The sequence below is a fragment of the Chelmon rostratus genome, chromosome 10, assembly GCF_017976325.1.
Source record: "Chelmon rostratus isolate fCheRos1 chromosome 10, fCheRos1.pri, whole genome shotgun sequence".
In the NCBI taxonomy this organism is placed as follows: Eukaryota; Metazoa; Chordata; class Actinopteri; order Chaetodontiformes; family Chaetodontidae; genus Chelmon; species Chelmon rostratus.
The window spans coordinates 3,078,619-3,200,150 of NC_055667.1; the positions used below are offsets into that span (position 1 = coordinate 3,078,619).

The 121,532-nt window shown below is 43.3% G+C and overlaps 7 protein-coding genes across 11 annotated transcripts; 1 reads left to right on the top strand and 6 right to left on the bottom strand.

Annotated features, from left to right (window-relative positions):
• The first annotated feature begins 20,907 nt into the window (after window positions 1-20,907).
• tns2a (tensin 2a) lies at window positions 20,908-71,541 on the top strand. 5 transcript variants are annotated; one of them, XM_041946302.1, is made up of 28 exons: window positions 20,909-21,146; window positions 37,447-37,552; window positions 38,229-38,266; window positions 52,279-52,317; window positions 52,779-52,820; window positions 53,762-53,811; window positions 54,202-54,385; window positions 54,666-54,716; window positions 54,951-55,073; window positions 56,429-56,493; window positions 56,943-57,026; window positions 57,607-57,719; window positions 58,617-58,677; window positions 59,063-59,138; window positions 59,507-59,636; window positions 60,885-60,950; window positions 61,545-61,661; window positions 62,135-63,694; window positions 63,995-64,160; window positions 64,864-66,110; window positions 66,255-66,386; window positions 66,556-66,651; window positions 66,755-66,832; window positions 67,047-67,124; window positions 67,563-67,731; window positions 68,039-68,107; window positions 68,416-68,445; window positions 68,792-71,541. In XM_041946302.1, the coding sequence occupies exons 1-28, from the start codon at window positions 21,018-21,020 to the stop codon at window positions 68,928-68,930; spliced, it is 5,238 nt and encodes a 1,745-aa protein (XP_041802236.1). In that variant the 5' UTR covers window positions 20,909-21,017; the 3' UTR covers window positions 68,931-71,541. The 5 variants fall into 5 exon arrangements, with proteins under 5 accessions (XP_041802238.1, XP_041802236.1, XP_041802237.1 ...); XM_041946303.1 differs by having other exon boundaries at window positions 52,782-52,820; XM_041946306.1 differs by lacking the exon at window positions 20,909-21,146 and adding an exon at window positions 28,218-28,287.
• A 35-nt stretch (window positions 71,542-71,576) lies between these two features.
• tmem106c (transmembrane protein 106C) lies at window positions 71,577-78,357 on the bottom strand. Its single transcript, XM_041946307.1, has 8 exons — window positions 78,232-78,357; window positions 77,700-77,975; window positions 77,245-77,308; window positions 76,944-77,103; window positions 75,696-75,836; window positions 74,762-74,811; window positions 74,436-74,489; window positions 71,577-72,985 (listed from the first exon to the last, which is right to left on the bottom strand). The coding sequence occupies exons 2-8, from the start codon at window positions 77,911-77,913 to the stop codon at window positions 72,817-72,819; spliced, it is 852 nt and encodes a 283-aa protein (XP_041802241.1). The 5' UTR covers window positions 77,914-77,975; window positions 78,232-78,357; the 3' UTR covers window positions 71,577-72,816.
• Window positions 78,358-79,480: 1,123 nt separating this feature from the next.
• LOC121613340 (PTB domain-containing engulfment adapter protein 1-like) lies at window positions 79,481-80,994 on the bottom strand. The gene is made up of 6 exons (XM_041946693.1): window positions 80,947-80,994; window positions 80,588-80,659; window positions 80,176-80,274; window positions 79,918-80,055; window positions 79,654-79,758; window positions 79,481-79,543 (listed from the first exon to the last, which is right to left on the bottom strand). Exons 1-6 carry the CDS (start codon window positions 80,992-80,994, stop codon window positions 79,481-79,483), a joined length of 525 nt encoding a protein of 174 aa, XP_041802627.1.
• Window positions 80,995-81,831: 837 nt separating this feature from the next.
• sars1 (seryl-tRNA synthetase 1) lies at window positions 81,832-90,806 on the bottom strand. Its single transcript, XM_041946001.1, has 11 exons — window positions 90,640-90,806; window positions 89,419-89,489; window positions 89,176-89,256; window positions 88,856-89,014; window positions 87,660-87,803; window positions 87,325-87,480; window positions 85,489-85,710; window positions 84,185-84,314; window positions 83,283-83,440; window positions 82,985-83,114; window positions 81,832-82,804 (listed from the first exon to the last, which is right to left on the bottom strand). The coding sequence occupies exons 1-11, from the start codon at window positions 90,773-90,775 to the stop codon at window positions 82,647-82,649; spliced, it is 1,545 nt and encodes a 514-aa protein (XP_041801935.1). The 5' UTR covers window positions 90,776-90,806; the 3' UTR covers window positions 81,832-82,646.
• Window positions 90,807-91,112: 306 nt separating this feature from the next.
• On the bottom strand, window positions 91,113-103,267 carry si:ch211-207e14.4 (interleukin-17 receptor D). The gene is made up of 12 exons (XM_041946248.1): window positions 103,045-103,267; window positions 99,230-99,314; window positions 97,288-97,446; window positions 96,799-96,917; window positions 95,548-95,671; window positions 95,254-95,292; window positions 94,976-95,121; window positions 94,763-94,837; window positions 93,767-93,833; window positions 92,916-93,062; window positions 92,609-92,829; window positions 91,113-92,387 (listed from the first exon to the last, which is right to left on the bottom strand). Exons 1-12 carry the CDS (start codon window positions 103,159-103,161, stop codon window positions 91,836-91,838), a joined length of 1,851 nt encoding a protein of 616 aa, XP_041802182.1. The 5' UTR covers window positions 103,162-103,267; the 3' UTR covers window positions 91,113-91,835.
• A 327-nt stretch (window positions 103,268-103,594) lies between these two features.
• Window positions 103,595-113,679, bottom strand: fam50a (family with sequence similarity 50 member A). Its single transcript, XM_041946102.1, has 13 exons — window positions 113,435-113,679; window positions 112,994-113,078; window positions 112,716-112,815; window positions 109,596-109,720; window positions 108,828-108,904; window positions 108,230-108,296; window positions 107,925-107,986; window positions 107,724-107,800; window positions 106,707-106,761; window positions 106,324-106,372; window positions 106,113-106,183; window positions 105,594-105,704; window positions 103,595-103,839 (listed from the first exon to the last, which is right to left on the bottom strand). Exons 1-13 carry the CDS (start codon window positions 113,543-113,545, stop codon window positions 103,831-103,833), a joined length of 999 nt encoding a protein of 332 aa, XP_041802036.1. The 5' UTR covers window positions 113,546-113,679; the 3' UTR covers window positions 103,595-103,830.
• Window positions 113,680-117,867: 4,188 nt separating this feature from the next.
• Window positions 117,868-119,811, bottom strand: zgc:158296 (uncharacterized protein LOC791212 homolog). The gene is made up of 3 exons (XM_041946711.1): window positions 119,584-119,811; window positions 119,066-119,253; window positions 117,868-118,051 (listed from the first exon to the last, which is right to left on the bottom strand). The coding sequence occupies exons 1-3, from the start codon at window positions 119,809-119,811 to the stop codon at window positions 117,868-117,870; spliced, it is 600 nt and encodes a 199-aa protein (XP_041802645.1).
• Between the last annotated feature and the right edge of the window lie 1,721 nt (window positions 119,812-121,532).

Below are 121,532 nucleotides of genomic sequence, written 5' to 3' on the forward strand. Positions count from 1 at the left end.
AGTCGCAAGCCGTACACCCAAAGGAGTAAGATGATTGCCGCCTGTGCTCTGCTAAAAATACAGCGCTGCAGCTCTCTGCTGCACAAAGATGTTCCAAAGCTGAGTTCAACAAGTTAAAAGCGCTCAGCTTTGCTCACGATGGAGCAAATGCTTAATCCTGCAATGTCTGCTGATCTGTTTTGTTCATTGGTGTTTAGTCTTGTCATACACTTCCTGTTTTAGTTTGTAACCCCAACTCTCCTCTTGTTTCAGACCTTGACTTCCTGGTGTGTTTCCCGCCTGTCTGATTGTCTGCCCCACCCTGATTGTCTTTACCTGTTCATTGTTGCTTCATGTGTATATATAGTCTGCGTCTCCCCCTGTCCTGTGCCGGATTGTCTTGTGTCCCTTGTCCAAGCCAGGCCTAGCTCTGTATTATATCCCTGTCTACCCATGAGTGTTGATTCAAGTTTCTAGTTTGCACGTTTTTGGAATCCTTGCGCCTTTTGTTCTCGTCTATTGTAATCAAGTCTTTTTGTTGTACTTTGAATTACCGAGCGCCTTTTGTTTGTTACTTTGTGAACTTCAGTCCTGTTTTTGCCAGATCCTTGGATCTGTGTTTTTTGTTCATAAATTCTGCCTCGTGCATTTGAGTCCTGAAAAACCCGCGAGCCCAGCCGGCCCTGATAGATCCTCATGAAACAGCCCAGTCGATCCTTTTTCCTCTCAGGCAAACGAGCTCCTTTGATTCACATACACTGCACCTGATTCACGTTATCTGAAGCGGCTTCATTAACCTTGACATTTTTTTTTTTTATGAGGAACTCACATTCCAGAGCAAAGGGTAACTGATTAAACTGCACGTAGGCCTGTGCTCCTCTGGTCTGAGGCAAATGGTAGGAAGGTTAGAAGATCCACTATGACAAAACATTCATGCAGACCAGGGCTCATATGTGCTTACACCACCAGTCTGTACAGCAGAGCAGGAGGGTCCTCAACAAAAGACAAAGGGACAAAAATACTTTAATGCTGTGCAGCTGTCACTTTACTGTGCATGCGCGATATGTTTTTAAAATACAAAGTTCCCAAAGTATTCCACTTTCAACAAACTGAAGAATCAGCAGAGTACTGCAAGTGTCAAGTGTAAATTCAGCCACAGAGCTTTTAGCAGCATTCAGTGGCAAGAAGGAACTATAAACGTTCAAAGGCCGCAGGCCGAGCTCCGCCCTAGCTTTTCTCTCCGACCTCCCTCACACACCCTCCCGTCCACAACATCCAGGGTGGCCCACAGTTTAGTGGAGTGTGAGTGACAGAACGTGCCATCCTGCATTTGCACACATTTCAGACTGTTAATAACATCATATTATAGTACGCCACCAGCTGAAAACAAGGAGCCAAAAGAGGGCAAAGCTTAGCTGTCAAGCTGCCGTCACTCCCTGACTTTACCAGTAATAATACCTTCACTGCTTGCTGCCAACATGTTGTTTTCAAGCACACTAAACATATTTCTAGCATTATGAAAGGGCGGTAGTCTGATACAGGAACTGACTTTATATCTAGCTCATTATGTCATGGTGCAGAATGTGAACGCTACACAGTCACAGCAAAATGAACGTTGTCTGTGTGGTCAAGTATTCACGTTTCCAGTGACTGGTGTGATTTGTAGCCAAGATGGAATACTCAGCTCACCCAGAAGAGCACAAGTAACAAATGTCTTTGACTTCATGACTGGTTTTACAGACATGATGCTTTCTTTTCTTCAAAGAGGCACTCCAGCTATTTAGCATTGCGTTCCATGAGGTTAAGAGACCCCAGAAAGGTATAATGAAAACCAACTGGTCAAAATGAAAGCAGCAGAGCACAATATATGCTGATTTTAGCCCCCGCACAGAGAGCTAAAGTTAAAACTGGAACTTTCAAGCTCTGTTCCAGAATAAGGAAAGCCTCATTTCAAATCCCACTGATATTTGGAACTGGGCAAATATCTAAAATCCAGCTGTGGAAAGAAACGCAGCCTAGATGGTAATGCACTCACCAACTATAGGCTGATTCAGGTCTAAAGTCCTACATCAACATGCTGATGAAAACATAACTTTTCTGCCTTAGAAACATAGCTCAATTAAATCAAAAGATGCTGAAAAACTGATTCATGCCTTTACTTAAAGCCCACTAAATTACTGTAACACACTTTTACTGGCACATTAGTCCAGCTTTAGCTGCTCTGCACCTGTATTTTACGGACCTTCTCCTTGGATACAAAGCCATTAATGGACTAGGACCAAGCTACATTGCTAAATCCCTTGTTTATCATTTGCCTTCAAGAACACTGTGATCATCTTTTAGCTACTATTCAGTTTTATTTTGCATTTTTTCGTTATGCATTCTACTTCAGAACAGACTGTGTTTGTGTTTTTAACCCCCACAGCATCCCCACAGGGTGGGGTTTCCCAGCGCAGCTTCGGGCTGTGCCTGGTAGAGATAATACCTACAGTGTTGTGTCTGTTCGGAAATTGGAAGACTCTACTCTGTTATACTTTTTGTGTGCAGACTAGGAGAAATACTTCTAAATTCTCGCTTATTAAGTCTCAAGTTGCTGACTGCCACTGTACCAAAGAAAAACAAAGAGTGTGCAGACCTTTGATGCTTCTATTTTTATCCCTGTTTTTTTATCTTATTTGTGCTGTTTTATTCTCCATCTTATTTTACATTAATTTCCAATCCCTGTTTTTTATGTTTTTTCTTTGTCTTTTCAATGTGAAGCACTTGGTGCATGTGATTCTTTGTTACAAAGCGCTTTGAGCTGCAAATTCTTCATCTGCACCAATCTTCATCTGTTTCATGCCTGCTGAGGATGAGTAGAGCTAGACTGTAGAGACTGTGGTGTTAGTAATGTTCATGCTGTGTGGCTCATTATGTCTGTTATACTAACGGCAGTCAGTGATGGATCAGTGGGTAAGCACCTTCATCAGAGCAGCTTGCTATCTTTATGGGGCGAGAAATGCTCACAAATGCAACAAGAACATGCTTACGTGGGTGGCCTTGCCTTGTGTGTGAGGGCTGTGGCAGTGCCTCACAGTTCACTCAGATTTAAGTCACGTTAACCTGGGGATGCTCGATTCTGTCTAATTTTATGAATGCGTCAGGTGTTCGTGGCAGAAAAATGACTGGCCAAGATGAACGTATGTAATATATTTGTTCTGTAATAAATCTATTTATTCATGTTTGTTGTTGTTGGCTCTGTGTTGGAGAATGAGACTAATAATTTATGGAGCGTGCCATATAAAATTGAGGTCATTTTGGAACATTTGGCTTGGGCACAAAATATATGACAGTGAATCTGACACAGACCTTTCTCACACGTCCTCTCATATTAAAAAATGATTTAAAAATCAAATCTTTTTTTAATTTGATAGGAAGTCCTACTGTGGTTTTTGAATAATTTTCATATGCCTACAATGCCAAGTTCGGACAATAGAAAAGGTTTGGATGAAGAAATGAAATGAACTGAAACCACCATCAGCTTTTGATGAGTTTTTCATGACGGCAGTGACGTTCTGTACAGAGGCCTCTTTGTTTCCTTATTAATTCTCTTTATCTAACCCGGTCTAATCCACTTACTGCAGGATGCTGGAAAGGCAGCTGTAATTATAGAGATGGTTTGGGAGAATTTTTTTGACGGGAGGAATTCCGTCATGGGAAGGGAGAGGCCGCATTTAAATAGCCCCACAGGTTGGAATGACCCTCTGTCATAACAGCATGCCCAGGAAGGGACATGTGAACACAAACACACTCACACATACACAGAGTTCACCGACACACACAGGCACACCTGCATACTTCATTTTCCTGCATCGCGTTAGCATACAAAAGGCCTGTGTAACATGATCTTGACAAAGCTTTGGCTTGTTTCCCTGTGTGAACTCTACATCTGAGCCACAGGGAGGATGAGGAACACAGGGTGTGACTCTGGGAACTAAGCTACTGAGGCTTCTCTCTGATGGTTAGTAGTAAAACCAGGGGGATTTAAGAGGGGCATGAGGTCTCCTAAAAACACCAGCGCTGGTGGAGTCCCAGAATGAATCATCAGTTAATATCGACTGGTTTCCCACATGATAATGAGAAGTGCATTGTTTTTGTTAGTTTATTACATCCCCCAGCAGGCTGGATGAGAAAATGCTTATGTGTATAGGCCCATTCTGTCAACATGCAAGATGTTTTCCAATAGTTAGAAATGAATAAGCACTAAATAACTGATTGGGTCTTAAAGTAAAATTGGAGCCCAATGCTGATGTCAGCATGCTAACATAGCCACAATGACGATGATACCATGCTTACATTTACAAATGTTACCCATCTCAGTTGCTAACATTTGCTAATTAGCATCAAACTCAAAGTACAGCTGAGGCTGATGGGAATGTCATTAGTTTGCAGATATTAGGTCATTTCAGTGGTCACCAAAGTTATTACAACCAGGGGAAACATAAATATCTTCGTCATGACGATCCATCCTATGCTTGTTGAGATATTTCACTCACACCCACATATGTGAACGTCACAATGGTGCTGCAGGATAGGTCCAGAGGACACCAAGTCTGTGAGATTCATCCTCTGGAGATCATGAACGTTTGTACAAATCACATGATAATTCATCCAATAATTGAGATATTTCACTGTGGACTGAAGTGGTGTCCTGAAAGACCAACTGACCATCTGACAGACCTACTTTGCTATCTCTAGAGTCACTAATGCTAAAGAAATATAACAAACTAAACAATGATAAGATACCTATTATACATGGCACGTAGGTATGAAACTGTAAATGCAAGAAAAGCCTGCCAAACATACAATATATGCAGATCTCACTGTTACTGTGTGATAAGGTTGTGGGCTCTTTGTTGAGCTTCGACCTGCACATGAAGCTGTTGCCCTGCACCTTAACACAGAGAGGATGTGCACGCAGCTACCCAACAGAAAAACAAGTCAGTTCCCACTTTACGAGGCCTCGCCGGTGCCAGTGGTCGAGAGGCATTCCTGTGTAGGTTTGGCCTGTTATCACCGCCATTAAAACACTGAGAACAGTTCATTGTTTGTTGTTCTTTGTTAAAGTACTGGGTCCTAAAAGAGCCCTCCAGCATTCCTTTCATGAAGAAGTATTATCTTTCCAGCCTTTTACTTGCTTATATACACTCAGAAAAGAGAAGGCCGTCGGATGCTAACCTGACATCATTGTTTACCCAGGATGTTTGGGGTGGGGGGGTTTACTGGCTCAAAGAGACACAGAGAAAACAAGTAGTGGACTAATTAATCTCACTGGCTGCTGGCGCTTGTACAGTTGTGGGTCAAAGGTCAGGTTCATTCAGGGATCCTATTGCAGTGTGTTTTGTCAGTTGCCTTGGAAACACAACAAAAACAAAAGTGACAAATTGTATGCTTAAGACTGCAGCAAATAATGACTTTTTGGGTTTGTTTACTTTTTATAGAGATAAGAATCATGTGCCTACCAGCTGTGCAGCATAATGAGAGGTGAATAGTGCAGAAGGATGCTGAATTATGCAAACACATTTTTTGTCATTTCGTTTGTCGTAGCTCTCTTCCAAATGCGCCCTTCATGTGCTCACTCATGTGCATGTGTGTGTCTTGATTTTTGTGACATCATTTGCATCCAATTGTGCTTGACGGTCCCTCTGGGGTGTGAACAGAGGCCGGCCAGGGCCTGTCATCACACCGACACATCCCCATAACCTCACAAAGTGCAGGAGTGGGACAAAACCGTCACAGTCCTCTGCAGACCAGTCATGCAGGAGAACGTCTTAACCCCTGAATTACACGCACACACACACACACACACACACACACACACACACAATGAAGGACTTCTGCCTTTTAACTCCTGTCATTAGGTATCAGTTTCACCAACACTCTAGGATGTCAAAGCTTGACGTGGTTTGAGTTTTGATTGATTATTGTGGGTCTACCTCAACAGCGTCAAACTTACATGCACTCACATCTTGTGGTTAACATCCACCCTCCATTCTTTCACACATCCTCTCCTGTGGAAGTGCTGTCCCAATGGGAGCCACTTTTAGCTGTGACTAACAGACAGGAAGTGCCACAGTCTGTTCCTTTCTTCTGTGAGCGCTGTACAGGATGTGCTGCTGGATTTCTACAAGTGCACCAGGGGCAGCACCCTCTTCTCTGACACGACTTTCATTTCTGAGGCAGATGATGGACAGTTAATACAGTTTGTGAATAACAGAACTCCCCAGTCAAAAGCCGGTTTACATTATGAAATATTAGCGCTTCACTCCCCCTTGTGTCTGTGTAGCTCCAGAGAGAACCACAAACGTCTGCTCATATCTGTTTCACAGTATTTGCCAAAGATATTACACAAGACACAAGAAAGCAAATAAAATTCTTAAGATGCAGGGGGGTGGGGAATACACTGTTTTTTTAAAGTCCTAATTTAACCATCAGGATCTAAACTATTTCCTTGATCCAAATCTCCAAAACAGCTCTTCTCAGATAGCCAGTGCATGCCGATGAATTTTGCAAGTGGTAGGTCAAGCAGCAATAACGCAGCTCAGAGCTGAGTCTACACAGTTCTTCCCAGCAGCTGGCTTATTTGGCCTCCGATTACTGTGATATGACCAAAAAAGGCCTTGCACTGTTCCCTGCTACTGGGAATCCGGCCTTTATCTCTCGCCGGCATGGAGCTGGATTGTTGCAAAGCTGCTGCTGAAGGTCAACACGGGAGTTTTGGCAATAAGTGGGACGAATGAGGGAGATGGGGTGGTTCGGACGGAGGGGAACAGTGGTTGCATTTAAGCGCATGTTAGCTTTGAGAGCAGGTACGTAAACCATGAGACCTTTTGGACCTTTTAAACACCAGTCGGGTAATTATTAACTCATCCACCTGATACAGAGCAGGTATGTGGGAACAGAAAACCTGTAAATTGAGTCATTTTATCTCCCCTGGAAACATTTACAGTGCTGGAGATTTTCTCAACATGACAGCTACGGCAGGCAGAGTAGTAACGCGTAAAGAGTTATGGGTTTAGCTGTGGCTCTGGTCCGTGCCCTCTCTAATCACACTGTGCAAACAACTTCAAAAGAGCGTGAGAGACTGAGACAGGGTGAGAGGCCATGATTTCAAATTACAGCAGGCAGCTAGATCAGACCTCTTAAAGAGCTTCGAACTTTCAGTCTTGGCCCGAATGCTGTGTTCTTACGTAAGCCGGCTGAAGAGCGCCCCTGGTCTTCCTGTGGTTTTTATGGCCAACTTTGTGATCCTGGACACAGAAATGACTGAGGGAGAGGAAGGGAGACTCCTGCAGTGATCTCATTTCAACGGCATCTGCTCCTTTCTCTCTCTTTTTGTCGCGTGAGCTCACTGAGTTGAACCTTCAATGTTTTGTCCTGACTTCACCTAATCTGGTGCGTCTCCGGGGAGCTGGCTCACCTCCGCATACCCACAGATCATCACATCGTCCGCCGTGCTCAATTTAGGATGCCTGAGTTTTCAACGAGGCCTCCTTATAAGAGCAGAGAGGGGAGTCTAGCTCGGCGGTGCTTCCCTCTCAGAGAGTGTGAAGGCAGTGAGCTCGTATTTAGTGGCTCCCAACTGTCGAACGTGTTTGATTGACTTTTCAACTTTCTGGTTTGATGCCCAGCGACAGACGAGCTGACCCATTTCAAGCCCCCGACAAAAAACAATAATAAAAAGAAAGAACACTTACCCACATATCATGATGCTGCTTTGCTTTAGCCTAAAATATCTCAATATAACTATTAGCTGGAGTGACATGAAATGAACGATTCATTGAAACATAGTCGTTTGATCTTCAAAAATATTGTTCAGAGCAGCTTTTAGTACGCCTCCCTAACAATGTGCTTCATCATTTTTTTCTGTTTTCTAACTCATCTTAAACGACAGCGTGAGTGTATGTTGTGTCTGTTAATTATGTTATTGGTATTACCACGTCTAGATTTTTCTCATTCGCCTTCATTGCTTGACAGAATCATTCTCAAAACATTTCTTTCAAACCAGTCACTCCGACATGGAAACCCTTTAAATCCCAAAATTGGCACTCACAGCGTTCCCTTACCCAGTGAACTGCAGAGACAAAAGGACCTTTGTCTAAGACACACGCAGTCTTTAGGGCCTCATCCGAGCTCAGAATGTGGGAGCTGGATAATGCCAACCCAGCCTTATGCTGAGATCACCGTCTGCTGTCTCCAGACAGTCCTGACCGAGGCCTGGGCATGTCAGACAACAGCGAAGTGATGATATCAAACAAAATCAGTTGCATCTTATGACGGCCTCTCATGGCAACATCTTAAGGATTTAAATGCAACTCCTATTAAACTCCTGAGTTGCTTGCTTATCCGTACCCACAGTTAATACATTTGGATTACATGACGTACACCTGCCTGTGTAAACACTGAGAGTTGGGTTGTTACTTAATGAAATAATAACATGAATGTTTGGGAAATCTTTCCAAAATGATGATGTCAGTTTGTCTAACCCAGCGCCCTCCTCCCAGTGACATCACTGCATGATCCCATAATCCCACAGGCTTTTCCTGACCTGAGGGCTTCACATGGTGTGTTTATGTCCACAGGTGATGTCATATTTCAACATACCACTTTTAACTTTAACCTACTGGAGATAATACAGTGTTTTCTCTGGGTTAGGAATTTGTGATTTGTTATGACCAGGTTTTTTTTAGGTAGATTAGACTTAAATCAGGCATAAACAAATGTGAGGCTATAAATGGGACGCCTAATACCTCCTTTCTCTGATTCATATCGTTCTTCACTTCAAGCAGAATATGAACCAAGCTGACGTTTCCGTGAGCCGGACCTGGAAAACCTCATGAGACCGGTTTGCTTGCCAAGTTTATGTAAAAAAAAAAAAGAAAAAAAAGGAGCAGAGAAAGGGTTAGGAGGAGGGGAGAGAGGAGAGAAAGTGTTGAGATAAGGGAAGATATGATTATGGTCGCTGTTAATTAAAATGACCGGGTGCCACCGTAAGCCTTTCACCTGAACCACTTCAGATGATGCGTGAGGAGAAGGCAAACAGGTTGTATCTTCAGGGAATCACTCTGAAGCCAATCAGCATCATAGCAATGCTGTTAGAGCATGGGGAGGATCACATACACATATCTCACCGTACAGATGTGTGGAAATACTTACTTTACTTTTTTTTTATTATTATACTTGTACTGCTTATACTTACTACATATTACTATCATCATATTCTTTTTTTGCTTATAGAGTTAGTCCATACATACACATGTATTCTTTTAAATGTACCTTCCTCTATGAGTTCTGGCCTTTTGTCCACACACAAAAGCAGTTTTACATCCCTGTAAATGGCCCCTCTGGAAACCTCCTTCCAGAAACTCAGTTTGCAGTGTTGACATGTAGACAGGGAACACAGAGGTTTAGGCTTGTGACGACAGAGCGTGCGCCGTTATCTCCTCTGCTTACCTGAGGCGATCATGAGCAATGCCGGACGTGGCCAAAATACTGTTGCTGCCAACTCTGCTTAAAGGATATTTTACACGCGTCCTCATAGATGTACAGTCACTATACCGAGGGACAGGGTGCACCACGGAGGTCAGTGTTACATAATCGAGCGCTCCCATGACACAGACCTCGCCACCAGCGTCGCCGGTTTTGGATGAGACCAAACATACCTGTGTACATGTACACTAGGCCTGGGATGAAAAGGTCAGTGCCACTGTCATATCTGTCAGTCTTGTAAAAAAAAAGGCGTATGTGTTACGGGTTAAACATGAGATCATCTGCTTCTGCTGCGCAGCAGCCAAGTCATCACCTTAATCATTTTGTTTGTGATCCTGTCAGAGCTCGCAGTAACTCACGTTCGTGAACTTCGAGGGTTACAGGCTACGACCGCATAACTAATGAGGGCCTCTTTTTGCCATTTTTACGCGGTGATAAATCAGCTGAGTTTGTTTGCTCGTTCTGTGCGAGAGGACAAATCTTCTCTCAAACATTCTTCATGCCTGCTCGCCTTATGCAATGCTGACAGGGGTGCCTTCTGGGGGGCTTTCACATGGTAATGCTACGGCAAATAAGCCCATCTGTACAGAATGTACAGCACCTGCAGTTTTGAAAGCCTTCACGTACGCATTACACACACACATCCTCCCATCACACAGGAAGTTGTCTCAGCAGATACCAGGCATGGCATTAGGAGCCTTCTGGGGGCAAAATTTATAGCGTTTGTTTCAGTGTGACTCCATAAATTAAACAATACAAAGACCACGCTGTATTCCTCCAACCAAACTTTAATACCGAGATATTCAATAAAACCTGCAGAACAATCCAGCTGATTCATTTGTTCCGAATGTGCTGCGAAAGGATGCAGACAATATGGTTCTTTCACTGCTTGGCCACAGCACAGCCTGGCTTGCCTAGAGGGGGTAATGTGGTTGGGTCAATCTGAATTTCTGAAAGCCCTTCAGTTCACATTCAGCAAGGAGTCTTTCTGAGGGTCTCCATGCCGAGGAATCTACGAGATGATCCTGCCAGGAACCACACAGCGATCTTACTCAAAGCCGTGTTTCACCCCAGAGGGATAATCACTCTGGCATATGCAGTCAGCACTGGATGTAATGCCTTGTTGAGTGCTCAGTGCACTGTGTTTATTTGGCCTCTGATGCAGAAAAAAAACATAATTAAGAGAATAAATGTAGAGTAATCATATGGGAAAATGATCAATGTCTTAAAGTACTGATTGATCAATACTTTTTGGCCAACTTAGGGAGAGCAGAACAACATCATATATCATAATCATACAAGGTGGTTACTGGGGATGTGTGAGCACTACACTGCAAGCATTCACATTAAAGTTGTGTTTGTTGTAGCTCAGTATTTTCAGGAACTCCTAAAACACAGTTTACATCCGTTGCATCCTGTGCCAGTGCAGGCAGTACCGTGTCCTTTATGCAGGATGCTGGAGTTCCTGTCCTGTCACAGACCTGCATTTACTGGAGTGCACTCAAGTAGTCCTTGAGTACCACCTGAGTAATACTTGAGTGTACCTCGAAGTTTGGCACAACTTTAAGTGCACTGAAGTCCACCAGTGAAAATCAGGATTCATGAGCATTCAAACACACGTGCAGCACTATTATACTATATCAGTGTGTTGGAAATATTCTCAAATATTCTTCATATGAAGTGAAATTAAAGTCCACTATAATTAATCATGCTAATAGTGTATTACAAAGGACTTGAAAATGAGTATACTTTTCACAAGTATACTTTATTACCATTAAAATATCTGTAATTTAGCACACTTTTTAAAAGTACACTCAAGTACAATTTATAATACATTCACTATAAAGTACACTTTTTATAAGTACTTAGAAGTACACGTCAAACATGCTTTAAATTAAGCACAAAAAGTAAAAGTGGACTTGTAATGTCTTTACTTAAATTAGATTTCTAACAAACTGAGCACTGCCGTTTGACCCGGCATTTGATCTCAGTGGGACTTGTGGTAAAATAAAAGATCAGTGCAGCTTTAAAAACTTGCACCGTTATCAGTGTTAGTATCTGTGTGTTTGCCAAGAGTACACAGACCAGAGCTGACATTGTGGGAGGGCAGTTGTTGTAACAATCATGCATTGACTTAAGCGCTGACACACCTCAGCGTATGATCAGTGTTTTATCTCCGTCATCATAACAGCAGTTATGATGCACTGTCACTTTCTGCGTAGCTTTTGTGTGAGGGTCTAAATACAGACAGGCTGATGATGTAAACTTAACAGGTTTGATGTGAGTCTAGTTATGAGGTGTTGACAGTGTCAGCGTAGAATTCAATTAAGAGGCGATGACTGAAGCTTTGTCTGTAACAAACCATGGTTGCACTGTTCAGTCACTATTACTCCCTAAAAGAAGGCTTCAGCATTCAGTTTAGTCTGCGTTCATCTAAATAAGGTTTCTGGACGCTTCCTATGACATGACAGGCGCCTGCTGAAGTTCAATTTTGGAAAAAGAGCAGAGGGGGAAAAAATGACAGAGGCAAAACCACTCTGGGAAATGTTCCACAAAAAAAGTAGACACATCGCCTCCACACACACACACACACACACACACACACACACACACACACACACAGTCCAGTCGTTTACTGTATGTCTGCCCACCTCCTTAAGTGTTTTTCTGGTTTTGATTGCTTACTGGCAGACGAGAGGAAAAAACACAAAAAGGATCGTCCTTCTAATACCTTAAAACCTCGAGACTATATCTGGTATAACACAACAAACACTGACAGCATCACTTTAACAGTCCGTACAGGAAACAGCGCAGAGTACAGAGATTTCTCTATTGTTTGGTATACACATTCAACTATCTCAGCATTGAAGAAAGTGTCTTTTCTCACCATAAACTCGAGCAAAAGCTTTAGACGCAGCGATCCAGAAGTATGTCACAGAAAACCGGACCAAAGTGCAATGTTTAAAGAGCGATGAGGCTTGACAAAGTGGCCTTCTGTGCAGTGTAAATCACAGCACTGTCAGGCTAATTAATGGGTTTGTCTATTACAACACGCTTTCATCTGTGTTAGGGTCAAATCTCTCTCCCCCCCACCCCCCCTCTCTCTATCTCTCTCTCTCTCTCTCTATCTCTCTCTCTCTCTCTCTCTATCTCTCTCTCTCTCTCTCTCTCTCTCTGTATATGTCTCATTCACACAATTTTTAAAAAAAAAAGGAATAAAGAGCTTATTTCCAGTCTGGCGCTGACGAATACCTCTGACTTGCATTTGTGCGTTGATGCGTTGTCATGGCAATGAAAAATGAATGGGAAGTACTGTACATGTGATTGTCCTGACTACGGTTGCAGAAACACATCAGCTTACTGAGAGAATAATGGATTTCTTTCTCAGTACAGACGAAATAACTTAACTTAACGTCCTCTTTTTATCTCTTCCTCTGACGGCTGGTGACATGCCAGTGTATGATTAGCCAGGCAGAAACCGCAACGTCCAGGAGCGAGCACTAAAAAGAGGAGAAAAAAAAACTTTTTCCTGGGTGGTACATTAATGAAAAACATATCAAGCAGACAAGTCTACAGTAGTTCAGGTCCAGCAGCTACTGATGGAATGTGTGGGGGTGCCGCTGTTGTCAAAACAATGATTCGACTGTTTGGGAGTTACCAGGACTTTTTGATGACCAGCAGGAAAAATGTGTGGGGAGTAAGAAAACCGTCCACGGCTTTTCTTCCCTCTCGCAGGCATCCTCTTTCAAGTTCACCCTCATATGTATTTCTAGGCTTCCCCATTCGGACATAAATGCATCACTTGCATGAGCACAAACACACACCTGGCCTTGCTGGAGAAGCTGAGGAGATGATGGTTTTGGTTTTGGGCAAAACAGGGCAGTCATAGAACCAGTTGGATGTGGCGGTGGATGTGTGACAGGGGCTCATGACATCGTGGTGTGGCAGATCTATTTATATGCCAGCTCATACACTCATATGGTGACGGAAACACAACCATTTGATGAAATGAACCTGACAATCTTGTGATACATTGACTCAGTCTGGTATCACATGACTCACAGGGCACATTAAAGATAAACCTTCTAAGAGTGTATACATAATAATACAAATAATAATTTACATAATATACACAAATAAGATGCAGTAGAATATAAGTCTACTGCATGTGTGGTGAATGTAATAGGTCAAAGTAACGTCAACAAATTCAGTGATTGGGAGGACAAACACTCATGTGGCTGAAAAGCACAAAGTCCACAGAGTAAACTGAGCTGTGCAGATACGGGTATTTCCTTGGACAATAATAATCATCATGGTATAATGAATCCATGGTGACTGAATTGAGAGCAAAGATTCAGAGAACATGAGGAGAGATTTCTTTGCCTGCACTGCTCTCTAGTGATGTTGCAGTACAAATGTTTGACATCATGGAGTGCACAGCCTCATCACCACAAGATGCCGCTGTTACACACTTCCTCGTGTGGTCTCAGCACATGCTGTGCAACATAGGTAGGTAAGAACAAAACGTCCCGACCTGATGCTCGCACAGGCAAGTCAAATTTACTGACTAAAATTCACTCTCAACCCTGATGACAGCACTATCAGTCCCATCACAAGGTCCATTTCCTCGCTGTTCTGGAGCTTCTGATCGTACCACACTGTCATCCTCAGCAGGTGGACTTTGCCCAGTTCTCACTGAATTTAGTGCTGCAACTGGCACTTCATTTCATTATTGATGCATCTGATTATTTTCTGTATTAACTGTCGATAACACAGCAGAAAACAGTGAAAATGTCACATCAGACTTTCCCAGAACACATGGTGATGTCGTCAAACGTCTTTAATCCAACCAGCGGTCCAAAATAATTTACAACCATGAAGTATAAAACAGAGCAAACCTCCCATCGGAGAAGCTGGAGCCAAAGAACATCTGGAGCTTTAGCTTTAAAAATGTACTTCAATGATTAATAGGTTTTCAAAATAGTAGCCAATTCATTTTCTGTCTATAAATTAATAAAGCGACTAACTGTTGCAGCTCAAATGGAACTATAAATGGACCTTGTGCTGATTCATCAACTGCTGTTCCTGAGGTAAAGATTGAACTGTAAGCCTCTACTTTTAAGGCAGAATGGACGAGAAAGTGCACAAAAGCCTCAAACTGATGAGATTTCCACTGTTCTTCATTGTGCCTATTAGACACAACATTCTTATGTTGTCAATATATTAGATTTAAAATATATCAATAAAGGTGATCCATTTCAATTCAAAGGCATACTAGTGCGCTGCCTTTTTGTTGAGTGGAGCTGGCAGTTTAAGTTCTGTAAAGAACAGCCAGTAATAGATTTCTAATATCTGGTCATGGTGTCCTTGTATCAATCTACATTATAGACAATTCTATTTAAAATAGATACAAAACTAAAGGATCTTCTGGGGTAAAACACACAGTCACCATGTCTACTGTCTGACTCTGAAAACACAAAATCCATTTCACAGAACAAGTTGGGCTTTTTATCATTAGTTTAAACTAGCTAGTCTTTTCATGCTGGCACAGAGGAGAGAGTCAAGAGAGTCAGTCTAGGACTAAAGTTTAGTCATGGACTAAAATGTGTCATTTGCGTGTGTAAAATAATGTTTCCGTCATCCACCAGTTCAGTTTAATTTTGAACTCACAGAGTATTTTTCATCCATCACAGTTGTCTCTCAAAAATAAGACAAGTTGAGTTATTCTGAACATTCAACACTGCAACCAAACTGCCATAAGAGCTGTTGTGTCTCCTACCACAGCCCTGTAATACCACATTTCCACCGCGTGGTGGAGCTCTGTCCACACAGAATAGTGCAGAATAGAGCAGCATTAAAATACTAGTGCAAACCAAAAACAAGTAAATTTGACACAGCTAACAGGTCTGACGCATCATCATCATCACAATCAGTTAGTTACTTCCTACAAAGAATGATCTATGTGCTTTATCAAATTGCAAAAAAATTGCATTAAAAGCATAACTCGAAAGGTTAGGTTAAGATTTTTTCCTGTGAAAGTACACTACTTCATTTAAACACCAGTCATGTACTTGTGTCCATTTAAGTAATAAGTTCCTCATTCATGTATGACAACGGTACAGCGTCTTGTTCGGCATCTCCTTCCCCTCACCGTGGTGCGATAAGCTGTAATAGGCTCATTACTCCCCCCTGAGGCCGCAGGGTGAAAAACACCCACTGGCGGTTTGTGAGAGCCGCAGTTGTTGTGTATGTTTTTGCCACAAGGGGCAACAATGAGCCCTTTTCACAGTAGAAAGTGTGACAGGCGACAGAAAGGTGCGATGAATGCTTTGTCTGTGTTGTCTTATATGTTTCACTTTTCATTCGGTTTCACAAGAGAAAAGGCCTAGGATTAGAACAAACTGGTTGGTTTGACAAACGCCCGGTTAACCGCTCCACCTCCATGCAGTGCACAGCCTCTTCCCTGAGCTGAAGCTTTGGCTCAAGTGCCTGTAGATGATCATTTTACCCAACATGTGGTCTAGCCTTCCCTAATTGTTCATAATGCTCATGAGAATGACTTTCTCGTACCACTAAACAGCCATGAGAATTTAAGAATTCTTCTAAATCCAGTCATGACGCTGTTTTACAGTGGCCCAGGTTAACCAAAATGGATCCCCTGGGGGAACGGGTCTACCACATCTCTGTCATCGTGTGCGAGCGTACTGAATGTTAGCCTTCAAAATCCAGCGTGTAGCATGGTGGCCTTTTCAGTTCATACAGGCGTGCGGTTCCATTTCCATTTTCAGTACTTGAATTTTTTCGAGTGTGAAAACTCGGCCAATCGTCTGACACCATGTCCCTTTTTACCATTTGGTTTGAGTGATTGAAAGCAGGGTGCCTGAAAGCTCTTCTTTTGCCGAACAACTGCCTGCACTTAGATCCACTGTAAGCACATGCCAGAGACATTTTCCCAGCCTCTCCTCTCTGGTTCCCATGTTGTGGCCAATCCCCTGGAGACAGCTTCAGCAGGTTCCCGTCTACGTCTCTGAGGAGTTTTGAGGAGCCCGATTCATTCCACAGAACCCTCTGGAAAGAAACTATTTGGTTTTTGTTAACATTTGCTGTTTTGCTGACAACCAAAGACAACCAAACTGTCCTGTTAAACCAGTATCGATGCTTTATCTCATTTACTACAAGTGATGTCTGCTTTATAGCAGCCAGTTTATGAGAATGCTGCTCAAAGGGAGAAATCAAGTTACAGAGACCTGCTTCATCCATCACAATGAACATAGGGTCTGCTGTTATTGTTCAATGAATCAAAGCTAGATTGCAGGCTTTTTTGAGAATGGAAGTTCATTTTTGACCCTTAAGAACAGTATTCTTTGCAAAATAATTCAGCTTAAAGGTCCATCTATTGCATCTTTAGACCTTCCTGCTGCATCTCACATTATGGAGCGGGCTTACAGTGTCGCTGCGTTACATTAGGCTCTATATAACAATCCCCCACTCTCACCCCCACCTTTCAAAGTGGACGTTGAAACTTTTGCACTTACATTATTTTGTGGCAGAAAGATGATGGTCATCAGTTGATTCTTATAGCGTACAGAAATGAATGGAAGCCAGTGGAAAAACACATTGGCAAACGGTGTGAAGGAACAACATGCATGCAAAAGCATGTCAGTAGTAAATGTTCATGCAAAAGCACTATTATCATACCTTAGTTATGCAAACTGTGTGGCAGTTCTGTAAACTTGAGGTGTGAGCATGATGATGAATGCAATGAAACAGAAACCTTTCTTTGCTTAAATGGACAATGAGTTTTAGGGATTGGGGCATTTTTAAAAAGATCCATCCTATAGACGCTTTTTTAACGAGGCAGAAACCTCCTGACAGTTGCAGGACTTTGGCGTCATGATGCAGAGAACTACCACAGTACCATAACCTGCTGCAGAGTTATGGTGTATGTCTTGAACTTTTACTGGAAGCCAGGTTTTACTTGGCTTCCCCTCATCTCTGAGCGGATGAGTTATGAAGCAGAGACAGGAGAATGCAGCACTGGCCACCATTTTCTAGCTGCAGGATCACCCGTCTGATCTGCCACTTTTGTAGCCTATCTTAACTTTTATTTCAGTTTCCTCTCATATTTTCCATGATGACTAAGCTAGAAGCCTTTCAGAGCTAGACGCTCCATTTCCGGCTTTTGTATTCACCGTGTGCTCTCCGTCAAATCTGACGTCAATCTGAAAGATGAAGATAAATAGTCCTGCCCTCGCCACAAACACAAAGTTTGTTGTCCTAATGAATGAAATGAAATGTTTTTTAGCCACTATTTAACAGGAAGGATTTTTTCCCCCCAGGGTTTGCCTTTTGTAGCATTTCATCTCACAGCTGGTATGGTTTAGTTTTTCCTTCAAGTATTATGGAGCCTGTTTTTGTTCTTTCCTGTGCTTGAGTCTGTGTTGCCATCTAGGCACTGTGCCACAGAGGGCAACACAAGGTGTGAAATTTCTATCCTGTCTGGCTTGATTCCTGTCCACCTTTTTATTGTTTCCAGTCATGGCCTGAGCTCATTCTTTTCCTTTTAGTCCCCAAACCATTTATGTCGAGCCGATTAATTAGGATTTAGGTTCAACCCAAACAGCTTGGTAAGGATTGAATATGAGTCAAAGGATAATGCTGGCAGTATTATATAGATTTTGTTCTTGTCAACAAATCCCATGAAAAGACTAAAACCAACAATGCAATAGTCTATACTTTCTGACTTGATCCTGTCTGTGGCACTCAGCCCAAAGCCACCCAAGGAACATGCCACCAGTGCAGCAGTGTGGCTCACTGTGTTTTTAATGTATGTTATAAATGTGTATTTATTATATTATTAACAACAATGGCTCAGAGGAATAAGATATATCAGGCTTTATATCCACAGACAATACTTGTTAACACAATCAGTTCATTGTTGATTTTGGTCCCTTCGTGGGATTTGTAAAAAAAAAATGACAAATATCACCAGCCTTATCTTTAAATGATAAGTCTCCTTACAAGTTATTTTTCCCACTAGGGGGCAGACAAACTCCAAAACAAACCCAGAAAAACACAAATCTCATGGATGGTAAGTATAGCAAGCGTTTGTATGTCACATTGCACTAGTCCTGTCCTGTCCTTTAAATCATGTGGGTCTCATGCTTGACGATATGTGAACCAAACCAGCTCACACACCCTTGGTCTGTGGTTATAAGGTGTAGCTCAAGACTGACCCACAAAACCAGATGCTTGGACACAGCAAAGGGGCAAAAGAGGGGATGAGAAAGGGCTGTTTAGCAAAAGGGGATGTTAATGTCTATTTTACTGCAGATGATGGAAGTCAAAAACTTGAGATGTGATCTTGAGTAAAAAGACTGTTATAGAAGAAGACTAGGCTGGCGTCATCCCTGACATCACCACAACTGTGTCTATTTCTGTGCCCCTTTGTTTCTTCAGCATTTGTTTCCCCAGATTACAATCACGTCTCTTTCTCCATATTTGGACTTGGTTTATCTTGTCTTCCTCAACCCTTCTCTGAGATATTATCCTTTTTCTCCCCCCTTTCCTCCCAATCAAAAGCTCCATCTACCAGAAATCTTCCATTAATCTTCACTGATCCAGACTGAAACTGATTTATGCCAAGACTCCTAACAAGTGCCAAGTATGCTGCAGCAAAAGGTAGCCACAGATTTGCCAAAAAAAGACTGCTTTTAGTTTCTTCAGTCCCATATTTTCTAATTGGATTAAATGTGGATCTTTCTTTTGGCTTTGAAATTAGGAGCAGATAATGGCTCGGTCTGCACATTACCTCCCATCTTTGTCCATATTTTGCATGCAAAAGCAGGATTTTGGCAGGTCCTGAGTTGATTAGAAGGAGTTAATTTCACGGCATGTAAAACCAGGAGGGGGGCCTGTTGTAAACGCTGTCTGCAGCCTGAGCTCATGTCTGAGACATACATAGAGGGGAGGGATTGAAGAAAAGCTAAAGGAGGGGCTGGGGTCGACTGGAAGGGAACCTCAGAGAAACAGGAGTGGGGGAGAGTTGCAGGAGGGATGGATGGATGTAGGGTATAGGAAGGGAGGAAAGGAAGGACACCTGGAAGGCTTGTCTGGGGCAAAATGCCTACAACAACAAGACTGCCTCACCACCAGTTTCTGTCTGAAGAGAGGAAAGAAAGGAGAGAGACTGAGAGAGAGAAAGAAAGAAAACAAATGAGAAGAAAGGGGGAATGTAGAGAGTAAACACAAGGACGGGGGGGCTTTTGGAGGCGCATCAAGAATTTGCCTTTTAAGGGGTACAGTCTCACTCTTCCAAGCCTTGCGAGCTCTTGCGTAGCAGCCAAAACACTCTGGGGAGAAGAAATAAACAACAGCAAAGAGACCGTGAGGAAAAGAAACATGAGCAACGCTAATATTTTTCACACTTTAACCATATTAAAAATGTGCAGGGCCTCTTCGTGCTTGAATTTTCCTTCTCTGTCTTGACAGAAATCACCAAAACAGTAGCAGGAATGCATGTGACACCTCTTCATACAACTTCACACATCCTTTGTTGTTAGGTATGGCCTCTGTGGTGAAAGAGACCTTGTTTCACCATCACAACAAACAGGCTATTGCACTGAAAACAAGAGAAGGCTCAGTCCAGTCTGAATCACTGGTTTGCCCAGCATCCCAACAGCTGCCGTCACTGTTTGGTTTTTCTTGGTTGTTTTCTAGACAATACCAACCATGTGTTGCCCGAGCTAAGGAGAGACTGCCTGTATCTGGGAGCAGGAAACTGCAGAGGAGGACAGATGGGTGGGGGTGAGAACAGAGAGGTAATTGTATATGTAAGAGTGAGGCAACCTTAGTCGAGGGGTGGAGGCAGGAGGAAAGGGAGAAAGAAGGAAGGGAGAGATGTGTCGTTGGGATGGTGGGACTGGGAGGGAAAAAGAAAAGCAGCAAAAAAAAGGAGAGATAGTGGTGAAGGACAGGAAGAAGAAGTAAAGGAGAGCTTCAGAGGATGGGAAGATGAATCCTTGAGGGATGACATTCGAGTGAAGGGTCATATGTGTGAGTCCAGTGGGTGTGATCGACGGATGCAAAGAAAAACAGAGACAGAGTAAAGCAGGGAACCAAAGTTTGGGTGTTTGTTACTGTGTGTGGGAAACAAGGGAGAGCAGTGGAGAGGGGTGGAGGCAGAAAAATGGGGTGTCCACATGTGACTACAGCTAAGTTGGAGAGAGAGGTGTTTATAAACTGTGTATAGAAAGAAGGTGGGGGGGTGGGGGTGGTGAGAGCATGCAGAGTGTGTCCTTCCCTCTGTCCCCGTAGCAGGGCTGAACAAGAGCCAGGAAAAGGGGAAGGGCCTCCCTCTCCTCCTCTCCAGCTGACAAAAACAGCTGCCCAGGAGCCCGGGCTGGAGCCTGTTTAGAGGACCGAGACGGAGAGAGAAGGAGGGAGGACAGAAGGAGAGAAGAGCGAGAGGAGGAGGAACAAGTCCCTGCGTCCAGGACCCGTCCACCTATATGGGTTGCGTCCTGAGTTCGGACTGGTGTGGGGAGGAAGAGGTCCAACCTGTGCCGGTGGTCAGAAACCCGTCTCTGAAGAGAAGGAGCCTGGAGAGGAGTGAGAGTGGCAGGATGAGGCTGACAAAGGTCAGTGTGCATGCAGAGCTCGCATGAGTGTGTGATGAAATTACAGAGGAGCATGTTCACTGTGACTGGGTATTCAGATGTTGATATGCACCCCCGTGGTCGTCCATGAGGGGTGCCTGTGTTTGCAGTCAGGGTGTTGTGTCATATCTGTCACAGCGAGTTATCCACAATAATGTACAATTTAGTGTCAGATCATTAGAACATCTTTTATATTATAGGCGTGATTTATTCTTTTACACATCAAAGTCTGTTTACAGGTCTTGGGGAGGACTACTGCTTCCATGGGACAGTTGTGAAAAGCCTTTTGTGGCTGTAGAGGGAGCTGTGTGGAGGCTGATGGAGAGCCTCGCGTGATGTCACTTGAGTCAGCATCGGTTAGGGCTGAAGGCTGGTGGTGCGGTTCGAGGCTACTTTAGCCACTACTAGCATAACAGACCCATATCTCCAGCTGAATTGTTGGTGGTTGAGTTGCATTCTGGGTGATGTAGATACCAGGCTTTGATAGGGAGGAAAAATGCCGGGAAAGATGATATCTCTAGTTCTGATGCATCAGTTTTGGACTGTCCATCACGATGTTCTAAGAGTGCAATGCTGACTCTGTGGAGTACTCCTTTAATCCAGTTTCACAAGTCAGGGTATTGGTGTCAATCCAATGGTGTATAACAATCATTTTTGTAACCATGCAAATTGAAAGAACAACATGTTTCATTTGAACTTGCTACTTGAAGATCAAGAATAGTTGTTTTGGCCTGTTAGTGGGACATATATTTAGAATTCTGTAATTCGGTTCCATTCCCACAGAAGGGGTCATAATGATGCTTCAGCAGCACCTCATTTTGGACAAACACTGTTCACACGTTCCCATTTTAAACAGATGAGTAGGCAGATAACATGGTTGAGAATTGTTTTAGTTGAAACAAAAGGATGCCTCGCATTTTCATGAGACCAACATTAACATTAGATAGATAGATAGATAGATAGATAGACAGATAGACAGATAGATAGATAGATAGATAGATAGATAGATAGATAGATAGATAGATAGACAGATAGATAGATAGATAGATAGATAGATAGATAGATAGATAGATAGATAGACAGATAGATAGATAGATACTTTATTAATCCCCCAAGAGAAATTTACAAGTATCAGCTAAAGAGCAGTTAATCGATATCAGGACCACGAAAAAAGAAAGAAAAGAAAAGTGCCAAATCTTCTTTAAGTTGACAGCTTGTTTGCCGTTCTGATAAACATGTGCAGGAGATCTGAAGTGTGAAGAAGAGTTTGTTTATTACAAGCAGTGTGTGTGTGGGTGTGGTTTTTGTTTGGCCTTGATTTAAAAGATGATGTGGATGACGATGGCATCTCCAAGCTGAGGTCACATCTGTGCAGATACAATGGCGCTGTTGTGATGGCCTCGGCGCTGCTATCATAATGTGACAATGTCACAGAGGCAGGCTGGATGGCTGGAGGGATCTTAAAGTGCTGTTAGCCATCAAGAGAACATTGAGAACCTTGACCTCTGTCCAACAGCACACACCACATTGCACTACATACAGACGTCAGTATTTATGGCTTTTTTATCCAGATGTGTGATTTATACCTTTTTTTAAACGTGTACACGTGCCGACTCCCATCTGCACTTGTTTCCGTGTGCGTGCATGTGTGTGTGTGTGTGTGTGTGTGTGTGTGTGTGTGTGCATGCTTGGTTGCACCACAGTCCCAGTGGCTCTATATCACATGCTGAGCAGCGTGGGAATGTGGAGCCCTCTGGACGACGTCATCCTGCAGTGAGCGACCCCACTACAGGGGTGTGGGAACCAGTTCGATCCCACTGATTAGCCTAAAGGAGGAGATGTTGTCGCATCTATTCATTTCGTTCTTTATGAAGTTGTAGTTTTGCACTTTGTTTAAATAATTATTATGCTTATATAATTATGGCTGTTTTCTGTGGAACTGCAGACAGTCATAGGTGTGAGATGATGGAACTATTAGTGAGATCCTGACCACAGTGTGACAAGGCTTTAATTTCTTTATATCCTGTCATACACACTAAATCAGACTTAATGGGAACATTTAACAGCCCAAAATGATGTTCCACATGCTGCTGTCAGTGTGATTACATAATTGCCGATGCTATGTCAGGAACGTGGGAAAAGGATGTTTATTAGTATTCCTTTTTTACATCTGATTTTCATTGACTAATGAGAACATTTTGAAAACATTTTAAAAAATTTTTCACGCACGTAATTTTTTTCACGCACGTACATAAACTTGTCTTTACACACTGTGCTGAAGAGCTGTGCATATTTGTAGTTTGCAGGGTGGGGTTGAAACACATCCTTAAGAAAGTTCAGAATTCTGTCTCACTTAGGTTTTAGTGTTATTTCACAAATGCTGAATTTTTCATTATTCGGTTGCTAAGTATTGGATTATCCACAAACTTTTATGATTTCATGTTCTCATTCACCATAGTTTACCCAAATGTACTCACTCCAAATGCACCTTACTGCCTCACGGTCCAATGAATCTTGGACTGTTGCTGATTGAGAGTAGCTGAGCATCAACAAACAACCCTCTAAAAGTGGATTCTCGAAGTAAACAGTCTGATGGAGAGAGACAATAAATTACATGGTTCTCTTTAAAGTGAGAAAATGTGTCTGATGCAGAATTCATGTGGAACAAATCAAAGTAGGCGAACCTCGGACAGAAGTAATGAAACTGCCACCTCGAGGTTATATCCTTGTCATAAAATTATTTTTCTGATCCGTCCTATTGTGTGTTATGATCACAAACAGACCATGCTGGCACTGAAAGTTAAATGTTAAATATTTTGGCAGGCATCATAATAAATATGTATTTAATTACATGCACAGCCAAGGGTTCAAGTCTGAGAGTCATTAATGGAATCACTTGGCACGTGGATTTTAATGGGAAACGTATTCTCTCACAGCCTCCGTTGCCTTGGAATGGCAGGATCTTTTCAGCCACGCCAGCATGGCTCTACAGATAATGTCTTTCAGTCTGTCTACTGTAGTCGCGACTCAAATATTAATTATTGGATGGATTTCCATGAAATTCAGCACTGATATCCATGGAGCCAAGAGACTGAATTCTATTGACTTGTGATGACGATCCTTTTCCCCTCGTGCAATCATAAGATTAACATTTTGACTGAAATGTCTAGACAGCTATTGGGTGGTGTGACAGGAAATTTGGTACAAACATTCTCAGGATGAATTGTAATGACTTTGGTGATCCTCTGACTTTTAGTCGAGCTTCAGCATCGGGCCAGTTTTTTCATTTGTCCACTACTTTGGTTTATGCGGAAATACCTAAACTAATGACATTCACACTGGCCTCAGCTGTACTTTGCGTTTTCTGCTAACTAGCAAATGTCGCACTTTGCAAGGTGCGTAAGCAGAGCCTCACAGAGCTGCTGGCATTGCTGTAGACTGTTAGTCTTGTTCAGTTCGGGGGTGATCTTCTTTTCTGTAACACAGATTTGTTGCTAACTCTACAAGTGTCATATCTTCTGAGATTTCAAGCTCACTGGTAGCTGCTTATAATGCCAGTGACCTAGAAATTTAAATAAGTTCTACCCCTTCAGTCGGCTGTTCGGATTAAAAAGTTAAATCTGTAATCACACGAGTTCTGCTCTTCTGTGTGTGTGTTTTTCACTCTAGAAATACAGACCTGGCATTGTGACCGTGGTTTTATATGTATTTGTCTAGCGTCCCTGTAATTTCTCATGAGCAACAAAGTTTAGATTGGCCATGACAAATACTGAGGCCTGGAGCCACAGGCATTCACTACAAACACACGCCCAACATAGGAAGGAACACTGACCGGTTAGGGTTAAATATAGACCCCCCCAAACATCCAGAAAAGAATAGAATAAAATAGAATAGAATAGAAACAGAAGTCATTCTCACACTCGTAGTCTAGATTCCTGTGGCTCGATCTGCACCAAACTCTGATTTGAGGAATGCCTGTTGTTGCGTGTAGCGGGCACAGATGAAAGATGAGCGAGGGGAAAGGGAAAGACATAAACCACTTCCTCCCTCAGTAACACGCCCCCCCCCCCCCAACAAATCCCAGCACCACCCTTAAAAGAAACACCTCACAGCAAAATATGCACAAAATATTTTCCTTTCTTTCACTCAAAAATGTCGAGCTTGACGTTTTGTAAAATGTCTCTGGGACTGAGCGGTGTTGGCTTGCAGAAAGGATTTTATTGAACTCTTCGGCACAATAAATGTGAGCATGTGCTCATTTGTGTCAGCATCGCTACGTCTCACACACTCTTCCCACTGCTTTCTTGGTCCTTGCTCCTTCAACAGCTGCACCTTATCAGTCTCTGGCGTAGAGCTGTCTTACACAATCCTTCGTCAAGATATACAGCCCCCTTTTCTAGCCTCCCACTCCTCCTCCTCCTCCCCTCATTTCCTCTTGGCCCCGGGTCCCACTTTGTCCACCCCTCTCTCATTTACCTCCAAGTGTGATCCAAGTCCATCCACTTTTTAAAGACTCAAACGTGCTCGTTCAGTTTTGGTCTCAGTGCAGAAAAAAGCTTCATTCAGGATTGAGGCGTCTGCACAAGCATCATTTCCTCAAGTAAGCACCTAAAATCTTTCCTCTCTCTTTCCACCAACAACAGCTTCACACCCTTCTTTCCTCATCTCCATCTTTCTTCCAACATGACCCTCCCCCACTTTACTCACCGACTCAAACCCTCATTCCAATCCCAAGCACCAGCTTCCTGTCTCTCGTGGTCCTTCGGTACTTTGTTAGTCTTGCATGTGGCCTCCCCGGCCTCTCCTATTCCCTTTTTTCACCTTACCACTTTGTTCTCTGCCTCTTAATCCATCTCCACACCTCTTCAACTCCCTTCTCATCCCCCCTCACCCTGCCACGATCCAAAACAAAGGGAGCTGAAAAATCCACGAGCAATTAGACTACCCAAGACCCCCCTCCACCCAAGTCTATCAGTCCTCCTTTTTTTCTATCATGAGCCGGAAATTCTTAGGTCATGAGCAAAAGAAATGGACTGCATTACTGCACGTGCTGTTTTTGGTGGGGATCACTGCATTGTCATGACTCACGTTCTTCACGGACTGGTAGGGATATACTGTACAGCCTTCATACCTGCACGCCAATCTAACACATATGGAAATGACTAAAAGATTGAGGCGGCAGAGAGAAGAAATGCTCTGTGCATTTGGAGTCTGGAGCTGGGGAATATTATGGGCTAACAATTTAAGACAAGCAACTCAAAAGGAATTGACCTAAACTCATACATGGGTATAACCACAACCATAAGCATGTATAGATAGTTTGGCATGGAATCAAAGATTTGTATCACCATGTTTTACAGAAGAAATGCTTTGCTGTTTTAATTATAATAAGTTCGCTCAGACTGCTGTCTGGTTTTATCTTTATAAATAAAAGAAATGCAACGATGCATGTTTTCAGTCTCATATCAAATATTGCATCTACATTCATAGCATCAAAAGGCTGGATAGACAGATCAGTTGCGCAGAAATTATGATCAAAAAAGGGTGATTAATATCAAGAGATGTGATCAAAAGCAGCAAAAAGCTGCCTCACCTGCTGCTTTTCCCTTATTTCACCACCAGATGTTGCTACTAACACACAGTCACAGACAGCTGTTAATCAAGGCACATGTCTGTGTGTTGTGGATGTATTGTGAGAAAAGGGAGATTGACCACACAGAGCCTAAGATGAGGTTGAGTTTCAAGAGTGATTCCCAGCCAGGGTCCTTTTACCCCAGGGGTTACTTCTGCCGAGGCTGGAAGGAAGGATTGTGTAGTAGGTCAGGTCAGGTTTATTTAAAGAGTAGACAAAATCATGTTGTGAAAAATATAAACGCACATTTGTGTTAAGTGGTAAAATAAGTATGAAATTTGTGAGATTCGGATCTTTACCATATTTATTTTCACAATTACCAGAAACTGCCTGGCAATGATAGTTAGCAAGTGAGAAGAGAGGCTCAACTAATGGATAAGTCATGTCACATAAAATTTTAGTGATGCAGCCCAAAATCAAAAATCACAATTTGCCTCAGGGGGCTTGACAGTCTGTACAGCGTACGACATTCTCTGTCTTTAGACCCTCAATAAATGCAGTAAAAAATACAACATCTGATTGATCCTGCTGAGAAAAAGAATAAGAAAAAGGTAAAAAAAAAAATATCATATCCACTTTTACATGTCTTATATATAATATAACACCAGTTTTAAATCAGTTAAAATTAACAGATTTAGAGCATGATAGGTGGTGGTGATGAAGAGGCACTTCAGCAGTGGGAGTACGTCAGAAAGACAAAGCTGAGAACCACTGATCTGGACGAAAACATTTTCCATCCAGACTACATCAGATTTGTCTCATGCATGTTCTATGTTGACACAAACACGTCTCTTACAAATGTAACGATGGTGGAGTATGGGAGGAGGAGAGGAAGAGGCCCAGTGCCACCTCGTGCACATGGGGCCCATAATTAAAACGCCTCAATATGTGTGAGAGCTGCACAGCTGCGTGTTTGTTTACATGTTCATATTTGAAATACCTCTTACATTTGGGACACACTAAATCCTTCCCTGGTGACCACATCTTTCTCACACCCAGTTCCAGCTACCATACCATAATTTTGATCTTGTTATGAAAGATGTAGCCACTTCTGTAGTTTTTTAATTCGTTCTTTACATTTTAATTTAACTTACTTAAGTGACTATAATAAAGAATAGCAGAGACACGTCATTAATCCATTTGGGCTGTGATCAAATGAATGCTATGAAGAGGAATAACACACTGAATTCATCACCTCAGTCACAGCAGAGGTTTCACTAGTAATATTATAGTATTTCATTCAGCCAATCCAGATCGAGAATCCCTACGCTCCCTCCGGAAACCGACCAATCAGGGGGTGAAATTCCAGTAACAGTACTCCACACATGCTTTGAGCTGCGTGTAACTCCACCCAACAGCCCCAACACGGAGGGTGGACCGGAGTAAAGAAAACAAGTTATCTCAGTTGCAGGCCGTGTTATTGATGGCCTTCCTGAGAATGAGGGGCAGCTCTTAAACCAGGGGATCATGATTAGCGGGAAAGTGAACAAGGTAAGAACTTAAAGTCTATTAGTGTGGTAGAAAGTTATGGTCTGGCTCTGTTGGTCTTGCATTACTTACTGGCCACTATTTGCAGTCTGTGTGAGGGATTTTAGGTCCTGTCTGGGACTATGATGCTGTTTTCATGCGCATGTGTTGGCTGTGCAGTTTCGCACTCTGTGAATTTGACCGTCTTCTGTAAAGAAGCCATAACTTCAGGAGCATTTGAAGTCATCGTTTTTATTTTTTATTTTTTTTAGGTGTTCCCAGTAAGAGAAAACAGCCAGTCCGAAGTTTAGTGGCAGACTTAATATAACCTTAACGTGCATGTTTAGCTACATTATGTTATACCAAACACCACACTTAGCTAACAACATTTTAGCTAGTTGTCTCTCTGTGCAGTGATGACACACACGGAGACTTACAGGGACTTGTTCTCTGGGAAGTTGCTCGATGTGTCGCACTTCATTAAACTGACATGAAATGTTCTGAATGGGGTCATATGATGCGGTAAGCAGCCCCCCCACCATTCCCGCTGTTACTGCGTCACCGCCACTCAGTTGTTGCTAATGGCGCAATGGGAAAAGAATCGTTTTTCACGGGCGCTTATGCGCGTGCAAGGTGTTCATGTTAGATCAGGTGACTTCTTCTTTTTTTTTTTTAATTTAAAGCAATTGTAGGTAGAAAACTTATGTACATGTCCAAAGCAGCTGGTGTTTTAGGCATTTATGTTTTTTCGGTTGCCATTGACTTTTCTTTACTTTCTTTCTCTCACTCATCACTCATAAACTCCATTTTGGGGCATGATGCAGAGCTAAAGTTTGTCTTTACTATCTGATGCAATATAAAATGTGCACTTTGGTCAAAAAACAGTGCCTCTTTCAGAAAAGTAGTCTTAAATTACACAAGAGTGATTGCAATTTGTTGCTTCCAGCCGTGTCAGAGTTGTGATGGCAGGTAATGGTTGCGCGTATGTGTGGGTGATGTATAATTTTCCTACGGTTACATCAAGAGTACAAGTTGAATAATAGGATGCTGCAAACAAAACTCTGTGGTGTGTGCATGATCACACACATGCTTGGTGTAGTTGTCAGCACATCATACTGTATGTGTGTGTATGTTTGCATGCCAACATTGATTAATGACTGGGTCGCACACTGGCCAATTAGTGCTGTCCGAGTTCCTATCCTGCTATACCACATGAGGAAAACTGCTACGGATTAATAACAAGATAACATTGTCCAGCCTCTCCAACCTTTCCTCAGCTGATAACAGGGCGGTCATTAGAGGTTTTTCTCCTATGTGAACCGCATGTATCATGGATAAGTGATGGTCAGCCTGCATTTTGGACAGTGGAAAGGGGCCTTGTGATTAAAACTTGACTTTCTGGGAAAACCTGGACAGGAAATTGAAATACGTAATGTTCCTCCTCCTTCTCCTCCAACAACAAACACTGGTGCTTTGAGCAAGGCACTACAATCTTGAGGTGCCCCACTGGAGATGGTCAGTAACCTACAGTACAATGCTGTTGTTGTATTCACTATACAGTATGTATCTATATTTGTAATTAATGGGCGTAACTGAGAACTTTGATGGTCCAGAAATGGTCCATGATGGCTGTGTTTACTTGGGACACCCCCGGACCACTGCCAAGCCAAGAGGCTGAAACAGAGGCTGGTTCATGTTCCCTTGTGCCAGATGCAGTTACACCGAGTTCAGATCTACAGAAGCAGCTATTCCCTCTCACCTGGAAAATCCTGCCGCATTAAAACAGAGTGGACGCAAATGATTTGCATCTTCTCGAGCAGAAGCAGCAACAGGTTTCCTTGAAACTGAACATCCATGAGTCAGAGGCTGCAGTGTGATCTGATCTGGTTCTAACTAACGTGCTTAACCCATAATCTCTTAATCATCACCCTTTGATGATGTCATCCACTTACTGAGGCCACTACACAGTACATGGTTACCAGTTTGAGGCAAAACAGATGGTGCATTCTGCCAGTAAATATCAACAACTGCAGTAGAGGGTGTTGGTTGTGCTGCTGGGGCAGTAAGACCTTTCTGTATGCATGTGTGTGTGTGTATATAAGCAGCAGGAGTCCCACTGAACGGAAGTGTATCATGTTGGCATGCTGACCTCACCTCGGGAACAGGCAGTCTCTGTTCCCTCCACTGCCTGTCCCACCCTTTGGACGCAAGCGTGCACACTCACATACAAATGAATTGACACACATTTATTAACACGCATGCTGGCCTCGATCGCCAACAAATGGTTCAGGCCCATGTGAGATACTGTCAATGGAGGGTGGGAAGTAATTACACAGGAAGTCACAAACACTCTATTGAATGACTGTGTGTGCTGTATGAGACACATTGTAATAAGTAGCTGTTACAAAATGAACAACTTTCAATTGTCCATTTCTCATTAAACTTTGCTGTCACAAAAATGTACGACCCTGAACAAATACAAATACAGTAGAGTGAAAATGGAAAGAAACGTTTTGTGACTCAGTAGTGCTAGCATGTTCCTGGCTGGCTAGCATCAAAGTCCTGCACGGTCCAGTTTTGCAAACCCGCACCCGCCGACACACCCACTACACTCAGTACTGGAACTGGTCCATTACCCGCAATTATGTACAAATCAAATCCGGAGCCGCTGTTAATTCAAGTCCCGTGACACGACCTGTGATTGAACACACAAACTACACAGTCACTCACTTTAAAGTGCTTTATTTTTACTTGCACAGTAGGAACACAGTGATACATGAATTTAAATCAGTAACTACAGCCCAACTGGCAGAATCAGTCACCAGCTATTTTACTACTCACTCTGCCGACATTTAATCTCCCTCAAAGCTGCTGTGCAGAGAAAGAATATCACACATCCTTGTTTAAGCTGAGGAAAAATCTCTTTCACGCAGGCACACATTTTAGCGTGCTCCCCCCACCAGCACAAAACCTCGAAAAGATCCTCCCGGGGAGTCTTGAATTCACTGTAGGCTGCCCCCTCGTCCTGAGGCTGCAAAATTTCATCAAAGAGAGATTTAGTAGATTGCAGAAAAAATAGCTTAATTTTGTGCAGTTAAGCCTATTAATGATTTTTTTAACTCAATAATGCTGACAAACACATCAGTGGCATAAGAAATGCCTTCTAAACTGTATGTTGTGATTTTTTGCTTTCAGTTGGGCAATAGAGGAGGTCAAGGCACTTCAATAATTTGTGAGACTGCCATAAATGTTCTTATGAGCATAATGCTCTATCTTTAATAAGACGTAGTGCTTCGCTGTGGATGCTCATCACTCCACCCTGGTCTGCAAGCAGCTTCAGGCTTTTCAGTTTGAGGTGCAAGAACGTTGTGAGCTTATGCAGGAGATGCTGTTCAAATTTGTCAGTCAGAAATTTGAGATATTTTTCCTTCAGCGATGTCAGTGTCAAGCTGTGAATGGGTGACTTTTGAAGGTGACGTCTGACACGCTCTAACCACACACAGCTCAAGTGACTGGTCTGGGTTTTGGATGCCTTCAAGGCCTTCGTACTGTAAGTTACTGCGCAGTCGAGTGAATCCAATTGGTTCCGAGAAGAAGAAGAAGAACGCATATCAAGATGATGTCACTGGTTCTACTGCATTGATTTTTATGTTTTTTGAAAACATATCCATCGTGCGTTCAACAGTGTCAGCAGTCTGCATAAGTGGACTCTTTTAATTGGTTAATTGAGAATTGAATCATTAGAGTAATTGATAAAGAAGGTAATTAATAGTTGCAGTCCATGCCATGCCAGTGATGAAATAAGTGAAAATGTTTGCTTTCATGGAGTTTGGCTTGGTGGTTATGATGCCAGAGGCTCTCTGTAAAAAGCAGATCAGCGTGATCAAACAATCAGACTTTTGGTTGTCCGGAACTGACACAAAGATTGGCCTGAAACTAATGATCTAAATAGCCGAAGACAAAGTTTCATTGTGTGTGACAAAATCACCATGAAGAGTTTCCCCTGAGGGTGTTTTTCATGTGTGCTGTCACTGACCATCTGCAGCTGAAGCTGAGGTCACAGTGCAGTCCTGTAGTCACTAATGTACCACTCCCACACAATGTCCATCATTGTCTAAATATCAAGACTATTTTTAGAAAGAATCAAGAGGGTAGAAGCGAGAGAGTTTCCAAGGATGTGTGTGTGTGTACGAATGGCTCTCTCTCTGTTTCTGTGTATTTGTTTTTACGTTTGTATGCATAAATGTCTGCCTGTGTGTGCATCTCTTGTACATGCCTCCAACCCCTCCCTCATTCAATCCATCTACTGTTCTGCGACGGCTGGCAGACGTGCAGCGAGGAAGGGGAGGGATTTCTGGTTAGAAAGAATCTCTTTGACTCCAGAAACCTCTGCTTCCTTTTTGTGCCAGAAAGCTAAAAATATTAGAAAAAGGACTTTCTTGTAGGTAGCAGATGTTGAAGGGGAGGTGGGGTCTGCTCTGACACACGGGGGGACACGGGGACTGGAAGAGGAAAGGGGAATGCTGTCTGTTTCCACTGACTGTCTGCAGGGATACAAGTCTGCACGTGAGTGAGTGTTTGTGTGTGTGGAGTTTTTCTTCCTGAGGTCTCAGGTAGCTTTTTATAACTTGTGTGACTTCTGTGAAAAGGCAGGTCCCAGCTGGTTGAGGCTTCGTCGCTCAAATGGCCACATGTACTGCATGTGTGGGAGGGTGACTTTGTCCGTCAGTTTGTCAGTGATGGCAGATGTGTCCGGCTTGTTTGACCTGTGTGGTCATGTGCATCTTTAGTGCATGTGAATGTATATATTTTTTATTTTGAACAGCTCTTTCTCCTCTGTTTCGCTCTTTTCTCTCAGGCAGCAGAAACAGTTTCTCTATTAGCTCAGTGTACTGAATACCGACTAACACATGTTTTACCAGAGGAAGATGTTTTTTCTCCATTGCAGCGGTGACAGTAATTACTATCCTGGGGACCGGGCTCAGCATCACAGGTTGTTTTTCGTGCATATGCACTCAGACTCTACCAGTTGTTTTCTCCTTCCTCTGTCGTAATCCTCCTCGAAGTTGTAAACCTCCTTCACTGTGGTTTCCTGTGCTGGACTCCCAAGTAGAGCGGAGTGTTTCCATAGATTTGGTAGTTAACCCAGTTTGCAGATCATACATTAGTTTACTCGTGATACAGGACCAGTGCGGTGGACTCTGGGCTGCTGAGCAGAGTTGTTCTGTAGAGGACCTGTTGTTTTGTCTTTCTTACCATAATACCATATGTTAATGTTAATTAACTATGTTTTAACAAATTTGAATGTTAAATGTGACTATTTTTTAACAACGGCTACAAAACACTTTCTTCCATCTAGTAAAGCAGAAATTCATAGGTTGCCAAATGTTAGGCCAATTGTTCTTTACAACAACACAAGCTTACGGGAGCTGAGAAGGTCCGTATAAATTTATTTTTTACCGTTTTCTCGTGATAACGAATTATTATTTCGTTAACTCAAGATAACAAAGACCGTTTTCCCGTGATAACGAATTAAATTATTTGGTTCTTGGCTTCCGTATAGCCTACACACAGAGCCTCCAACAGGAGGGCGGTTAATTTGATGACAAGGGAACACAGAGCCAAGTTTGGCTCCGGACAACTCAGAGTTGAGTCAGGAGAGAGGAGTGCTCACAGAGCTAACATTAGCGCCAACGCTGCTAACTTTATGTTAGCAACGGCAGCTGCAGTTAGCTCACAGTTTAGTAAGGAAGCTGCTGCAGTCAGTCCACCAGGAATCGCCTCGGCATTGTCTCTGTCATCTCTGTCATCGTTGCTGAAGGCTGTGTGTTGCTCCGGTCCGGAGTTATTCATTGTAAACGTGCTGTTTGTTAGGATGTCTTACTGTTAGCTGCTAATTTGGCAAGATGTTTGCACAAGCATACTCAAAATACTTTAAAATTGTCTAAAAAACAGCTGTCACAAAACAAAACTTCGTTGACATGATGAACACAGCATAGCGCAGTGGGAACAGCGCTCGTTAGGTCTGCCGACAGCAAGGTTTGCTTTGCTAGTTACTGTGATTTTAAACACAAGTTGTTGTTCACAATGTATCGTTCATCATAAACAATCGATGCTTAGCCTGGTGGGGGGGCAAGAAAAGCCTGGCGGCCCGCCAGGCCTATAAAGCACTGGGGGAAACCCTGAACTTTGAATACAAAGGGGCATACTTCCTCTGATTATAGACACATTTTAAGTTGATCACTGTAATGCATTGTGCCGCACTGACCATAATGTAATCACACTCATCACATCACTGCTAATAAACACTTTATCAAGCTACATCGTGCTAAATTAGCACTAGCCTTCATTAGGGATTTGTCTGTGTAGAAACCCTGAAATCGAGAACCAGTCTATGCTGAGAACCAAATAATTTTATTAGTAATCACAGGAAAACGGTCTTTGTTATCTCGAGAAACTACGGAAATGGCTCAAAAATGGTGGCAGCTCTGGTTTTAACAGACTACTGTGAGTGAGAGCAATAATAGCAAATCTGCCAGCCAATCAGCACTCAACAAATACACCCCTAATAATTACAGTCGACTCTCCAGTTGGCTGCTGTTCTGGAGCAGTTTTACATGATCAGCAGGTGGAGTTTGTCCAGTTGTCATGGAATTTTGTTCAAATTTCTATTTTTTCTGAGCACTTCTAGGACTTCACATCCATGTTGGCTCAAAGGTTTGTTCAACAAAGGTTAGCATGCACAACATACTGTCTTGGTGCATGGTTGATGCAGAGCTCAAACCTGCAACTTGGAAAAGTCAGTGGTCAGTTTCATCATTTTATGTCTTTATTGGATAGCCAAGTAGAGACAGGAAGTAAGGGGAGAAAGAAATACGAACATGTCATGCAAGGTCCACAGCCGGATGCAGACCTTTGCAGTTCATGGTCAACGCCTTAACCCCTCCGCCAGAGCTCTGCAGCACATCAGTTGTTGCCAGTTGCGTGAAATATAAAACAGTTTTAATCTACATCACTGAAGGCTTGTCTTTACCATCCAATCCCCTCACATGAGAATAGCATCTCATATTCGTGTCAACCCATATGAGACCTTACACAGCATTCAGTAGCAGCCATGTATCCCCTTCTGACCACCATTGTCTGTGGTGGGACGTTATAGTGGTCTCGATTGTGTCTGAAACAGGAAGAATGCTGCCAGCCTCTCCTCCATGTGTTTATATTTCTGCCCACATCACCACTGCGGTTTAGCTGACAGTCACTGGTTGCTTTTTTAAACTCACCGTGGTCACAGTGTGTATACTCTTGTGCTTATACACACACACACGCATATTTCACAAGGTTATTACACAAGTGAGAATGAGGGCAGACTATAGACTGAATTCACAAATACAGTTACACACACAAGAAGTAGTTTGTGAGACAGAGTTTGGTGTTACTTTGTGTCTGTTCGTGTCAAAGTCTATATCTAACATGCTTGGTCAGTAGGACTAATGTCAAGGCAGAGCTAATGAGCAATGAATACATGAGGTAGTTAAATTGGTCATGAGGCGAAGGAGCATTTGTTATGTTTAGGGTTCAGGAAAGGGTGAACTTGGAGTAAGGAACTGGAGATCCAGATAAGATAAGATGACATGAAATTAAGTCTGTGTGGATTTTGGTTTGTTACTGTCAGAAAAATTTAATCAAGAATGGGCCAAGTCATACTGAGGCAAATAGAAATAAATGAAAATCACAACATAAAAAGTATACAGTTTCCAAAAGCCATGACTGCACAGTTTTAGAGAGATACGTCAGTCCCCCGACCACACCATATTACATAAGAGATATCAGCCCTCCACCAGCTCCTGAGCCACCCACCCGGCCCATCTCCACCATCCAGGGTGCTGCGGTCAGAGTACACTTGCACTGGAGCAGGCCAGCAGCCGCTGAACACTGCTGGCAGAGGGTGATGCCAGGCAGGCAGCTGTCCAAACACTGTCCAGTCGCTAGAACAGAGCCAGAGCAGCAGTATAATGGAAAAAGTGTGCCAACAGCCCCCTTTCTTTGTTACCAAGGAGGAAAAGCACACAGAGGAAACAAAAAACCCTTTATGTGTGTGTATCAGTTTAATTATCCAAAGCTATGGAAACGTGGACACTGAGCAGCCTAAGCAGCATCATTTCTTACATGCAGTATAGGTGCTTTCTCATGGTGATGATGTTGATGGTGTGTGTGTGTGTGTGTTTGTTTGCTGTCAGACGCCTGAACAGAGAAACTTTCTATCCCAGAATCCTATGCTTTTGACTAAACCTGGCAGCTTACAGATATGTGTGCTGCCTCTTGGTATGACATTGCACTGTTGAACTGTTTGTTCACATGACACCCGTCCCCCACCTATTCCCCCCCCCCCCCATCATGTATCTATGCATGAAAACATGCTTAGCAATCCCTGTACTTAGCCCGCGGTTGTTATTGTTCTCATGTTCAAAGCCTCCACACAGAGTCACTTCAGGTCCAGTCATCTGCAGACCTGATCCCATGTTGGGAAACAAAGAGGCACTAAGCAGGGATGACTACGACACACACACACACACACACACACACACACACACTGATGTACATGCAGTAACACACATGCTAACATGCATTTACTTTTCCCTTCCCTCGCTCTCTCTTTGAGAATTAGACCAACACGTTTGCCCTTTTTTCTCTTTCCCAAACCTTCACACACACTCTCAGGATTATAGTGGTGTTTGGGCAGGAACCGCAGTGATTATTACTGGAAGACAGTTACACAACCAGAACAGAATTTCATGAGGCAGAGGGAGTAGAGAACGGATTTAAACATACATTCAGACCCTCATCCACTCTCTGGCCTGTCATACACACAGGTTTAGTTAGAACTGACAGTTCTGAGCCCCTGTCTTTGTTACAGACCACTAACTTACAAGCAATTACTTTGTTTTCTTCTTTTTTTTATGAAAAGGGTTAGGAAAGTCCAGTTTCTTTGTTTCATCCTATCAGATGAAAGTGTGTAGAGAACAACAGACAACATTTACTATCTGCCAAATCAAACTCTTGGATGAAGGTCAAACAAGGATTCTTGCATTGTTTCTGAGACAAGGCAGCTCCAGAGATCAATATTGGGTTTCTAGCTTAGTGTGAATCTCGTTTTCTCTTGTGTGTGTCCGCGTGTGTGTGCAGGGGGGGAAGGGGGAGCCCCACGTCTTCAAGGAAAAGACCTTCAAGAAGAAGCGGCAGTGCAGCATTTGTCGTCAGAACATCGACAACGTCGGCTCCTTCTGCAGAGGTAAATGTTGCAAGCCTGATCATGTGTTGTCACTGGTGTTAGAGTTTGATCACTCACAACTAAGTGACTCTGAAGGACCAAGACAGATCTGGAAAGCAATGTCATGACAGGCTACAGTGGCAGCAGGATGTAGGATGTGTCGTATATGAATGAATCAAGGGCGGCGCACACTATTCCTGTCACATAGCGCAGCATCATTTGACCCCTGTAGCACACAGAATGTGCCATTCTGACAAAAGAAGTGCTCAAGGTACAGGTGCCAAATCTGGCCAAGAAATGTAACAGTAACTGATTTTCTTGACTGTTATTTATGCAAAGTAGGACAGCTGCATATCCTGATGCACTGACTTTGTATGCTCACATGCAAGACACACAGTGGTGTTTTGACATTTGTCATTTTCTCTGTGTGGGTTACCATTTACGAGGTAAGCCATAGATTCATTCTATGGTAAAACAGCAGGTTGATGTCAAGACTTATGTGCAATGAAATCCAATAGTGGTTGCAGTTGCATAGACAAAGAGAAAGCAGGTTGGCTTCATTACTTCATGTGTAGACTAAAATACTTATTTTGCATGTTAATATAAATAACTGACAGTGCAGCTATGACATACTCATTTTGTTGTCTTGTTTTCTTCCCCCCTTCTTCCCTACTCTCATTCTTCTTCTTCTTCTTAGTATGCAAGACAGCCACCCACAGAAAGTGTGAGGCCAAGGTAAGGATCCACCCACATCTGCCCCTTCTGAGCACGGTCTCAACATAAAAAGAGGAATCTGTATTTTCTGTATCTGTTTCCCCAAATTTATCAGTTTTGGAGCATAGATAGAAACATGCAACATAGAAAATAGACTGTGCCTGTCTATCCAGCATCAAGGTGTTGTGTTTATGCACATTTTCTTTCATGTCAGAGCTGTTTGGAGCCATGAAGAGACTTTAAACTTCCTCAAACTGTTGCATGAAACAAATATGAATTCCATATTTCCATCATGTTTTTACGTGGTTTTCCAACCTTGAAAAGCAAATCAATCATTATTGATTACTGCGATAACGTAAACTATTTGATGTCGACAGTGTGAACATAACCTGATCTGGAGCAGTTAAATGTGCACTCTTCACCAGCCACAACCATGACCCCACTCGTTCAAGGTTAAGCCCAGATGCTCTTGTTTCATGGGACAGGCCGCCCTCCTTCAATAATGTTGATGTGACTGCTCTGGACTTGCTTATCTGAGTCAGTCAGCAGATTTTTATGCCAGTGAGGTGCGAAAAGGCACACGACAGCGGCTCTGTGAGGGCAGAAGTCTCGAGATCTCTGCTAATATGAAGGCAGCCCAGTTGCATTCCTCAGAAAGAGCTGCAAGCCCTGCTCAAACCCCACTCTGCTGCCTCTGTGAAAGGGTCATTGATGGAGGGATGGTATAATGAATAGACAGAGGGATGCAGAGGGGGAGAATGCCAGCCATGGCCAGGGTGATGAAGAGGGGGTCGAGGCTGAGGCAGGGAGCCTTGGCAGGCAGCAGGAGCAGAAGAACGAAAGCCAAGGGCGAAAGCATGTGGCAAAGACAATCCTCATTCCTCAAGCATGGCTCCATCTCCTTGTCTTTTATCTGAGGAGAGGAGAGCCTGAGGATGAGTCAGACATGAAAGGATGGCTTTGAAACAGCGCACGCAATAAAAAGTAAAATCAGGACAACTTGTGATATGCGATTTCTATTTTGTCTTTTATCCTTGCTTGGAGTTTTCAAGTTGCTCTGTTTCTGGGCATGTTATTACATATGTTATTATAGCGTTTTTGATATGAAGAAAGAGAGATATACTTAGTTTTTTGTAACCTTTTACAAATTTTCAATCTACTGTCCTCTGTATGTTTCATTATGATAGAGTTACATTTTGGAAAATATGCTTCACATTCTTGTAGAGATGTAGATGAGAATATTGATACCACTTTAATGTCAGTAGGCTAAATATAAAGCTACAGCCAGGGATAGCAGCTGCATTAGCCCGGCTCTGTCCAAAGGTAAAACCATGCGTGTTGTTCTTACCCTTAGGTTTGTATAGCAGACACTGCTTAATGTGTAGAGCTTAATGTGCTTTAGAGGTGCTGATAGGTGTATGTTGTTACCTTTTGACAGGGCCATGCTAGACAAGCTACTGGCTGTTGGATGTAGCTTTATATTTGTCTTACAGACATGAGAGTGGTGTCAGTGCTTCTCTCTGATCTCTCTGGCAAGCAAGCAAATAAAAACATTGCCAAAAATGTTGAACTATTTCTTTAAGATACAAAAGGGGCTGAAGAGAAAATGTAGATAGTAACTAGTGTGGATAATTTGCAGTAGATATTTTAAATTGCACCTGAAATCCTGAATCGCTAAAAGGATACTGCCATGTTGTCATCTGATTTTTCAGATTGTTATCTCCTTTTAGAGAGAGCGAATGGACTGTGGAACAGCAAATCATGAAAAAAAGGGATTTCTCATTGCTCTGCAGGAGTGCTGGATAAGCTTGGTTCACTGTTCTGATTGATTACAGAAATGAGCGGGATGTTGTGTGACAGCCTTGCTGTAGCTGTCTGATGTGTGCTTGTTGACAAGTTGTTAGACAGCGATGTCTATCGCTGCTGCCCAGGAAGGGAGAGGTCAGATAAGGCAGGGCGTGGGGGTCTGGCTGCTGTGTCCATCTCAGCTGTTATCTAAGCTTGTATGCAGAGGGAAATCTGAGGCGGTATGAAGCCGGGATGGCTGAAACGTATGCTTGTTTTGTAAGGGTAAAGACATGGTCCACTGCCTGCCTAGCTGCCTGTCCGCCTAGCTGATTAGCTTTAGCCTTCCTTCTGTAAAGAGTCGCCTGGTATGTGCTAAACAGCTGTTCTTACCTGTGCTCAAGGTGTTTCCTCACTCGTACTTCACATTTGGAAGTTATTGCCTATAAACGTTTGTACGAATCAACCATCTCTGCACTCGTCCATGAGCATATTTACTGTGTTTGTGTGTGTTTACGGGCACTCACACATCTGGAGGTCTGTTAGTCATCTGTAAGCCATCCCGTTCTCACCAGACTTCTATTTACATCTCCACCCGGCTGGTGTTGCTTTAAAAGCTCGGTGACAAATCATCTCGTTACTACACAGGCCAGTATCCTCTCAGTGCATCAGCTCCAGTTCTCTGGAAAAACCCCCACATAACTATTAAACTTCCAGAGAATGACTGGTGGTTATAGGTAGACCATGTGGAGTTCATTGGTTGTCTCCTGTCACTCTGTTCCCTACTCTTTGCCCACAAGGTCAACAGCCTCTGGCTGACCCGACTAACACACAGAGACTGTCTCTCTCTCTCTCTCTCTCTCTCTCTCTCTCTCTCTCTCTCACACACACACACACACACACGCACAGAAGGCCATAAACAGCTTTATTTCAGCATGTTCTTATCTCAGAGAACAGTTCCTCCTTATCTTTGTTCCCAAGTGGAAAATTTAGTCCACAGGGAATAGGGGAGAGAGAGAATGACTCTGGCTCTGGGGCAAAGAGATGGAGGCAAGGTTGGGGAAAGACACAGGGATAGGGGGGGTTGCAGAGGAACAGTGGGAGGAGGAAGGATTAAAATTAGTGAAATGCAGCCCGTGACAAGTTGACTGGCCTGTCTGTCCAATTAAGCAAGAGGAGGCATTTCCGCTCGTCGGGGAACAAACTCCAAGACTGTTTGACTGACTATGTCCTCCTCGCACAGAGTGACACAACCCCCACTAATCTGAAATCGCACAGGCTGCTTCACTGAATGACTGTATGGCTGACTGGCAGATGGACTGTACAGAGAAACAAGACTGATAAACACGTAGACCCTTACTGGCTGTGGTAAGTGTTAGCTGTCTGACTTTAACATGAGCAGTCACCTACATCAGGGCCTCTCAAATACTGGACCTCAGTCTGAACGCGAACCAAATCTCAAGTCAATCCAGACCCAGCCCACAACTCAGCGATCATTAACTGGCAGCCACATCCATTCTGGATATATTAATGAATTCATAAAATACAATCCTGACCGCTTTAAATGAATGTAGTATTGTCCAACTCCATCCTCTCTGCCACCTGGAGCATCATCAATCCGCTGAGCTTCCAGGCTGGTCATTCCCTGGAGCTGACAGCAGCGCACTGGCTGGACAATGGAAAGTAACTCCAGAGTTGTCAAAGTGTCACTAAGTTTGTCTACTAGACACAAGAGCTGCCACTTGGTTTATTTTCATTGTATTCTCATTGTAATCTCAAACGGATCCTGAAGAGTTTTTTTTAGCTGAGATAAGGACTCATTTGTTGGTAGTTGAACTGTGGGTTTTGTATTGAGCACTAACCACCTTTTTGGTGGAGGTCTGAGAGCATTTTCTAGTTCAGCATCTAGTTATCATTATGGATTTTCCGGGTTTTTTTAGAATTCCGTTTACACTTATATACACTAAAAATAACATTAATTTTGTGAGAAAGTGGAAATATTGATGAATGTGGTTGTAATGTAGCTTATTGTTGGCATCGTTGTCATGGCGACGTTAACTGCTGCAGAGAGTGTTGTATGTTGTTGCTGTCACTCCCAGGTCTTGAATCACAGATACAGAATGTGTCTCCTTTTCTCTGGTGCACAGTAGCTGTGTAAATATGGTTGTAAGAAAATGTCTGAGTGAGAAATAAATATGGACCAACTGTCTGAGCCTTGTCGTTCCAGATCTGACTGACTCTGAATACAAAATCAGATGCAGACCTTTCAGTGACAAGTTTGAGAAGCCCTGCACTAGATCGACTGAGCCTCTGTGGTCTTTTATGACCAGCAAAGAGACACATGTTTTTCAAACATCAATAATGATACACAGTGTGCACTAACAAACTTTAATATTGTCCACTTCATAACCCTGACTGGAAAAATGGTTGACTGGTAAGCTGTCCTACAGATGGTGTATGTTGGCAGTTCACAGCTGTGTATCACAGTAATTACAATCCCTGCTTCCCTTCTATATATCAGGATCCGTCCTTGTCTCTTGTCCTTACCCAGTGAACGCTAACCTGTGAACTGTGTGCACTGCCTGCTCCTCTTTACAAGAAGAGGATGTAAGTACAGATAGACAGAGCGGAAGTGGGGGAGGATGCTGGGGGATGAGAGGAAGAGCAACATAACCCTCCTGATGTTTCTCCAACATGAAAGCCTTTCATCAGGACAGATGTGCTTAGAGTCCTGCTCCCCAGCGCTCTGAATTTTTAGAGAAAATGAATTCAGAGCAGAGGACACAGTAAACTACTTTCTCTTTCTCTGATACTGCTAGAACCATGTTCTTTCTTTAAAGAAAAGCTAACTGTATTGACTGACTGTATTGTGCGACAGAAACACAACAGAGGAAGTGATGAAGAGATGGAACGGTGGTGTAATGGCTGAAAAAAGTGCTGTGTTTTCCTGACATTCAGCTCAGCATCACAGCTGACCCAACATCCCCCTCACTCTGCACACTTCCTATAGGAACCTGTCATTCACTGCTGTCAAAACATGTCACATGTCAACAACGGCTTAGTTTTTTAGTCTTTTGCAGTGCCAAGGCTGTAAGAGTGACAACACAGTGAAAACCAGACAATCACAGTATTAATTCAGTTTGCTGTGAGCAACCTGCTGAATGATAACAGAAGGTGGTGGAAACCGTCAAAAAAATGCAGTTTGGGGGGGATCGGTTTGACATCAATAGTGAGTAATCTCTGGTTAGAGTTTTATGGCCTTGATCCCAGGACTATGGTTTCCCTCCTGCAGGCCCTGCACTTCAGCAAATACTCCTGTACTCAGTGTGAGTCATTCAGGATAACATGATCCAAATGTATCGTTTCACCGCTACAGGGACTATGGCTGTCTCTCCTGACTAAAGGAATCGCCACTTTATCACAGACAGCTCTGGTAATTGCCGAGATAGGCTGGCATGTTTTGAGTTCAAGCTGTGTGTGTGTGTGTGTGTGTGTGTGTGTGTGTGTGTGTGTGTGTGTGTGTACGTGTGTACAGCGAGCACGGGCTGAGCAAGGGAATGAGCAAGTGAGTGAGCGATGTTGATGAGACTTAAAACCATAAGCATGACAGCTAAGTTAGCCAAGTTGGGACTTCGCCAGTCCACTACAGTGTGTGTGTGCGTGCGTGAGTCTGTGTGTGTGTGTATGTGCACCAGCAGGGGCATAAGCCTCACTAATTGGCCGGTGTGTTTGACCTATCTTGAATCTAACAGGAAAAGACCGTTGGGATATCTGTGTTACCAGGGATCGTAAATATTGATACTCACACTGGTACAGCACATGAGTCACAGATTTCAGTGATACGACTGTCTGTACTGTTGTATTTGCTTTCAGGAGTTAGTTATCTTTTTCGTAAAAAGTTTGTTAATGTAAAGAAATGTGAATATCTGGAAGGAACTAGAACTGATATCACAAAGTCTGTGTCCACCGATCAACAATTCAGCTCTCAATCTATTGATATTGATCTTTCTAAGTATAACAACAGCTTTGCTGTAGGGGTCCACCAGATGTGTGCCTGTTACCAATGGGGTATTCCTGTCTTTGTGCCTTTTTTCTCATGTCCCATCTGTCTAAATTCACCTCCTCGGGCCTCGATGAGACGATAAACAGAAGAAAAAAAATTACAGGAAGACAAACCGTCTTTCACCACACAGTCATCTTGTTTATATGCTGTGGTTGACTGCAGAGGGTGATGGCCCCTAAAGCAACTGTTGCAACAATGCACATTGTCTGGCTGAAAAATGTGAATGCATTTTTGCGCATATGTTAAATGCTGTTTAGGATGAAGGGTGCTGCAAATATAGAAAGAGGAGAGGACTTTGGGCTTTGGGGAATTGTAGCTGAGCCTTCTTCAACAGGATGTATGACAGAGATGGTGGAGGGAAGCGCAACCACAGAGGGCAGACAGGGAGGGAAAGACTGAAGATCTGTAATAATGCCCCATGTTGGTTGGTTCTCAGGAGATTTTCCATTGTTGATCTCTCCCAATCTCATCCTGACCCATGTCTTCCTGCTTTGTTTATTTACCCATGTTTATTTTTGTCCGGCTTCGAGTCTTCAGCTGTTTGGCTTGGAAAGAGGGTAAAGATGGGTGCATGAGAACACCGCTGTGGTGAGTTGTGTGTGTATGTTTCTACATATACCTAGAAACCCTCTATACAAGCAACATGTGTGCATTCTTGCTTGTGCCCTCCATCTGCATAACTTCACAAGTATATCTGTGCATGAGCATGTTGTCAAAACTGTCTCCAGCTCCATAACAGGGAATTGCATCCCACTCGGTCATTAAAGCTCCACCGCAGGGACCCATGTGACCTGTGATATCTTCGGCCTCCCTCTCAGCTGCTTGGAGCGAAAACGAAACAGCTAGAGACAGAGACCCCTTTCTTTCCTTTTGGGGTCAAAGGAAAGTGTGGGAACAAGAGACAAAGAGGGAGAGAAGGGAAACATGTGCTGAACAGTGAGAAAAATAAAAAAGACGACACAGACAGACGCTTTGTTTAGCCGGTGTCACGTAGAGAAAAGTACTATAAGTGTGATGAGGGACTCCTAAGTCCAGAGGATCCAAGTGTTTTCACCCATAGGTGTTGTTTTTGCTTAGCCGTGGCCTTGAGGTCCCCTCGTGTTAGGCTGGGTGCTTTCTGGTTTTCTTATGAAGTCCACGTTGTCATGATTAAGAGGCATTAGACATGTGGGATGCATTTAAAGTATAGTTATAAAGCTGAGCCAGGTAACTCTCAAAACTGCCATTAAATCTGTCTTGCAGGATCGAGCAAAAGACAGACCATCTGCACTTTTGACTGCCAGACATCCAAAAAAAGTTTAAGTCCGTCTTCACGTTACGTTTCTGTCAAAGTTTGCCTGTTTCCATGGTTGCATGGAGTTAACAGAAGATGGCATGTGTGTTGTAGCTTTAGATGCCACGCTAGAACTCTGAAGCTATAGGACTTAAAACAGAGATACTTAATTGCTTAAGAGCGTGATAAACTGAACAATGGTAACTATTACAGAAATCCTGAGTCTGCGTATAACCCACATGACAAACAACTTTCCAAACTATTTGACATTCCAGCACAACTGCAGTCAGCGAGCATGGAAGTAAGAGGGATTCGATCATCTTGAGTGCACCAAATGTTCCCCTTACCTCGCTGAGCAAGCTTTGAAACAAAGACACGTAAGAGCAAAGGTAGTATTTTCCACCCACATTAACCATAAAGGCTTAAGTCAACAGGTGGAGACATGTGCCATGTCCAGAAATAGAGCATGTTATTGCCAACCCTCAGTCCCATGGTGAAAAAACAGTCTTTTCATTTCTTTTCCTCCTTTTTAGAATGATTTTAATAGACTCAGATAACTTTTAACATACAACACATTTGTTTTACTGTTCATCGATGTGGAATTTGAACCATGACAGAAAACAGGTGTAAGACATAATGATGCTGTATACCATAGTGCTCAAGCTCTCAGAATGCATGAGGGTGGTATCGGTCTCTGTTATGTTAACCAGAACGTGTGCTTGAGCTGGGTGGAAGTAGCAATTGTTACTTATGTCTGACAAATTAGCATGGCAGCAGTTTGTGATCTTGCTTTGTTCTGTTTTGCAGTCTTGTGTGTCTGTACTGTTTTCATGAATCAGTTGTCTGCAGATGCTCCATTGATGTTGACACACCTGTTGCATCACCATTGTTCTCTCAAACAAGAGAAAAAGTTGCCCCATGCGGCCTCTTATTTCTGTAAGAGTCACCGTGCTCTGTTTCCTTCAAGGCCCTCTGTATTCTTCTGTAGCTCGCTCGCCAATGATGGCGATGATGATGCACACAAGGTCATGGCCAGCATGGGCTTTCACTGCTGATTCGTTGCAGCTTTCATCAGTGCTTTCTGATTGGCCATCCCATGGGCACTTAAGGAATGGGAAGACTGTTAAGCCTCAGGCTAACCATCAAAGGAAATGCTGCACGAGTGCTGCATTCACGTGTAAGGAGCAGATATGTTTGGATCAGAATCTCGCAGTCTTAGTGACCTTCACATCTCGGTACCTGCTCTTTGTGAACTATGAATCCTTCCTGCAGGACTTTCATTGTGCGAGTTTGTTTTTGTCTATCTCACTCATTGCACGTGTTACTTAAGTTGCCAAAGTTAAGCCAAACAGCAACAGGGCATGGTGACTTCAGCACTACTCACGTTGCCTATACAAACCTTAGGGAAAAAAGGGTTTGCCAGGGCAAAAGGAGTATTTAAATCCAGCGTTTCCACAGACTGCGTGGCCACTGCTGCAGCCTATGTCAACATACATCCCAGCAAGGAAGAAGAAGAGCAGAATGGAGTGGCACAGTCTGTGTAAATGTTGGATTTAAACATCGGTTTCACCTTGGTCAAACATTTTATAATTCTGAAAGAAAGAAAGCCGACACCTGTGAGATGACAAAAGTACCTTTAAAGAACTGTGCTGTATAACAGGAAATTAATTTAATTAATTTTCCCTTAAGGTTTGCATACTGAACGTGACTAAATCACAGAGCAGCGTATGGAGTATAGAAGGTGGGGCAAGCAATGAGTCATATGGACAGTGAATTTTAGGTATTTATTTACCATAAAGAACATATTTTATTTTCATATACTGTATCCCCACACAGAGACAGACTAGCTCTCAAGCATACTGTCACAGGCACTCACAAACATAGACCTCACACACCCGTTTCTCACACTAATAACATACCAAGGCTGCTACCTCACCCCCTAGTTATGCCTCCAAGAGCCCACAGCTCCTAAGCCATGCGTTGAGAGGAGAGAGCTGTGCATTATCCATTAGCTATGCTTCTTCTGGCTTTGATGGATCAAAGAACATGTAAAGAGCTGGAGGAGCCAGGGCCACTGCAGCAAAACAAAAAGGATAGAGAGGAAGAGGACAGAGGGTTGGCAGATGGAGGGAAGAGGGCAGGGAACGGAAAGGAGGAGGGATGGGGTGGAGGCACGGAGGAGAGGGTTACGGGGGTCAAGGCTGTCTGAGAGTCGCCAGCTGGACCCACCTGAGAGGAGGCCGCGGAGGGCAGCGTTTTAAGAGGAGCTGGGGGACAAGTGTATAAAATAGGCTGTACAGAGAAAACAGAGAAAAGAATAAAACAGAGTTAATGTTTCCTTTATATGAAAAATCTTTTAGACGTGTGAGCAGCACTTGAATCCAGAGCAAGTTAGAACAAGCTAGTCATGAGTGTTTGTGTTTTTCAAGGATATTTGGTGACTGATGGTCACAGGGGATCAAACATGTGACCTTCCAGTTTTAAGACACTTCCAAGAGCAGGGACCATGAAGACATAAGAACAGCAGAGGTTCAAAGGGAAGGTGCAGTGGATGAAAAGATTTCAGGAAAGCTAGGTCTGAAGTTGGAAAGGCAAGAGGAAGACAAACAGGAAGGTGCTTGTTAGAAAGCAAACTAAGAGAAGAAAGGGGAAGGAAGTATTGGGATCGAGAGAAGAGGAGGGGGAGAGGATAAACAAAGCAAGAGAGAGAGCGATTAGGAGAAACTGGACTGAGAGACTAGATCAAGAAAAAGATGAGGAAGAGGTACATGAAAGGAACAGCAACAAAAGTGAGGAAGTAGAAAATACAGAATTTGGATGAAAGGAAAGTAGGAGAACACAAAAGAGATAGCAGCAGAAAAGCACAAGTAAGAGGGAAGTGGACAGGGATGAAAATACAGGGAACAAGTTGAGAAAAAGGAGAGAGAAGGGAGAAATGAACTTCCAGATAGAGTGGTAGACAAGATGACAGGCAAAGGAGGCAAGAGGAAAAGAGAAGCAGAGCGATGGGTGGAGGTCTATTAGCAGGAAGTTTGTGCGTAAGTGTTGGCCTGGGGAGATGGAATCTGGTGTGGTGTGTTTGTTCTGGCCTAACAGCCACCCTCAGCAGGCCCCTCCACCGGGCACTGGAAGAGAGGGAAGTAGAGGGCTAAATGGAAGAGAAGAGGGAAAGATTAGAGATGAAGAAAGGAAGGGTCAGTGGGCAGCTTCAACCCAGGTAATGCCTGATTGATGCTGCATTCAGAAATAAAAGCAGGAAAGGTTATGCAGTCAAAATTGGATAACTGTAGTCATAACAACTGGAAGTTTGAAACAATGTGGGCCAGAATGGACTACTTCCAGAAGTGAGGAGAAACTGGAACCAGTGGGTGATCCCAGAAGGTTTTGATTTTTCTTCTTAGAAGGTATTTGAATTGCTGCATTTTCCAACAATACCACCAGATTTCATTAGGAGTTTTGTGGCATGGCTTCTTTTGAACATTGCACACATGAAGCCCCGCAAAGCAAGAATGAGGCGTCTGCTCAACCGGTGACATGCAATACTTGCCAAACCTCCCAGCTTTCCCAGGACTTTCCCAAGTTAAATTGTCCTTCTCGTGGTATGCTCATGGGACAGCAGATTCACTCAAATATTTGTCCATCACTCTAACCCCTAACCCCTAACCATCATCATTGCTTTATAAAGTTCTAAAGCACACAGTCAGTTTGACCAGTTCTGATTGATTCAGTGATGTCGTCCTGAGAGACAGAAAAAATAGCCCATAGATTTTAACTCTACAGATTCTGTTAACATGCACTTGGTATCTTCTACTTGATGTCCAAATAAAATGACTAAATGTAAAAGTAATGCTATTACTCAAACAAAGTATCAGAATCATGAAGATGAAGATACTGTACAGTGTTTTCATTGTTCTACAACATCACTAGAATGCATAATGTTTGGTAGAGTATAATTCCTGGCTTGAGTGTATTAAACAAGGTTAATTAGTGGGAAGGCAGAGACAAAGATGCGGTAATTCTCAGCACTGGATGGACAGAAAGTAAGAGACTGAAGAGACTGGGATAAATGGACAGAGAGAGAGCCAAGTTAAATCGTGGAGAAGAGATTTAGATGCAGATAGGAAGTAGTCACAGTTATGAAAATGAGTAGAGGAATACAATCAATGCACATGCTTCCAATTAATGTTGTACATGATTCACTTCAGTAAGTTACCACCTGTCATGCTCTGTGTCATGTACAAATGCTGAGCAGGCCCAGCTGACCTTGATCATGATTAAGTCCCATAATCTCTTTTTATCCTGAGAATTACCAGTTCTCAGTGGCGTTCAACCCTACCTCCACATGTAGATGTGAAACATATGTAGTCTCCGTCCTTCACTAAGACACTCAACACCGATCTGCTCATTATTGCAGGCTGCTCTGTTGTTTGAGCTAAATGCCTGATATGTAAAATGAAAATAGAAAAGACTGCCAGTAATGCTGGCTGTTCCCAGAAAAAGAAAGAAGAGCGTAGAAGAGAAAAAAATGAGTCAAAAAGCAAGGGAGAGAAAGATGTATCTGACCCTGACAGGAAGGCGGTAATTGCTTGCTCGCCATGGTAGTTTGAAATGTAGAGTTGTTGAACAGAATGACAGAGGAGGGGTACAGCATGCAGAGCGTCCCAAAATCAGACCCAGCCCTGCAGTGTTTAAAGAGCAGTGACATGATTGAAAGGCACATTTTTATCATAGTAGATGAGTTTCATATGTCGCTGGGTGAAACTTGCTGTCTTTTAGAGCAGGAACTCTTAGATGTGCTGTCTAAACACAAAGCATTGTTTAACATGTTCTGATTTGAGAAAAGACCAGCTTTAGTCAGAGGGAACTAAGCAAAATTAGAGCCTGACCCAGCCCAAACCAATCGAGACAGTTATTGGGTTCAGACTGGGGATAAAAAAGAACCACAACACAGGATAAGATTGAGATTCATTTCCCTACAGAGGTGGAAAAAAACATTAATCCTCTCAGTGAGTCATACAGGAACACTGTCCAGTTAGTCATTTGATAGCTGATGAACTTGTTTCCTGCGACTTCTGTCAAACACGGCAAGTCTCGTTTTAGCTCATTATCTGTTCCTCTGCCTTCCTGTTGATGTCTGTTGTTACGCACAAGCAGCAGTAGAAGACTGAGCCCGATGCTAAAGAAAGAAAGGAAGAAAGAAAGATTAACACGAACTGTACAACACACACACACACACACACACACACACACACACTGTGGTGACACACCCCCAGGTTCAGGGCCTGTGTAACTTCCCTTCTGTGCACAATGAGATATACACAAGCCCTTGCCCTTTTCCTGTGTCCAAATAAACAGTCCAGAAAGGGCCATGTAGCGGTAACACTGCTTTATGTATGTGTGTGTGTGTGTGTGTGTGTGTGTGTGTGTGTGTGTGTGTCCATGTGTTGCGTGTGTTACGTAAGCATGACTGTGGCCCTCGGCCCCCTTCATTAGGGCTGCTGTCCAGCTCCAGCTTCCTTTGGTCACAGTTCATTGACCTGTAGGCCCATAACAGACATGGGAATTAAATGTGCCAATCAGTGTGTGTGTGTGTGTGTGTGTGTGTGCGCGCGCGCGTTTCTGTCCACTGCTCCTTCAGCTGCGTAGCTGTGTGTTTGGCTTCACGTCTGCACATACTTGCCTGTTGTAAACATGCTCTCCAACATCAGCTGTACTTGTATTTCCTTGGCACTTAAGAACATCTAAGTGGTTTTACAGACGGTGTTTGTGCTCGATTCATCATCATGTGGCTCTGTGTGTTCCTCCCCCAGTCTGGCTTCAGCAAGCTGCTGAGCTGTCTGATAGTGGTGAAATACTATCTTAATCTAAGATGGGAAGCATTCCCAGCAGTAGTTGACAAAAGTGACATACAAGGTTAAAATGTCAGGATTTTTTTGGCAATCAAACATCACAGAGGCAGTGAAGTTATTGCTGATTGATATCCCAGAATTCCTTCCGAAGTAATTTGGGCATTATTCTTCTTTTGGCATGAAGTTTTACTCCCCTGCGTTGTTTTAGGGACAAAAGTGAATGCCTGCAGTACTTTACTAGTTAGCTAGCTACTTATTTACTAGACTTTCATTTCTTTTGTGGATAGTTTAATTTTTTCTATAATATAATATAAATATATTAGCATGACATTTTTGAAATTGTGCAATGAGAGGATCGATGTCAGTTAAAAATGGAGCCAGGAGATAATTAGCTTAGCTTAACTGAAGGACTGGAGGCAGGGGGGAACTGATAGCCTGGCTCTGACAGCTAAAGCGTTCACACCTTTATTTCACCCTTGCAAAGACTAAACTGTAAAAAACTGTGGTTTGTGATGGAGTGAGGTACTGTCACCGTAGTGACAAGCTGAAGTCAACAAACATCCTTTGTCCACTATATCTCCATCTGTACCTCACATTACTGGTGTCACGATTATCTGTTCAGCACGGCATGCTAGTTTTCCAGGTTTTCCATGAGTGAAGGGAACAAATTTAGTATCTTTTTCATTGTCTATTTGTACCTTTTCTACCTTTCCTTTTTATTCTTGCTGTTGTAACAAATGAATTTCCTCGGCGTGAACTCTTATCAAGCTTCTCATCTAATTCTTGGCAACAAAGCAAAGAAGCATATCGCCCACAATGTTAAACTGCTCCTTTAAGCTGGACCTCAGGTCCAATGACCAGTCAAACTATGGTTGGTTTATTGTGGATTTTTCCATCTTTATCTTTTTGTCTAAGGAGTATTTTCTCTTAATCATTTCCCACATCTGACTCCTTCCTTCTGTCCTGAAGCATAAAGAATGGATGGATGGATTTTGTGTGTGTGTGTGTGTGTGTGTGTGTGTGATCTCTTCTTTTCACATTTGGCCGTCTTTGTGTGTTGCAGGTGACCTCTGCATGCATCCCAGCTCCCTCCAATGATCTGGTAAGTCTCTTTCACACACCCGTTTCTTTTCCCTGAGAGTGTCCTGTGTACAAGACCAGTTTTCCCTCTTTGTCTAGCCTCAGTTACAAGGCACGGCTTCCCAAAACCACCGTATGGTTTCCTCCTGCTGAATTCCTTTTGGGAAGCCGAGCCCTCAGCCCAGTTTGAGTTGGGTTCATTCCTCGAGCACTGCAGGATTCCTGTGCGGGGGGGGGGGGGGAAAGTTGATGTTGCTACAGGAAGTAGTAATGTTGATCCATTAGAGAGTCTGTTTGTTTAATTAACTATTCCTTCCTCTGTCTCCCCTCTTCTTCTCTCCCCCTTCTCTCATTCTTCTTCCTCTCTCTCTCTCCTCCTTTCAACCTCCTCCCATTGCCCTTCGTCCTCCCACCATCCTTCCCTTCACACCCGTCTCTCCTCTCCTCTCCTTTATCCCGTCACCGCTCCTTTCTTGCATCCAGCAGCGTAGAGGGACCGCTCCTTCTCGACACACCCAGCACCTGGTGAGCACACTTTGACCTCCCAGCATCTCTCCTAGCCCGCCTCACCCCCATACTTTTTCTTTGCATCTTCCCTTGTCCCCACCCCCCACGTCCCCAGTGTCATTCTATCTATCTTGGAAATTTCCAACCCTGTCAGGGATACACCGTTTGTGGCTGCGTTAAATTTGATTTAGCACATACTAAACAAACCAAAGTGAGAGCAGACCAATTATGAGTCTCTGCGAAAATAAGAAACAACCATAAAGCTTTTGACTCCTGAAGGCTGCGATGCTTAATGACATAACACGCCATGATAGGAAGATAGTAGGCTCTTGGGAACTGAATGGATCTGAATCAGATTTTAATATTTTTGGGTCAAAGTTCAAAGATCTGGCCTGATGGTGGCACTAGAGGAAAGGTTTCTTCTTCTTCTAAAGGGGTATTTGGGAACCCCTGGTGGTGCTACAGGATAGGTCAGGTGTGCACTGTGCTGGACAGATGGATTTGGTCTGTCCAATTACCCACACTTGTAGCATGGCAACCTGCAGTACACTGGATGCACACTGCTCCCAGTGCCACTTCAGGGCCAAGCGTATCCCACAATTCACCAATGCTGGCTGCAGATCACCTTTTCAATTGTTGGCTGGTTTTAGGACTGACAATTCTCAGTTAATTGTGGACTGTATTGTTGATCATGTCCAATCACTGCACACTTATGGCAGAATCAAAATCAGTTCTTCCTTTATGAGTGTGATGAGACTAGAACCATAGAGTCTAAATGGCCCCTTCAGTGGTGTTGGCAGTTACAGGAAACATGTCATACAAGTTGTCACTTGATGACTCACGAATAGAGACTGAAGGATGTCACCACCACTAATAGGCCAAACTGACTAATCATTGAAATGATCGTTAATTATGTGTAAGCTCTGAGTTTTAAATGTGTCTTTATTTTTGTCCCACAGGGGTCCACCAAGTCTCTGACCTATACCAAACAGAGAAACACCCTGCCGAGGTAAAGGTCATCTCATTCATCTCTTATGTTACATGTTACTGAAGTGCCTGTTGCTCGGGGGCAAATGCAGATACGGTCTATAGCTCAGCACCGTAGATCACACTTCACTACGATTAGTGTGACTTCTTTGTTTCTGCCCTCTTTCACTTGTTCCTGCTTTCCTTCATTTTTCCAGAAGGTTAGGCATCAGTGTGATGGATCAAGTTGGCTTTTGATCTGACCTATATGTCACATGCAGTATCCAGTTTCCTCTTTACTTCCCTCCTCTATTTTCTCTTTCTCTCCATCCATCCATCCAAGAGTTTTCATCAGACTGTGTGTGAAACATTGATGACAACCTGCAGCAATGCTCACATTTTCTCCTCCGTTTCTCCTCCTTTGTTCCCCCAGGAGCTTCAGTGTGGACCGCGTGATGGAGAGGGTGATGGAGCGCCACTATGACTTCGATCTGACCTACATCACTGAGAGGATCATCTCCGTTTTCTTCCCCCCGAAGCTGGAGGAGCAGAGATACCGTCTCAACCTGAAGGAGGTGGCTGCCATGCTCAAGTCCAAACACCAGGACAAGTTTCTGGTGAGGGAACAGAGACGCAGCTCACCCTGTCTCTGTCTGTGGTTTGTCTGTGGTATTTGCTACCATGGTAATTTGACCTCTGTCCTAAGAGTATTTTGTTTCATTCAGATGAACATGCTTGGTGTACAATAGACAACAGAGACAATGTGTTTGACATATATCCACAGGAAGCCGCAAAATACACTCAGCAACCCACAAATTAGCAGTCTGTTCGTTTTTTTCTGTCACACTCGTGATAAAATAACTGAAACCATAACCTGCTACATCTCTTCTGTGTTAGCTCCTGAACCTCTCCGAGAGGCGCCACGACATCTCCCGAATAAATCCAAAGGTAGGATTCTTCCTCTTGTACATCTCGTAACTGGTGTTGTAACTGGTGTCGTGTTGAGACAGCCTTTCAGTGGAGCCAAGTCAGATTTATTTGTACAGCACATTTCATACGCAGGTGAACTCATCAGAAAATAAACAAATGAGATGGAAAACACATAGAAATGCTCCACATATATATGATACACTTGCTTAATTAGTTGAATCTCCTGATCTTTCCCTCCGTCTCGACCACCAGGTTCATGACTTTGGCTGGCCGGACCTCCACGCCCCACCACTGGATAAGATCTGTGCCATATGTAAGGCCATGGAGACGTGGCTGACCTCTGACCCCCAGCACGTGGTGGTCCTGCACTGCAAGGTCAGAGTTGAAGGGGCCGCCAGGGTTTTACGGACGGATGTCCCACTGTTTCCCAGACTCTGAAACAGACAGATGTATCAAAATGTTGTAATGGGCAACACGTATTGTATTGACAGTGATGCTAATTTGCTAGTTTTTACTGACGATGATTTCAAATTCATGGTGTCAACAATTTAAGCACTTAAAGTAAAGGTTACATAACTAAATACGTTGTGTAACTAATCAACAGACAGATGAATGTAGTGGAGTAAGAAGTGCAATATTTCCCTCTAAAATGTAAAAGTGTAAAGTATCTTAAAATGGAAATGCTCAAGAAAAATACATGTGTATCACAATTATTCTTCGGTACACTAAATGTACTTTCACCACTGACAGATAGCTCATAACATAATATAAACAGAAATAAAGCCATCTAAATGCTTATAAGGCTTAATGTACATGTGATAACTGCCATCATGGATACATCTGAAGATGAGAGTCAGTAACAATTTCCTTCACTTGCTTGTACAAGTTGAATCTCTCCAGTCACTGTCTCTGATGTAAACAATAAATTAAGTTACATATTGCACTTAAAACATAACTTGACTTAAACCAAAATTGCAGAGTGCACCACATAATTCAATAAGCTGTTTCCACCCTCGCCTGAAAATTAACCATATAGCCTAGATCAAACTTTATCAACGTCCACATCGTTCCACATCATTTAGTGTTTCATGAAGTCGTTCTGTCAGGAAATTAGTGGCAATTTGAGCTTTTCCACCAAGCAGTGACCAGCTAACACTGAGGGCGACCAAGCTCCACCGGCTTGTCTGGGTGTTTTTTTTTTTTACTGGCTTTGGTCAGGAGAATTTGAATACTAAACCAGACTACTTCTGTGGTCTGCTGGCTCTCCAGAACATTCCAGCTACAGGCAATTCTTTCCCAGCTGCAGATCACGCCAGGGACAGGGATAAACACGTTGTGTCAACGAAGAATCTTCCACTGAGAGACATACTGAGCTAAACAAGCTTTAATTTGTGCTCAGTGTGGAGGGGCAGCCGTCTTACTGGTATCTGGAGGGGTCACATTAGGAATTTGAGGCTGGAATGTCTTTGGAATGCGTCAGGAAGTTCGGAGCACCCGGTGTGAAAAAAAACACCACAGGGAGCTTTTTAATTTGACTTCAGACTGCTTGTCCACATCTTTCTGTGTCTCTGCCTTCTGTCCGTGTAGCCATGTCTCAATCAAAAATCTGCCCTGCAGTCAAAACTGTGAGGTTTTACGAGCCGTGAAAATCAGCTGTCTTAGTACAAACCACAGAGGATGAAATCAGCACATCATGACTTTGCTAATGTTGTTTCCTCTCCCATCTGCAGGGCAACAAAGGTAAAACAGGGGTGATCATTGCAGCCTACATGCACTACAGCAAGATCTCTGCAGGGTGAGTGTGTGTGTGCTGGAGACATCCAAAGCCACAGTTTGACATTTTCTTGTTCATGCAGTGTATCCTCACATGGAACACATTAAAGATTATTCAGCAGATGTGCAAAATAATGCAACTATTTGAGCACTCATGCCAAATACGTTTAGAGACGTATTGCAGTCCAGTGACTGATGTGTTGTAGTTTAAGTAAATGCAGCACAATGATTTCCATTCAGACTTTGTTGATAAGTCTTTTGATAAATTAAGCCCTGTGGATTCTGTACAGGAACGGTGGAAACTAGTCTATCCTGTGACCAATGCCAGCTGTATCCTCTCCATGTACTTTCTGGCATCTAGAGAGTCTGGTGCAAGTCCCATGATGGAAATTGTTGGCTCTGTGTGTGTGTATGTGTGTGTGTGTGTGTGTGTGTGTGTGTGTGTGTGTTTTTGCATGCATTAATGTGCAGGGCGGACCAGGCTCTCAGTACTCTGGCCATGAGGAAGTTCTGTGAAGATAAGGTGTCCTCTTCCCTCCAGCCGTCCCAAAACAGGTAGAGGCCACAGGATGAAATGAGGGGAAATGGGGAGGGGGTGATGGGTGGGGGCTGTGGTTGAGGGTATCCTACATCATAGCCGAGGTTAATGAATGCATCCCCCCATGTTAGCATCCTATGTAAGGGAAAAGAAAGAGAAAGCAGCTTTTTCACTTCAAGCTCTTCATACATCCAACTGCTGGATTTGATTTATGATTAATCTCAGGTTTCCTCCTTGTCACAGCAGACATTACATGTTTACATGTCACAGTAGGAGAAGCACAGGCGAAAATAATCAGATTAATTATGGCTGAATTGTATTTAGCTGCTTCAGTCTCAGAGGTCTGGTATTGTGCATGGCGCCTGACTGGCCTTACTGTGCCTTCCTTTTTACCTGCCTCTCTTCCTCCTTTGAAGAAACCACTGTTGCTTGCTATCTGACAGCAGCATCGTCTGCTCCAGGGCCATTTGCATTTTTCTACCCTCCTTTAAAGATATTTGTTTATGATCTCAGTCACCATCTGTTATTCATATCCCCCATTTTTATCTCACTTGGTTTATATCATATGGACTCTCTCTCTTGCTCTCTCTATTTCAGGTATATCTATTACTTTGGGGGGCTTCTGTCCGGGGCGATCAAGATGAACAGCAGCCCTCTCTTCCTCCACCAAGTTCTCATCCCATCACTCCCCAACTTCCAGGGTGAAGGAGGTGTGAATGTTTAGTCTTTTTAGTCAAATCACCAAAGCACAAAACATATATCCATTATAATACATATATAATTTAGATTTATAATTATAAGAAATACATAATTCCCACTTTCACTAAAATATTTTGCCTGAGACATTTTAATCATAACCCAGACTATTAAATAATCATTTTATATACACAATATTACAGACACAAATAATGAGTAAATTAAAAAACAAAACATCCATTTACAAACTGTTGTTGGACATATATGGACAGTATAAATACAACAGATACAGTATAAGAAAGTTCTTAATCCATGTGTGGATGGATTTTAAGGACAAACATGCAGAGATTCATATTTCACATGGCATTCTGTCATGTGGTAGTAATTGGTAGCAGTAACTGAGGGCATTATAATTTGGACATCACATTATCTTCCAATATAAAGTCCAAGGCACCAAGAGTTGCTGCAGAGCTACTGAAGCTAACTGTCAGCTGATCCAGCTGTGCCTCCATCATTTGGAAATGAGGTAGCTTCACATGATGTTTCCTTGATTCCTTTTCCTCAGTGGAACAGACTAAGACATAACAGAGGGAGAGGTGAACACAGTTAAACAAACAGAGATGTACCCTCTGTCTCAGATCTCCTGTCTGATACATGCAGATAAAATGTACATGTGACGTGATGCTTGTCTTGGCATGGTGCTGTGAGTCAGGCTTTCCCTCCTGAATCACTGCAATGCTGCTGACTGCAGCTCTCATAGATGGTCACATTCACCCTCCACCCACACAAACTAGTCTGTTTATCTTTAATCTGATGATCAAGTCCAGAAGGCGGGGGTGGCAGTCAGCACATTCCTCTGTCTTCATGCTGATAATGCTGGCTATGTCTAAATTTCTCTCTCCTCCTCCTAGGTTACTACCCCTTCTTGAAGATCTACCAGTCCATGCAGTTGGTCTACACTTCAGGCATATAGTGAGTCTGTCTCGCTGTCATATGGCCAACTGATAAGCACAGATAAGCCGGGTTGTTTTTGTTAGCTCTGGGGTGTTTTCTTTCATGATCTGAAGTTTCGACACCATCACAGAGTAATTAAAGATGTAAAAGAAAGAGTCACACAAAGGGCGTCTTTCTTCTTCAGTCCAGCTTTTAATCCGATCTTTACCTTAACTGTTTACTTCAAGGCCTCTCCAAGTTAATACGTGTGAATATAGACACAGTCAGCTGAAAATATGATTGAGATGGTGCTAAAAATCAACCAGCTCTCTTTGTAAAAAGTTGTATTTGTATCATCATAGTAGTCTGGGTGCCAGTTTGCCCATGTTTGGTCATATACTGTATCTGCTTGTGTTGTCTGCAGTGACCTGCAAGGCACTGGAGGCAGGCGTCTGTGTGTGACCATCGAACCGGCGCTGCTGCTGAAGGGTGACATCATGGTGAGTTCTCATGGGAAGGAAATGACAAACAGCAGACCCCTGATATGGGTGGGGCTGTAATCATGGCTTAATACATTTTTAGCTTCAGCAGACATCAAAAACAGAAGAAATACTCTACAAATGAAAAGTACATGTACTGAAAAACTTTGGTAAAGTTTCCATGTCTTATCCCAGAAGTGTACATTTTGGTCTGGGAACAGGTTTTGTCACTTCGTTAACTGGGTATCATAATTTGTCAGTCATTTGGAAAGTGTAGGTGTCTCTCATTTTGGAGCACAAAGCCTTAAATTTACTACTCAGAGCCCTCATTATCCCACATGCACTGAGATCTGTCTCCCCTCTTCCTCTTCCTCTGCTGCCCTCTGCAGGTCAAGTGCTACCACAGGAGAGCCCAGAGTGCTGACAGAGACACTGTGTTCAGGTTACAGTTCCACACCTGCACCATCCACGGATCCCAGCTCTGGTTTGGCAAAGGGGAGTTGGATGAAGCTTGTACAGGTAAGGTCATGTATATGGCAGAAGAGGAAATGGCTGATCCAATTTAGAAATCACACTGGGTAGATCATATGACAGTGGCAGGGAGACTAAGCTGTACCTAATCCACATTGGTACTGCAGTATTTGATAAGCATTTCCTTATATGGGAGGACCAGTTCAGTAGGTATCCTGTGTAGTGTGGGACATAATAAGGCTACAGGTGTATCTGCATCCCCTTTAAAAAGCTATAACCAATATTTTTATATTCACAGTAGATCATGTGACTCCTTTTATGTGAAACAGGCCGTTTGAACCCACTGAGATTTACCACAACTCTGCTGAACTCTGTAGTGTCTTTCAGCCCATTGTTTTGGTTTTGGAGTATTACCTGTAACAACATACTGTATATTGCCTGCCCAGCACCAAACAGTGTATTTTAGTGTATTGAGATGAGCAAAGATGCTTTTTATTGCTTATGAGTGAAATTTCTAATTTGTAGAAGTAGGATTTTTGATTTCTTCTGGCAAGTTTCATGCATAGTCCCACTTTAGTGAAGGTGACAGTCCTCGCTGAAGGCCTGGTTTTGCAACCTCAGACAGTCTTACATTATCATTCAGGCAGGGTCACATACAGTTATTTGACATGATAGCAGCTCTTTTTTTCACAGTGGTTTGCTATGTGTTATATATAAGGGATATATCCCTTAATAGTAGTAGCTTAATCCCCATCCTGGAGGTGAATATATACAGAATGAGTTGTACTGTGTGGAGGGAGGGAGTGTCGCCCTCAGAGAGAGTAATGGAGGTGCAACGAGCTCTGTTCTATTGCTTAAGTCTGTGATGAATATGCTCATTACCTTATTTCCTTCTTGGTTTCACATTCTCTGAAATGACAGAACACGTGGAGCTGAGAATGTGGTTGTCAGTCCATTACACTAAACGAGGCATTACACATGGACATGAGCACATTGTGGCTTCGTGCAGCTCAGAACACATCTGTGGAACGTATTAGTGTATCTGATATATTGGAGCAGAACACTGATTCCTTCTGGAGGTTCCCCAAATCATGGCAGCAGTCATATTCTCTCCTAAACCTGGGTCTCATGGGATAACATTTACATTTAAGGACTGATGTGTGGGGAGAATTTAGAAACTTCCATGAGCATATTTTTCGATTAAAAAAAGAGCTGTTAACCATGATATTTGAGAATTTGAAAATGTTATACCCTTTATGTTTTGGTGAGCATTTTTTTTCCTTTTCTTCAACCCAGATGAGCGTTTTCCTTCTGACGCCACAGTTGAGTTTGTCTTCTCCTCCGGCCCTGAGAAAATCAAAGGTTGGTTCACTCTGCATTAAATTCATCTTAAAGTAATAATCTCCTAGATTTGGATTTAAATAAACATCTGTGTCACAATCTATCGCTGAATGAGGTAACACAATGGTAAATGAGCCTGTGCATTTGCAGTATTACAAACAAAGTGTCTATGGTGACGTTCCCGGTAAAAATCACAATTGGTGCAAACGATGGGTTTGCCATCACCCAGCAGTGGTTGGTCTGTGAGACGGGGTAGGCGGAGCTAATGCGACAGACCCGCTCTTCAACTCACTTATATGTGAAACGGGATGCTGTTTTGTCTCTGCTAGTGTTGCAAGACTACGTCTCAGAAGGCATCATTCTCTTTTCACTTTCATGTGTACTAATGACCTGGAATTGATACAGCGGCGTAGCCCAGGAGCCAACCGCCAACTGACTGACGTCACACAGAAGACGCTGCAGTTACCGCTTATCATCATAGGTGTCGCCACAGAGAAAAAAAAATCTTTGAGATTTGAGATTTTGTTACTTGAATATCTGTTCTGTTGCAAAGGTTTAGTTCATACTTGCAAAAACAAATGCTAATGAATGTAAATGTACTGTGTCTTTCTTCAGGCCGCGAGTACCAGAAGAACGACCCGGCTGTCACAGTCGACTACAACACCGCTGACCCAGTGGTTCGCTGGGATTCCTATGAGAACTTTAACCAGCGATACCAGGACAGCCTGGAGGGTAACACATCAACTGTTCCTTTCCTATCCCATCTCGGTTTCATGTGAAGTGATCACTAATGGGGGATAATTACAAGAAGTCTGCACTTTTTGTCTAAGCTTTCAGCTCTATTAAACCCTAAACCAGGGGTGGGGAATGTTTTTTTGTTTGTTTGTATATTGTTTTTGTTTACTTTTCATGTCCTGAAACCTCTTACCAAATGCCTGAAGGAGTTTCACACTCAGCAGTATATTCAGATGTCATGGGAGGCTTTTGTTCTTGCAGAGTAGGAAAATGCAGGGTTTCCTCTTTCCAGTTGCACTTGCCACAGCTGTAATGTCAAACAGACAGCCTAGATTTCATGGAGAGATGAAAGGACAACCAAAACACAACAGCTATGAATTAAGTTCAGACAGGCTCATTATTGCCTCTGTACATAGCTAATAAGTGCTGTCAGTTTAAGAGCTGATCTTAAATATGTCTTTTTGTCCTAGATATTGCCCACACCAGAGGTCCTCTTGATGGCAGTCTGTACGCTCAGATAAAAAAACGCAGAGGACCCAGCTCTGGATCTCTCACCTCGACCAATGGCAGCAACCCAGCGGCAGGCCTCGCAGAAGATAGGCCAGATCATCTCATCGCCCAAGGCTCTGACTCTGCCCATTCCATCCACTTAAACCAATCATCCATTCATCCTGACCGCCAGGAGGAGCCCATTCGCTTGCCGCCCCCAACCAGACAGGAGAGAGAGGAGCTCGAACGTCTTCTCGGAGGCATAGAGGGAAACCAAGATGGAGAGCGAGAAACTGCCATCTTGGATGATGGAGATTCTCTGCCCTCTGGGACGCTGAGGCTCAATCGGTCCTGCTCCTGCCGGGATGGTTACCGGTCCCAGCGCTGTGCCGAGCCCGGCTGTGACCGCACACTCCTCATGCCTAATGGCTACTGCCTCGATCGGGCTCCTGGCACCAACGGGCACTACGGGGCAACCCCTTCTGCCAGCCCCAGCCCAGCTGCTCCTCCATCACACATGGATCTGTGCCAGCACTACAGCCCCCACCCTCACCAGTCCCTCCCACCTCCAGACCTCGTGTGGGACCGCCAGAGCGGCCCCGCGCACTACCTACGCCGCTCCTGCTCGGAGGCTCCCTCATCTCGCCATATCTGTCCATACCCATCACCAGACCTTACCCCTCACTCTCACAACCACCCGCATCACCACCCTCTGTCTGCGCCGGGTCGCCTCTACTGTCGGGAAGACGACTACGGTCCCTACCACCACCCTCCTCCACCTCACGGTCACCACCATCCCCACTCACACCACCCCAAACCCTCCACCAGCCCTACTTACCACGACATAATGCTAATGGATGGTCTGCCACCCCCTGGCTGCCCTTGCAGAGACTGCAGCATCAGGAGAGAAGAGTCGGCAGCTTATCACAGCCTGAGGCTGGACCGCAGCGACAGCTTCCACTGGGACAGAGAGACGGAGCTTCAGCAGAGGGAGGTGGGGCTTAGGAGAGCCAGGGAGGCGGAGTTACCCAGAGGCTCAGAGCTCCACTGGGAGAGGGATCCTGGGCTGAGACGAGGCAGAGAGTTGTCCCTCCACTGGGAGAGAGACAGGGAGGCTGAGCTGCAGTGGGAGAGGGACAGAGAGGCTGAATATTGGCACAGGAGGGCCACCGTAGCCTCCTACGGCCCACAGGGTCACGATCTTCCAGCCTTCACATTTGACCCCTTGCCATCAGGTCACCCGGCTTATCCAGAGGCGTCAAGGTCCCACGCTCATTCCCACCTGGACCTGAAGTACAGCAGCAGCAGCAGCGGTTACCAAACCCCCCGCCAGGTGTGCCCCTGCTCACCTTACCAGCCCTCGCCGTCTGAAAGCAGGGGCTACGCCTCAGGCTACCAGTCCGAGTCCACGTCCCCACTGCCTCCGGCTTCCTCCATGACTGGGTCCTGTGGCCATAGCAACGGGCCAGCAGAGCATAACCATAACCACCACCACCCCCATCCAGACTCCCAGCAGTCATATGGCTCTGACTCACACACTGGTGAGTCACGTTAAAACAGAGACACTCAGAAATGTGTTTTGCTTGAACAACGGGAATTTGGAGCGTATCAATTATCCATAATCAACAACAGCAAGCACTGAATAATTTGTGCTTAACTAGACACATGCCTAACACATTACTCACGCCATCTTCTCATGATTTTTACACCACTTGACAGAAAAAACCAAGCATTGAATTTTAAACAAACACTGGTAGGAAATACTATGACCCCAACGGATAATGTCTCAATTGAGCTCACTTTTTTTTATAAAGATATGCCATTGCTCCCTTTGTGTCCAGATGGCCTACGGAGCTCTGGTGAAAGTGTGGGCTGGAGGGATCACATTGCCCATGGTTCCTTCAGGAGGGTCCACAGAGATGGACATGCAGCGTGCTCCACACCGTCTGACATGTCTGGACCACCCACTCCTGTCCACACCAGTAGCCCTCTACGCACACAGGAAAGGTATTATATTTACTGTTCTACTAAGAGGGACAGTAGCGTTGGTTGGAGTGATCCTTACCACCAGGGTTGGCTATTCTATGCTGGCAGCATCTGAGCTGGGGGAAATACTAGTAGCTAGGCCTTTGTGGTGACTTGGACCATTTAGCTCTGGTAACGTGTGATCTGTATCTGGATACACGATTGGGACAATGCTATCTGATCCACAGGCCTTGGCATTTATACCTTATCTTGATTTGGCCCACGTGTGGCAGGCTTGCCAACAAACACGGTGCTTCCCAGGTCAACGGAAGCAGTGCCGTGGGTAGGTGCCATTAATGTTCTGTCAGGAACTGTGTAGCTCCTGCTAAGAAGGAAACCTTATTACCTAATTGGTGCCTGAGCTTGCAGGAGGAGGCTGGATTAGATGACCTTTCAACTTTTTGTCTTAAGAGTGTGATTGGACTGCATTTACACATGTGGTCTAGCTGATCTGATCACATCCAGTCACAGTGCTTTCTCCGTGCATTTACACTTTGCATCAGCAGGTGTTTTTCCTCATCCAGATAACATATCCGGGCACAGAACACATGGTACAGCAAGGTGAAATTGGGTTTAAAACAACATAAATTCAGGAAGTAGGTCAGAGTTGACATTTTAGGAACATTTTGCTAGATCTCAATCAGGTCTGTGACAGTAGTACTCATACGGTATGTGTCTGTTTAAGCCCAAGTCCAGGAGGGAGAGAGTATGAGATCCGGACCACAGACATCATCGGCAGTGACTACGAGGCCTCCCAGCCCCAGGGAGGACATTGTCGTGCTGATATGATTGTCCAGGAGTCCCCGGAAAACCAAAGAAGCAGCGCAGAGCCATCATCCCCCACACAGGCCATCAAAGACACACAGTCACACACAACCACACCTACACAAAGAGAACCCCACAACCACTGCACTGCACCAACAGACCCACCACCCACCACCCAACAGCAGCACTGTAGTCCAGATACACCATCAGCTTCGACAACGCAGAACACCTCATCTTTTGACTCTGCAACACCAACCACATCAAACAGGGCACTCTGCCAGGCCCCTTCATCCCCTATCCATACTTCACCTGCACCAGATACACACTCCCATCCTGGCCCCCTCTCTCTCCAGAGCCCCCACCCTTCAGAGGCTGCAGCTGTGCCTTCCACTGTGGCTCAGGCAGTGTCCCAGCCTCAGAGCCAGACTCAAACCCAAGCCTCTGGATTGACAAGACTGACCCCAGCACAGGTCATCGCATCTTCTCCAACCAGGGAACCACACCCAGAAACACCAAAGCCCATCACCCCTACCCTGAACACTACATCTGCCCCTGCATCTCCAACCACAGCTTCGTCATCGTCCCCCCAGCACATCCCCAGTAGTATGGAGGGCTCCCCAGTCTCAGATGCCCCAGTTCCTGGCTTTGCCACTTTGGGTAGGAGGTTGATGTTGGGTGGGTCTGACCCTCACCATCCGAACCACATCCAGCAGCAGGGACCCCAACACCACCACTACCCAGGCATGGAGCACAGTGTTGCCGGACACAGTCCTGCTCTGGACACTAACAAGAGGCCCTGCTACTCAGCTCACACTCCTCAGAGTCACCCGTCTTCCTACTCCAACTGTTCCACCATCTCCATCCCCCTTCCTCACCCCCAGCCGCCTTTGCCAGAGAAGCGCCACCCACCCACCCAGTCAAGTTCACCTAATGATGGGATGGGAACTCTGAGGCCAGCGGTGGGCCATGTGCCTCCCTCCACTACCAGTACCGGTCAGCATCAGCACCATGTCACATTCTCTCCCACCGTGGGTGAAATTGCACCCCCTGTAGGCCAAAATGATGCCGAGTCATCTGTGGAGGCTGAGAATGGGAATAGGGTCAGTGTGAAGTTTGTTCAGGACAGCTCAAGGTTCTGGTACAAGCCCGGCATCTCCAGAGAGCAAGGTGGGTCTGAAAGGGTAAAGCTCTTTATTCCCTTTGATGTCCTTATCCCCACTTTAAGGAAAAATCTTGCCATGATAGAACACTTTGTTTTCCGAGAGTCACAGTACAGGAAATTCCTAATATTTAGGTTGTGTTTGGTTGTAGCAATCGCAGCTCTGAAGGAGAGAGAGCCAGGAACCTTCTTGATCAGGGACAGTAACTCTTTCCAGGGGGCCTATGGCCTGGCCCTGAAGGTGGCTACACCTCCTCCCAATGTCAACAACCACAACAGCAAGGGTGAAAATGACATGTCATTTAAATATCTTATTGCCACATATTTATTCCTTCTGTCCAGTAACAGAAGCACAGTCTAGCCCTTCAATTTGTGGTACATTACATGTATGCAGCAGTTGCTTTGTCTTTGGTAGACAATGAGATTTAAAACTTGTTCTCTTTGCTGTCACAGTGGGCGACCCCCTGGAACAGCTGGTCAGACACTTCCTGATAGAAACAGGCCCCCGAGGAGTCAAGATTAAAGGATGTCAGAATGAGCCCTACTTTGGTAAGTTCTCCAGTCTGCAGTCCTTCCCCAGCTTTAGGAGGAGGCGATTGTTTGTTACCTTCAGGGAATGTAAAGGATATTTACTCTCGTCTGTTATCCACAGGGAGTCTCTCTGCATTGGTCTACCAGCACTCCATCACGCCCATCTCTTTGCCCTGCACTCTGAAGATCCCAGAAAAAGGTTGGTACTCCTTCAATTCATTTCCTGATAATTATCCCATTTAATCATTTTGTCTATGAAATGTCAGAAAAAGATTGTCAAAATAGTGGATGATTAAATTTCTGCTGATTTCATTTGAATAGATCAAACAAATGTTTGTTTAAACCTTACAGCAATAACAATAGGAGGACTTTTATGTGATGTAACTGGTTGTTATTGATCCTCATGTTGTCAGATCTGATAGGGGAGATGCCCGAGGTTCAACCAGTGAGTAACATCAGCACCGCTGCTGACCTGCTGAAACAAGGAGCAGGTCTGTTTCCATCCTGCCTTCTCTTCCAAAAACACAGTGTTGTACTACAGATTCCCCTCTAGGAGGAGTCACCCTATGAATGTATATAGTTTACAGAGGTGGAGTGTATTATTTTTACACTGTACAACCTTAGATAGAGCTTAATTTGTAGTATTAATTGAAGGGTATCCAACAACCAGGTAGAAAGCAGATCAGATAATACTCTGCATACACAGCAGTTAATGCATCTACCACATCTACCAGTATTACTGCAAATATAAATATAAAGAGGAGATGGAAATACTGCTGCAATATCTTACTGTAGTATTCATAACTTGAACCAAACTTATGACGGTGTTCAGTGTACTGTGCAGCAGCCTGGGCAGCTCAGAGAGGAAGCTGTGTCCACCTGCACTGGTCTCTATACTCACCTCTCTCTGTCTGTCCCTCTCGCCTCAGCCTGTAACGTCCTCTACCTGAACTCTGTGGAAACAGAGTCTCTGACCGGCCCCCAGGCCATCGCCAAGGCAACAGATGCTTCCCTGGGTCGTAACCCGCGTCCCACCGCCACTGTAGTCCAGTTCAAGGTGACATCGCAGGGCATCACACTGACCGACAGCCAGCGCAGGTAAGAGATTGATGCTTAAAAAAAAGGTGACGTGATTACTTGAATCTTCAGGACTCACAACTATGACCTTATTTTTATCTTGTTCTGTAATGTAGTGGCACAGTTTGCCCGTAGGGATCACAGTAATTTTATCTAATCTAATATAAAGTGTCCACTTAGAAATATGATGACCATTAACACCTTTGAGGCATTATTACTTAATAGACAATGATAATGGACAACACTGTAGCTGCAACTAAAGGGCTAATGTGCTATGCACTCAGTACATTTTACTGATGACTGAGGATCTGCATCCTCCCTCTTCTAGGGTTTTCTTCAGGAGACATTACCCGGTCAACAGTGTAACTTTCAGCAGCATCGACCCAAAGGACAGGAGGTAGGCAGCTCAGAGACGTCAAGGATCCTGGCAGATTCTTGAACCAGAATCTAGAGACACATCACCACGGTCATTCACTGCACCCATGATCCCTCACTGCATTTGTTGCTGCGAGCCCTCGCATGGATCTGTATGTCTGTTTTTTGAGAGCACGTGTCGGTGCGCCTGAACGAGACGCGAGCATGCCGGCTGCGGCCGAGGCTGCAGCTGCGTCAGCTTGTTTGGCAGCTCTGCCTGTGTGTGTGTCTGAGTCTGGTTTCTCTCTCTCTCTCTCTCTCTCTCTCTCTCTCTCTCTCGATTTGCTTTAGGTGGACTAACTCAGACAACACCACTGTTAAGTAAGTGCTGTGTTTGCCTTTGAAAGTAAGAGTGTGTGCATGTGTGGATTTAAAGGGTGTGGCTGAGAAGTTATTGGAGCCTCTGCATGGCATCAGATTGCGTGAGAGCCTTGGCAGAATCATTCCAGCAAACATGTTTTAACAAAGAAGATCAAGTCCCACATGACCCCATATTACATAATACTAATTATTCCATTCTAGTTAACCCTGTAGGCTGACACAAAGACACAGTGTGTCCTTACTCACATGACAAAGCTAAATATTCTCTTCCTCTCATGCTCAGTAACTTGTCGCCCTTTCCTTTTCCTCACATCCTCTTTCTCTTTCTCGACCCCTCGCCTCTCAGGGTTTTTGGTTTCGTAGCTAAGAAGCCGGGCAGCCTGGCAGAGAACGTCTGCCACCTGTTTGCCGAGCTGGACCCCGAACAACCTGCCTCCGCCATCGTCAACTTCATCAACAAGGTCATGTTGTCGTCGCGCCGATAGAGGGAGCCAAAGACAGGGAGCCAAACTCAGACAAGCAGTGATGTGCAGCATATAGTAGTGACGAGGCTTTTGTTGCACAGTAATGGCCTAGTGCCAGTGCTTGTGTTCTCTGAATTTGGGCTGTGACACATCATTTGATGTGACAAAGAGTTTCTTTTTTTTTGTTTTTTTTTTTGAAGACATTTTAAAGGCAATTTAAAATCTCAGTCCACATTCCCTACTGATGGTTTATATTTGTTCAGTTTCCACTCTCGGACAACACAGTACGCTTCAGTTCTCTAACATAGTCACATTTTGTCGGATGGAGAATCAAAACACAAAACAAAGCCCCGATGTGTTGTGTTACAACTCCACCGAGGAGGGGGAGGCTTCACAGGACACTTGTGGCCTTCCAAGACAGCAGAATCTTCTCCATCTACCAGGGGCCTGTATCATGAAGAAGGGTCACTGCGTCGTCCAGCTATCTCTGGGCAAAACTCAGGTTTTCTGGTGTCATGAAGCTGGCTCACTTTTAAGCAGGGTAAATCACCATGGTAACCTGCTCCAGAGCAGGATCAGGGCAGATGATCACATCAAAACCTGTGAGCATGGAGCCATAATTGCTACAGGATGCTGACATGGACAAAAAGTACTGAGTTGATAATAAAGTGACATGCACAGTCACTTTGCCTACTATGATAGTTGTGACAATGTCAGTCATGAGATAGAAGAAAGATTTTTGTGTCCACTCGGGACTTTTAACCCACAGAGACATTGACGGGCTAACAAATGACAAAGATCATTTACATACTATCTGTTCTTTGTGGATGATCTATTTATTGTCCAGACTCATTGCAGAATAGCCCGGAAACACATTATCACAGCTTCTTACTGGGAGTAACGGGATCTGTTTCACTGATTCGAGATGTGCCAGGCTCAGATGGAAAACAGGTGATGTCAGGTAGGGCCGTGCACCAATCAGGATTGAGCAACATTTGAGTCTGATGACTGTCGGTGGGCTATTTGTGAGTCGTGAGTGTAAACCGAACACACACAGGTAGACCAGACGTTTTGACTGTTAAACTCTTTGTTTTTTTAAACTTTGATTGCTGCTTTAGTCTTGAATATTTAATGTCATAGAGAAATACAACTTTCAGCCCAGTTTTTAGCCACTCACAGTCCTGATGGTGCGACTGGTTGGTTGTGATTAAGAACTTTGCCTCTTCCACTGGAACTGTCATGGCTGGATTAGAAAACCAGCTGAGCCAGTTAGTAACCAGCTTCATGGTCCCGGTTGTCCAGGATCACAGACGTTAGGCTCAGTGAAGCCGGGTGGTTCAAAGAGCGGCAGACTTTGTTGGTTTCATGATACAGGCCCCTGGTTAAATGACTGTTACGTACAGCTGAGTGTTACAACGATAGAAGAGCTAAAAGCAGCTTTGAGGACACACACAGACGGTCTGTGGAGTGGTTACAAAGAGGATCTTTCGTTGCACTGTTTTTGGGCAACAAAGCCCAAATAATGTTCAGCCTTTTAAAACAGCAGGTGTTTATGTTGTTTATTGTTACAAAATCCTTCATTTGTCTTTGTAGAAAGTGACCAAAGGCCTGAGGATGTAATTCAGTTTCTATACCTACAGATGTTCAGGTATTCAGATGTGTGTACAGCATATTTAGCCACTCTTGCCTTCAACCCCACAACAGCACTTTTCCAAGTGTGACACATTTAATCATAATCGACAATCGTGCTCTTTTCCACTCACGTACACTTAAAACCGGAGCGAGAGAGACATAACTGATGAAAGTAAACATGAACGTGAGGTTTTTAACTTTTACTAAGTGTGTGTGCGAGGGGGTGGCGTGCGTGTGTTGAGGGTTTTTGCGTGTCGAGGGTATTTGGGTAAACATGTTGGGTATTGTTACGTCCACTTTAAAAGAAACGTATGTGCAACGGGGAAAAAGCTCGCGGGGGATGGACGTACAGTGTTGAATCGCACCGTTGCCGTGAAATGTTTGGTGTTCATTCACTGTTTCACACCTTGTGACCAAATTCATTCAAAAACTTGTTCACACACATATTAAGTTAATAAGGACACACAGGTTAACACATTGAAGCAAGGCGGTGGCCAACAGGCAGACGTACTTAACCAAAGACGAAGCACTCTTGTATTAATAAGCTTTTTATCCAGCTATATTTTTGTACTTATTGCTTCTTGTATTTTTACTATGCGTTCATTTAGTGTGTTGCCTTGTTTGGTAAAAACCAAGAAAAACACTACTTGTATTACAGCGTTAATATATTGTGGTCTGTTTTCTTGTTGATCTCTATATTATGTAGTAATATATTTTCACATGCAGCTATAGGACAGCGTATGAGACATAAAAAAGGAAACATTGTTTGAAAAGGAAATTATGCTATTTTGTATGCAAAAAAAAAAAAATGAAGAATAGAATTAAAGTGACATGATGTGGTACCTAAAGTGCTCTCGGGTCAGTGGTTATTTTGGATTCACGCTCAAACGGCTACAGCTAATGATTATTTTCACTACCAATAATCTGCTGATTATTTTCTCTACATGACCTTCAGTTTACTATGAAATAAAGAAGCAAGTCCTCACATTTTACAAAGGATTCTGAAACAAGTATTGTGTTTGTTATTCATTTTATTTATTCACAACTCCCTTTAATATTTTGTTAGAACCAAGCATGACAGTATATACTGTATTTTTTAAAAACCCTGGTAAAATCTCTCATAAATTTACAAACTGTCCCTTTAAAAAAAAAAAAAAAAAAAGTCAGATCACAACTGCTCTTCACCACTTTGTTTCCGTCTCACTCTGCGATAATAATACGGCCCAGAAAAGCTCCACAGAGACGTCTGACAGTTGATAAACACAGAGAAAATGAACAAGAACTATTAACCGGGACACTATGGAAAGGGTTCCTGGATCAGTGATTAGCTCACACTGACACATGAGCTAGTATCTTGGAGAAAGTCTAGTCTGAGAAAAGTATTCCTCTCTGTCACTGTGCCACAGCCCTAATTCTAAAATCAGTGCTTAGACTTGCTGTGGTTAGAGGCACCAAGAAATAACTTAGCAATTCATTTAAAAACATCCATGATATGTTAACTGTGTCAATGACATTTGACTTCAGTAATAGTTAAATAACCCAGCAGAGGCGAAATGTTTAACATTATGTCCCACTTTCAAGGTGCAAAAACAGCCATTCAGTGATCCCTCCTGTTGCTGCATTAACTCCAAACTAGTAACAGCAGTCCAGCGCCTTCTTCTCTTCTACAGTGTTAAATACCAAAAATCATTCAAGCTATGCTAACAGCAGCTGCAGCAGCAGCACACAGAGGTCTGCAGCGTTACTTAAAGCTATGGCCAAAATGCCATCAGTGGCACTTTGTCAGCTGGGAATGTCGGCCGATCACGAAAACAGCTTCTTCTGACGTTTGTCCTGCTTCCAGGGGCCACAGAGTGCTGGCTGGCAATGACTCAATCCATGTGGCACTCTGTTTTCACCAGCAGAACATGTGACTCATTCTGTCAGAGATAGCAAGACTGCCTTTTTAAATTCAGGCGATCATGAGCACTGCTAATGCAAGTGAAAAAACCAAAAGTGGCTGCTGTGATCCATCTCTAACAACAAAAACACTTCGTCTGTTGCCGAAAGCCAGTGTGCAGTTAAAAAAGCGGCCTTTTACAACAGTCACTTGCCACACCTTGTGTTTTCCTTTAAGTTACCTATTCTGTGTGAGCCTGAAAGAAAACGCCATTTGGTATTTTGCTGCTGGTAGCTTTGTCTGCAAGGGAGAGCAAATCCATCCTGGAGTGTGCGCCAATATCTCCCACCTCCTCCCTCCAGACAAGTGATGCATCTCTTTCCAGGACTGCTGGGCTCACAGCAGAGGGAAGCCGTGGGATGTGGCTGGCGAGCGGGTCGGGGAGAGGCGTCTGTGCTGCTTGGCTGTCAGGTGGTATGTGCTGTTGGAGCCACAGTCGATGTAGCGATAGGCCTCGAGGCTGTTCTGGGACGTTCGCACCATGTATGAGGTTTTCACTGAGGTTCTGCAAACAGGCAGGACGACACAGACATTTAGCCGCTGATCACAGTACACTAGCCACAGACACAATAGCGCAGCACAGAGAGCATCTGTCTGCTTCAGTATAGGGACTGCTGCACCTGCAGAAAGAACCGTTCCAGTCACTTACAGTATGTGAAACTGTGGTTATCCTGTCTGAAATACAAAGCAAGAATTATAGAGTTTGTTTAAAAAAACACAAGTAGTGGTGCAGTTTAACACAAACAATTGCGTTGAGGAAGTGGTTAATGCGGTACCACTGTCTCTCAGTGTTACCCAACAGCACACACAACTAAATTACACAGCTGCCTCGAGTGCAGGCTGCGGAAACTAACTGCCCGTACTCAATTACTTAAATACAGTTTAGAAGCACTTGTGCTGTGTTTCTATTGTATGCTGCTTTCTACTTCTTCTCCACTAAATTTCAGAGGGAAATACTGTCCTTTTTTCTCCACTACATTTATCTGTAGTAAAGTAGTAGTTTTCTTATGCAAAAACACTTTCAGCCTCTAAAAATGATAAAGTTCAGTTTTTGGTGAAGTAGGAATATTTCAATATTTCAACTCATTCAATCATGGTCTAAAAGGCAAGTTTTGCATGTTCTAGTGCTGAATTAGAACATGCAAAACCTGCCATTAACTGTAAAACATGGAATATGGAGGCTATTTACAAAAATCAGGGTTTTCCTGACCATCTAAGTGTTTTTTCACATAGCCTAAGCGGACTGAACAGAAAAATCAAAACAAATCTGTGCTGCTAAGTTTTAGTGTCGCTCACACACTTTTACACACACACACACACACACACACACACACACACACCAAAGATGGTTTCTCAGAGAGGCAGTGTGCTAGCAAGAGTTCATCGCTTCAGCAAACTCTCAGAAGTGAACCCACATTAGCAGACGCAAGAATCAAGCAAGACCTCATGGCTGCGTGGAGAGAGTCAGACATTCTGTTGGAACAGATGAAAAAGCTCCATCTGCTTCTGGTCAAGCGTCGTAAACGAGGGGAGGGGCGCTGCCTGAACATCAGAGCCAGTTACACCATGTGTTCAAGCTGCGTGTGGAGGCTGTCCTGCAGAAGGAGGTGCCATGTTGTGCCACATCAAATAAATTGGTATTCATTAAATTTGTAATGCTTTTTTATTGACCCCTTAAAATTGTATTCATCCATGGCCTGATTAGCCTCTCTGAAGGCAAAATGAGCTTCAGTCAAATTGAAAAAATTCAACTTGAAAACACAGAATTTGGGGAAAATGAAAATGGATTTCATTGGGTCCTACTTTGACTCTAGTAAGCTTCTGATTACTTGTAATAGAGTATTTTTACACTGTTGTATCACTACTATTTCAATGAAGGACCTAAATACTTCTTCCACCCTGTGAGGATGAAAGTGAAAACAATGAATATGAAAAGTAAGTCAAGATATACTTACTGCATATATACGACGATGTTGTGGACCTTGATGCTGGGCATGGTGCAGAAGGCACTGAAACACACAAAGGTTTAGTTTGCTGAAGTGAGATAGTGACTGTTTATATATCAACTCTTCAGCAGATAAATACCAGACAACATCCTGCAAAAAACATCAATCCACACATTTTTCATTTTGATGATTCTCTCATGGATCTGTTGCTCTGCTGATAAACTGCTGGAGCTCAGGCGTCTCATGGCAGTCGACCTTGTGGACAGCTTTGGAAGATACTGTTTCCACATGACGCTGACAAGCTGTGTGGATGAACTTTAGGCAGAGACACTTACTAGACATACGGTGCGCTGCTTCCGATCTCCACGCTGACAGTGTAGTTGACCTGCAGGAGATCGATTCGTTACACAACAGCAAAGCCCAACACGTTGTTAGCTACGGCTGATGAAGAAACTGAATGGCAAATCTTCTTCCAAAGTGAGACAGTGGCTGAGAAGCTAACTCTTTTGATCAACCTTAAGACATTTCATCGAGCTTGTGTGGTAGTGAAACCCAAGCTGCTAATGTGCAAACATATCTTACAGTGTAGCGCAACAGAAGATAAGGCTGGTTAGGTGTTTTGTCAGTGTCAATAAATCCCACAAAGACCAAAACCAAAGAATGTGTTACCACATCTCTTGATCAGTTCTACTAAACCTTGAAAAAAATGGGTCACGAACATATTTTTGAACATGCTTAATTTCCTCAAACTGCCAGGTACTGCAGTATTCAGCAAACAGTACTTAAACAGATGTAAATGTAGCACCTGTACGGCTATCAGCTGTGGACTTGTCATACCAGTGAGTATTTATGGCAGCAGGATGGTGCCTGTTGGATCAATTCATAACAAACCACAGTGGCCATGTTCACAGTAATCTACAGTGTGGAGGAATAAGGCTTCACAGAACATACTTCTTAGCAGGATTAAGTTATTGATGGTTTGGTTCTTTTCGTTTGGATTTGTTGATAGTAACAGTAACAGTATCAGTGTCTTCAGGCATTTAACCTTTCGTCCTGGAAAGTTCGAGCAGTGCAGCTCATAAACAGTCCATCAAACAGAGACCACATCCTGTGGCAGGCACACCTGCAGCTCTACAGCGATGACGTGTTTGTTTGCATACTGAACATTGTACCAGGAAGCATTACAGTGTGTGCATCAACCAGCGAGCACCTTTACTGTGTACACAAGAATAGTGCTGAGCCGGAAATAAAACGAGCCTCCTCTCTTACCTGACTCTCGCTGAGCGGCAGGATGGTGGTGGCATTGTCCAGCTGCTGAGTGCCGATCACTGTCTTCATGTAGAGGACCTGACAGCTCACACTCTGCACCAGCACCGAGAAGAAGTTGGGGTTGGTGAGGTTCAGCGTGCTCTGACAAGAAGAAAGTGAGAATAGTAGAGTGACATACAAAGACGATAACTACGTGTTTCTGCAACGACACATCCGCTAAAATTAAACTCTGGTGCTGGGTGTGGTGACTGAATGCTTTTCTCCACATGCAGGAAGTGAAAGAAAAGAAAAGACTGAACCTCTCTGACACATTAGAGGGAACAGAAACAGGTCTGCAGCGACACGGCCATTGTTAAAATGAGGCCCATGTGCAATAAGTGAGGTGACTGATGGTACTCTCACACAAAAACAGAAGCGCTCCAATTAGCGGTTCTCTTTTCTCTGAGACACTGGTTCAGCCCTTGCGGTTGTTCAGTATCTCAGAAACATGCATTTCACAGTCTCAAACACTTATGAGGCAGTTGCCCTAGCTGGACACTTGATTATTTTCTAGATTAATTGATGCTTTGTTCTATCAAAGAAAATTAGAACAGAACACAAGTCTAGAAGTCAAAGATATTCAGTGAACCACCATTAAGACAAAGAAAAGCATCCAATAATCAGTGTGTGACTTCAAACTGCCTATCATTGTCTTCATCAACTCTATAAATAGACGTCACATCAGCTCTAATTTGGATGCAGAAAACAAAACAAGAACGTTGCTACGAACACAAATACAGCACAAATACAGATTTTAGAAAGTGGAAATTGTTTCAGGATGTATACACATTGTCAGGTGCCAGTTTATTAGAAAACAGCTGGATAAAACTAATGCAGTATAACAGAGCGGTCCTCCCTGCCTTCAGGAAGGTGGTTTCCACAATGTGGAAATTGATTTAGGGAAGTATTGATTCGACTGTGATTGTTTAGGAGTTTTGGCTTGCAGTTAGCAGCCAATTATAAATTCAACAAATTAATAAAAAAAAATGCTAGTCCATACAATACATACAAGCTCCACAAATAAGCACAAGTACACAGGTTAATGCTAACATTGTTGTCATCAAAAGCATCAGGGAGGTCAGAGGGGAAAAAGGAAAAGGGGGGCAAAATTACATCCCCAACCAAATCACATTTGTTTAAAAAGCCAACAGCTGATCTGTGTATCTGTGCGTATGTTATGATGAGGTGCAATCGTGAGAGAAAACCTACCGTCATGTTCATTAGCACCTTCATATTGGAGTGGTCGAAGCGCACAGTCACTGAGTGTATCCCATCATCCACCACAACCACAGAGCGAGGGAAGAGGAAGAAGGCCACGAGCGAGGATGCCAGGAGGCACAACACCACCGACAGGACCACGTACAGCTTCCTGCAACACAAAAACATGTCAGACTGTCAGACTTGAGTGGCACATACGTGAGGATGTGTGCATGCAGTGCAGGAATACGTGTGCAGTAGTCCTAATCTCTTCAGCTCCAGGGGGACGTGCTAGGGAGCTGTGGTTACTTACGTTCTTTGGGGCTGCAGCCTTTGGTCACTGTATGGGATCAGTGCAACCAGTTCATTCACTTGATCTGCAAGGAGAGAGATAACAGCACACAGAACAGACTGACTGGACTTTATATATACTTTGGACACAAGGCGATGACTGTCTCTGCTGATCAATGGAAACACAACACAGTGAATGGCCAGTAGGAGTAACATGAGCAGAACAGGGCTGATGACCATGGAGCTCTGTTACAAACTGCCAAAACTAAAGGTTTTACTCGCAAGTTAAAGACAATGTGTATATTTAAGTGTGCTCTAACTGCACTAACGTTACATACCCTTTAAAACCAATCGCTCTAAGATCATTTAACACACTTTATGCAGGCTAGAATCGCTCTTCAGTGAGCATCCAGGCTAACGTTACATCTATCCTGATGTGGATCGACGCGTCGTTGATTTTCAGCTGCTCGTGCTCACCTGAGGGTATCCGTCCGGTGCCTTGGCAGGTCGGACACGTTATGCTGTCCCTGCCGGTGAACTCCACGTATGGGAACTGGGCTATGTCCTCCCGTCTGCCGAGCCCATCCAAAGACTCATTATCGGAGTCTCTGTCCTCTCGCTGCCGCTCCGCGCGCTGCCTCTCCGGGAGGAGCGACAGGCTGCTGCCGCTGCGAGACCACCGCGTCCCCATGGCGGCTCAACTCGCCTGACGGTGGCGAAGCCAGAGTTTCCCACCGACTGGTTACTGGCCGTCTACACGTGGATGAGAAGGAGCCATTCGGAGGAAAGTATGTGAGCAAATGGACTCAGGGGCGAAAGGTCAGCTGTGGTTTACAGAGACAACTGTGGCCATCTCTGTTAAATCAGCTAGCAGTCAAAATGTAGCTGATGTTATCTCAGCGGAATTTGTGCGCTAGCTTGTTTGCTAACAGAGGTCTTGTATAAGTTATCTGTTAGCTACCAGTGACTGGAACCGTCTGTAACGTTAGACAAATTATACTTAACTTACCTTTACGCCAAGCAAGTCAACGCTGCCATCCCAAAGTTGTATTTACACCAGCTTACACTCGGCTTTCCGTTACTCCAAAGTGTACTTCATTTGGTGGTGCATTCACGTACCTTCCAATAATTCAGACGCTGACGCATTCAAGTGGTTTATGTAGCTTCGAGGTCTTTATATCACAGTTTAAAAGTCAAGCAAGAAAACACAGTAAGTCAGGCATGCAATGTCTATTTATTAATATTATATATTATCCAGTTGTTGTACAGTTAGAAAAAAAAATCTTCCATTAGTTGCTGGTATTAAATACATTCCCGGTTCTTACAAATCAGCTTGTAAAATTTATACAACTCTCTCAGCAATTTGCCCGCCATATCAGATCTGGTCTTTCTTTATGGTTTGTAAGACTTTCTGTGATTCTTCACATAAACTCAGGTTTACATGCACTTTTTCCGACACTTTAACGCACCCGTCTAATTCTTGGTTGACAGGAGAATGACAATAGTGGCGCTTACTGCTGCCCTCTAGTGTTGTACATGCGGAGATGCTACATCATACTTCAGAAAAAGAGAAAAGTGGTAATCACAACCTCAGAAAATTTGTTATTAGTATTTTAGTAGTAGTAGTATGACTACTGACTATATTTAGTGTGATAGTACAGATTTTTTTCTGTTAGATGTGGAAACACAAAACTTGTGGAATCTTTTGAGACATGTGGCTACACATGACAACATCAGCATTTTTGATTTCACATAGTTATCACTTTTGAATTCGTAGACTAAATTGATTTTCTTTTAAAAGCTTCCTGGCATTATATAAAGTGGTTAAAATGAGCTTCACCTTTACCAGCTGCAACATTTCAGCAATGGACATCACTGCGTCAGTAATTATAATCCAGCAATATAACATATGTGATGCTGAAATGGTTCATTGTGTACAATAAGTACTTTTAGTTTTGGTACTTTAAGTATATTTTGGTGCTAATATTTTTATACTTTTACTCAAGTAAGATTTTGAATGCGGAAAACAATCCAGGACTAAAAAAAGGATATTATAAAAGTGTTATGTTTTTAGGTTGGGTTTTTTTTGTTTGTTTGTTTGTTTTACTGTTTTCTGTGTTCCACCACTCAGTTTGAAGGTTTTCCTCAGGGTAAACACTCGATGAAAACCTCCACACAAAGAGAAGGGATGTGAAATAGTTTCTGTGTCCCAGGTGCTGTTGTGTGGATGTGTCCACGGGGCATCAGCGTATGTACGGTCAGTCAGTCTGTCCTGCAAGCCTCCTCTTCAGCTCAGCATTCTCTCTCTGCAGCATTTTATTCTGAGAAAGGATGAGAAAGATGAGCGAGGAGCTGGTCTCAATGTCAAACTGACAACCTATTTGAATTCAAATCAATCCTGAAACGTGAACAAACTGATCCCAGGCCTAACCTTGTGTCTGAGCGCCTCCACTACCAGGTCTTGTCCCCCTTTGACGCTCTTCTCCTGTTTTGAAGCTCGGAAGGTATCCCCGATGACTGAGACCAGCACGTGAGACTGAAAAGTGTTCAGAAAATTCACACCTTGGCACTTTGAAGGCCTGAATATCTCATTCGGCTTTGGCTGTTTCCAATATTGATCTGCTCAAATAAAAACAATAAAGCACCAAATGGTTCCTTCGCAGCTTTGCATAGCCGTTGTTCTGGGACTACTCACAAACTTCTTGCTCTGGAAGAGATAACAGTGGTGCGTGTCTGCTGCAGGGTGTTTCGCCACAAAGCCGAAGACTTTGGGTGCAGATGGCAGGACGGCACAGAAGGAGATAGTGGACAGATGGCACGTGTACAACAAAAACTGAGGGCAGGGAAGACGACGAGAGGATTGAAAAGTGAGAATTCAAAGAAAGCAAGACGTGGAACTCAACCCTAAGCATTCCTGGATTGGGATGATAACTGGTAGACGTCCGTCACACACCTTGGTTTTGTATTCCAGAATGTCGACCCCACTCAGTGACAGGAAGAGATGGACTTTGCTCTTCTTCGCTGCCTTTTCTGAGGAATATTCATCCGGCGTCTATGGATGAGAGGGGATTGACAACATACAGACTTAATACATTCAGAGAGTCCCTGCAGTGGATGCAGACTTGGTTTGCCACTAGAATACAAGACTTCCAGATGTGCAGAAGAATCCCAGCATCCAAGTCAACGGTTTTTGGACAATGTGATGACATCTTAACACATGAATTCATGAAAAGCTTTACAAACACAATGAGAAAACTACACAGCACTGTGCCAGGGTGCTTTACGGAAGAGTTGCATGAACATCGACATTGAAATGATATAGAGGGAGGGCGAGGCGAGGCAGGAGGCAAGTGGCGACTACAGACCTTTAGGCTCTGAGCTGCTTCATTCAGGATCTGTAGTCCATCAGGGCGGACCACCTCAACTCGGCCAAGAAACTGTAGGTTAGAGACAGACATACACATGGAGCTAAATGGTGTTTTAAACAATGAATACAGGCTTGTGGCCCACAGCAACAGACGGCACAGACATGACAGGTCAGTGTCACGTGCTGTACGTACAGTATGTATCAGAAATGTTCTTCACATACAAGTCCTGACATGACAGAGCTGAGCCTGAGCTCACTCTGCTCTTCTGCTGCCATTATTAATCCCAGGTATCTCACCTTGTGCTTTATTTCCCTCGTTCAGAATGAGATTTTGAACTGCTAGGAATGAGGATTTACCTTTACTGGAAAGGAGATCTCGTTATCATCTTCTAGAATGTCGCCCATTTTAACACACGCCTGGTACCGAACTCAACCCTGCAGGCTGACGTTATACATACATAAAAAAGACACAGAAATGTTTGAATCACTTCAAACAGCAAAGAAACGCAGTGAATTCAGCTTACCTTGTTGTACACATACTTTGACCAGCGTGATTTTATTACTAACACATAGGTGTAAAGTCTAGAGGAGTTAATGAGTAACAGTCGTGTCTTCCTTATTGCCCTTTATCAGATATCCAGCGTGCCTGGAAACGTGTCTAATAAGTTTCAGCACAAGGACATGATACAAGTAAATCAAAGCATATTCAGACAATCAGACAATGGCTAATTAAGTGATAATTTCTTGCTATATCCTTTTTATTGCAAGGGTTCAAGATTGCATTCATTAAAAAGATAACATGGTTTTTAGAGTTTCCACTGCCACCATGACTGGAGACAGTGTTTGCTCCTTGATAAGGCCATTTTAACCACCTTATTAGATGAGGCTTTCATTTCTTCCTAGATAGTCTGACATACAAATTTCTCATTTTCTCACGAAAAAGAAGTTTCAGGATTGCTGGCATGTAAATGTCAGGTGGTTTCTGGGGGGGTTTCCACTCACCCTGTGACCGGAGACAGCTTTTGTTCATTTTAGCTTCCTTTCACCAAGACGAGGCTGCTTTGACCGGCGTCATGGGTTCATGTGCTTTTTCTTGCCAGACTCTTTTACATTGAAAAGTTTCTGAATGATATGAATTTAAATGAAAGCAAGGCTACTGGCATGTTAGTCATACACTGTGTGAATCCACACATCCAGAAGTTTAAAGACGTGTACTGCAGCCTAACTGAACAGAAAACACACAGAAAGAACTTCCATATCAACCATATTTAATATTTGTTTGCAGTGAGTGCCACTTCATCGATGCTCGATCATATATATATCTTTCTATTAGCAAGCGCATACGGACAATGTCAGTGTCTCAGTCATAAGCTAGTGAACAGCATTATGGCCAAAATGACGTCATGTGACAATGCTCGAAGATGATGACAGCATGAAGGGAAGCCTAAAACAGACAGACGCCTGATCACATTCACAAGATCCTGAATGACAGTCGTTGGATCAACTTTAAAACCATTTTAGACATGAAGTAATCAACCACCTTTTACAGGAGAAATGCAGCTTGAATGAAGATTTCAGACAGTTATTGATCAGTTATACAAAAAGCAACACTTTTCAATGATAACTACAGGTCCCAAACAGCTGAAAACAAACATGTACCTGTTTATAACCAGTCGCATGTGAGGCTTATGTGTTTGTTTTAGGCTCAGTGTCGCTGCAGATGTGAGAGATGGACAGACAGACAGACAGACAGGTGGTGTGTGGACTCTGAAGTGGACTGTAGACGAGTGAGAGCACAGAGACAGATCCCTTTTTCAGTGTGCTTTAGGTGAACGAGGGGAGGAACAGCCGAGATGAATGACACCATCCATCCAGACAGACGCAGATGGGATAGAGCCGCATTAAGTGCCTATTGAGAGATTTGTTCCCCCATTTTCTGAGAATCTTCATTTGGGAGAAACAGCAAACCTGAGCACAGATCATTAAACACGGGGCTCTATTCCATCAGCTTCTATCTGCGCGGCTGGTGAAGCAACACTGTCGTCTTGTTCTCGAGTCTACGAGTCGTTCACGGACATGTTCTCCATGACGTTGGGCAGGTTCTGGTCTCCTCCTTCCTTCTTCTTCTTCCCTCCGTCCTGCTGTTTCTTTGCTTTCTTAGACATCTCCTGATCAATGGGAGCGGGCTTGACGAACTTAATGATCTCTGTCAGACCTGGAGGACAGATGAGTAGGGTGAAAAATAAACTCCAACCTTGAAAAAACAGCATATATACATAAATAAAGACAACAGTGAGCAAGGACCACCACGAAAACTGTGACAGCACCTCCTTTGCCTGTTTTGCGTCTTTTCAAATGAGCACAGCAGATGTGGAGGCATTCATTCACAGCTTACCAGGAGGCATGAACTCCCTGAGCTTCTCTGGAACAACGATGCCTTCTTCGGTCTGATAGTTCTCCAGGATGGCACACATCACGCGCGTGGTGGCGCACATGGTCGCGTTCAACATGTGCACGAACTCTGCCTACGTGGGATACGGAGAGAGGAGGTGTATCAAGAGTACGCGGCTACAGAAGGGATGAAACATCTACCGAGGCTAGGCTGCCAGGTTCGCTGCCCCACAGCAGCCGAGGCCGTGTTAGCAGACGGGTCCTCGTCGGGATGCACAGCCGTGTCGGAACTGAGAACGCACCTTGTCCATCATCTTTTTGGTCTGTCCGTAGCGGATGCGGAGGCGTCTGGCCTGGTAGTCAGTGCAGTTTGAGCAGGAGACCAGCTCTCTGAAAGCACCAGAGCCAGGGAACCAGGCCTCCAGATCCAGCTTCTTACTGGCTGCGTGATTAAGGGCACCTACAATGACATACGGTGGAAGTAGTTAGCCAATATCATAGTCTAATCTTCATGCAGGCACCCTCCTGGCTGGGCTAAACTCACTGTAAATCACTGCCTCAGCAGAAAATCACTTACACACCAGGTTTATTACCTTAAAAATAACCAGGAGACGGTTGCACTACTATATAGGAGCACAGAGCTGGAATTAACTGTTTCCATTACAGATTACTCCACAGTATATGTTTTTTTCCCCCAAAGTGACGTCTTTTCTTGTTTGGTTCAACCAACAGTCCAAAACCAAAAAAAAGGATTCAGTTGACTATGAGATGAAGGAAAGCAGCACATCCTCACATTCGACAGGTTGGAACTGGGACTTTTTGGCACTTCTGACTGAAAAGGACTTCATTTATTAATATATTTCAAAAACGTCCTCTTTTCCTGCCAAAGTAATTTAGTTCCTTAACCGCAAGAAAATAAGGCTCCAGGAATGTCTCCATGTATTATCACGAGATTTATTATTTTATTTTCCAACAGTCACATTATCAGTAAATTACAAAGAGGGATGTGGCGACTCTGTGACCACACAGTTGTTATTCACAAACAAATGCATTAAAACTGCTTTTTCTCCAGGGCTCCGGGGCTTAAAGCTTGTGGAGCTATCTGACTGGAAATAATTAAAAGTCAGAGCTTTGTGTTGATTACGTACTCTCCAGCAGCTTCAGATGTGTTGCGTGCTGTGGTTCGAGTACGTGTCGGACCTACCAGAGACGATGTTGACGATGCGGTAAGGAATTCCTAGCGACATGTAGAACTCTTCTGCCGTTCCGATCATCTCGTCAAACATCTCCCACGATTTGCCGTCATGTGGGGAGGAATAGACAAACTGCTCAATCTACGAGGAGAAAACAAAGGGGGGGAGTGAATGAGAGTAATTTTTAATATACAACAGGGGTCGCCAACCTTTTTGAAACCGAGAGCTACTTCCTGGCTACTGATTAATGCAAAGGGCTCCAGTTTGATACACACTTCTGACATAATCAATTTACTCTATTTACCTTTAACTGTATGTTATTATTAATCATTAATGACATTGATCTGTGTGAAGACACTGATCATGTTGATGATTTCTCACAATAAACATCAACAATGATTTAACAAGATATATATATATATATATATATTCAAGTGCAGGTGTTTTACAAATTGAACTTTTTCAAATGATCACTTCTACAACAGTCAGGAAATCACAATGTCCCATTTTCACTATCATGAATTATTTTGCACCATGTTTGTACGAATAATAACTCATGTAAAATACAAAAATCAACTTTCAACTTTTTAAATAAATCTGACTCGTCACACTGGAGGCTAAACCACCTGCACCTCGCCAGATCACGGTCCAACTGGTCGGCCGAGTTCCCGGACATCGCCGACGCTCTTCTTACCGTTGTAGTCGCCCCCAGTTGAACATCGGAGAGAGTGGCGATTACATCGGTTCATATTTCTCGTCTTCAAGTACAGTTTTAGCAATTCTTTGACAACCTCCATGTCTGAAAAGGCCTCCTTCGTCGTGAAAATGATATGTTTGCTTTCTTTTTTCTGCCATGGTTTTGGGGGTCAGTCATCTCCTAATATTCGCTGCGCCCGCTAACTTGTTTCCACCATGTTTGTATGATCTCCATCAAACGCTACGTTTTCCTCATGTTCATTTATATTAAACATTTTTTATATATTGTCATTTCCAGTTTATATGTAAGCGTGATTTAACAAGAATAGCAACTGAAAAAAATAGCTGGTAAGTGGCGCTATTTGAGCTATTTTTAGAAAAGGCAGGCGGGCGCCTCATGTGGTCATTAGGGGTGACCTGGTGCCTGCGGGCACCGTGTTGGTGATCCCTGATATACAAAGTACTTTAGAGAGTGCATGGCACACAGATTTTGGACAACTTAACCAACATAATAATTAGATAAACAATAACATATATAAATTATAAATGATTTTATTGGTTTTTTGACTTCAGTCACAGTGAAAAGTTATATAAAACAGGACTTTTGTCCTCAACTGACCTTCTCAAACTGGTGCACCCTGAAGATGCCGCGGGTGTCTCGGCCATGGGAGCCCACTTCCTGCCTGAAGCAGGTGGAGAAGCCGGCGTAGCGTATGGGCAGGTCCTCGGGCTTGAGCCACTCCTCCCTCAGGAAGGCTGCGATGGGCTGCTCGGAGGTGGCGATGAGGTACTTCTCATCGATGGCGTTGTCGTCTGACTTCTCGCTGCTCTTACCGATGACCTGACGTAAACACATACAAGAAAGATGAGATCGTTCTCAAATGTAGTATGATTAACGGTTGTTGTTATATGAAGCAGAACCCAGTCCAGTGTAGCAAGCGGAGCCACAAACGAGCAGCAAATGAGACGCTCTGTCCACGTGTCCAGCGGACACTGATAGAGGGGCTGTGGTGGGCTGTGGTAGCATCATGATGCAGACATGTTGGGTGCACCAGACTGCTGCTGCTGCTGCACTCAAAACAACAACTTCCAGCCCTCGCTCGCCATAGCAGAGAGTGCTCCATCCTGTCCATCTCCTCTAATACCAAACAAAACATCTGTTTCTGATCCTGCATCCAAAGCACCAACAGCACAGGGCCGTTTCGTGCTATGATTATTGTGGTCAGAAACATCACATATTTATTACTATAGTCAACAAACTAAGAGCTGAAAGCCAGTGAAATTACCTCACAGCACATGTGCCTTGGATTTTAGCAAACCTAACAAACAACTGTACACTACAACTTAGTTGAACTCTGCAATCAAAAATCAACCAAAACACACTTTCTACACCACAATCAAAAGCAGGTTGCTTGTGGTTTAGGTCAGTTAACTGGGGATGACTTTATATGCAGAGTATTGTCTGTGTTAATGGTTAAGTCATAACAGTGACCTAAAATGCATGCAGTCTTTCCCACTTAGTTAACTTTAAGAAACCCACCAACAAGCCGCGCTTCAGTAGGTCCACTAGTTGCCACAGTAGCCTCAACCAGATGAATCAGGAGCCTGGATCTTTGCTTCTGCTGTTTACCAGCAGAATGGTGCTCCGTCGTGGTTAATCAAAGAAAACAGCTAAATGAAGACAGGAGTGCTGTGCTGCGTTCACTGCGCACTGGAAAAAAACTGCCTTAATGATGGTAATAAAATTGTGGGCATATCTGAAATTCAGGATACTGGCACGTGCCCACCAACTGCAGATGTTATGACTGTTTCATGATGGCTAGATAGCAGCCACTTTTAAAATCAAGCTCCATTTCCTGTCATTCATTTGTGTTAAACAAGGTCACGCAAAGAAGTTGATTTTCAATGCAGTGAACTGTCTTCTGCCGCTATGATCTTCATCAGACAAAACTCTTTAACTCATTAAACCATTACCTTTGAATCAGAATTCACTGATGAATGGAAAGATTAAGGAAGCAAGAAAAGGTCTTTTTGGCCTTTACTTCTGGAGTGGGTTGAAGCATTTCGATGTACAGTATCGACTGTAGCGGCTGAAAGTGATCATTGTAAAGATGAAAACTACTGCTCCTCACAGCACAATATGAAACAGTAGTGAGTGCACCACTGCTAATGCTATCATCAATGTGCAGCTCTTTGTTTGGGCCTCCAGGTGGCGCTGACGTATTTATTGTCTCTATATTAGTACATGTGCCAGCATATGTTTGGGCAAGGGTGCTTGGAGGTGCCCTCTCTGTGTGTGTGTGTGTGTGTGTGTGTGTGTGTGTGTGTGTGTGTGTGTGTGTGTGTGTGTGTGTGTGTGTGTGTGTGTGTGGTTTAACTCCAGTGAGACGACTCTTTGTAAAGTTAAACACAAGTTAACAGAAAAAGTGGAGGAATTCAGTAAAAGCTGCCTCACCTTGTAAAGCTCTTCGTCAAACTGGCTGAGCTGGGCGACTTCCTGCATGACCTCTTTCCTCATGAAGAAGGGTGTGTACAGCATGGTGTACTTCTTGCTGTGGAGGATCCTTAAGGCGTAATTGATCAGAGCCTGCTCCAGGAACACCAGCGGCCCCTGAACATAACAGAGAAGAAGAAAACTACTAAACAGACGGTTTTCTCTATTTGCAGGTAAGGTAGCAAGGGGCGGCAGTCACAGTCGTTCTTTGGAGAGGAGGGAAAAAAAGCTTGCCTGATGATGAGTGATTCACTTGTTTATTTCCTGCCTACGTTGGAGATCATATCTGAACTCACCTTCAGAAAGTAACCTCTGCTCCCAGCCACAACAGCTCCCCTCTCTCCATCAAAGCCATCAATCATGACCACCAGGTCAACATGGGAATACTTCTTCTGGGCGGTGCAGTCGCCCCAGGTGCGCTCCACCTTGTTGTCTGCATCCTGTCAGGAGGAAGGCAGATCAGGCTGATTAGTCAACGGTCCAATTCCAGCTTCCAAGATGTGAGGATCTGCTACTTTTCTCAGGTTTATATCCTTAAATATAATTTAATTGTATATCGTTTGGTTTGGACCTGTTGGTAAGACAAAACAAACCGTTTTAAAAGATTAAGTTCATTTCTGTCGCTCCAGCTAAAAGAGCGCAGTGAAAGGAGTAGTGTGACAGTTTGGGGAATTTGCTAATTTGCTTTCTTGCGGAATTACATGAGAAGATCGATACCGCTTTGTAATATTTGTACGCTACATATGAAGCTGGAGCCACGAGACGATTAGTTTAGCTTTTATTTTAGCAGACTGGAAACAGAGGGAAAAGGCAAACATGGCTTTGTTCAAGGTCAGAAAGCGAGCTGCACCCAACCCGTTTCTGGTCTTAGTAAAATAAACAGCACGTATCTCAAAATGTCAAACAAATCCTTTAAAATACATAATCATCATCAGCATCAGCATGAGGACAAAAACATCTTAACCTCTGGGAAATTGTGATGTGCATTTCATACTACTTTCTGACGTCTTACTTTTAAAATATAATTGCAGATGAATCAATAATGAAGACAATCATTAATCAACAACCTAATCCTAACTGCACACCATAAATGTAAAACAATACAGCGGTCATAAAAGCCACATCACTTCCACATTCACAGCTGACTCAATGCTGCTGACGTCCATTTTTAGCTCTTGATTTTCATAATGAAATCAATCAAACATTCTCTTTACAAATTAGGTCTATGTTTTAAAATGTGTGCCTCTCTCATTACAAAGTAATACCTCAGTTCAGCCTCCTCTTCACACATTACGAAACAGCGTCAGTAATTGATTTCACAAGGCATCACAAATCTACTTTATGAGACAAAGCCTACCAAGACGTTTCAGTCTTTTTAAAACCCTCAAAACAGTCTGAATGCTCCCTGTGAGTGCAGCATTTTAGCTTTTGCTTCTTGTACTAACTATTCATAATCAACTCCAACGATATCTGCCTGTACAACACGACCCACCTCGTCGTTGCTGATGGGTACAGATGGGTGCAGAAGGTTGCCGATCTCTCTCAGGTACTCGAAGCGCTCCGCCTCCAGCTTCATCCTCTCACTGTCAGTTTTCTCCACTGCCTCGTCCACCAACAGCCGCACCTTCTTGATCTGGGTGACTGTCAGGGCCTGACACAAAAACATGCAAACAAGTGCAGAAAATCTAAGAAAATAAGCAGTTTGTAGGTTTTCAATTTGATCTGTCTTATCAGAGAATGGCTTCACAAAATAAAAAAAAAAAAAGCTGCCATGCATGTGGTGGTAAGTGCTTCGAGCACAGGCAGTCATACCGACAGGGTTTCAGCTGTTAGGGACTCCAGGTTCTGAGCTTCCTCGGGTACAGACTCATCCTCCCCAACTGGTTCCTTCCTCTGCATTTTCAACATAGACAGGTGTTAAGGAAGGCAAAAACACAGCTCTAAAAATCTGACTTCTCTCTCTCAGGTCTGGTCAGCGCACACACACTGACTGCTATTTCTCCTCTGTCAGTCTGCATTACATGGCTCAAAGACCTGATGAGTCATTTGGTGTACCTTCATTTTCTCCCCGATGCTCTTGCTGCACAGGTTCTTAGCTTTGTTGAGGTTGTCTGCAGTGAAGCGGCCTGTCAGGGGGTACATCACAGTCAGTTAGTGCAAGACAGTGTGTGGGTGTGGGTGTGTGGGTGTGTGGGTGTGTGTGTGTGTGTGTGTGTGTGTGTGTGTGTGTGTGTGTGTGTGTGTGAGCTGCAGTAGCACGACTAGTGACCTGGTGACAGATGTTGCCGTCAGTAGCAACTTACCCTCAAAGACTATGACAACAATGTAAACAAACTGCTTTCGGTCTTAAATAGTAGTAGCAACTAACTGCTAATACCATTCACGTCATGAAGCTGGATCAGATTCACACTGTCTGTGACTACACTGCAGGGCGAGGTTGACTTGTCGTGCTGCTTGCTGGGATTGCATCAGATTGCACGTTACTACCCGGCATCGCTAAGCTAAACTCACCCAGCATTAGCCAGCATTTTGTATTGACGTGGAATCTGTTAATATTACTGCGGGAACGTGTGGTTACCAACTGCTTGGTGTATATCGATTAAAACCTCATATTAAGTAACTACCGTCATCTACGTGACGGATACACATGTGGCTAAATTGGATTCGGTGAAGAGTTAGCTGCGCTAACATTAGCCCCATTGCGTGCTATGCTCTTCCTCTGGGAGGGCATTATACCAAACTCCATTCAAATTTTGCCATAAATTATTGGCTAGCTTACTGACAGACATTCACCTCCTGCACAATGTGTTTTTTTAAACATTCTGTTCAAGTCATGTCCACGAAAATGTACGGTACGAATATCATGCTCCAAAGCAGCACGATAACTATTTAAATTGTTCACTTTCTGAAACAGTTCGCAGTCCTGTGCAGTCTGTCTGCAGTGCAGACAATGTTCACCTTACTGCGGCAACAGGCACGGAGATAGCAAGCGAAATCATTAAAAGAATATTTTCTAGAGAATGATTTTAGGATTTCAATGTACCGAATAGAAGATGTGGTCATACAAATACACTAAGTATTTTAAAGTCCCGAATGGGATATGAAAGTTGGCTGTATTCGCGTACCAAGAATGCAACAGCAGATTTTTTAAACGGAGTTGGGCGTTAGCACCTCTCCAGTGGAAAATACACAGACGCTACGCTAATGTTAGCATTATTAGCCACCGCGCTAACGTTAGCCACCATGACTGAAACAACAAAATGAAAAGGCGCTTACATTTCCTCCACTCTGTGTCTGCGGCGACCAGTTTATCAACGAGTGTTACATCTTTAAACCTCTTCCTTTGACACTCGCGGATGAGTTCTGGATCGCCGCCTTTGTCGGTCCGAAACAGGTCCAGGTCGAGCACCATCTTTCCACGCTGGCTGTCAGAGAGAGCTTGAATGAGCTCACAGCGTAGACTCCTCCAACCGGGTTGCCAGATCTTGTTTGTCAAGCCACGAAACCGTCATCACAATTTGATTTGAATTACTTATCTATGCATGAAACTTGTATTATACACAATCCATTTTTTGTTTAAAAATAATTTAAAACGCGATATAATTGTTTTTCTTCGGATGAAGTTGATTACAAAAGCTATTTTGGAGACATAAAAATCTAAGGTTTTCCTCCACCCTGGCAACACACAGCAACGGCAATACATCAGATTAATACAAAAATGTCATGATGAACACATGTAATTTATTTGAGGAGCCAAAAAAACATGTTCCAATATTATTTTATTTGATGATTACATGCACAAAAGTAAATTCATGTTTCACAATACAAAATGCTCGATGGTTGCCCATATATGTAACCTCACATCAGTATAAAAGTAAAAATGATAGGACCAATTAATCCATCCTTATTTGAGTATAATATGCGATATGCACATGTATAAATAACCCATAAGCATGACTCTAAAATGGAACGTATACAATGCTCAATGTGTACTTCAATGCTTCAGAATAACTTCAATAACTCAAGCTTGAGATTCATTTAAGTTTGTTTCTGTACAATGCCGATATCATTTCACAATAGTTTTTTTACATGACACTGCAAAAAAACAAACAGAAAACGTCTACCATCTATAAGACTAAGATAGCTTTACTGACCATTAAACATATGGCTTTTTACAGATCCTTCTCATACACACACGTAGCGTGTTAACACATTTCATTAGTCAAAGTGCACAGTTGCTGCCATTGCAGCACAGCTGAGGAAGAGGTGGTTAGTTGGTTGATGGCTTAAGGGCACATCAGCAAGGATTGTACATGTACTAGTCACCTTCCAGCTGTGAGCTCATGGCTTCTCCTATCTGGCCAAATATTGAACCATCAGGTTTGTGACCATCATGGCCATCTATCTTCAGGTCAACCTTTTGTCCGATACCAATCATTCAGTCAGGGCGTATGGAGTCCTATTGTTTGTGTTTAGTCCCCTCCTTCCACAGTGCAATGGCTTTTTGCCCTCATTTCCATCCCGGCCTCATAGATAGCCCACTGCAGAGCTGCTCCGGCTGGTAACTTGGTAAAGCCTTCTTCTGAAATGTGGTTTATCTTCAGGTAACTTCCCGGCCTATGCAGAGCCACTCCATGAAGGTGGGAGAAAAGCAGCACTAAGTCACTTGTCAGCCTGTAGTGAGATACCAGCCTCAGCTCAACGGGGATATCCGATTCCTCTGAGTACTCAAAAATGGCCGCCATGTATTTGGACAGGTCCTGGCCGCTGGCTTTGGCACGGCCTACCTCTTCTCCAATAAGTTTGACGGCTGCATCAGAGCTGAAGGCGTTGGAACCAAAGTCCAGCCCTCCGTCTGCCTCCTCGTCTTCATCGTCACCCTCCGGCTCTGGAGGCTCGGGTCTGTGACTGAGGCCCCGTGAACAGATCACCAAGATGAAATCGCTCTCCCGGATCTGACGGCAGTGCCAGGCCATATTTCCCTCCCCAGCCACACTCAGAGAGTCCCACAGGTCCAGGCACACCTGGGGAGACAAAAAGTGTCACAAGAAATTAATGACATGTTTAACCCCACCCCACCTCATAATAAAGGAGAGAAGGAAGAAAGAAATGGACAGTATATAATCAGTAGCTTTCAAAGAGTTTGCCAACATAATCTCTACACATGTTTTCATGTTTCCAATTCCACTAAAACAGAACATCTGTGGCAAGCTGCATTAGAGTCATGAGATGGCCCGTCCACTACCTGAGTGGCCATGTGCTGCTGTATAAAAGCCCCTAACTGCATGACGGCTTTGACATGAGCAGGGCCGTCATAGCTGCTGTAGCAAATCAGAAGACGAGGAGGGGTCAGCCCGTTTCTCTGCAATACCACCGCTTCCTCCTGAGTCCCGCTCTCCTGATGATGTTGAACTTCACACAGTGCCGATAATGGCAAAGACGGGTCAGAGGTACAAGAGATGTTCTCTGTAAAATGAACAGTTTGCATGATTTTAAATGGGCCTTCATGACATGCAGTGATATTCCACGAGGTATTTAGTTTGTTTTTGCACCTGGATTCATGAAAAGTTTCTTCATCTGCAGGTTGGGCTTCCTCTTGCCGAGAGCAGCCAGTGAGACTACAATAAAGACTACCATAGCCAGGCCCAGTGGAAGCATCAGTGCCAAGGAGGGAGTGACAGACAGTGGCGAGGCACCTCCTGAGGATGAGGATGCATGATCACACGACAGTTCAGTGTCAGACCTTGAAGAATTACTGCACATAGTTTGACATTTCGGGAAATAGGTTTATTTGTGTTACTGCAGAGACTTAGATGAGATGATTGATGCTAATTACTGAGCTAGAGCTGGGAGGAGATTAGCATAGAACAGCATTAAGCCTGGAAACAGGGGTAAATGGCTAGCCTGGCTCTCTCTGAAGTTCCAAAATATGCCTGTCAGCACCTTTAAGACCAGGAAAGAAGCAGAGAGTCCACAAAATAGATCCATCAAGGAACCTCCTGTAAAACCTCAGTGTTTCAGATGGCTGTAGACATGTTGGTACATGTATTATACATATCTTTGGAGACAGACGGGCTAGCTGTTTCCCCCAGACTTTATGCTAAGCTAATCGCCTCCTGGCTGTAGCTATATAACTTGCAAAGAAGCATCACAACAGTGAAGAGCCACTCATCTAACTCTCAACAGGAAATCAAATAAGGATATTTGCACAAATTTAGCGGCATAACTTTCAAGGATGATGAAGATGGGACTGATCACACTTGTATTAAACATTGTGTCTGTGTCTAATACATACACTGTATACGGTCCGACACACACTTCTTATCTCCACAACAAAATGTAAGAAGGGGTCTGCACAACACCCACTATGACACCCTGTGACTGTGTGGACAACCTCGCCTACCTTTATGAACACTCATGACCTGAACAGTGAAGGTTTTCCTCACTGCATCCACTTCGTTAGCTGCAATCTGTGACACAAGAAATGTTGAGCATGAAAAATTGGTCTCGATGTTGGAAAATTGTAGTTTGACAAAATAATCTTAAACTTGTATTCATTGTTTTTTCTTTTTGGCCACTTGGTGGTATTGCAATAAGCTGTAAACGCAACACCGACATATTGTTACCTTGAAAAGGTTGATATAGCAAACATGATAGCAAACAGTCAACGATCAGACACAGCTACATTTAGCATTTATTGAAGTTGTGTTTCTGGCAACCAGATAAAGTCCAGTACTCTGTCTCCTTTTAGCTCTGTTTTGCTCTCCACCAACTCTGCCGCATCTGTGTGTTGTACACTGGCTCTGTGTGAGCTTTTTTACAGCGAACAGCTGCCTGCTGCTGGAAAGGATGCTGATGACAGAGCTGCAAGCTGTAAAACCGAAACAGTGAGCCAAAAGACACTGAGAAGCCCTGCAGAGCTGAGTGACAATTCTCTGTGAGCAATCTCTTCCACATCACACTGAGTCATTTGATACATGGGTAAAATGAATATTGATTAGTGCAGCTTTGACTCAAGGTCCACTTAGTCCCTCTCTCTCGAGAATTCACCTTATCTTAATTAGATACTTAGGTCACATAATGACAACTTTTTCACAACAACTGGGCCGCTGATGAGGTCCATAAGATGTGGTGGAAAGCTCCAGAAACAAGCCAGAAGTGGACCTTGAGTTAAAATTATTCCATCAAACTACAAAAAATGTTTCAAGACAAAGAATAAAAAAATATAAATGAATATAGCCCATTTAATACATATTTTTTGACACTAGTATTTCTATATCATCGATCAAACACAAAGCCATCCGAGGATTTTACTCACAAAACAATGATTTTTAGTTAAAACAATTATAGTTTAAGATATTCTGAAATATAGATTAGCTATCATCCACTTTTATTTTACCTCACAGGTGTAATTGGTGCCTTCCTGAAGGTCACTCAGCTGATAGCTGTGGTGAGTCTGGTTTGTGGAGGAATCCTACGGAAATTGAATGAATGGATAATCAAGTTCACTTAATCACCACATGCTCCCATAACGTAAACAACAGAAAAAGAAGGTACGAATGCGCCGGATGAAAACAAAACAGGGAAGTCTAAAGCTGCTGAAACCACTCACAGGTACTATGTCTGTGTATGTCTTCATGCCATTTGTGTAGCACAGTGAGAAGTAGCTTCTGATGCCCAGGTTTGGAGGAGCCAGGTTAAAGGTCACAGTGACGGCGGCCCCTTCCTGCTGCACCTCAATATGTGTGGGGTACCAGTCTACAACCAGACCATGACATATTCACAGTTACAGTTAAGCTGATCATAAGAAGAAACCTTTCATCACAAGATGGCATCGTTGTGCCGGACTGGAGTTCATCTGGGAACTCAGAGTCAAATATTTTCTCTCACCTTTCTTGCACTGCTCGAGGCCGTTCTTCTCTGCACATGCTGCAAAACCACAATGTGCATATTACTTTAAATTCACCATTAATTTGGCAAAAGTATTACTGAAAGACACATGAAGAAAAGTGGCGTATTTAGACAGCCCACAAGCTTCCGTATGTCAGCGCGTAACATGTAATTATAACTACACGCACTGTAAAAACAAAAACCAAACCGATGGGTTTTGGATGTTTGAGGTTACCCTGAAGCAACCACTAACTCTGTGAACGTAAACATATCTAGAGCTGAAAGGGTCCTCACAGCGTGTGGAGAAGATCTCGCTGTGGTAGAACCTCTCCCACTCCTCAGGCACCGGCAGGGCCATGACTGTAACTGCATACTGGGACCCAAGGGAGAGGTTGGGGAAAGGGTCTGACTTGTACACCTACAGAATACACACACATACACACACACGTCATGCTTTTATCAGATAAGGTGAGATAAGAGATTTGACATATGCTCCATTCCATGTACAATAACAATATATCTTAAAAAGATAAGATGCAGAATAAGTGACTGGGAGGCTCCCGGTCTTCAGCTGTTTTTTTCTTTAAAGATTCGGTATGAGAATTGTTTAATATTTTGATATATTCTGCCTGTTTAGGCTCATGTATTGTTTTATTTACTTTACTTATTCCTTAAAAACCAAAACTGCTACCTCTTGGAGAGCAGTGCGTTGAAATATTGGCCTGATATATTGTTTGCAGTTTGGATATGAGACTTGGACTCGGTAATGTGCCAGAATACTAACACAGAGTGGTTGTTGCAGGCTGCAGCTCCAGCATAAACACAATCAAGCCCACCCACAATCACCCAGATCTCTTCAAACAACAGAAATCCATTTTTGCCTCAAACACCACACTGTATCCAGTACTGTGATGTTTTTTCCTCCACTGGATTCCCTGCTAGTGCGCTCCAGTCAGCATGGGAGCGTATCCAGAGATGTATGATTTCACGCATGTTAGCAAAGTACAAGAAAGCACAGGACTTTCTCGTAAAATGAGACTACATAAATAACAGGCTTTCCTTTGACGTAAAGCTTCTCTCATGTCGTTTACAGCTTTTGGACGATCTTCAGCCTGAAATGCACAGCTGTTTGCACTGAGAACCCTTTTGTTTCTTTTATAGGGAGGATATGTCACTGTGATCTCACCTAAAACATATGATTGTAGCATCATTTCACAATCCCCAGGTCATCATCTGTGAGTACACTCAGAAATCCATTAGCCATTACATCTGTGCAACTATCTTGTGCAATATTATATCATTTTTTGCTGTGCCTATATGTATTTTTTTTTACTGTGCAACACTGTTTTATTATCTATAGATAATTAGATTGCCGTTGCATGCACTGAAAAAAATAGAGCTTTATTCAAATGAAAAGTATTACTCTGCTGTCTCACTCAAAATCATCTGTGAACATTTCTGTGACTAAAAACCGTGAGAATTCTCACAAACAGCATACGAGACAGGAAAACAAGCAAATGCCGAAGCAAGCGGGGCCCTTCCTACCCTTTGAGCGTGCGATGCCGGGAGGGACAGGTTACGGTGGAAGAGAAAGAGCTGACAGGCGACACTAGACCCTCCCAAAGCCTGGAGGGACACCTGAAAGCCCCGCAGGAAGGCGATCCCTGCAACAAACACAAAGGGACAGAGTGAAAGCTGAGTCACAGACTGTGGAAATGCATCAGATCAGCGCACCGTCCCAGTCTCTCTCTCATGCTTTGAAGCATTGTAATGAGGCATACCTTTAAGTAATCATTCACTCTATGTCACTGAAACAAATCAAACAATGTTCTGGCAAATTACTTTTGGGGAGATAACTCATGTCTGACATGAAACATGAGTTTCAAAACTGACTATTTAAAACCAACCAAACCGCTACATGACTTCCACCAGATTTAAAGAATGCTGTGTGTCCTCACAAGAACTGCATCCAGACACCGGCATGAAAAAACAGGAGAGATGTGTGTATTTTGCTGTAAAGCCATGTGCACATACCATAGAAACTGGGCTTCCAGGAGACAACGATGGTGTCAGATTTGGGGTTTGGCTCATGTACAAACTCGACCTTCACGTCATTTGGAGCTTGGACGTAGTGCTGACAGATTTCAGGATCTTTTTCACCGAGCAGCTCAAAACATGGCCATGGAATACAGCCTGAGGAGGCATGAAGATGGTTAGAAAGTGTTTCTCAGGACATGACAATTTCTAGACAATGCTCATGTCAGCGTCCAATACAAGCCTGGATAACTAGTTAAGTGAGACTAGTCTACAGCCAAGCTAATGTGACGCTGTACTCGCATTAGCATGCTAACATATCCACAATCACAATGCTAACATGCTGATATTCATTTGCTGAAGTAATTCATTTACTAGAGTGTTAGCATGCTAACATTTGCTAATTTGGACCGAACACAAAGTACAGCTGAGGCTGATGTCACTGGCGCTGCAACTGGACATGCATTCACCAAATTTCTAAGCAATCCATCCAATAGTTGTTGAAATTTCACTAAAAATCACACTGTGTGTGACCTGAGGAAAAAAAAAAAATGTATATATATATATATAATATATATATATATATATATATAATATAATATATGTATATATTATATTATATATACACACACACACACACACACACACACATATATATATACACACACACACACACACTACCATACACCTTCTCACTCAATGTTTTTTTTTTTTAATTTTTAGTACTTTCTACATTGTAGATTCATACTGAAGACATCAAAACTGCTAATTAACAGCATCTCGGTCAAATAGCTGCAAAGAAACCACTACTTAGGAAGAACAACAAGAAAAACTTTTTTGGGCCAAGAAACATAAGGAATGGACATCAGACCAGTGGAAATCTGTGCTTTGGTCTGATGAGTCCAAATTTGAGATTTTTGGTTCCACCTGCCGTGTCTCTGTCCCACATGGGGTGTTTTGCTGCTGACACTGTTGGGGATTTATTCAAAATTGAAGGCACACTGAACCAGCATGGCTACCATAGCATCCTGCAGCAACATGCCATCCCATCTGGTTTGCGTTTAGTTGGACGATCATTTATTTTTCAACAGGACAATGACCCCAAACACACCTCCAGGCTGTGTAAGGGGCTATCTGACCAAGAAGGAGAGTGATGGAGAGCTGCGGCAGATGACCTGGCCTCCACAGTCACCGGACCTGAACGCAGCTGAGAAGGTTTTTGGATAAGTTGGACCGCAGAGTGAAAGCAAAACAGCCAACAAGTGCTAAACACCTCTGGGAGCTCCTCCAAGACTGGAAAACCATTTCAGGTGACTACCTCATGAATCTGATTGAGAGAATGCCAAGAGTGTGCAAAGCTGTCATAAAGCTGTCAAAGCAAACGGTGGCTACTTCCAAGAATCTAAAATATAAAACATATTCTGTTTGTTTAAGCTGTTTTTTGTTTATTACATAATTCCATGTGTGTTCCTTCATAGTTCTGATGTCTTTGGTATGAATATAAATTATTGTGTGGTTAGCCGGTCCAGCTGGTCCAAATGTTGGTGCTCTTTGCAATAAAAAATAAATTAAATTAAATATTAGCACTCATTAGCCAATAGCAACACTAAAGATTTGACAAATATTTGTCCCAGGATTACCAGTGTTTCATCTGTTGTTAGTTGTTATAGGACATTTGCCATTTGTTTTTATGACCTCAGTTTTGACAATAGGTAGCAGCCTATTTGCTCTTCAGGCTAGCCTGTGTTTAAATCCTATTTTAAAGAGCTAACAGTGTGACATGTGCTCATCCCAGTGCTAATGCTAGTGTTTCGGACGTGCATGAGAGAGACAAGAGGGACAACATCTGAGTCCATGGGGTTATCAGTGCATCCATGCTTTCATGCAGTTTCTCAGTGAAATTAGCCCGCAGTCCAGCGCACCCCGTCTGAATCAGACTTACTTCCAAATGCTTGGATGGAGTTAAAACCTAAAGCCCTCTTGACATCAGCTCTTGTTATTCTGCAGTAATCACATCCAGGTCCTCCCTGTGAAGGAGAGGCAGTAATGATTTCAGACTTTGCACGTTCAACAGCATTTCTGCCAAGGCATACTGAAAGTTGTTTCACATAAGGAGAACAACCCGGATAAATAGGTTTTCAATTGAAAAGAGCATTAAACTGGAATGTAGCAATGACAATGAATGAAACACCGTAAGGGAGACACGGCACAATAACAGATACAGTGCACACCCACAGTCCTAGACAGCAATAAAAACAGATTCAGACATTTTTAACCTGAATTTAAACATCACCTCAGATTAGATTCATGGTTGCATTAATTCCACTGTACGTTCATCTGAAGCAGCAATGTGGATTGAACGTGAAAGAACACCAAAGAGGGAAAGCTTGGAATTAATAGCAGCAACAAATAGATGAAATTAAGTGCAATATAAAAAACTAGAAATGAGCTGTCAATAAAAGAAACATGCATGCAAACGTTTTACAGAGGAGCTGATTCAGCTTCATGGTCAGTTTGCAGGCTGTAGTGCTATAGTCAGCTATAGACCAGCCTGAGTCCTGCCCCCCCCCCCCCCCCATCACAATGCCAGAAGCCTCCTGTCTGTCTCCAGGACCAAGTGCTCATGTCTTTCTTAATAGCTCCCTCAAAAATATGGCATTCCTTCCGTCCGGCAGAATCTGCTCCTATCCTCAAGGCATCAGTAAACTTCAGCTGAAGTGCTTATCAGATGGTCAGCGAGTCTCAAACCCCCCTCCCTCGACGATGCTTCACCGTCAGGAGGCTGAGGGGGCTGCGTTTTTTTGTAGCTCTCTGAAACCAAACAATCTGACAGTCCTCTTTTTTCATTCTTTATGCAACTATTTCTGCCGCTTTTTATGTAGGCCTACGATTGAGTAATGTGCGTAGTTATTCAAATATTCAAATGTATATATATATATATTTTTTACTTGCTTGGTTGAGTTACACCATGTCCCTTTTTGTCATTTTCCTTTTTTTTCAGATGGAGACCCATGTGTACACTCAACCAGAGGAAACATGAGAAAACTAACAAAACCTCTACTCAAAAAAAAAAAAAAGAAAGAAAAAATCTATGCAATCTATGTCACTGTGTATGAGATCATGTATTGATAACTGATAGGGTTAGGTGGGCTATCGGGTTCTGGCCGAGGTCAGCTACATTGGGCCTAATAGTCGCTGATTTTTTAATATCTGTGGCTCTTGACCTAGTATAGTATATAGACATAGTAATGCATCAGAATTTAGTATCTGATTTCTATTTTGGATTAATAATCTAGATCTGCATAATAACTAGAACTAAAGAAACCAAATAAATGTAGAGGAGTAAAAAGTACAATACTTGCCTGAAATGGAGGGGGGTGGAACTATAAAGTGACTTTAAATATAGGTCTGCTGATACTGTAATTGTACAGTACTCAAGTGAATGTATTTAGTTACATTCCAGGACTGCTTCTGCCATCTGCTGCTGTTACACACTGATGGCCATGCTGCAGTCTTTAAAAAAAAGATGCTCTTCCATCCTTGCTGGCACATGCTGGTATAAGAGAGAACATGCATATGTGCCTAAAGCATTAAATAAAAAACAAAACAAAACTTGAACCTCAGAGGAATGTTCATGTATAAACCAAAAGCTACTTTAATGTCCAAACATCTGCACATACTTTCCGTCAGTGGTTCAAACACTACATCAGCACTGACAGCGCTGTCAGGGGGACTTTATCCTGAATTTATAAACCGCAGTGATGATAAAACATTAAGGGTCTATTTTCCCTGTGCTAAATATGTCAAATGTGGTTCCAAGACACAGTATCAACTGCTGCTGGTTTCTGTGTTGCAACAGTTCTCACAATAAATAACCTGAACCCACAGAAACAAATACATGTTGAAAGGCATTCGTCATCTGTGAGTAATATCACAAAGTGTGAGTCAAACTGCCTCACACACACACAAACAGTAGTGCTGACTTGCCCTGCAGGTTTGGAGACCTTAACTAGACCAACAGGTGGAGAAAATGAGAGAGGAAGAAATACTGCAGTTGCCCGAGGCATGAGAGAGACAGAGTGGTGTGATGTGCAGGGTGGTTAGCACAATGGCACTTTAAACTGTCAGGTAATGGCCTTCAGAAAGTATTTGTGGCATAAATAGTTTCTTGCACGCAAGCTCATGAGGGAACATAATCAACGTGTTTGGCATGCAAGGCAAAACAGAGAACCCCCCCCCCCCCCCCCGACACGCTCTCAGTACGGGTGGCTTTTCAATATGCACACAGGATACACAGGGATGAAAGAAGAGGAAGAGCCGAGGGGAATCCAGTCACGTGTGCTCCCTGCGATCCTGCTGCTCGCATCAGATTTTCAAATACTGAAAACGATGAACGAGGATCAGGGAAGTTCAGGCCTTTTCTATGTAAAACACTGGTTACGCGCTCATGAGAGTCGACAGAAACCTGTTTGAGAATGAGACAAGTTGCCACATCCAAATGACGACGTGTATCAGTCGAATGGGATCGCTTAGAGCTCAGCTCAGGATGACAAGCCTGCTCGCTCCCTTTGTCTGTTTACTACTTATGATGGGAAACTCTCCCTGACAGAGGCCTAAAACGCAACACTGAGGCTCAAACCTGTCTCAGATCCTAATCCTGATGCCTGGAGCTACCTATTTGAGTCCATGCGTACAATATTTCTGACCTTTCACACAGAAGTGAGGCTGAGAGGAGGAATGTTCTGGAAAGATGGACAGCGTGTGTGGAAGAAGTCAATAACTCCAGTCCCGGACATGTTTGGCTTCATGCTCTCAGTGTTTTCAGCTGGGAATATCTGAGCCTTCATTTTACAAATTATACAGCTCTGCTTTAACTTACTCTTACGTTAACAGCACTTTCTATTGCTTTCACTTGTGACCCCTTAAAATAAAGTTGGCTTCTTGTAACTCCTCATTAGTACGTTGCTCGTGTGGTTTGTTTAATTGGAGAAAGATTTTCCCCTGATCGTTAAACCTGTGAAATTTTGGGGGGCTTTCAGATGTTCCAGTAGAGCAAAATTATTGAGTAGAAAAAAGTGCATCAGATTTCCAAACCTATTCACTCCTGACCCTTCAGATTTACCCTGACCCCCAGGTGGGTATTTTTCTTTTCCTTTCTCTCTGCATGTTTTATATGAATAAGTCAAAACCATTTACAAGTGATTCATGTGAAAAAAGCAAAGATTTGGAGATCCCAGCTTTGAAAGAGGAAACAGAGGACAGAGGTGTTGGAATTACAAGACATAGTTGATGAAAATAAACCACGTCTGTGTAGTGAACAGGACACAGGATGACAGCCGGTTAGAACAGAACCCAGCCAGGAAGCCAATAAATGAATCTAATGGCTCTACACCTTCATTAATGTTTACCCCATCTAGATTACAATGTGTTCTATTAAACATCAAACCACAGTCATTAAGTCCAGGTTTGCTGGCTGTGCAGAGGTGATTACCAGCTCACACCAGCCAGAAGACACGATGTAAACAGATGCAGCTGGACAAGAAGCAGCATGTCGAATAACTGAGCAGACCAGCAGTGTACACCAGGTCAGCCGCAGTGCTTTAGTGGTTTAAGTCTGACCATATATTAAAAAAAGCTAAATGAGAAAATTAATGCAGGTACAGTGTAGCTACAGAAGATGAACCAGCATATGTGTCAATAGATCAGCACAAGACATACACGCATGTATATGTACACAAGGTGGGGACTGCGGCTTACCTGTCGTATACAGTCCAGACTGCAGTCCTGAGGATTGATGGCTGCGACATCATCCTGAGCCCAGAGCCTCTGACCAAGTACCAAGAGATGGTACGCGACAAAAGCTGCCTTCCACATGCTGCTACAGCCGGCATGACATGGTCCAAGTGTGAGCTCCAGACCTCAAACGGTGGACTGAGCGGCTGTGAGAAGCCGCCACTCAGCCCAAGAGTGAAATGTGACATCAAAGCCTCCTCGATGGTGCGTGAGAGTGACTGACAGGACCCCGGGAGGAGGGAGAGAGTTGATGAGGGGAGTGGTGTCTCCGGGCTATGGGTGGAGGCTCACCGTACATGTTTTAACAGCGACGCTGCCAGAAAAAATCATTCTGTGCAGTAGGAGCAGGAGGCACAAGGCAGGTTTGACTCGCGAATTAACAGTTCGCAGCCAAGAAAAACCCTGATCACGCTCGACATGAGCACACACAGGGATGAGGAATATCTTCTCGACAAGACAAAAAAGCATCCAACTGTCGGTGCCAAAATAATGAAGATTTGTCTTCAGCCCAGAGTCATAACCAGGTTCATTTTATTAAGCACAGATGCTACTACATGGTTGTGAGCTATGTACAAATGAATGTGGGGTTTTTACAGGAAACATTGCATTGGCAATTCAAATACATTTGGGAAAACTAAAAATGAATCATCCGTTTATCAAATCTTGATAAAACATTGATGAAATATGTTACAATAAAGGAAAATAAGACAGAAATGAACAGCATTCCAGAGAGTGGAGAAGACCGCCGTTTCACCGGATCTGAAAAACACAAGCGAAAATATGACGTCACTCGACGAGGATGAAACACAGCACGTCCACTCATTAACTTGAAGTAACGTAAATGACATCCCGGCCTTGTTCTGGAAGCAATCTGCTCTAATCTGCTGCACAACACTAAATGATTGCAGCTCTATTTGTTATTAAATCTGTTTGGATCTGGATGGGTGGTATGCCTTTGCGTGTCCGTGCAAGAAAAGGTTGGCAGTGCCATCGCTCACTCAGACAGAGTAGCAATATGCTGCTTCTCCACTTCCTCCAAGGGAACCATTAAAACTTCATACTTCCAAGATATATTTGTTTGGAACATGAACACAGGTTGTGAGTGTAGATTTATTTCAGTGAAACACTTTGTAAAAGCCACATGCTTTTTTCTGAAAATGTGTAACAAAAAAAGTGAAGTGGATGAAAATATGTTCTCATGCTTCACAAAGCTTTCCACTTCTTCTCAATATCACCCTTTAAACAATACAAGGCCTTTTTAACACGCACAGATTTGTTTCTATGTGGCACACACTGCCACGATTCCAAGAAAGTTGGAATAATGTGGAAAGCATTAAGATTGCAATCATTTCTAAATGAACTGTGTTTATTGACAGCGTGCTAACTTTGTTGGAATCGGGTTGTACGAGTGATTGAAGAGACTGTGTAGCACACGTGAATCATCTCCTGCTTAGGATTTTCTCTCAGGCACCAACAAAATCAACACAAGCGGTCCAGACCTGTCGTGCCAGACAGTCAGAGACAGGCCGCCTCTGTCCACAGGGCAAAACACTAATCTGTCCTGAAATTACAAGGCCTTAATCCAAAAGTCAACTAAACTAAAATAAATACACATCTAAGACAAACTTAGTAATAAATAAAATGTATATTCTGCACACCATATTATCATGGCTTTCCAACTTACTGCAACTGTTTTTCCTTAAATTGTCATATCATGTCTGTCTGGCATCGTCCTCTGCTGCACCTGCTGTAGACTGTAAGATCAACCTGTCCAACATCTCTGTCTCATGGATCGCTTTGAAAGATGCTTTTCAGCATCTAACCTCACGTTTAATCGTCCCCTCTTCACTCCAGTTACAGCACAGCTCTGTTGCTGATTTTGGACAGCAGGACTTAGAGAGAAATTATTCTTTTTACTCTTTGGCAACATTTTTGTGAATGGAACTTTTCCCACAGATGAGAACTAAAGTATTGTTGGTCGCACGCTGCGAAAGGTTTCACTGATTCCAAATGTTTACCACCATAACTTGTTAAGGGAGTTACGTCAAAATACGATTGTATGAAGGTTGCAGTGGTGAATTACTGCTCCAGGGTAAATGACAACATAACTCTCTTCCTCTCAGTCTGGTGCTCCAGCTGGAACTAACTGCTGTCTTGACAAACATTATTATTTGGGTAGCCTCGGCCTTTCAAAGCTTCTCTGGAAGTTTCCCTCGACCAGAGAAGCATGGCAGTGATGTTACACCACGGTCAGAGTCACCCAGAGAGTTTCATTTCCAGAAAACTCAACTGATGTAGCCTGCTAGAAGAGCAGCTACGTATCACACAGCAAGTCCCCTGCATTTGACTTACAACGAGATACGCACACACCAATCTCTGAATAACTAGTTAGCAATTCACTCAGGAAATATATTTACTATGGAAGACACATGTCAGGTGTTTTACTTTGAAAAATCAGATTTAAGATGGGCTGAAACTTGAATGATCTGTGAGCGGAGCGTCCTGGCTCTCACCGTATATTTGTCCCATTTCTTCTCGGGATCGTACGGCTCCCAGCGGCTGGCAGGGAAGATGTGCTTGTTCTTCTCGTACCAGCTCCTCAGCACCACTTTACCTGCATGAGACTTCAGGCACAAGAGAACATCTGGCTTAACTTTAGCATGGCTTTGAAATTAACAATCCATGTCAGGCTCTCTGCTACGGCTGGGCCACAGTCTAGAGGATAATACTCTGCAGGTGACGTGTTCTTCACCTAGATGGCTTCATGTTCAAGGTAGTGTTTAATGAATCTGGACATCATAGCAAGAAAATTACAATGAGAAAAATACATAGATAAATGGATACAAATAGATCAATCTTGGATTCTAAATAAACAGCTGCAGCAGCACTATGCCATACCAGCCAACATCATTAACATAAAACAGACAAACAACAACAAAAACCTGTTGTTTCTATACAATGTAACACCACTAATTGTACTGATTGATCTGTAATTGTACGTATTGTACTGTATTGTTGTAAGTAATCCTCACCTCATCTTTCTCCACGGTGGCGTCGTTCACCAGTCGAATATCATCATGGACGTCAAAGCTGAAAAGAGGACCTGAACAAAATAGATCAACTGAGTGAAAAGGCAGGAAACACCGCTTCATAATGCTACATGTGGTTTCACAAAATGTGCCATGTAAAAACAAATCCAGGTATTGTACATGGACGGGCCGAAAGCTGTCGACGTTCACTCACCAGATTTGCCTCTGGCTTTGGTCACGATGAAGTCGTAAAAACTGTGGTGCTGGATGAGACAAACAGACACAGTGTTGAGCGAAACAGTGCCACAGCTGTGGGACAAATAAAAATCACATCTCATACACGATGACAGGAACCATAATGTCTTTCAGCAGCCCAAAATCCTGAGAATACCCTCATATATTTGGAATAATCAACAATGACGCCCTAATGCAGCGTAATACTAAACAACAATAGAAAAAAGTGTAATGTTGCAACCAGACTGTGAATCTAAAATACTTCTGTGTGATTCTTGGAGTGCACGCACAAAACAAAACAGAGCGCGGCAACAGCGGCGCCCTGCTTGTCGTGGGTGTGGCGGTAAGACACGCAGCACTTACATGTGGGATAATCAGATCCTCCTTGATGTACATCAGCTGCTCCACTCCAGCAGACCTGCACAGAGATCAGCTTTAACACTGTGTCACAGTTCACTCACTCCCAGGTGGGAGTGAATGGAAGAAGGGAAAGCGGTTCATTTCTCCAGTTTAAAGGATCACTTTCGTTTTTTACAACCTGGACTTTATTTGTAGCATTAAATATGCCCATTTACTCACCCAGACAACTTTGGTGGCATTTGGAGTCGTTTTGAAGAAATTAGCCCCAGAAGAGCGGCGCGTATATCCGTATGCGAGTTATCGGGGCACCCGTGCGCAGCCTCTATATAACGCATAATCTGCGGCGAAACTCGTTCATATTCCAATATTTAGTTATGAAATGCTGGTGCTGTTCCCCTCTGAGCCGGCGGTCGGCTAGTTTAGCTGTAGTTTGGCACAGCTTTGGTTCGTTATTGCGCAGAGTCAGCGCAGAGTCAGCCGTGTTGTGGCTCGCTGCTCGCAGCGCCCGGCGTTCGGTAATGACATCATCCACGTCAGAGGTAGTTGTCTAGAGATGCCGGATGTTGATAACATGCCACCACGGGCTCAGAGGGAATAGCACCCCCGCTCCTCTGGGGCTAATTTCTTCAAAATGACTCCAAATGCCACCACAGTTGTCTGGGTGAGTAAATGGTCGTATTTAATGCTACAAATAAGGTCCAGGTTGTAAAAAACGAAAGTTATCCTTTAAAGCCTCTCTACCTCTACCTCTAAGTTTTTACCCAGTGAATGTTGCGCCAAAAAATAACATTGGTTCACGATAGCGTCCTGAGTTTGGTCAGTTCCCTGTGAGTCTGTTCGGTAACATCATCTTCCTGCTCTCTCAAACAACAGGAGGGAATGTAGGACAGGAAGAATCATGGGTAAACGCTGACCAAACGTTATTAAGGGTTTGAGGAAAAGTGAAACTGAGTGCACTCGTTCGTTCATTCACAGTGAAAGTGTTTTTTGATTGAGACTCTTCCTTCTTCTGCATCTCACCTGAGCTCACTGAAGTCCTTCCTGAGGACCTCCAGAGCCCTCTGCAGAAAGTTCTGGATGGTGTTGCCCTTCTTCATCTGCGGGAGAAATGCAAACAAAGACATAATAAAAACATGACGAGAGTAACCTTCATGGTGAATATATTGTTTGAGCAAGGGATCGTGGGATGCCAATGTGTTTTCAATACTCATCACGCTTTACCTTGACAGTTTTACGGTGTCCAGATCCATCCCAGTAGCTGAATGTAATCTCAATCTCCTCACCTGAAAACAAACTCATGGCATTATTTCTGGACTGAGCGTGCGAGAGTTCATGTGTGAGTGTTTGTACATACAGCAGCGAAAAGACGGAGACAGAGAGGAATTCGCTTAATGAGTCAAAAACGGGACATTGTGGACGAATGTTTGCTTGTGATCAGAGTTAATGAGATGCGGATACACGACTGACTTCCAGTAATAACAAGGGACGTGTGTTTTTGTGGGCACGCAAGTCATTGTGACACTCACTCTTAATCTTCTCCTGTTTGAGCTCCCATTCCTGCCGGAGTTCCTCTCGGAGACGATTCTCCTCCTCCTGAACACAAGCAGCAAAACCCACGCAGTGAAAATGTGAAGGATTTCAGCAGGGCGCCATGTTGCATTAAAGCTTCATTAGAGACTGGAATAATAACAAAATGAGCATTCTGTGGTATAACAATGCTAATTCTACCACTGCAATAACCGTATTAACTGCCATATTTACAGATGTATGAAAAAGCCTCCAGCTATAAGAGTTATATGGGTAAGGCTTTAAAAATCTAATCCCTGTGTTATGTGAGCTACAATTATTCCTTAGCTCACAGGAACGATTGTGAGAATACATCAGGTGAGTGTGGCATTTACTACAAACTCCAGCCCTAATTATTGCTTGGTTTATGTGCTTGCCTGCAGCTTGCCAGGTACACAGCCGTAAATTCTTGTTAGTCTTTACAGTTGGATAGCATTGTGATGACACACAGGTACACACATCTATGGAGGTAGCTGTGCAATAGAATAAAATAATAAAATATTCCCACAATCAAAAGCAATCTTATGCCGTCACACGGTCCAGACACGAGAAGCTCACCTCTCTGTCTCGATCAGGGAGGAAACTTGTGTCTACGTCTGGATTTTTCCCCAGTTTCTTCTTCTTAACTGGAGCGTCTGTGAGACCAAGTCAAACATCTGTTAGACAAATGTCCTAATTAACATGTTATATCTTGTTTGTTTAATCCATACAAAAACCAGCGTGTGTAAACAACATGTCGTGATTTTGCTGGGGGCTGTGTGCTGGACTATTTCATGGCCGGGAGCTATGAATCTGTGGAGTGTGGTGACGATGACAACAACACTCCAGGTGCTGCTACGTGGGTTTTGTTACTTTTAGACAGATCCACGCTGGCTGATTGGCTTTGCTTATCGTCTTTATGCTAAGATAACTGTCTCCCAGCTGTGATCTGGTATTTAGTGCACAGACATTAGAGTGGTATCAATCTTCTCATCAAACTCTCTGCGAGAAGGCAAAGTGCATGACCCAAAATGTTAAAATGTTCCTTTAAGATCTAAGCAGTTCCTGAAAATACTCAAAAAGAGCCATAGGCATCATTTTTAAAGGACAAAATCAGGCTTAAAGTGCATCTGAGGTGACTTTGATGCAGTGACAACTCATATTCTGTAATAAGAAGTGTATGTGTTGTCTGACAGGACCCATTGTGTTTTTCTCTGGTGAAGCTACAGTACGGCTTGGACCACATCAGATCCAGGAGAGAATTATCTCGCTAAGCCACACAAAACACGAAGCAAATGAAAAACGCTGGAAGACGTACAGCTGAAACACATTTTCAGTCGCACTCACAATCCTGCTCTTCGTCTTCGTTTTCCTCCTCCTCTTCTCCTTCATCTTCAGGGTTAAACGATAAACTGGCTATCTTCCTCTTCTGTTCCTCCTTCCTCTTTTTCTCTTTCTGCTTCTCTAATTTACTGCAAACAGAAAAATAAAGAATGAGGGATTAAAATCAAAAAGCGAAGTGACACACACCACAGAGAGACACACTGTATTTACATTTTTCCATCCTATTTAAATGTGTTTTCAATAAGCAGTACCAATTTTTTCTATTATTGTATAATTCTGTATTTATTATCTAGAAAAACAAGATTCAGGGCTCCTGCTGGTGATAAGGGGCTTGCCACCACCCAGAGTCATATCTATTTTTGTTTTTGAGCTTCCAGGGAACAGTTAATTAGATGTGCAAACCTTTACGACAAACCTTATTTCCTATAAACTCAGATACGGGTGTTTTCGCTGGCATGCCAACACTAATCAATCCTGTTCCAACTACAGTGAGTTACTACAACAGCCAGGAAGTCATCCAGCTGTCATTCTGTCTTTCATTTGATATATTGGCAGAATAGAAAAACGGAGAGATCTGTCAACAACACAGCTCTGGGTCAACACGCTGTGTTTTTTCATTCGAACTAACAGTCTTAAAAGACCTCAAGTGCAGCTAAGGACATCTTGAACTTTGAAATTTGAGAACCACCTATTACAGATCAGGAGCTGATCAAACCGTGACGGTACAACTATGAAGTCTCAGGCAACTTGGAAACAGTTACAAGCAGATGGAGAGAAAATTCCTGGAACACATTCGGTTTCCTTCTCAGACACATGAAGGGTTGTTTACATGAGAAGCAGAACCATTTGTATAAATAACATGAAACAAGCTCCTCCGGTTTCACACTGTAAGAAAGGCAACGCAAAATACTGACCTGTTTTTGTTCCCACTCATTGCATAAATTTCACTTGCATTGAGCCCCATTTCAGAAATAAACATATGAAATTGGACATTTTTAAAGATCACATTACACAGTGCTGTATAGGCTATATGATTTATTCATATTCTATATGGCTCAAAAGGCCCTGCAACATTACACCTACATGTGGTCATTGAACACATCATCCCAAAGTCACGGGCATTAAGGGAGCGGTATACTCTGTCAGACCTGCTTGTTGGGCACCCATCTGATATCGGATTAAGAGGCGCTGTGTCCAACCATTTCTGTAGCTTTCTGAAACCAACGATCCGACATTCCCACCCACTTCACACAGCGGCTATGTGGCGGTCCTCTATTCTGTCTCTTGCTTTTTTTTTTCCATTAACACCACTATTTTCGTCACCACATTTCCACCAGATTTTGGAACCTGGATGCAGGAATTCGCTCCCATTCAGCCATAAAAGCATTAGTGAGGTCCCACACTGATGTTGGTTGATATCGTCTGGCTCACAAATGGTGTTCCAGTTCATGCCAAATGTGTGAGATGGGGCTGACGTCAGGGCTCTGTGCAGGCCAGTCAAGTTCCTCCATATCAGTCTTATTTCTTTAGCTGGCCTTGTGCAATGTCACATAGAAACAGGGTCAAAGACAAACTGTTGGAGCACAACCCTGTCTTAAACAGTGGCTCCCAAGCTTTTTGGCTTATTAGGCCTTATTATGGTCTTGTTAGGATTTTTCCTCCTTGGAATGTTTCATTTGAATGATTTTCTTTTTGGGCACGAAGATGGTACTTCACAAAAAAAGCAAAAAGTTTAAGAACCGCCCCCCCCACACTCACACCAGAATTATCTGTTTATCCTGCAGCTATACCTTGGGACCCCCTTGGGTGTGCTGACACCAGCCAGTCTAAACTATAACTGTAGTCGAGCCGAGCTACAACCATTAAAAAATAATACAAAAAATAAATAACAGACCCAAAAGTACACAAAAGCACAGGACTGTACACACAAATAACTGACCAGTCAGCTCACCTGTTTTTCCCAAGATTCTCCCGTATTTCACCCTTCTCTCCCACTGTTTAAATACAGTCTTAAAAAATGGCTGTAACATTATCGAGGGGCATATGGAGTGCTGTAACAGTACCCACTAAAACATCCAGTGACAAGAAGTGAGTCACTCAAATGACACCCGTCAATAAAAGTAGAAGAAGACGGAGAAGAACAAGAGGATGATGAACAGGAGAGTGATGGAGTACCTGCCAAAAGGCTAAAAGTGTGTGCAGCATTACAAAAAGCAAACTTAAGACCCATCTTTTTAGTCTGGCCTTTAACTAAATTTTGAATTTAATCCATTCTAGGCACTTCATCTCATTTTATTTATTTGATTCTATTTTATATGTATAATTAATTTGTTCAGTTTTATTTGTTTTTATTGTTTTAACATTTCAAATTTATCTCCTGTTTTTCCACATTTCTTTTTAATTCAAGATGGTGTTTCCTCAGAACTTAATTCATCAAGATGTAACGGGAGTGTTGATTGTGTGAACTTGTGTGCTCTTGTGTGTGTGTGTGTGTGTGTGTTTCTTCTTTCTTTTCTTTATCTTTGATTGTAAAGCACTTTGTGTGACATTTCCTTTTGTATGAAACGTGCTATACAAATTAAGATATTATTATTATTATCATCATCATCCTTAAGAGCAACATCAGTCAAAGTCATATTTATTGTAAAATTTGCCACGTGGATTTTAGTGAATCACACAAAGGGGAAAAGCAACAGATCTACCAAGCATAAAGTGCGCCAAAGAAGCAAGGAAACATGCTCCACCAGTGACTGTGTTTCTACTATCTGTGCTATCCATTTTCACAATCGCCCTCCCCGACCTGCCAGTAGCATCTCACACAATCACAACTGCAGTGTAATGTGTAAGTGGTGTGTACACATCCTTCAAGTGATTGCTTAATTTATATGTCCCTCTGATTCTGACCACCTCACTGCAGTCACTTAATGTAAGAACTGGTTAACCCAATCTCTGTTGTTCTGATGTTTTAAAGCAAGCGGTCGCCTGGTGGTGATTTTAGGATTCTTTTTTTCATGGAAGGTGTTAAGAACATCTTAAACCAAACGGCTGACCAGTGCAATGCCATGTGCCATATGTCAACAACCAACACATCACAAAGTGAGTCAGAGGGGTGTAATGACTCACAGCTGGAGCTCCTTGGACTGTTCCTTCTTGGCCAGCTGTTTCTCTCTCTCCTTCACCAGGGCCTCCTGCTTCGCCTTCATATCATTCAGCGTCACCAGACCTGATCAAGACATAACAACAAACAAGATTCATTAGCATATTTTCATCCAATTCACAATCCACCCCACACTGATGCAAATTTGTTGTTTTATATATTTCCATGATAACATTGCATCAGCTCAGCTGGCTTTTGTTCACACTTGATCACACCTAGTTAGAGCAACCACAAAGACACTTACCAACTGTGCTGGACTTGAGCTCTGCCTCCACAGCATCATAGTGAGCTGAGAATTTCTTATCGATGTTGGACTTGACCATGTTGTCCTGCGAGAGGACAGAGACACAAGACACCAGACATACAGGTGCGTTAGGTTTGTTTTGCCATTTCTTTATAGCACATTCAATGACAGGGTGCTTATAGGAGACTGTACTGAAAAATTTGTGTTATAGGCTTTATTTTACAAACAAAGCTCGCATTCTGTAGTTCTTCTCAACCTGAATGTTTTATAGGTAGAATTTTCCAGACGGCGACCCCTTCACTGACAGCAGGTCGTTATCCCTCAGGGCTTTACATACCATAACGGCCAATTATTTTGACAACAGAGATGAAGCTAAACAGGCTTGCAGTAATTTCGCGTGACCGGTAAACACGTTGTGAATCGGGGCTGAACGTTACAAACCTCTGCAATCTTCTGCTTGAGTTGCTCAAGATGTTCTCTTTCTTTTTCTCGTTTTTTCATTAGCTGCATGGCTCTCCCAGCCTCACTGGCAGCTCCTTTGTACTGCGCCATGTTGCTTTCTTTGTTGTCGACGCTTGCTAAGAAAGGTTTATAACAGAAAATAACACAAAGAAACGTTTACTTCGAAAATAAAAAGCAGATTTTCTCTGGACTGGGAAAACAGACCTCTCTGTCTCCCACCGCACCACAACAAGAAAAATGGCGGCGGCGAAGTGCATGCTGGGTAGGTAGCTAATATCCATGATGCCTTCGCGTACCCCAGAAAACCTCGTAATTACTGGTCACAAGGCAACAGCTTCACAAAGACTGACAAAAAAAATATTACAGTGCATTGATGTAAAATTCAGCAGAGGATAAGAAGCTTCAAGTTTGCCCATGTGGCTGGCAGAAAATAACATCAATCCGAGGCCTTAGAACCCATCAGGGAAGGAGGAAGTGTTTAGCGGTGGAAGGGCAGAGTGGCCGCATCGACCAGTATTTCTTGAGAAGTCAGTCGAATCAGTCGGATGAAGTCCAGCGACAGGTAGAAACCCACAGTTCGCAGGATATCAGTAACACTATCCCTGGAGAGGAGGAGGTATGGAGAGGGGATGCAGTTGGTGTTGAGGTCAACAGGCCAGCCAAGGAGAGAAGCATGGAGCAGAAAGCTAGAGTTAGGTGGCCGAGGGCTAATGATAGCAAAGAGTGGGAGGCAGTTGATAGAGATTTATCAGTCATATTAAGCAGGCTTAGAGGAGATGTAGTGGAGAAATTGGATAAAATTGGAGATGTGATCTACTCCTATGGTCGAGAGAGATTTGGCGTGCTTGTCAAAAGGAAAGGCGAGAGGGTGCAGGTCGGCAAGTCTAGGCGGCAAAGAGAAATAGAGAAGTTAGTAAAGGAAAGGAGGCAGTTAAGAAAGCAGTGGAGGAAGGGGACAGAAGAAGAAAGGGAGGGCATTAAGGTGTTGCAGGAGGAACTGAGAAGCAGGTTAGCAGTACTCAGAAGGGCAGAACACCTTAGGGAGAAGAGAAAGAAGAAGGAACGTGCAAGGTCAGCATTTTTTAGGAACCCCTTTAATTTTGTGAAAGGCTTGTTTAATCAAGAAAAAGGAGGGCAACTTAAGGCAACGAAATCAGAGATTGAACAGTATTTGAAGTCGACGTATTCAGATTCAAAGGAGAATAGGAACATAGGTCTTCCACCTGACATGCCACCATTAGGGGAAGTGGAGCAGGAGATGGATGATAGCAATTAACATTAACAGTATAGGTGAATCTAGCTTTATTGTCTTCTTCTGTTCCTCTTAGCAGGTAGCGGTTAGCACGTAACATTAGCTAAATGGTAGCATCGGAACTGTATTGTCTTCTTCTGTTCTTCCTAGCGGTTAGCATTAGCATTAGCAATAGTTAAATGGTAGCATCGGTACTGGCCACTACCTGGAGCATCTCTGGGTCAGTTGAACGTGGCGGTGCTGTTTGGATTGTGTAGGAGCAGTGTGAACTGGCACTAGGGGGGGTGACTCTGGGACGCCGGAGTTCACTGCCTAACCTCCTGGAGGTGTAGTGGGACTAAGTAGGCGAAACACTGTTGAAGGGAGGTTTCCACCTGATGACCCCCAGAGACGTGTTAGGAATCACTGCTCTTTGGCATGTATAGAGGCAGATTAGAGCTCCAAGGTTCTTCACTGAGAATGAATCCTCTTTTTGAGCACAAGTATCTTGTGTTTAAATTAAATTCAGAAAGAAGAAAATTAGGATATTTTCCTTACTCAAATTACCAATGTAATATATGATGGAAAGAAAGCCAAAGCATTTAATAGGGTTGCAACTAATTGTTATTTTCCTCAATGTTTCATTTTTATTTCTTTATTTTTTCCAATTAATTGATTTTTTTTTTTTTTTTTTTTTTTTTTTACTTGTGACTGACTTTGAGGATGAACCAGAATTGCACATTCCTGATGGATTTTCTAGTAATGAACTGAAAATATAAGTCCTGGCATGTATTGATTGATTGATTCAACTTTATTCTAGACACAGCTGCAACTACATAGTCTATTTGGCGAAACAAAATACAAATGCTCAAGGAACTTGTTGAATTAGATTTCTAAAGCACTTGACACTACACTTGATTGCTTTACAGATGTGTGTTGGCAAAAAAGTGTTGTTTTGACAAAGCTGTTGACAATAAAGCTGCATTCTGAAGTGCTCCTAATCTGGCCAATGTAATCTTCTAAAATTCAACTTTAAAGTAGTCAGATGTAGAAAGTTGGGAGCTGGTGGTGCTTTGGTGTGTTCAGTGGAGCTTCCTCACGTTAAATTGGTCACGTGATGCTTTGTGTGCTTTGGTTGACATCCACTCTCAGGGGCTCCACAAGTACCAAAGACCCAGCAGGGTGCCTGCCCTGTGATATCAAAACCAAGTCATGAATATGGATCCAGGTCTGTCAGCTTCTCCCAGATGTCACTTATAATAATGGTCTATGAAGTGTTGGCCTGCAGGCTAATTCATGTCTGAATAAATCTACATGAATCAGTGGTGTCACAGGTTATCTGAGTGTGGAGAACATTTGTAAGCTTCCTTTTTGACACTACAGAAGCAAAGCCACCAACACACAAGGTGCTACAGTACCACCTTTACATCTTGTGAGCCTCGAGTAGCTGTGTGTTTGTAAGAAGTTGTCAACATCTCCAACACCCCCTAAACTGTGTACATTACTGAGATATTAAACCAATATTTAGAATTAACTGCAGCAGAGGTAGAATCATTCATCTGTTACTTCATGCTGCAGGACCTCCACCTCTCTCTCTGCTGCCTTGTATCGCTCCATTAAGCCCCTCAAACCAAATCCACACCAGTTGGTTGTCCTGCGAAACTTCAAGAGGAGGTACAGAAGTCTTGTTTTCTTCCAGATCGCTTGACTTACAATATGCTGAAGTCTTATTATGGAATACTGCTCAATCATGCCAAAAACAATACCACCTGAGGTTTGGGTAAATGTGGCAATACCACAATTTAGATTAATTAATTACAGGTAGAAAAGTAAACATACAGCAGCAATCAACAGTTTGGTGCTTTTCTTCCTTCCTTCAATAAAGGCAATTTTAACATAGATAAAAACAGTATGATGCAAATAATTAAAACTTCCATTCAGTTGATGTCCCCACAGTGTGCATGACAGGGGAGAATACTGCTGAACAATTAGTCGAAATATTATTGAGATCGCAATGTACACAGTATAAGTGCAATATCCAAATCAAAGGAGCCGAATTGTTTTGTGTCACAGTCTACAATTATAAATGAAGCACTGTGGTGCTGTGGTGCCCCTCTCACCCCCACACATGACCCTGGGTCATTATTGAACTACAATGGTGTTGCCAGGCTCTAAATATTTTGGGAGCTCGTTTTTCGCTGGGCCCTCTGCTGTCCACTCAGTCATTCGATTGAACTGGTTTAAACTGTGAAATGTTCATCTGATATTCCACGATCCAATTCCAGAAGTGCTAACCTGAGCCTAAGCTTCTATTTCTATTTTGAAGTTTTAAGTTTAGCTTTGCTGAAGCAACCCGCCTGTTAACTCCAGCTTGTTATAGACATTATTGTGCACTTGACACTGAAACAGGAACCTGCTCCTGTTTCAGTCTGCACAGAGTTTGATGCTAAGCTTCCAGTTTCTTCCACCAATAACTGGTGATTTCATACATTTTTATTAGCTGTTGCTCAGAGGTATTTTTGTCTCCTTCTGCCCTTTCAGTTGTATCACCTTCACAAATGGGACAAGGGGCCAGCAGTTAAGAGGCATTGAAGCAGGCCACACAGTGAGCCCAGTACCAAAGTGCTTGAGTCATTATGAACCAGAGACAGAGCTTCTCCAAAAACCACATTAACATCTGTGCTTTTATGGACACCAAACGACTAGTTTAATACTGCTTCCTCTCACAGTTTGAATTGTAAATCACAGGCTAAGAGGGAGTCTTGCAGTTCCTTAATGTGTCTTAAAATTGTGTTTTAATTGAAATGTTAAAAGTCAAAATTTAGCAATAACGTAACACTTTTTTCAGGATGTAGGTTTTTTTTCTTCAGAGAGCCAGCTTGGATTCTCCTGTCAGACTCAAACTGTTCAGGAAATTTATTTTATTGATAGTTTTCTCAGAAATAAAACTTAAGTCAGTGTAAAACACACTGCAATAATAATGATAACAACAACAAGAATAATTTGCATGAATTTGCCTTACATGTAGAAAACATATCAAATTGCATTAACATTACCAGGTTACAGACTGTGTCAATTAAAAAAAAAAACAACTAAAAATAAAGACACATGCAACTTTGCACAAAAATCTCTCTCTCCCACTCATTCAGCCAGTCACTCCACATCACTCAGCATGTCACATTCATACAGCCTCTTTGTCTCTCATTGGATGCCAGTCCTTGTTTGACAGTGAAATGGCAATTTGACTGCAGCAGAGAGCGAGAGACGTACAGAAGGGAGCGATGAAAACATTCACAGCACACAAGCACAAGGACCGCAGGCATGGAAGGAAGGTGTTGCTCAGCTGTATGCAAGGCACAACAAACCTAGAACGAGAGAGGGAGACAGAGTTAGGAAATGATATGGAAGAGAAGATGGAAAGATTTATTAGGTGAGGAAAAAGATGTCCTTTTGGAAACTTGTAGGAGGGTGAAACAAAGTGAAGCCCTTGCAAAGGTCAGGTAGGAAGTGGGAACTATGTGCTTTAGGTGACGTAACCCTGAACGTGACATTATTGATATATTGCCTCTTTGTGATACAGGCAGCATGCAGAATTGACAGCCATGACATCAACAGGTGATTTCCATGTTTAATCACTGAAAGAAGCTTTGGGCTATTTCACCTCTCCTGCATGATTAGCTTAGCTTAGCAGAATGACTTGAAACAGGGGGAAACAGCTAGCATCACTCTGCCCAACATCAGACTACTGGAACCTGTACGAAAACTGAAGTTTTGGTTTGGAGGTTATTCTTTCTTGACTGGGCTCAGTAAGTTTCTGGAGTTTTCTCATGGTGACCTTTGTAGGCGTTTTACAAACCAGATGAATGTGTTTTTGAGTAAGCTTTAGATGGTTTTTGTTACCAGACACAGCCAGGCTAGCTGTTTCAAGTCTTTCTGCTAAGCTAAGCTAAGCTAAGCTAATAACCTTGGCAGTAGCTTCATATCCACACAGTCGCTGTGTCAGAGTGATATTAATGTTCTCATCTACCTCTCAGCAAGAAAGTCAATGAGCATTGTCATTGTCATGTCATTGAAATGCTGCTTCTTCATGTTGCTGTTATCGCCTGTGGAGTCCTGACCCAAAGGCTCAGGCAATGGTTCCAAACACCCAATGGACCACAATGTTTCCCCAGTTTTTTGCTTTTTTTCTCGTGGATTATAGTTTTACCTTTCCAGGCCTAGAACTGAAGCGATTATTTGACGAGTGAATTAGTCAGCTGATAAAAAAATTATTTGGCAACAGTGTTGATAACCGGTGAATCACTGACTGCGGATTCCAGGGAACATCTCAGACACAAATGTGTACGCCCACATGTGGGAGTATTATAGCACCAGCATACCAGACGTGCAGACAGGCGAGCACGGCCAAGAAAATACCACAAAGGAAAGCGAAGGGCACGGCGAACAGCAAGGAAAGGCAGCGGTACGTCCAAATACGAGCCCTCTCGAAGCCAACGACACTGTAAAGCCACACCTGGTCTATGCTACGAGGTGTGGCGGGCTCCGCCAGCACGTCGCTAACCTCCACCTGCAGACAAGGAGGCGGAGAGTGGGTGGTACAAGCCAAGTCAAGTCAGTTCGTTTGTAGGGCAGATTAAATAAACAAGTGTTGACTGATGTGCTTTGCAGCTTCAGGTGAGAGAGAGATTTCCAACTGACAGAATCAAACATTACATCCAGATTTCTGGCATGTGTGCAGACATCTGAAGACAGAGGCCCCAGAAAACTGGCTACACCACTAGATAAGTAATGTGTATATATATAGTACATGTATATACATCAAAAAACTATTGACCACAGAGGCTAAACCCAGGACAGACAATGTAGGTTCATAGAGAGAGGAAAAGGGGAAGAAAACCTTTAGGTGCTGGTTGATACCATAAGGGTCCCTGTTAACAGGACAGGTGGGTGTGGGCGTAGCAGGGGCTGTGGGAGGGGTCGGAGGCTTGGGCGCCGGAGTCGGGGCTTTGGATGCAAACTCCGGAGGAGGAGGAGGAGTGTTTATCTGTTCTTCTCCTCCATTGTCCTCATCACTGTCATCGTCGATCTTACACTCCACCAGACAGTCGTCGCTCACCATCATCATCCTCACTGAGGGAAGAGGAAGATGCCTGTTGTCACGGGTATGACGATAGATGAACACACAGACAAACACACATATGGGGATGCCTGCAATCGTCCTCTTCTGGTCTTGTATGGCATTAGCATGCACACACGTATGCTGTAAACCAGTTCACACACACACACACACACAAACACACACACTCTCCTGCAGCAGATTGCAGGCATGTAGAGTGTAACAGCGAGCTGAGCACTGGCACTACCACCTGTTCTTTAGCCCCCAAAAAGGAAGCCATACCAAAATCTGTAAATAGCAGCTGGTAATAATAAAGGGACATTTTTCAAATGAAACACAGACAGTAGAACCATTCTCTATTAGCCTTCTTTGCAAGATTGCTTCATTATTATCTTCAGATTTGATCAAAAGTCTTTCATTTGAGACTTTTAATCGAAAGTCTTTGATTAAAGACTTTTAAGCACCATGCACGTATCAGATATGATACAATTTGAAACAGGTGCTGCGAAGTGACAAACCACAGTAACTCATATCCTTGTTGAGGATACGAGATCCACGGCAGGGACAGCAGCAGCAGAAATGATGAATCATGTCTGACTTACCTTACTTTAAGTGCTGTCTTAATCCTGAGTCAGTGATCCCTTGCAGAGAGACGGGCCAGGGGAGCCCTGAAGAGAGTGCTAATCTAAAATGTCAATGAGATCAGTTCAGCCTCTTAATCACAATGTCCCTCAGAGCTGATCTGGCATGAGAACTCAAACAGACATACAGTGTTTGACACTGACTTAGAGCAGCAGAAGTGCTAATGTGGCACAGTGCTCCTACTCCTTGTGTGTGTGTGTGTGTGTGTGTGTGTGTGTGTGTGAGTAAGGGGTTATTTTAGGAGAAGTGGATGGGTCTAAAAGCTCGTGTTACAGCACTTGGGTGTCGTCGCAACACAGAAACTGAAACAATGAAACACACAAGCATGCAACAAACAACTTAATTCATTTCAAGACTGAGTGAATACTTGCATTGCACATAGTGAGAAGTCAGAATACAGCAGTGGCTGTTTACATGGGATGGCAGGAGGTTTTGGCGGGTGGCATGGGAGCGCAGTGGGTGGGAGTCCCCACTTGAATATACACACTGCAGAAAATAGCCAATAACTAAAAACGTATAATCTTACTGAGGGATGTGGTATTTTGCTGTACTGGATTTTATATGAATAGAAAGCAAATGCACCATGAGGTCCTGCTGGATTCGTAGCAGGCTCTGGGTCATCTCAGTCTTCATCTGTTTCTCCACAGTTTCTGTCCACGCCTCATCTTTCTGCTGCTGCTCTTCATCCCTCACATTTAGTTTTTCCCCATCTCCCTCTTCTTTTTCTCTCATGTCCTGATCTCCTGTGAAGTGATCATTTGGTTAAAATGTGTGTTCAGTATTGTTGGAGCAACATTTTGGCTTATGGCCATTTATAACAAAACTATGTCTACTCGTGACTGCTTCGACCGCATGTCATGCCTGTGGGCTGCAAACAGTTCAACCAGCGATGTTCCCCTCTGAGACTGTTTCCTTTGAAAAGCTTGTAGAAGCATGAAGTGAGAAAACGTTCCAGTATTTTGTAATAAGGCAAAGATTAGATAAAAAATCAGGCAAAATATCTTAATTTTCTTATTTTCAATGTTGTTATTCATATCGAGTCCCCTCAGATTTTCCAAGGTTCGATGCCCAGGTTGGGACTCGCTACC

What these genes read in the sequence shown, in the direction of transcription:
- tns2a (XM_041946302.1), top strand. Translation starts at nt 21,018, where the DNA reads ATGGGTTGCGTCCTGAGTTCGGACTGGTGTGGGGAGGAAGAGGTCCAA. An exon ending in CAGAGAAACACCCTGCCGAG is followed by an intron (nt 53,812 to 54,201) that starts GTAAAGGTCATC and finishes TTGTTCCCCCAG; the next exon opens with GAGCTTCAGTGTGGACCGCG. An exon ending in ATCGACCCAAAGGACAGGAG is followed by an intron (nt 68,108 to 68,415) that starts GTAGGCAGCTCA and finishes GATTTGCTTTAG; the next exon opens with GTGGACTAACTCAGACAACA.
- tmem106c (XM_041946307.1), bottom strand. Translation starts at nt 77,913, where the DNA reads ATGGGGACGCGGTGGTCTCGCAGCGGCAGCAGCCTGTCGCTCCTCCCG. An exon ending in TGCCGCTCAGCGAGAGTCAG is followed by an intron (nt 74,812 to 75,695) that starts GTAAGAGAGGAG and finishes GATCTCCTGCAG; the next exon opens with GTCAACTACACTGTCAGCGT. An exon ending in AACATCGTCGTATATATGCA is followed by an intron (nt 72,986 to 74,435) that starts GTAAGTATATCT and finishes GCCTGTTTGCAG; the next exon opens with AACCTCAGTGAAAACCTCAT.
- LOC121613340 (XM_041946693.1), bottom strand. Translation starts at nt 80,994, where the DNA reads ATGGGCGACATTCTAGAAGATGATAACGAGATCTCCTTTCCAGTAAAG. An exon ending in TCTTCCAGAGCAAGAAGTTT is followed by an intron (nt 79,759 to 79,917) that starts GTGAGTAGTCCC and finishes AACACTTTTCAG; the next exon opens with TCTCACGTGCTGGTCTCAGT. An exon ending in TGGAGGCGCTCAGACACAAG is followed by an intron (nt 79,544 to 79,653) that starts GTTAGGCCTGGG and finishes ATCCTTTCTCAG; the next exon opens with AATAAAATGCTGCAGAGAGA.
- sars1 (XM_041946001.1), bottom strand. Translation starts at nt 90,775, where the DNA reads ATGGTGCTCGACCTGGACCTGTTTCGGACCGACAAAGGCGGCGATCCA. An exon ending in CCAAAAAGATGATGGACAAG is followed by an intron (nt 83,115 to 83,282) that starts GTGCGTTCTCAG and finishes TATCCCACGTAG; the next exon opens with GCAGAGTTCGTGCACATGTT. An exon ending in CAGGGAGTTCATGCCTCCTG is followed by an intron (nt 82,805 to 82,984) that starts GTAAGCTGTGAA and finishes TCTGTCCTCCAG; the next exon opens with GTCTGACAGAGATCATTAAG.
- si:ch211-207e14.4 (XM_041946248.1), bottom strand. Translation starts at nt 103,161, where the DNA reads ATGTGGAAGGCAGCTTTTGTCGCGTACCATCTCTTGGTACTTGGTCAG. An exon ending in CTGGAAGCCCAGTTTCTATG is followed by an intron (nt 96,918 to 97,287) that starts GTATGTGCACAT and finishes TGTTTGTTGCAG; the next exon opens with GGATCGCCTTCCTGCGGGGC. An exon ending in CCTCGAGCAGTGCAAGAAAG is followed by an intron (nt 95,122 to 95,253) that starts GTGAGAGAAAAT and finishes GTCTGGTTGTAG; the next exon opens with ACTGGTACCCCACACATATT.
- fam50a (XM_041946102.1), bottom strand. Translation starts at nt 113,545, where the DNA reads ATGGCGCAGTACAAAGGAGCTGCCAGTGAGGCTGGGAGAGCCATGCAG. An exon ending in GCTCAAGTCCAGCACAGTTG is followed by an intron (nt 112,816 to 112,993) that starts GTAAGTGTCTTT and finishes TGTCTTGATCAG; the next exon opens with GTCTGGTGACGCTGAATGAT. An exon ending in CAGTCCAAGGAGCTCCAGCT is followed by an intron (nt 109,721 to 112,715) that starts GTGAGTCATTAC and finishes TTCTGTTTGCAG; the next exon opens with TAAATTAGAGAAGCAGAAAG.
- zgc:158296 (XM_041946711.1), bottom strand. Translation starts at nt 119,811, where the DNA reads ATGATGATGGTGAGCGACGACTGTCTGGTGGAGTGTAAGATCGACGAT. An exon ending in GTATCAACCAGCACCTAAAG is followed by an intron (nt 119,254 to 119,583) that starts GTTTTCTTCCCC and finishes CCTTGTCTGCAG; the next exon opens with GTGGAGGTTAGCGACGTGCT. An exon ending in CTCGCCTGTCTGCACGTCTG is followed by an intron (nt 118,052 to 119,065) that starts GTATGCTGGTGC and finishes CTCTCGTTCTAG; the next exon opens with GTTTGTTGTGCCTTGCATAC.